Source organism: Sarcophilus harrisii, chromosome 4 (genome assembly GCF_902635505.1).
Source record: "Sarcophilus harrisii chromosome 4, mSarHar1.11, whole genome shotgun sequence".
NCBI classification, from domain to species: domain Eukaryota; kingdom Metazoa; phylum Chordata; class Mammalia; order Dasyuromorphia; family Dasyuridae; genus Sarcophilus; species Sarcophilus harrisii.
The window spans coordinates 1238008-1382186 of record NC_045429.1 but is presented as its reverse complement, the minus strand read 5'-3'; positions in this window follow the sequence as shown (position 1 = coordinate 1382186).

Here is a 144179-nt window from a genome sequence, read left to right as displayed (position 1 = left end):
AGAGAGTGCAACTCTAATGGGCTCGTCATAATGTTCAAATGCAACTTTAATGGGTTGGTCACTTTGTTCAAATGCAAAATATGCATTTTCCTGAAAGATAATTTTATGAAGAACTCATCCAAGGCAAACACCAACATGAAGGCCAGAAGAAATGGAACAAGGACACTATCAAAGTCTCTCTGAAGAATTTTGGGATTGATTGGGAAACATGGGAAAGACTGGCAGAGGAACTCCCAGCATGTTGTGACCTCCTCAAAGAAGGTACTCTATGAGCAAAGCAGAATTGCAATATCTCAAAAGAAACGTGAAATGTCAGAGGATTCTGAGGACATGACAGTTGGTGAGAAAACTTTTGGCTCTCCAAATTTCCTCCATAGAAAAAGACAGATACATGGAAAGTAGAACAAAGAAACTAAACAATAATCAAGGAAAGCAATTGCTCTCCGAAGACAATTTAAGAAGACTCCAGAAAAAGATCTGATCTCCAGGGAATTGAGGTTCTGCCTAAGCAAAGTGCAAACACCTCCAAACCAACTCTGCAGAATTAGCAAACAAAGCCCTGCAGGCAGCTGGGGCTGGGAGCCAGCTTCAGTCCTAAAGGCTTTCATTTCACCATTGATGTAGGGAGTATGAGAATACTGAAGGACTTTCCATTGTCAAGGGATGGCAAGCACAGCTGTAACTGATCAATTTGGGATTGAGCTGCTGCTACTGGGAGAAGGAGCTAGCGCACAGTTTGGGAGTGCAGTAGCAGAGGGACAGGGAACTGCTGGCTGTGAGCACTGCAGGCAATCAGAGTCCCTGATTTCAAGGGAAGAGAGAACAACTGCAATTTTTGGCCACTGCAGGGCCTGAAGGGAGTCATGTGAAAGACAGTGTAACAGGGGCTCTAACTGTGGCATAGCAGGGGAGAGGAGATCCCAAGCTTGAGCCTTGGGACAGATCACAGAAATTAATTGTTAGAAGAATTCTAGCCTGGGGGCATGATTCCCCATATCTCAGGACTAGAACTTGATCACCCCAATAGCCAGTAAACATAAAATAAATAAATAAGCAAGTAAATAAATAAATAAATGAACTAAGGAGCCGGCAAAGGGTTAAATAAATAAATAATGGGTAAGCAAGGAGAAGGAACCTGACCTAGATAGTTACTATGTGAATAGAAAAGATCAGGGTTCATATTCAGAGAAAGATAATAGAGCTAAAAAGGCCACTCCTTTTTCAATAAAAAACATCAAATGGTCCCAAACACAAAAAATATTTGTTAGAAGAACTTAAAAAGGGCCTTTAATAATCAAATAAGAGAGAGTAAGGAAAAATTAGGAAAAAAAAATAAGAGCAATTCAAGAAAATCAAGAAAACTATGAAAAGAAAGTCAGCCGTGTCTCTTTTCAACAGCGAGGTGAATAAGGCCAGTTCCAATGGTCTTGTGATGGAGAGAGCCATCTGCACACAGGGAGAGAACTAGGGAGACTGACAAAATGTGGATCACAACATAGTATTTTCACTTTTTTGTTGTTGTTGTTTGTTTGTATTTTGTTTTCTTATTTTTTCTCTTTTTGATCTGATTTTTCTTGCACAGCATGATAATTGTGGAAATATGCAGTCTGCCCAGCCCAGAGCACAGCACAGAAAGATAGGGCAAAGAGCTCTGGCAGGGAGTCAGAAGTTTGGAGCTTCCAGGCACCTGGGAATCTTCTGTGAACCATTAAAAGCTACTCTGTCCTGGTTGCAAGTGGTGATCTAGCAGATTTGCTACAAAAGGCAAATTGTAAACGATTGAGCCCCAGAAGAAGTGGGACTGGCCTACCCAGCACCAAAAGTCAATTAGCAGAATTGCCCCAGGCAAACTTACACAGCTGTAGCTCCTTTTCCTTAAGAGCAGAATCAAAACTTAAAACAATGAGCAAAAAAGATGACAGGAAAAGATAATGCTGAATGTTGGAGGGGATGTGGGAAAATTGGGAGACTGATGCATTGTTGGTGGAGTTGTGAGCAGATCCAGCCATTCTGGAGAGCAATCTGGAATTATGCCCCAAAAGTTATCAAACTGTGCATCACCTTTGATCCAGCAGTATTACTATTGAGCTTATATCCCAAAGAGATCTTAAAGAAGGGAAAGGGACCTGGATGTGCCAAAATGTTTGTGTCAGCCCTCTTTCTATTGGCTAGAAACTGGAAAATGAAGGGATGCCCATCATCCCTGTAGATGTAGATGGAAGATTATCTACAAAAATATAGATTGCCCATATTAACAGAAAAGGAAATAAATTATTTATATAGTTCTAATTTAGAAAAAGAGAACAAGTTACTAATCAACTCCCTAAGAAAAAATCTCAAGGGCCAGATGGATTTACATGTGAATTCTACCAAACATTTAAAGAACAATTAATTCCAATATTATATAAAGTATTTGAAAAAATAGGGAAAAAGGCGTCCTATCAAATTCCTTTTATGACATAGATATAGTACTGATACCTAAACCAGGTAGGGTGAAAACAGAGAAAGAAAATTATAGACAAATTTCTCTAATGATCATTGATGCAAAAATCTTAAATAAAATATTTGCAAAGAGATTATAGAAAGTCATCCCCAGGATAATACACTATGACCAGGTAGTATTTATACTAGGAATGCTGGAATGGTTCAATATTAGGAAAACTATTAGCATAATTAACTGTATTAGTAATAAAACAAAAATCATATGACTATCTCAATAAATGCAGCAAAAGCATTTGATAAAATCCAATGCCAATTCCTACTAAAAAATACTTGAGAGTAGAGGAATAAATGGACTTTTCCTTAAAATGGTCAGTAACATCTATTTAAAACCATTAACAAGGTTAGCTAGGTGGTACAGTGGATAGAGCACCAGCCCTGAAGTGAAGAGAACCTGACTTCAAATCTGATCTCAGCCATTTAACACTTCCTAGCTGTGTAACCCTGGGCAAGTCACTTAACTCCAACTGCCTCAACAACAACAACAAAAATTTAGAAACTGGAAATTGAATGGATGCTCATCAACTAGAGAATGGCTGAGTAAATTGTGGTATATGAATGTTATGGAATATTATTGTTCTGTAAGAAATGACCAGCAGAATGAATACAGAAAGGCTTGGAGAGACTTACATGAACTGATGCTAAGTGAAAAGAGCAGAACCAGGAGATCATTATACACTTCAACAACAATACTATCTGAAGATCAATTCTGATGGAAGTGATGATCTTTGGCAACGAGAGGATCCAATTCAGTTCCAACTGATCAGTGATGAACAGAACCAGCTACACCCAGCGAAAGAACACTGGGAAATGAGTGTGGACCACAACATAGCATTTGCAGTCTTTCTATTGTTGTTTGCTTGCATTTTTATTTTTCTTCCCAGGTTATTTTTACCTTTCTAAATCCGATTTTTCTTGTGCAACAAGATAACTGTATAAATATGTACACATATATTGTATTTAAGATATATTTTAACATGTTTACCAGGTATGGAACTGCCTGCCATCTAGGGAAGGGGGTAGAGGGAAAGAAGGGAAAAGTTGGAACAGAAGTGTTTGTAAGGGTCAATGTTGAAAAATTACCTATGCATATGTTCTGTCAATAAAAAACTATAATAATAAAAAATAAAAATAAATAAATTGGTTTCCACTCAAAAAAAATTAGCAAGCATAATATGTAATGGGGACAAACTAGAACTATTCTCAATAAGATCAGAAGTGAACCAAAGTTGCCAACTATCATCATTACTATTCAATATTGTATTAGAAATGCTAGCTTTGGCAATAAGAGAAGAAAAGTGATTAAAGAAAGTAGAGTAGGTAATGAGGAAACCAAATTACCACTTTTTGCAGATGATATGATGGTATTCTTAAAGAACCCTAGAAGATCAACTAAAAAACTCCTAGAAACAATTCACAACTTTAGCAAAGTTGCAGGAGACAAAATAAATCCATAAAATCATCAGCATGTTTATACATTACCAAAAAAGTCCAACAGCAAGAGATACAAAGAGAAATTCCATTCAAAATAATTGTCAATAATATAAAATATTTGAAAGTCTATCTGCCAAGGGAAAGTCAGGAACTATATGAACACAACTGCAAAACATTTTCCACACCAATAAAGCCAGATCTAATAAATTGCAAAACTGTTGAGTTCTCATGGGCAGGCTGAGCAAATAAAAATGACAATACATCCTAAATTAATCTACTTATTCAGTACCACACCAATCAAACTCTTAAGATCTATTTTATAGATCTAGAAAAAATAATAACAAAGTTCATCTGGAGGAACAAAAGATCAAGAATTTCAAGGGAATCGATGAAAAAAATGGCCTAGCTGTACCAGATCTAAAACTATATTATAAAGCAGTAGTCATAAAAAACTATGTAGCAGTGGCTAAGAAATCAGAGTAGTCTATCAATGTAATAGATTAGGTTCACAGGACAAAATAGTCAATCACTATAGCAATCTGGTGGTTGACAAAGCCAAAGACCCCAGCCCTTGGGATAAGAATTCACTACTTGACAAAAACTGCTGGGAAAATTGGAAACTAGTATGGCAGAAAGTAGGCATTGATCCACACCTAAGACTATATAGTAAGATAAGGTCAAAATGGGTTCATGATTTAGACATAAAGAGTGATATTATAAGCAAATTAGAAGAACAAAGGATAGTTTACCTCTCAGATCTGTAGAGAAGGAAGAATTTTATAATCAAAGAAGAACTTGAGATCATTATTGATCACAAAATAGATAATTTTGATTTTATTAAGTTAAAAAGTTTTTGTACAAACAAAACTAATACAGACAAAATTAGAAGGGAAATAATAAATTAGGAAAACATTTTTATATTTAAGGGTTCTAATAAAGGCCTCATTTCTTAAATATATAGAGAATTGACTCAAATTTATAAGAATTTGAACCATTCTCCAATTGATAAATGGTCAAAAGATATGAACAAATAAATTTTCAGTATGAGGAAATTAAAACCATTTCTAGTCATATGAAAAGGTGCTCTAAATTACTGTTGATCAGAGAAATGCAAATTAAAACAACTCTGAGATTCCCATTACATATATCTCAGATTGTCTGACAAATGTTGGAGGGGAAGAGGGGAAACTGGAACACTAATATATTGTTGATGGAATTGTGAACAGATCCAGCCATTCTTGAGAGCAATTTGGAATTATGCTCAAAAAGGTATCAAACTGTGCATACCCTTTGACCCAGCAGTGTTTCTGTTAAACTTCTATCCCAAAGAGATCATAAAGAAGGGAAAGAGACCCACATGTGCACAAATGTTTTCGGCTGCTCTTTTTGTAGTGGCAAGAAAGTGGAAATTGAGTGGATGCCCATCAGTTGGAGAATGGCTGAATAAGTTGTAATATATGAATGTTATGTAATATTATTGTTCTATAAGAAATGATCAGCAGGATGATTTCAGAGAGGCCTGGAGAGACTTTCATAATTCTAAGTGAAATGACCAGAACCAGGAAATCATTGTACATGGTAATAACAATTTTATGCAAAAATCAATTCTGATGGACCTGGTTCTTTTTAGCAATGAGATGACTGAGTCAAATTCCAATGATCTTGTGATGAAGAGAGGCATCTATACCCAGAGAGAGGACTGCGGGAACTGAGTATGGATCACAACATAACATTCTCACTCTTTTTGTTGTTGTTCATTTGCATTTTCTTTTCTTACTCATTTACTTTCCTTTTTGATCTGATTTTTCTTATGCAGCAAGATAATTGTATAAATATGTTTACTTATATTGAATTTAACATGTATAACATATGTTGGACTGCTTGCCATCCAGGGGAGGGAGTTGGGGAAAGGAGAGGTAAGTTTGGAACACAAGTCTATGCAAGGGTAAATGTTGAATAATTATCTGTGAACATGTTTTTTGGGGAAAAGCTTTAAAAAAAAGAAATAAGAGGACAAGAGGGAGGGGAGGGGAGAGGATGAGGGAAGGATTTTTAGGAGGTGTGTGTATATTAAAAGACATAAAAGTCTTCTAAATTTATAAAGAAGTAAGATGGTGAAGGAATAGGATGGGTGGTAGAAGTGTGCATAGATTAATATGAATGGGATAAAGAAGGGAGAACATGTGTATTTGGAAGAACATAAAAGTCTTCTAAATTCAGATAGAAACAAGCAGATGGGGGAATAGGATGAGGGGAAAGGATAAAGGATGGATACTTGGAAGGTGAAATAATAGAAGGGCAAGATAGTAGTAGGACTCAGGAGGGATAGATTTAGACTGAGGGGTAGAAGCAAAGCAGAGGAGCATGGAAGGACAGGAATAGGGTGAGGATCATGAGAAAAATGGAAAGGGGGAAAATAAGTAATTATAGCTTAAAATATGAATTGGATGAATTTACCCATAAAATGGAAATACATCATAGATTAAAAATTTGAGCTCAACAATATGTTGCTTTCAGGAAATGCTATAAAAATAAGAGATACACACAAACATAAAAAAAATCAGCAGTAGAATTTATTATGTAAAAATCAAAGGGAGTAATTGTGATCTCAGACAAACTTAAAATAAATTTAATCAAAGCAGGAAAAATATGGAAAACATATTATATATCAGCCATATTAATCAATATTGTTCTTACGACTATTTAAAATAGCCTAAAATTGGAATAATGTTTTGGAAGAGGAAATGAACTAGTGAATTCAGAAAAAAATGTACAAAGACTTGGATTTATTTTGAAAATTGTTATCCACCTTCAGAGAAACAGAGGACAAGTGAAAATAAATAGAGTACCATCTTACACATATATGTATGAAGGTATATGTGTATATATGTATATGATTACAATTATCTGAATACATGTATGTGTATATATGTGTATATGAACATATATCTATATTGTATGTATCTAGATAAATAGATAGAGTACACTTAATTGTACCCTTCTTGGAAGGTGGAAAAATATGTAAAAAGTACACAGCAGAGAACAAAATAAAACCTACAATGGAGCAAAGAAAAAGCAGACAACTGAACACAATGTATAGCATTTATTATACAGACTTTTTTGAAATGGAAATTTATTGCTTTATGTATGTTGAATTATCTCATGCTATGATATATTTTTCTTTTCTTATTTTATATTTAAGTTTAAGGCTTTTTAAAAGGTTAGAAAAAAGACATGTGAGATATGAAGCAGAATTGCAGTAGTTCAAAAGAAATGTGAGATGTGCAAATTCGGATACATTTCCACTCCAAATATTCATATGGAATATTTGTGCCTGACCTGTAGTAGAACCTTCAAAGCTCATAGTGGTCTGATAAGTCATAGTCAGAAACAAAATACCTTGACTCCGACATATTGATGTCATTTTGATCCTCATCTAGCATGAAGGACAATAACCAATAACCAAAGACACGTGTGCTCTAAACCCATGCAACTTGTTCAGCCTAAACTTTTTGATAGCTGCCATGACTTCCCTCTCAGTTTCATGACTTTCACTATTGGTTCCCTAGGTTCTTGGTTGGTCTAGAGTTTGGTATTGATTATCAAATCAAACCATGACACCTGTCCTCACATGCTACTTAGAGAATGCTTCCCCTTCTATTTTTCCCAGCTGAGTATCCAGTAATAGTCACTTTAAAATATATTACCTTAGTTTTCCATCAGAATTTTTGCAATAGCTCAGAGCAAGCTAACATCAATGGCCCTGATTTCAGATCCATTGCAATTAAGCATCAAATCTGTTATTGCTACCACAAGTAGCAGAATATTCTTCTAAAGCCCTAGAAGTATACTTACTCCATCTGCTCCTAGCAGTGAGTTGGCAAGAAGGATGGCCCAAAGAATTACTTCTCCCATGAAACTTTCATGGAAGTCTGTCATGTTGAGTAATGAACTCACTCTGCAGGTTTGCCTTGGAAAAACTATGGGGTTGTTCAGGCAGATCATAGCTGGCCCTGATCTTTTTTTTTTTTTCATTTCCATTGTCATCCTTTATATTTTATTTAATCATTTAAAAACAGCATTTTAACATTTTTATTTTTTCCTAATTACATATTAAAATATTTTTTTTATTATTTAATAGCCTTTTATTTACAAGTTATATGTATGGGTAACTTTACAGCATTGACAATTGCCAAACCTCTTGTTCCAATTTTTCCCCCTCTTTCCCCCACCCCTCCCCCAGATGCTGGCCCTGATCTTGCATACTACTAGTTCATTTCTACTTCTCTGTCCTCATGGTTTTTCTGGTGCATTTGCTTATTTTGCATTTCTGCCCTTTAATAGAAGAGAAGTTGGTGTTGCTATTGAGAGAGGGTAACATTTTCTTCCAGAGGGGATGAATTCTTTGAATGTTACAATACTGCCCAAATCACTGGGAAGGAAGGATGACAGTCTTGATGAACATGGAATCATTTTTTTCCAAAACCCCATCTCAATTTTCTCCCTTATTATGAGATCACGGGAGCTCTTTGGCTATACCGTCTCCTGTAGTCTATGAGATTGAAAAAGGGAAGAAAGAAAAGAAGGAAGAAAGGAAGGAGGGAAGGAAGGAAGGAAAGAAGGAAGAAAGGAAGGAAGGAAGGAAGGAAAGAAGGAAGGAAGGAAGGAAGGAAAAAAAGAGCAAGAAAGGCAAAATGAAAGACAAAAGAAGCTGAGAAACATCGGAAACATGAATGTTAGAATTTCCCAGGTTATTTGTTAATTTTCTTTTTGGTTATATGTTTTTGTTTGATCCAATATGGTGAATATAAGGACAGAAGTTAGGATATCTTTTCTAAAAAGATACATCCCAGAGGGATTTTTGGCACCATAGTTATTTGGACATATATAAGAGTTATATATTTCTTTGGCTTCATCCTGATATAATGTCCATAATACAAACTAAAGGAAAGATAGCAAAAAGGTGGATGGGAATATAATTTCTTATTTTATGATTAATATTGAAGAACAAAAATGTACTGTGTTTCATCATCCATCTGTCTCTAGATTTGATTTGTGTGATACCATAGTGAACTCAATTCAGTAAATGCGGTTTCCAAGAAGTAAAAACAAAACAAACAAACAAACAACAACAACAAAAAAAAACCCTGAATAATGTTTTAATCAGGTGTGAATGTACCCAACCTATGCTAGCGGATGACTCTGGAGTCATAAATAGTTACTCCATGAGGTAACTAAGCAGCAGTCTTACATGCCCCCAAAAGTTAAAGTCTGTATAACCTCAAATAACATGGTCAACTATAGAGAGAAGACTTTTGATATCCTTTTCTCTCCTTACAGAACAGAACTCTGTATATGATTTCAAAAATTATTGGAGAATTGTAAAAATGTCAGACTTAGAAAGTATCATGTTGTTTCCATTTTCAAAAAGAAGAAAATTAGAATAGAGTCTATAAAGTATCAAATACTGAGTGACTTGTAATCTTAGATTCCTTATCTGTTAAATAGGAAAAAAGAATAATAGTTAGTTTTGAGAATTGTGAGGATTAAATGAGGTGACATATATATAGGGATCTTCAAATTTTAAAACACTTTAGAAGTGATAGATATTGTTTTTGTTATTGTTGAACACTTGTAGATCATGTTATTATAGAGATAATTAATAAAAAGCTTTAAAAAGAAGCAATAACAACAAAAATGTCTATTCTAGGAATAAAGAGCTTTACTATGGGGTGACTTCCCATTAGAATGTGAACACCTAGAGAGCAAGCCCTATCTTATGTTCTTATTTCTGTCCCCAGTGTGTGGCACATAGTAAGTCCTTGATGAATGCTTTTTAAATCATTCAGTCATGAACTGATTCATCAAGTACCAGTTTTGTGATTACTTCATTTCATTTTTGGACAGCGTTATCAGAATAGTAAACCAAAGAAATAGTGGAGATTTTATTTGCATAATTTTTTTGCAAAACAGTAAAATCTCATGTTATTCTTCTGTGTGTGTGGGGGGGGGGTGTGAATGAGAGCAATGGACTAAAAGTTATCTACTACACATTATTGAATTCAAGGATTGATTAAATGGTTAGACCATAAAGTTCATTATGAAAAGACTCAATTTTGTTTAGAATGTTTCCAATAGAGTACCCCAAGATATGACTGTGTGCTGTCCAAAATCATTATCAATGGTTTTGGTAGAAACGCAGCTCACATACTTATCAAACATACACATGACCGAGTCAGTATATAAAACTTGATGTGCTAAAACATTGGGCAAAAACCAATAAGATAAAGTTTAAGAAGAATAAATGAAAAGACTTGCATTTGAGGTTTGTCTTTAAATTTTTGTTTATTAAAATTTTAATATATGGAATAAAATAACCATTTCCATAACATAATGTAATAAAAATTGCACATGAAATTGCAAACATGTTATGTATAGTTTTGTATTTCTTTTAAATAAATATAAAGAAAGTTTCTTTTTTTTTCCTTTTTTTACCCTCTCCTCACTCTAGAGATGAGTACCATTAGATACAAGTGTGTGTGTGTGTGTGTGTGTGTGTGTGTGTGTGTGTATGAAAAATCATTCTATAGATACTTCTATTTATTGCTTCTTTCTCTGGGTACAGATAGCATCTTCATATGGCCTGTATATATATCAAAATAACATTCACTAAGTTGTTCTTAAAACACTATTGTTGCTACTGTATACAAAGTTCTCTTGGTTCTGTTTATTTTACTCTTCATTATTTAGTACGAGTTCATTTTTTTTAAATCATTGAGTTCATGATTTCTAATAGAATAATAATAGTCCATTACAATCATATATCACAACTTGTTCAGTCATTCTATAACCAACAGGCATCTCCACAATTTCCAGTTTCTTTGCAACCACAAAGAAAGCTGCTCTAGACATTTTAGAACATGTAGGTCATTATTTTTTTCCTAATCATCTGTAGAAATAAACCTATTAGTAGTATTTTTGGATGAAAGAATTTTAATAACTCTTTGAGCATAACTCTGGATTGCTTTCCAAAATGGTTGGATCACTTTACAATTGCACCAACAATGAATGTGTCCCAATTTGTCTTTATTATTTTATTTTTTCTCCAATTTTTCTACATTTCTTCCAACATTTGTCATCTTTCCCTTCAATCATTTTAGATAATCTGGTAAGTATGAAATGATATCTCAAGGCAGTTTTAATTTGAATTTCTCTAATCAATAATGATTTAGTGCTTTTTATATGACTGTAAATTGTTTGGATTTCTTTATTAGAAAACCGTTTGTTCATATATTTTGACAATTTATCAGTTGGGAAATGACATATAGATTCTACAAAGTTCCTTATATATTTGAGATATGAAACCTGTATCTGGGAAATTGCCTATAAAATCCCCCCCAATTTTTTTTTGCTTTACTGCTAATCTTATCTATATTTGTTCTATTGGTACAAAAGTTTTTTTTTAATTAAAGCTTTTTATTTTCAAACTATATGCATGGATAATTTTACCATTCATCCTTGCAAAACCTTGAATAACAAATTATTTCCTTCCCTTCTTCCATCCCCTTCTCTAGATAGCAAGTAATTCAATATATTATACGATTTTTTAAATTTAATGTAATAAAAATTAGCCATTCTCATTCCACTCTCTTATTTATTCATAAATTATCAATTCATAAGTCAAAGTAATACATTCCATTTTCTTCAAATTTTCCTGTAGTATATCTCTTTACATGTAGATCATGTATCCATTTTGACCTTATGTTGGTAAATTTGCTCAGGCAATTTGGGTTAAGTGACTTGCCCAGGGTCACATAGTCAGGAAGTGTTAAATGTATTGCTTTATGCTCAGTTTGGGCCATATTGCTTTCTAGGTTTCTCAACAATTTTTTATGAAATAATGAATTCTGATCCCCCAAATCTTAAGTCTTTAAATCTGTCAAAAACAAAGTTACTATATTTATTTGCTGCTATAAAGTATATGTCAACTCTTTTCCATTGATATACTTTTCTATTTCTTAGCCAGTACCAGATAGTTTTAATAATTACTGTCTTATAATATAGTTTTAAATTCAGTACTGCTAAACTGCCCTTTATATTTTTTCATTATTTCTTTTGATACTTTTGACTTGTTTGTTCCTCTAAATGAAGAACGAAATCCTAAATGAATATTATTTTTCTAATTAAGTATATATATATATATATATATATATATATATAAATTTAATTGGGATGGCATCAAATATATAAATTCATCTAGATAAAGTGGTCGCCCTGCCTATACATGAACACTAAATATTTCTTTAATGATTTAAATCTGATTTGGTTTGCCTAATTTGTTTTATATAGTTCCTGAGTTTGTTTTGGCAAATGTATTCCTAGGTATTTTATATCATCCGCACTTATTTTAAATGGGATATCTTTTTTTTTTCCCCTGAGGCAATTGGGGTTAAGTGACTTGCCCAGGGTCACACAGCCAGAAAGTGTTAAGTGTCTGAGGTCAGATTTGAACTCAGGTCCTCCTGACTTCAGGGCTGGTGCTCTATATACTACACCAACTAGCTGCTCCTGGAGTATCTCTTACCTTTTCTTGTAGGGTTTTGTTGATCATATACAGGAAAGCTGATTCTTTATGTATATTTACTTTATATCTTGTTACTTTGTTTTAAAAAAGTATTAATTATTTCAACTTTTTAGTTGAATCTTTGGATTTTCCAATATTATCATATCATCTACAAAAAGAGATAGTCTTATTACTTCATTTCTTATTATGATTCCTTCTATTTCATGGATTTCTAATACAAAACTGAATAATATTGGTGACAGTGAGAATTTTTATTTCATACCTGATTTTACTGGAAAGACTAATAGCTTATGTTCATTAAAAATAATTCCTGATGATAGTTTTAGATAAATGCTTTTAATCAATTTAAGGGAAAAATCCATTTAAACCTAGATAAAAAGATCAACTTTATAAATATAATGGAAGAGGCATGAATGAATGAATGAATGAATGCCTCTCTTAAATATTGCAGGAACTGTGCTAATCTCTGGAGATATGCATATAAAAGGTAAGCCAAAAAGTACCTGCTTTCAAGGAGTTTATATTCCAACAGAGGAAGAAAATATATAGTGAAAAATGTCCAAGAAAGGAATTTGACTATAGGGCACAGTTAGCCACTCCTACAAAAACAAGCATATTGCTGGTCAGCTAAGAAACGCATAAGTAAGTAAAATAGAAAGTAATTTGAAGAGTGAGAAAGCATTAATAAATAGAGAAATCATGGAAAGTTTTTGCAAGGATTATTGTCTAAGTTGAACTATACAGGAAATATCTTAAGAAGCATCAATGAAAAGGACATATATTCTAAGAATGGGAAAATAACGTGTCTGAATGATCCAAGGCAGGAAATGAAAGGTCACATTTAGGAAACAGCTAGTATTCCAGTTGGGGTGGTATAGAATAAACTTTCAGGGTCTATTTCAGAGTCAGTGTGTACTGATTCTAACAGCTGAATGTTAAATTTTCAATGTAAGCATTTATAACTCAGAAGTTGACAAATTTTCCAAATCAGTGCTGGATTTATTGTGTTGTTGATTGTTAGTCTTAAGAAAGTGATGAAGAAAATGTGAATAATGCAGCTCAAGCTGGAACAACCCTGCTGGAGAGGGAAGAATATAAAATCAGTTTAGTAAAATTGGCTATTGCATGCAAATTCCAAATGGTTCTCAGTGCTAAGTTGAATGTTCTATGCCATCATCTAGTGACCAAGAAGAGTTCATTGAACAGGTGTTGATGTTTACTTTATGAAGATTTGTATGGAAGGTGTTTGACAATTGGACTTTGGGGGTAAAAACCCGGAGGAAGGGAGACCAGTTAGAAAGCTCTTACAGTTGTCCTATGAAAGGTACTGAGAGTCTACCCTAAACGGGAGGTTGTGTGAATGAACATGCAACTCAACAAACAATGGAATGAATTAGCAAGTATTAGTCCACTCTTCAGGCCAGATTTTGTATGAGGCCCAAAATAGGGTTGGAGAAAAAGGGATAGATCCCAACAATATTTTGATATTTTGGAAGTAGAATCAGCAATACTTTGCAACTTGGTGGTGGAAGTTCCACTTCCTTTCAGGCACAATTGGCCCAGTACATGTCCTCTATCCTGTTCTTTATTTGACATTCTTGAAGGAATGGGATGACTTATTCTTCAGTATTGCCAGAGTTCCACCACTAATCACTTCAATTCCCTGGGATGAACCTTTATCACACATCAATTACAGTCATGAACAATCTTTGTTATTAATTATGATTTTCATTTCCATGGTCCTGGGAGATTGACGAAATACCTGATTTACCACAACCCATTTTACATTATTATCCTCACTTTACATCTGATGAAATTGAAGCTCAGAGAAATAGTGTCTTATTCCAGGTCACATTCAGAGGAAGAGTTAGAGACTGTATTTAAACACATGACTGCTGAGTTCAAGGCCAGAACTCTTGCCATTCTTTCTTTTTGCCCTGAATCCTTTAAAAAAAAAACTTAACCAATGGAAATGATAAATTTCAATTATTTGTGAAGAATAGAAACTATTTCTAAATCAGTTTAAGTGAGCAAACCTGGCAGCTATTCTTATTTCTGCTGGGCATCTTGGACAACTCAAACAGCTCACAAGTCTCTGAAAGTCAGAATCAGCTCATAAAAGATTGCGCTCAACCACCATTCCCCAATCCTCTCCTAGAATGGACTCTCCCTTCTATCCTCACCATCAACTGTGAGCTAAACAAAGTCCATAGTGCTTACAAATAAAATATATATGCAGCTGTGTGTGGTTATATACATATGTATATACACCCATAAACATATATACACATATATCATAACTATATATACATATATATTTCTATGTACATATAGATTTATATATACACACATATGTGTGTATTTGTAGATAGATTGACAGACAGACAGACATATCAGTTGTATGGACAGCTAGATGTCACAGGAGATAGAAAAATTCATCTTCCAAAGCTCAAATATGGCCTCAGACACTTAAAACTTCCTATCTGTGTGACTGTGAGCAAGTCACTTAACTCTAATTTCCTCAACAAAAGAGAAAAGAAAAAGAAAAAAAGTATAGCAATGAATCAGTTTAGTTGGAATGTAGCAAATATGAGAAGGGAAAATTACATAATAAGCCTGGAAAGATAAGGCAGGTTTTTCAAAGTGAAGCTAAGAAGAATTTTTTTTTCATACAGAAAGCGATTGTGAGTCAATGAAACTTCTTGAGCTGGAGAGTGGCACCATCTGGTTTGCACTGGAGAGAAAATTTCCATATATGTATGGAGGATTAATTAAAGAAGGTAGAAACCTGATGCTTGTGAATCTGTTACAATAATCCAGTTGAGAGACATTTAAAGTCTGGACTAAGGTGATGGCCATATAAAGAAAGAGGTGATAGATGTGCAAGATGTCCAAGAGGTAGAACACCAGACTTGACAACTTGAGAAAAGAGAAGGGGAAGCTCAGGTATATCAAATCTGAGGGCCTGAAACCTTGGCAATGCTCAATGAAAACCTGGAAGTCTGGAGGAAAGCAAAGTTTGGGGAGAGTGTGATAAGTTCTGTCTTAAATGTATTGATTTTGAGATATCTGGGGAAAATCTAGGTAGAAATAAGCAGTGAACAATTGGTGGTGCAGTAGTAGAACCTAAGAGAGAGATGAAGTCTCCAAATGATAACTGAACCATTTCTTCCCAACTCCTGCCATGACCCATTTCCATTCTGGAACTATAAAATGAATAGTTTAACTTTTTTTGTAAAGGGTTATCAATCTACTCTATTACAATGACAATCATCATGCTTACAAATTTTTAACCTCAAACACCTGTGCCAGGACATTTCCCTTTTAGATTATAAGTAACTTTACAATTTTTATTTGTATTCCCACAATTTAACTCAGCACTTGATACTTTAAAAACAAAAAAGACAGAAAATGAGCACTTGGAAAGTTAGAAAGAGAAGCAGGTATCAGTAATATTATTCAAGAGCAAAGAGTTGTTAATATTTTTAAAGCTCAAAAAGTGTAAGAACTGAGAAAAAATAATTTTACATACAAATGAATTTATTGTTAGCATCCCTGGTGAGAGAAGTCTGATTTGGGGGATTTGATTCAAAGCCAGAGTGCAAGGAGCTGAGAAGTGAGTGGGAAGTGAAGAAGAGGAAGCAACAATTGTTCGTAGCTTTTTCTAGGAGATTATAAAAAAGATGCAAGCATATAGACTGATAGTTTGAGGGAATGTTGGGATTGAGGGAAAATTCTCTCAGGATGGAGAGGCTTAAACTTCCTCAAGGAAATAGGGAAGGAATCAAGAAGATAGTGTAGAAAAAAGGGAAAGAAGATGTCAGATGGGCAAGATTCCAGAGGAGAGGAAGGCAGTGACATCATAAGAAGTTTGCTTTAAGACAAAGAATCAACCTTTTGTCCAAAACCGAGAAGAGAATAAGGGATAGTGACCTGTATTTGGGAGAAGAGGGAGGCTATAAAACATGACAACTCTCTTCTTAATAAAGAAAAGGTCCTCTCAGAGAGAGGGGTGGAAGGCGATGGTGTCAGAAACTTAAGAAGAGAAGATAAAAATGACTTTGAAAATTAAGGACTAATCATTGCAATGACTGACCATGATCTGCAGGTCTCACCTCTGGTAATTGTCTCAGGGTACAATGTACATACAGTCAATGTGTGGATTTGGGTTTTTTGACTATACATATCTGTTAAAAGAATTTTTCTTTCCTTTTTCATTTTTTAATAATGAGGGAAAAACATTGCTGTTTGTTAATTAAAGACTAAAATTTAATTAAAAGAAACAAATACAAAATAAAATTAACAGCTCAATAGAGTGTTATCTTCTTGGCTCAGAGTACTATGACTCCTTTAATACAGTTTTAGATGGCAAGAGCTTCTTTTGGTATTCATATCAGATTATTCAAGCATATATTTGCATTTCACTAAAAATTTCTAAGGTTTTTTTTCTTAATTGCTATCTTGACATGTCTTTCATACTATAAGCATAATAATTAATATGTCTAAGGCAATTAAAGAATTCGATGTTTTATATATATCCCATTTGACTATTTTGTAAAGGTGACTTTTTTAAAGACAAATGTAAGTTTTTACATGTGTCTCTATGAAAAGCTTATTTTATTAGATTTAGCCTCGTGTTTTAGCTTGTTAAGACCTTGTTGCATCATGTTTCTTTCACTGAACTTGTAGGAATTAAGGTTCTCTGTCCATGGTGGCTGTCTCAGTAGGTAGCTAACTACCCAGCTCCCATATACCTTCTCCAGAAAAAGCAAAAAACAATTTTTTTTCATCAATATGAAAAATGATTAAAAATTCAATGAGAAGTTAAATAAGTGACCTCATCTCCTCCACAAGTGCATTAAAATAACATTATTAAGGTAAATAAGCCCAGATCTCGAGGTAGTTTGACCAGTGACAAATGCAGCTTTCAAGGTACTATGTCAAGAGACAGCAAAAGGGAAGTTAATAAGTTTAGAGAGAAGGGTTACTCAAGAATAATCACTCTATGCTTAGTATAGGAAAAATCAGTCTAAGGGCTAAGAGGAGCCCTGTAATCTAAACTGAAATTCAGCCCTTGCTGAATAGCATAAAAGATCCAGCCCTTGGAAGCTCAAAATCCCCATTGCCTTGCCAAAAAAAAATAGAGAAAGGAAGGGGGAAAATATTTATGCAGCCTGCCAGGGGAAGAACAAAGATGGCAGGGTAGAGGAAGCACTATAACCAAGATCTTCCAATATCTCCCTCTAAATAAGTTTTTAATAATGCCTCAAAACAAATTCTGGAGCAGCAAAATGAGAAAAAAAATCAGGATGAGATATTTTCCACTCTCAGATAACTGAGAAAGGAGAAAAGAAAGATCTGTAACACTGAGTTGAAAGCAGGGCCAGAACACATGTGTCAACAACACCAAGCTATGAGCCTTTACAGTGGTAACAGAGACAGTAAAAAATAACTTGTCAGGAAGAGATTATAGAGAACCCCTGTAATAGCACCAGAAGCAAGATTGGATGCTGTTTGGTAACTGCATTATCTATGCCCAATTCTCAGCTATGGTTCCAGGGAGAAAAGATATATGCTTTAAGTCACAAGGGAGTGGGGACATTGTATTGCCTATGGTTGTAATGGATCTGTAAAAAAAACAGAGCATCAAACAGGAAAGCAGTGACTACACCTCTGTCCCGATCACATCACCTTGAAAGCATGAAAGATGTGCAAACTCCCCCAAATAATTCTGAAAACAGGAGTGTAGAAAAAGGCTGAAACTTGGGACATTTCACCATAGCCATCTTCACCCCCCCCAGGAAGAGAACCTAACAATATAAAGTTCAAAGTCAAGAAAAAAGCTGGAAAAATGAGAAAATAACAAAAGAAAGAAGCAACAAAGAGAAGAAGGAAGGAAAGAAGGAAAAAGAAATAAAGAAAGAGAGAGAAAGAAAGAGAAAAAGAGAGAAAAAAGAAAGAGAAAAAGAAAAAGAGAGAGAGAAAGAGAGATAGAGAGAGACAGAGAGAGAAGGAGAGAGAGAGAGAGAGAGAGAGAGAGAGAGAGAGAGAGAGAGAGAGAGAAAGAGAGAGAGAGAGAGAAAGGGAGAAACATTGTTCAGTAATGAAGACAGCCATTTACACCCAGAGATAGGACTGTGGGAACTGAGTATGAACCACAACATAGCATTCTCACTCTTTCTGTTGTTTGCTTGCATTTTGTTTTCTTTCTCCGTTTATTTTTTCTTCTTGATCCAATTTTTCTTGTGTAGCAAGATGACTAAGAATAGCTAAATAACTAAGTATAGCTAAATGCTTACATCAATAAAAAATAGAAATATAAGGTCATAAATTAGGCATGAAAGTAAAAAAAATTAGAAAAAGAAATTAACAATATCCAATTAAACACCAAAATGTAAAGAAAAATCAAAAGAGAGATTAATAAAATTTAATAAATAAAATGAGGGATTACTTTTTAAAAAAACAATAAAATAAACAAATTCCTAGTAAATTTGATTTAAAAAAAAGTTGCCATTATCAAAAATGAAAGGAATAAATGTTCTATCAATGAAAATGACAGACATTAAGCAACTAGTAGTAGGATTTTCTCAGTTATATGCCAATTAACCTGACAATCAAAGTGAAATGAATATTTTTAAATTATAAATTACCTACATTAAGAAAAGAAGAAATACAATACTTAAGTAATCCTTTTTTAGAAAAAGAAATTGAACAAGTCATAAATGAGCTTCCTAAGAAAAATTTCCAGAACAGGATGGATTCTTACAAAGGAATTCTACCAAACATTTAAAGAACAATAATTCTTAATACTATCTAAACTCTTTGAAAAAAAATTAAGTCAAAATGAATTCTACAAAATTCCTTTTATGATACAAACGGTTTTGATATTTAAACCAGAATCAGCAATATCAGAAACAGAAAATTACTGACCAATTTCCTTAAGGAATAATGATGTGAAAATTATAAATAAAATATTAGCCAGGAAAATATGATAATATATTACAAATATTATGCATTATAACCACATGGGATTTGTACTAGGAATGCAGGACTGGTTCAAAATTGGGAACACTATAATATATTACTATATCAACAATAAAATCAACAAAAATAACATTATTGTATCTATATTATGTTGATTAATGCAGAAAAAAACTTCTATCAAAATGCAATAGCCATTCCTATGGAGAACACTAACAAGCATAAGACTAAATAGAGCCTCTTTTAAACTACTTAACTTAAACTACCTTAGATAAGTAGTATCTCTCTAAACCCAAGCATTGTCTGTAATAGGAATAAGCTAGAAGCCATTCCAGTAAAATCAGGGGTGAAGTAAAGATGTCCATTATCATAACTATTATTCAATATTGAATTAATATGTTAACTGTAGCAATAAGAAAAGAAAAAGAAAGTAAGTTAATGAAATTTGGAATATGTAAATAAAACTATCATTCTTTCTAAAAGAAATGATTAAAGAAACAGGAGAATCAACTAAAAACCTGGTTGAAACAATTCACAACTTTAGCAAAGTTTCAGGTTACAAAATCAACCCAGATAAATCAACAACTCTTTATATTGCCAACAAAATCCAGAAGGAAAAATGGAAAGAGAAATTCCATTTCAAATAACTAAAGTTATTTAACTAAAGTGACAACACAAAGTACTTGGGAATCTAATTCACAAACCCAGACACTATACAGGTACAATTAACAAACACTTTTCACATAAAGAAAGATAGACCTAAATAACTGGGGAAATATTAATTGCTCATCATTAGGCCAAAATAATATAATAAAAATGACAATTCTACCTAAATTAATTTTCTTGTTCATTCTCACACCAGTGAAACTACCAAAGCATTGTTTTATAGAGCTAGGAAAAATAATAATAACATTTATCTGGAAAAACAAAAGATCAAAAATATCAAGGAAATCAATGAAAAAAAATGAAGTAAGACAATCAAACAGTATCAGATTTCAAATAATATTACAAAACATTTTACAATAAAAACAATGTGGTTCTGACTAAAAAATAGAACAATATATCAGTGGAAGAAATTAGGTATACATTAGGTATAAATGATCATGTAAATGACCATAGTCGTTTCTGTCTTCATTCCCAAAGAGGAATGATGGCAATGTGTAGTCATGGTTTTTTCTCATGAATTGGACTTACACGAGGCAGAGGGGCATAAAATTGTCAACCTTACTCTCTCTTCCAGCCATCAAAGTCCAATGACAAGACAAAAATCAAGATGACTGATGATGGACCTTAATACACTAGATGTCTTCAGTGTCTCAGCAAGCTCTAAGTACTTTATGATGCCTATTTCAAAGACCTTCGTGGGCATTGGAACAAATTGTTTTCATCTGCCCATTTCATTAGGCGAAGTCTTTACATACTTGAGATGCACATTTCCCTAACTCACCAATGGGTCTGAGGCTTCTCAGTTCCCCTCAGGCTGATCCAACTGTCTTCAGATAAGGCTTTACCAGGAGATGGTCCCTGAGCAAGCTGTAGTTTCATGGAGTCACAGATGATAGTTGGGTGACAATTGAACAGTAAATGAGCAGTCCTGAAAAGAGCTCAGGAGAAAAAGCCCCCATGCCAAAGGTGATCGTCCTTCCTGAACATCCTATACATTCCACCATGTATTCCAAATGGCCATAGTTTATACCTCAAAACCCAACTTTTGGAGTCAAGAACTCTCCCTTTGAAAAGAAACTGCTGGAAAAACTGGAAAGCAGTTTGGCGGTAACTGGGCATAGAATATCTTAAACTATTTAACAAAATAACATCAAGATTAATAAATGGTTAAGAAATAAAAGGAGTCACCATAACTAAATTTGGGGAATATGGAAAATTGTATCTGTCACATATAAACATTCATGACCAACAAGAGATAAAGAACTTCATGGGATTCTTCCCAAATAGATAATTTTGATTACATGAAATTAAAAAAAATTTGGAAAATAAAATTAATTCAGCTAAAACACTGAAGAAAAACAGGAAATTGGAGGAACTGTATAACAGGTTTCTCTGTTAAAGGCCTCATTTCTCTAATATATGTGTGTGTGTGTGTGTGTGTGTATGTGTGTGTGTAGAAAGAAAACATCAACTAGGGTAAAAGTTCACCCAGAATGAACTCTCCTCCCAAAAGAAATAAATACAAAATCAAAACAAAGAAGAAAATGTACAAATGTATCATATAAGTTTTTTTTAATTGCAAGCTTTATAAAGTGAAGATTCATGGTTTCAAATTAAATCTTTATTGTGTATGTGAAAATGGTCATTTTTGGTATTTAAGTCATGAATTTTAAAAATACATTTTAATATCTCTGAGCTTTGTGTCATCTCTATGAATTGTACATACATGCCATTCATGTCTTTATCCTTGTTATCGATTTTAAAACAAAGAAAGCAACTACCCCTTCTTTCCATTAAAAAAAGTCATTGACTCGACAGGCTCATTAATTTTCAGCCATGTTTAAGTTTATCAAATCTTAATTTCTAACTATTTGTATGAAAATACATAAAAGCTAAGCCAAATGAGTGAGGAAAGAAACTCAAAGAAGTGTTTCTCACCTGGTAGATGGAGGAGAAAAAGTCAAGAGTTCAAAACCTGCTTTCAGTGGCTCCCAGCTCTAATTCTAGCTCCTGTTTTATGCCATAGACTCTGCTTTAGGCAGGTCTTAGTTTAGTTCACAAGCATTTGCTCTATGGGAAAGTATCTCCCTTTTTCACATACCAGGCCAGGCCTCAGAGGCTAAATGTTAGTCCTTTGTCTCAGTCCTGTGCTTTTGGAGGACTCAGTTCTCTATAGTCTTTGATTCAAAGCACACTGCTTTTAAAAGTTCAAGGACCCCTGCCAGGGCAGTAAAGATTTTATTTATTTATATAAAATTATAAAAAAAATAAAAAATACATATATATCTATATGTATTATCCAAATCATTAAAAGTAAAACATCCACATACTTTCACTCAGAAGAGAAATGAATACTTGTGTCATTCAGTCCGGTTCAATCAAATTCAACAAGCATTTTTTAAACATGTACTATGTGCCTGACATTTGAGACAGCACAAAGTAGTGGTAGAGAATTAGTCTTCAAATGATGACACTTGAATTCAAGTCTTACATTTGATACGTAATGGATTATGACCATAGACAAATCATTTAACCTCTTAGAATTCTAAACTGCTTTCTAAGACAGGAAGAAGAAAAAAAATTGGTGCAGACCTGCATTTGGAGATGTCATTTCCATATCAAAGAGCTCTTTTTATCAACTGAACCCCAGTTTTAATACTTCCTATCTTTATATGACAAGCTCTAATAAATAAAGGCAAAAATAAAATAGTCCCTAGCCTTAAGTAGTTTATATTCAATTATTGCATCATGGACTCCAAAGCTGAGTTACAAAACCTATCACAAGAGAATAGTCTTCTTGCTTTCAGAACAATTTTACTTAGTTCCTAATATCATAGATTTAGAGCTAAAAGTGGTCTAGAGACCACATTAATAGAAGGCAAAAAGGAGGTCAATAGAAGTGGAATTATTTGCCCAGTGCCACACAGGAAACAAATGGCAGAGCTAGAATAGATTGTCCAATTCTATAAGTATAGGAAGAAATATTTTTTATCTTTGGTCAAGTTTTGCTTGACATTCAGCCTTGCAGGTCACTCACTGTTAACCTCACTTTAACAAGGAACTCCAGATACGTGGTGCGTGGAGAATCAGTAATGAAGATAATGATGGTGATGATGGTGACAACAATATCAGATAAATTTTTATTAAAGTTAATGAGTTAGGTTTTATGTATTAACTCATTTGATCTTTACAACAAATTTAGATATAGAAGTAATTTTCTCCATTTGACAGAAGAGACTAATAAAGGCTAAAGATTTATCCAAGAAATCAAAGTCAGAATATGCAAAATATCTTATTATATTAAATGGATCGAACAATCCAACAAAATGAAAGAAAGTGACATAGATATGAAAACAAAAAGCCACAATCAATTGCATACACAAAATACATCTAAAAAACAGACATACAGAGAATAACAATGAGAGAATTAAAAAAAAAAACTTATTATGGATCAGGTAAATCCTGGGCCCTCAAAAAAGCAGGAACTGCAATCAGGCTGACAGGTAAAGCAAAAATGAAAATTTGTAATTTAAATTAAGAAAAAAACTAAGAAATCACATTCTGATGGAGGAGCACATGGACAACAAAGCAATATCAATGTAAAAACATATATGGTCCAAAATAAATAGCATCTAAATTCATAAGGGAAAGAATAAATAAAATTCAAGAAGATAGAGTAACAAATTAATAGTGGGAAACTTTAATATTCTTCCATCGGAGTTGTTCAAATTTAACAGGAAGATCAATAAAGGGGAAAATGTAGAATTGTATTATTTTCTAGATAAGTTACAAGCCCAAAATGTATGGTATTTGTTAAAGGGAACTCTTAAATAACATGCCTATTTCTCAACACCATATATAAATTTTACAAAAAAATCAACTTCTTATTAGGATACAAAGATATTTCAGATAAATGCCCCCCAAAAGAGGCCATAAATGCTAGATATTCCCTTTAAAGTCTACAACTCAATGAAATTGGTCATGGGTTTGAAGAGCAAAAAAAAAAAAAAACCCAAAACACAAATTTCATCTGAGACTTAAAGAAATCTTAAACAATAAACAATGGGTCAAAGAAAAAATTAAAATTATGTGAATGACAATATAATTATGAAAAAACTCACATTTTTTGGGATGCTGCTAAAGCAATGCTCAAGTGAAAAGTTATATCTAAAAATATATATCAACAACATAGAAAATGACAGGATTAAACTAATTAACTATGAATTTTTAAATAATTAGAAACCTAACAAGAATTAATACAAGCTAAACACAAAAGAAGAAAGCTTGCAAATGAGAAGAAAAATCGATTAATTATAATCCAAAGAAACTAGAATAATGATAAAGAAAAATAAAAACAGGTTATTTTGAGAATATGATGAATATAAGAAAACATGGAAAGCCATGCTTGAATCATGTAATGAAATAAGCCAAGATACACAATGATACAACAATTTACAAAGAAAAAACCACTACAAAATTATTTTTAAAATTCATTTCACAAAATTATAAAAAGAAGTTTGGCTTCCAAGAGGACATATAAGGAAATACTTCTCCCCGCCACTCCACTACTTTGCAGATATATTTGTGAATATATGTGTGTAAAGTAGGGAAGACTGAAGGAAAAGGGAATTCATGCACATGGAACACTGTATATACTATCAGATTTTCACATATATTGATCAGTTTTTCTGGAGTTTTTTTCTTCTCATTTTATTTTTTCCTAAAACATTATTTGCCACATGGAATGATTGTTTTGGAATGAGAGGGAACGGGATATAGCAGTACATTTAGGTGATATAAAATAAAATATACTAATAAAACCATTTTAAAATAATATATGAGATCAGCTAAATGCTATGTAATTTGGATAATGGAGGAATTTGCTTAACATAAACTATACATATCTATGACAGGTTTTGTTTTTTTACTTTCTTAATATGTAGTGGAAAGTTAGAGGGAGGTAGAGAATCCTAAACTAAAAATAAAACTGAATTTTAGAAAATAAAATAAAATAAATGCTGTATAATTATAAAAAGCAAGGCTGACCTAAAGAAGAAATGAAAAAAAACTTATGTCTTTGCCTTCGAAGCATAGGAAAGGGCACTGAGAGGGAATAAAAGGAATATGTGGTTGAGTCTATGTGCTGATTAGGTGATTAAACTACTCTTTTTTTTTCCTCTCTTTCTTGTTATTTGCAATAGGTGATAGGCCAGAAAAGTAGTAGGAAATATGTTTGGAAATGAAGGCCATGGGAAATTAAAAGTTATCAATCATTTAAAATAAAATGTACCAAAAGCAAGTCTTATTAACCCTGAGAGTCTGTGAATAGACTTCAGGGTATTCAGGACTTGAATGGAGAAAAAGATGATTTTGTTTTCAGTAATTTCTAACTGAAAATTAGCATTTCTTTGAATTATAGAAGTAGACAAAAGGACATGATTATGGAAAAAAGGTTCATAGGTTTCACCAAACTCCTAAAGAAATCCATGACCCAAAATGATTGATGAAGTTCTGATGTGAGTGCAAAGACAGCTGAGTAGCACAATGCATAATATCCAGCTGAATGTACTGGATGTCTAATGGATTAGCAAAATGGGGAAAAAACTGCTGGATTAGGCATTAGATATTCTGAGTCTTTATCCTGGTTAATATGGGAGTGACCTTAAGCAAATCATTTCACCTTTTGGAGAATATCTTTTAAATAAAGGGGACTAGATAATTACTTAATTTTTTCTCAAACTCTTGACCTATGATCCCACAGTTAAATCTATAAATGCTACAGTCAGTGAGCCTATATCCACTAAACTTTATTTTTTTCCCAGTACATAACAGAGTGTTCCTTGAACAATGAGATCTAACAAATAATCTTTAAATGGTGAATGAGGCCGTCATTCATTTCAAAGACCTTCCTGTCAGTAGGATTAGCTAATGGTAGCACTTTGGTAGCAAGCCTAGAACACAAGTAAATCAGAAAATAGAAATTATGAGTATGGAAAAATGGGCAAAACACTGAGAAATCTCAAGAAAATAATAATTGCCTTCAAGCTTTTGGAGAATTAGACTGGAATGCATGGCCAGGGAGAATTTCATGTTGGAAAAAGCACTGGGCCTAAAGCTTTGTTGACTTGAAAGATCTTATCAAGTAGTGAATGAAGTGAGGAAGAGAGTATTTTAGGAATCAAAAATGTATTAAACATTTTATGAGCCAAGAAAGAACATGTTTAAAGAAACATGGCAAAGAGGATTACGGATTGAAGTTGGAGTCAAGAAAACCTAGATTCAAATCTTGACCATGACATTTATGTAACCTTGGGCAGTTACTCCAGTCTGAGTCTCAGTTTCTTCATCTGTGAAGTGGCAAATAACATCTGTAGAACTTCATTCATAGCTTGTTATGAGGCTCAAATAATCAATATATAATTATTAAATACTGCTGTGTGCCAGGTCAAGTGAAATAACGTATACAAAGTGCTCTGGAAATTGAGCCTGTTTTGATGTCAATTATTGTTATTGTGATTATATAGCAGCTTCACTGGAGCATGAGACACATGAAGGAGACTATAATGACATGAAAGTCCAGGTACCTTTGGGGAGATACTAGAAAGAGCCCTCGGAGGCAGCCTAATGAATTATACAATTTTTTTTTATAATTTTTGGTGTGAAAAAATAGGTTGCCAATGAAATTTTTTTTTGCTTCTCTGATGTTTTTAGCAGTGTATATGTAAAAATTTGATTCAGGCAATGTTGTTTAAAATGCATAATATGGTTATGAGATTGGGAGATAAAATCTCAGAATTGTTTTAATTTGAATTCCTTTCATTTTTAGTGGTTTGGAGCATTTTTTAATATGGCTTTTGGTAACTTGGATTTCTTCTCTTGAAAACTGTCAGTTCATCTCATTTAATATTTCTTTCAACTGGAAAATGGCCATTATTTTTAAAAATTTGAATTAGTTCCTTAAATATCTTGAAAATGAGACTTTTAGATATGAAAGACAATTTTCAGATAAAGAAATTAAAGGCATTTCGAGTTATATAAAATGTTTAAATCAGTACTGATTAGAGAAATATGAATTAAGATAATTCTGAGGTACTACTTCATACTCTCAGTTGGCTAAGATGACAGGAAAAGATAATGATAAATATTGCAGAAGATGTGGGAAAACTGGGACATTAATGCATTGTTGGTGGAGTTATGAAACGATCTCTGTATTCTGAAGAGTAATTTGAACTATGTCCAAAGGATTGTAAAATCATGCATAACCTTTGATCTGACAGTGTTTCCACTGATTTTATATTCCAAAGAGACCATAAAAAAGGATAATGGATCCACATGTGCAAAAATGTTTGTAGCAACAGTAGTGTCAAGGAACTGGAAATTGACTGGATGCCCATCAGTTGGGAAATGGCTGAATTAATTATCGCATATCAATATAATGGAATATTATTGTTCCATAAGAAATAATGAGCCAATTAATTTAAGAAAAGCTTGGGAGGACTTATATAAGCTGATGCTGAGTGAAGTGAGCAGAACCAAGAGGACATTGTACAAAGTAACAAAATTATGTGAAGATCAACTGTGATGGACTTAGAAGGTGATTCAAGGCAATTCCAGTAGACTTGGGATGGAAAATGCCATCTACATCCACAGAGAGATGTATGGAGACCGAATGTGTATCAAAACATAGTATTTTCATCTTTGTTATTGTAGTTGTTTGCTTGTTTTTTTTCTTTTTTCTGATTTTCCTCATTGTGATCTGTTTTTTCTTGTACAACATGACAAATATGGAAATGTGTTTAAAAGAACTGCACATATTTAACCTATCAGATTGCTTGGTATCTTGGAGAAGAGGGATTTAAGGAAGGGAGAAAGAAAAATTTGAAACACAAAGTTTTACAAATGTGAATGTTGAAAATTATACATGTATTTGGAAAAACAAAATACTATTAAGAAAATAAAATCTTTACAAAAAAGAGAAATTTAGGAAGACTTTCATGAATGGATATAGAGTTAAGGAAACAGAGTCTGTACAATTATTAATACAATAACAATTATATTGTGAAAATGAGCAATAACTCCAAAAGACATAAAACTGATAATATCAATGACCAATCATGATTCAAAGAACCAATATTAAACAGTGAAGGACTAAATATCCAAGATAAGATTCATTTTTGAACATAGCCAAGAGGGGATTTGTTTTTGCTTGACTATAAATAGTTGTTACAAAGGATTTGTTTTTTTTTTTATTTGTCCAGTGATTTGAGGTGAAAGGAGGAAAAAACATATGATTGTTTCTTAAAAATAAAATTAAACTTAATTTTAAAAGAAATAGTTGGATTGAATGGTTAAGGGAATTTAGAAATTTATTGCCATATGTTATATTTTATCAGGATTTATTTTTATTGTGAGATATTAGAAGTTAAATACATCACTATCACAAAATATTATTCTACTCACATACATGACTCACTTATTCTTGTGTATAACCATTTTCATTAGCACAAAGAAAGAAAATCACTGCCTCCCTTCCCCATGTTTGCCTTGAATTAAGAAAAGGTAATTTTATTAGCAAAGTAAATCATTTGGGAATGGATATCTCTGCTCCCCTCATAAGAGAGTGTATTCCAGAACCCATTTGTATATAGAATTAAAAAAAAAAATCAGCTGCCTATTTATGTAGATGTCTTGCCACTGTTTCCTTTCATTAGAATTAATGCTCAGAAGTTAAAAATCTGATTTCCCCCCTGATATATTGATATATATTTCCCCCTAAGTATATTGCTGCTCTTGGTATTTATCACCACAGCATCTTGATACCCTTTAAGCTGAAAAAAAAACAAACTTTTCCACCTGCTATGTATCTCTGTTCATTCTGTTAGTTATTATATACTATTATAGATGCAGACAGTGACCTTGTTCAGGAAACTCAAGTAATTTCCTGGATTGCTGACTCTATCAAGTTAGACAAAAATCGGGGTGGGAATGGGGGAAGATTACATTAAGAGGGGGTATTTGTAGCTTTTCCTGGAAATAGCCTTCTTAGAGCTCAATTCATCTAGAGGGGTAATGAATTTGACAGTCCCCAAATCAACTCTTGAGAATTCACTCCCTTAGTTTACCCAGCTTCTTGGTTTCTCAGATGATGCCGCCTTCTTTTGGCTTTATTTTTCCCACTGTATTTGTTTTATCAAAGCTAGTTGTGTGTATGTATTTCCTCATACCAAATTTCTAATATCAAGACCCCAGCTTTGATCTGACTGTCCCAAATAGTATTTTCTGTGCTTCCCAATTGAAGGCTGTACACAAATTCAATTTCCTGGACAATGATGAAGATTAAAGCCACACCAAAAATTGATTCCTCAGGAATTAAATTTTTAAAACTCTGCCAACCCAAAGCATGACATACTATGATCACTATTTTTTCCCCTTCTTCTTGGAAGGGTTTACTCATCCTTTGTAATGATAAAGATAATCCCAAAGCAACTTGACTTAATTATAAAGAGTTAAGAAAGAAATGACTCATATCAGCCTGTCTTTGATATTTAAAAAAAAAAAAAACTTTTGCAATTACATTGAGTTTGGAATCATGATTCAGAAAGTCAACCTATATCTCAAACATGAATGATTATGACCGAGTGATAACCTCTCAGAGGCTCAGTTTCTTTTGTTAATTTTGATTCACATATTACTTGTACTTTAATGATTTATTCCCTCCCTTTTTTAACTCACAGGTTGATGTGGAAGGGTTGGGAGACTCCTTTTTTCCCATCACTACATTCCCTACATCCATCACCAGCAGCCTCTATTCCTTTGATACTCATTCAGTCTATATTGTCAAACCCATCAAGCCCATTATTATTTTCATGAATTTTATTTCTGATTATTTTATTTCACAATGCTTATTTCATCCCTAATTCCTACTTGCAGACTAGAAGTCAGCCAGTCATTAATTGGCTAATAGGTGTCAGGTACTATGCTAAATGCTAAGGATCTAAAGAGAATAAGAAAGAGAAAACAGTCCCCACCATCAAGGATCTTACAATCTAATGGAAGATGACAATACACAAAAGGAAACTGCAAAGGAAGGGGGTATTGATACAAGGTCCTAGTTTTCATGGAGCCCAAACCAAGCAAAGCAGATGACAAAAATGAGGTTAGCCGGAAGAGCCTGACCTGCCTAGAAATGGAGTCTTCAATAAGAGTTCAATGCCATCCAGCCATCCGGGAAGAGGGACAGGCAATAGAGAGGATTTTTGTTGCATATCAAGGCTGAATCAGTCTTTAAGAAGATGAGATTTCTGGTGATAAATTTATTCTCAGGGAGCCATGATCTTTAAACCAAACACTGCAGGCAAAGGAAAATAAAGTAGCTGTTGATACTATATCCAAATATTCCACTTCCTAAACTCATTCATTTCTATCCACCTATGCAAGTTGTACATAAATATATTCATATCCTCGATTTTGCTATCACCTATCACCAGCGTCCATATTCATGAACTCTGGAATTCCTTTATCCGATGACAATCCCATTACATCCTGACTTCTCCAGTAGATTGTTCACTGTATCATTTCTAATCTTTCACTAATCTTCAATTTTTTTCATCCAATCATTATACCTCCATTTCATATAAACACAATCATGTCTTTCCCATTTTCAACAACCCCTCAATTGATCCTTGCATCCCCTCGAGCTAGCATTCTATATCTCTCCTTACTTTCATGTCTAAATTTCTGGAAAATGCTATCTATGATATCTGCCTCTCCTTCCTCTCTTCTCACTCTCTTCTTAACTTTCTTTAGTCTAATTTCCACCCTAACATTTCAAACAAAATTATTTTCTTCTAAGTTACTCATGATCTTTTAATCACCACATCCAATGGTCTTTTCCCAATCCTCCACCTTGAGCACTCTGCAACCTTGGATACAGGTGATTATTCTTTAATACTTGATTATCTCTTTTTACTAGTTTTTATGAGACTATTCTCTCTTGACTCTTCTACCTGAGTGCTTTTTTTTTCATTTTATTTTGAAGGATCATCATTCAAGTTACTTCCACTAATCATGATGGTTTCCCAACACTCAGTGTTTGGTCCTTTTCTTCCTTTATTTTCTTTGGTTTTCTGATGTCAGCTATAACATAGTCAATTATCATCTCATCCTGATCTCTTCACCCAGTCCTATCCTCTCTCCTGACCTCCAGTATCACATGTCCAAACTGCCTATTAAATATTATAACAAGAATGTCATACACACACACACACACACACACACACACATATACATATATATATGTATATATATATACATATATATATATATATATATATAAACACTAACCTCCTTGTTTTTAAATGCACAGGACCTACTATCTCCAAACTCTGGCTTTTTTAACTGGCTGGTCCTTCCTGGCTGGAATTCTTTCTTTCCTCCTCTTTGCCCTTTGTCTCCCTTATATTCCTTCCTTTCAGAGGGCCAGTGCCTAAAGATACCAATCTGTCCATAAGTACCATGTTGCAATAAGTGTGTCTAAAGTCTATTTGCTGTTTAGGCTGTCCTAGATCACATGTCTCCTTTTGGCAAGAAGCCTTTTCCAGGCCTTCTTAATCTCAGTCCCTTCCCAGTATGGTTAACTTTCCATTTATTTTGTATGCATATTGTTGGGACCAGTTTGTTTACTCTCCATCAGACAATGAGCACTTAAAAGAAAGGTCTGTTATTTTTAAACATCCTTTGTTTCTCCACCTATACAGTGCTCTGGACATTTAGATGCTTAATAAATCTTGTTGACTGACTCATAAAATTAGGGTGATCATATTTCCATTACCTTTCCCTCTAAGTTGTGTGAGAAAACATCCTGCAAATCCTAATATAAGTCTGAGTCCCTAGGGTCCCATATTCCAAGCCCATACAGAAGCCCTAGAATCTGATTTTCCACTTGACAAATGCATATATCCATTTTATAAATAAGGAAAATGAAATTCAGGGAGGTTGTGCCTTGTCCAAAATCTCATAGTACTAATGGTCAAAGGTAGGATGTGAACATGTGTTCTCTGACTCCAGTTCTGGCTCTCTTCCTTTCTCTGATGGTATCACTTCCCTATCTTCTCTACTTCCTTCCCTCTTCTCTCCTTTCCCTTCTCCTCCTCATCCAAAATAATGATGATGATGGTGATAAATCCCAAAGAGTAGCTCTTTATTCTTCAGCCATAACAAAGCTTCATTAATATTTAAGAGTTACACTTTTAAAATGCATTCCTACAGAAAATCTTACAATCTTCAAATCATGTGCCTGGAGACCTCTCCCACTGTAAAGACCTGGGGAAAAACTCAAAACTCTGTGGCAATAGGATAAGATCAACAGCATCTCCATCTTCCTTTCATCTCCTGTAACTCTTCCAATGAACATACAGTGGGGGAGCTTGTTTCCCAACAATGTCATTTTAAAAAAGGAACCATTCCACCCATGTATGCAATGGCTCATTAAACAGAAGATACCCCAGAATAATAGTTGGATAGTGACATCCTAGAATAATCTCTATGTGAAGACTAAGAACAACAACAATAATAGGCATTGCTATGTAATTTGTCCCAGTTTCATTGATCTTATTCAAAGATGGTCTAATCCAAGTCCCTTCTCTTCCAGAGTTCAAACCTCTGACCATGGGGACTGGCACAGAAACTGCATGTTACAAAGGAGAGAAAGGTTCTCTAACAGGGAAGTCAGCTCCTGAATTAAAAGCAGCCACACAAAGAAATGCAGAATAATCACAGACCCTAAGATTCTATCTGGCTTGGGGTGACTGGTCACTCTGCTGATGAGAAAGAAAGAAAAGCTGCCATTGGCTAGATCAGCTATACAACAGAGACGGATGGGAAAAGGATAGCAGGAGCCAATGAGGAAGAACAAAGGTGGAGAAATGACGAGAACATGAAAGAGAACATGAAAGAGACCTAGAAAAGGTCGGTTTGAATAGTGGAAGTGCATGATAAATAAAATACATGAGTTAAAGCCAGAACAAAACTGGCAGGTGCTTTGCAGTATAAATGACGGGAATGGCAGCCCACCTTTATGGGAACTGCAGGGGACCAGGTGAGAATCTTGAGAACTGGATTCTAGTTCTGACTCTTCCATTTACTGACCATGTGACCACAAGCAAGGGAGTTCACCTCTCTGAGCTTAATTTCCTTCTCTGTAAAATCAGAGGGTTTGACTCAATCATCTCAATGAGTGCGCACAGCTCTGGACGTCTGTGACTGTTAAATGGCACTGGAGAAGAAGATAACTGGGACTGCCCAGCAGTAGGGGATAAACAGCCCAGCCCATTTCGGTGGCTCTGTGGATACTGCTGAGCCAAACTGAAAACAATGAACCTCAAACAGTCTTTGGATGCTCCTACTGTAAGATAAGTCGGGTCCTTCCAATGGTGCTCACGGACAGATCTTCAGACAGTGACGTTCTGGAGACACACTAGCTCCAACTCAGCAGCCTGTGGAGACCATGGAGGCCAAAAAGGGAAACCATGTCCTCTTCATTACAGTGGCCACTATGCATAATCTGGTATTCAGATAGCACCACATTAAAGAGCTCTCCCAATTCAGCAGGCAGAGGAGCCAGTCACCACAGGACAGTGGCAAGCCAAGCCATACAAGAGGAGGAAGAGTACAATAGGCTATAAAATAGAGTCTCCGAAGAAAGAGATGGGTCTGATTCCAAAGCAATGCAAAAATAAAATATCCTTATGGAATTCAGGAAAGCCCCCCCCTCCCTAAATTCTTAGATTTGAAATGAGATAAAAACCTTAACATGACCGGAGTCAGAGACCTGAGAGAAGGTTGATGGCAGGTACAATTTCCACCAAGGTCTATTCTAAAACATATAATGCTACTTAAGGCCAGATCAAATCAATATACACATTAATTCAAAATAGACACATTTCTCTCATCTCATACACTCAGAAGCACATTGTCCTTCAGATTCACATTCTACCAGTACATGGGACCTGGAGGAATAGGAAAACATGTCTAGTAAACTAGTCCCGCTCCGATCACTGCATCCAAGTGGGAACACTTCCTCCCTCTAACCCTGGCATCTGCTACTTTCCTGCTTGCTAGCAGCGTGGTGGCTGGGGCAGGGAAGAGTACAGATACTCTGGATTTTTCTGTCTAATTTGTATTACTATCATTTTCTCTACCAGTTTCTTAAGTCAAAACAATCAACAAAATAATAAATCAAGCCTCAATTTGTAGCAGTTTGCTCATTTCCAAACTGCAAATGTTTGCATGGAAAATGTAATAATCCCCAATCCTTCTTCCTCTAAGCTTACCTAACATTTAGATTGGAGAGGGTAAATGACATCAATGTTCTATCATTACCTTGGTAGTTAAAGGTAGGGCCATGGAGATTATTTGTAACATTCATTTAAAAAACCTGAAGTGCATTTGTAGAAACAGTTACCTCTGTTCTGAATCCTTGCATCTGAATTTTAAAAAAAATTATGAGAGAAGGCCTTCTATTTTCACATTAATGCAAAGCCATTAGATGGCACATTGCAAAAGTTCTGGATTGGAGTAAGGAAGAGCTAAGTTTACAATCTTGCTTGAAACACTATTATTACCTGTGCAACTACATCAAAGCCACTTAATCTCCAGAAGTCTGAGTTTTCCTATCTGCATACTATAAGTACTTACTCACCTCACAGGGTTATTGGGAAGACCAAAGGGCATAATATATAGTGCTGGGGAAAATGCTATATAAATGTCTATGATTAATATGAAAGAAATATATGTATACAATCAAAGTTCTTTTATCCTACGAAGCCCAAATTTTCTCAAGTGAAAAGATCTGAGGGCTTCCCTATCTCTGGTCTAAAACTTAAAAAAGGCAAAGATTATTATTTCTAACCAGAATGTTTGACAAAGCTGCATGTGCTTCTTCTCGGAAAGATTTAACAGAGTGAGACAGCATCAGAGCACATACATTAATAGACATATAATCTTACCCATTTGGGTATTTCTTCTAGTGATCCAAATGCCAGCATTCTGTACCATTCCTGTCCATGTCTTCCTGCATACTTTCCAAATGGATGGTAATAAAGCTCTTTGACGTCTGCAAAGCGTTTTTCATACATTATCTCATTCAGCTTCAGGATGCACTCAAGAAATACTCTATGTGTGATTGGCCCCAGTTTACATTTGAGGAAAGCTCATTTAATGGAAGTGCAGTTACCTGAAATGGAAGGTGATCCCACACTGTCTTGATGCTAAATTGCAATGAATGCAATCCTCAATCCACTACAGTGACCTTCATGCCAAAGGCCCAATCTTCTTCTTGATTTCTTGCCACCATATGAATAGCAATAGAACATCTCATTCGTCCAGTTATTCATCATTCTCTCCATACCCCTTTGTGTGTCTGGTCCTCTAAGCCCCCTTTTGTAATTTCCCTTCATTTTCTAATCCTCAAACATTTATTAAACACTCACTATTCACCAGGCACTGAGTTAATCATTAGATATGCAAAAAGAAGCAAAAGGACAGTCCCTACCCCCTCACAATGGTGGGAGGCAACATATAAATAAATATATAGAAATGGGCCACATACAGGACACATAGGAAATAATTAACATAGAGAAAGCACTAAAACCAAGAAGAGTTGGAAACCTCCTAAAACCAAGAAGAGTTGGAAACCTCCTGGTTCCAGAAAAAAAAACTGAAATTTTAATTGGCACTTAATGGAAATCTGAAAAGTCAATAGACAGAGTTGAGGAGCAAGAGCACTTCAGGCACGGCAGGCAGACAAAGAAAATACCCACACCTGAGAGATGGAGTGTCTTGGTGGTGGAGCAGCAAGAAAGCCCATGAGAAGACTGGAAAGGTAAGACAGAAAAAGCATCATTTGTCCAATTATCCATCATTCTCTACATTTTGCTCTTCCCCTTTGTGTGGAAGGTCCTATCTACCTCCTTGCCAAATGAAGCATTTTGTATTTGATCCTAGAGGAAATTGGAAGCTTCTGGAGCTGATTGGGTAAAGGGGTGTGATGGTTGGAGCTGCAAATCAGGGAAATAACTGGTAGACTGGAGGATGGTTTAGAGAGGGGAGAAACTTGAGATAGGCAAACACCATTCAGCAGGCTGTTGCAATAGTCTATAGGTGAGATGATGAGGGTCTCTAGTGCAGTGCCAGATGAGAAAGGACATTGCAAACGTAAAATCAACTGCTCTTTCAACAAATTGGAGATGGGTGATTGGGAGAGACAGTGAGGAGTCCAAGATGATTCCTAGGGTGCAAAATTTAGGGACTGGAAGGAAGTTGCCCTTGACAGTAATAAGTAGGGTAAACGAGGAGGTGACTTTAAGGGAAAGTAATAAATTCTGTGTTAGACATGTTTCATTTAAGATGTCTGCCTATTGAACATCCATTTTCAGATCTTTCGGCATTTCCGAAAGGCAATAGGAGATGCAAGATTGAAGGTCAATAGAGAGACTGGACAGAATAGGTAGCCTAAAAAATAAACACTATAAAGATGATAATTGATAGGATGGTAACTAAATTCATTTTTTTTGTAATCTGTTGCAGCTGCTCCAGCCCAATTGTGAGCCCTTGGGTGATACTCAACTTGAATGCTTTTAAGACTGATATTCCATGATAATCTTACATCAAATTTAGTACACTGTACTTAAAAATATGGGCACTTATTTCAGGGAGAAGCTTAAGGTCTTGAAAAGCCCTGCACAATTCATGAAGCTGTACACCTATTCCTGTGGCTTTTTTTTTTCTCAGACAATTCATTGCCAAGTACAGACAATCCTATGACTTAGTTTTGCAATGCTGATAAGCCCAGGCTATTTGTGGGAAGCTTGCAACTTTCTCCCTGGCAGATGCTGTTAAATCAAGAGTCACAGGGGTGAAATAGAATGAGTACAGGGTTACTGTTCCCATCTTGCATGCACCAATGCCACAAGTTTTCAGACAATAAAACTTGTTGATTGAAATCTTACCATCTGGGAGCTTTCTAAAGTATTGTATGAAATAAATATCTCTCTTATAGAGAGTAAACAAATTCTGCAAATACATCAGATGGACAAAGATACTTTTCCCCTGAATGGTCCTCGGTTCATCATTTTTAGGGAAGATCAGTTCAGAACCACAGGTTTTGGAATGGTAACAGGCTAATTGGAGAGTTCCCATGGAGACACAAGGGTTAATATTTGGGGAAAGTTTTCTTCCTCATCTATACCATTGTTATCATGTTATCTCAACCTCTGGACAGGGGGGTTATTCAGAATATGAAATCTTGTTCCAGAAGAAAACAGGTGAAGGAATTCCATCATGTGAGCATGATGTCGAACTGAAAATCTTATTACAGCATGTCTGGTGTAATTGCAATGAGATTAGGGCCTAGGATCCCATTAGAAACTGAACATTGTGGAGAACTTGTAGGAAAAGCAGAACGGTGGGTTTCTACAGATTATACAGAATTTGTCACTGAAACCCATACCATAGGGTAGATTCATGAATCTGGGAAAGCTACCCATTCTTCTTGTTACATCAATAGAATTTTATAGGTAAGTATACAGTGTTTCATAAAAGCATATAATTTGAAAGTTGGAAAGAATCTCTGAAATAATTAAATCCAACCAATATCCAGAAGGAATCCCCATTATGACATATTGACAGGTGGTCATCCAGCCTCAGGCTGAACATCTATAGGAAATGAGAACCTTATAACTCTTGAGTCATCTCATTGTGCTTTGGGATAATAATATTGTTAATGTTATAATTCACTTTAGATTTCTGATTTCATCAATATAGTGAAGTAAAATTCTATCCATCAATGTGGAACACAAAATCTTAGAAAGTTGGTCACTAAGTGGTTATGCCTACAATAAGAGGGAGGATTTTACTGGGCTGCCTATCCTTACCCCAGTGAGTCAAGTTCAAATAGAAATGGGTCCACCAAGACACACATAAGAATCCCTGAGGGCAGCATATTGACATAGTTTTAAATATGATGTTATCTACATTTTATTGTAGTCTTATTGATTTTTAAAAATACCTCCCAATTACATTTTAATCTGGTAGGGACAATGAAGAGTATTTCCCCATGTAGGCTTTATGTTAAATACCTATATCCATACAATTCTGCCTCTTTTTAAAATGATTAATTAGTATGGTGTTGAAAGCATAGATTTTTGTCCTACAGCACAAAATTCCAGATCAAAAACTCAGATAAAAGATATGGACAAACCAACTTTAAAATATGGTGAATTAAGAGAGGGCCAAGAGGAAAATTACAAAATCCAAATTATATAGAACATGAGAAATACGAATAAGTTGACCATCTATCTCCAAGAATTAAAAGAAGATATGAAGCATAAGAATAAAAATAAAATTAGAGATCCTCAGGAAAAAAAATGGCAAAACATGTAACTTAGAAGAGAAGGGTGGAAAACATGACTTAAATATTGGATTCCTTGAAAAATGATATTGTTGTTCAGTCTTTTCAGTCATGCCTGAGTCTTTGTGACCCCATTTGGAGTCTTCTTAACAAAGATATAATAAGAAATGTTAGAACAAAATCAAAAGGAAAAATGGAAAAGAAATTCATTTGTAATCTAAATTAACATTCTAAAAAACTGAATTATCTTTTAGGAGGTAAAAGACATTTAATAACTTGGATGATTTTTAAAGCACTACTGATAAATGAACAGAGCTAGAAGAAATATCTGAAATGTATCACAAGAGATAAAAGATACCTAAAAGTTAATTATATTCAGGCAAGTAAAAAGAACTAAATAGTGTTTGAGTTCATTCATTCTCTTAGAGAAAAAAAATTAGGTCTCTTCCAAGTCACATCATCTTCAAGGGTCACAAAGGAAGCAAAGAAACTTAAGACCTATAACTTTCTTATCATCTATACACTGTAATTCATCTTTTTATCTTGTTGCCTGTGGATGGACTATTTGACATATTTGAAATGCATCTTTCTACATCTCCACCTTATATAATTTTGTCTGTCAAGACACAGTTTAAGCACCACTTTTCACACAGTCTTTCATCATTTTTCCAGTTACCAATTGCCTTCTCTATTTGCCTTGCATTAATTTGTGTGAATTTGTATGCATTCTCTCCATGTTTATTCTCTATATACTTATAAATATGTTTGTTGTTGCCCCAGAGAGAATGCACACTTCCTGGGACTAGGGATTGTTTAATTCTTTCTACCTGTATCATCAGCATTTGGTATAATTCCTGACATTAAGTAGATATTCCATAATTATCATATCATCATCATAAATACATTTCTCCAGAGCATCAAGATTGGCAAAGTACTTTCCAAAACCTCTTATTTGATTCTCACAACAATTCTGAGAAGCACATGCAACAATTGTTCCCACATTACAGAGAAACGAAGAATAAAGGAAATGAAATTACTTGATTAGGCTCTTGAAGCTAGAAAGTTATCAGAGTGGGTTTCAAAAACAGATCTTCCTAATTCCATGTCTAACATTCTTTCCACTACACCATCTAGTAGCCTGTTCATCGATTGATAAAGATATTAAGATAGGTAATATTGATATAGTTATGCCTATATCACTAGAAATATATACACAGAAAATATACATCAATAAATGCATAGATAATATTTGCCTAGATATGTATAAAGGAAGACAAACAGAAAGATAGATAGATAGATAGAATGATAGATAGATAGATAGAATGATAGACAGATAGATGGACAGACAGATAGATAGATAAATAGATAGGTAGATAATCCCTTTCAATTTACAGAACTTCTTTGTTTGGCTGTAGGTTTCACTAGAGCACAACCTTGATAGGTGATTTGTTCATATAAAATGAGTCCCTAAAACATTCGCTACTAACTATATATAATATATTAATAAAAACAACTATCAGCCTGATTTGAAAGATTAGTTACCTAAATAGGGATAAAGTTTATACAACCAACTGTAGGAATATGGCAAACCCTGACTTGCAAGAGGAATAAACTGAGAAGTCAAAATAAGGTCAGACAATGAACAAAAACAATTTTAAAAATAGCTATACAGAGAGGCTGAATTGAAAATATACTGAGTGGTCCACTCTTATCTTTGTGATAGAAAAACTCAAGGAAAGTTCCCAGAATATTGACTAAGTAGCTTATATTGACTCTAAGAAGGAACATGCACAGGATTAATAGGCATAAATACATTGCAGTCTATCTACATTCTTCGAAGAAAGACACACTGACGAGATCACAGATGCACTGAAAAATTGTTGGTCATCATAAAGTTTGAAGATATTATGACTGGTCTCCTACCTTTCCTTGATCTGGCTCTGTGCCTTAAGAAACCCTTTAAGATGAAGCAACTAAATCATATGTTGGTTATCCATGTGTGATTGTCTTTCTATATTAGTACAAGAAATTTCCACACAGAGACAAGATTCTCAATGCTCTAGACAATTCTCCAAGTTGAAAAGAAGATGTCAATACTCTGACACCTAGCCATAAAATAATACCATAGAACAGGTGCTAGAGCAATGAAATCAGCAAGAAAACAATCTATTAGCTTAGGAAACTTGAAAGATCAGTAAGAGGAATCCATCTCACTCAGGAAATAAAGAGGACAATCCCTGGATTGTCAGACAGAAAGCTCCCCAGGGAGTCAGCAGCAAGATCCAACTCAGCAAACCTTCAGAAGATTCTGAGCTCCAATATGATGGAGTGGGAGAATGGCAATACCGGGGCTCCCCACATGCTTTGGAATAAAGGAGTCAACATAAAAGATCCAAACCAGCACTCTTGCAGCCTCCAGCAGTACCAGCCACCTCATACCCACCTCCTCAGCCCAACATCAGAGACAAGGCTCCCCCATGGGCTTCAGGGCAACATAAGTGCTGCACTTCTGCAACCATCAGCATACAAAACATGAGATAGCATTCCTTCAACTCTGAAAGCAAAGCTCAAATTTAAAAGAAAGGAAATAGGACCCAAAAAGATGCCCCCAAAAAAGAATCTGACCATTAGAAAGTTATTATGGTGACATGGAAAACCAAGACACAAGCTCAGAAGAGGATAACAATGTCAAAATTCCTATGGGCAAAGATAAATGGGAAATAGTCTCAAGCCAAGAAAAAAACTCATGGTAGAGTTCAAATATGGGCTTAAAAATGTTATAAGGGAAGTGGAAGAAAAAATGTGAAAAGAAATGAGAGTTATGTAAGAGAATCTTTTTTTAAAAAAAAAGTCAATAATTTTGAAAAGTGTTTTAAAAGTAGAATTGGGCAAATGAAAAGGAAATAGAAAAACCAACTAAATAAATACAAAATCCACTGAAGAAAACAACTCCTTAAAGAGTACAATTGGCCAAATGAAAAAGAAAGTGCAAATGTTAATTAAGGGAAACAAAACCTTAAAAGTTAGAATTGAGAGAATAGAAACTAAGGACTATGAGACGTAATCCAGAAAGTAATCCAACTAATTCAAAAGAATGAAAAAAAGGAATACAATGTAAAATACCTTATGAGAAAAACAACTGATCTAGAAAACAGATCCAGGAGAAACAATATCAGAATCATTGGACTATCTAAAACTCATAATCAAAAGTTTGACCTGGTCAGTATCTTTCAAGAAGTTATCAAGGAAAACTGTCCTGATATCCTGGAACCAGAGGGCAAAATAGACATTGAAAAAAACTATCAATCACCTCAGGAAAGAGATCCGAAAATAAAAACTCCAAGGAACATTATAGCCCAATTTCAGAACTAATAGCTCAAGGAAAAATATTAAAAGTGGCCAGAAAGAAACAATTTAAATATTGGGGTGTCACAATAATAATTGCACAGGAATTGGCAGATGCAATAGTAAAGGATCAGAGGTCATGGTACATGATATTCCAGAAGGTAAAGGAAATAACCAAGAATCACTTACCCAGCAAAACTAGGCCTAATACATCAAGTGGGAAAGATCATTCAATAAAATAGAAGAATTTCAAGCTTTCATAAGGAGAAGATCAGTATTAAACCAAAAATTTGACCTTCAAAACCAAGAACCAAGAGAAGCATAAACATGTAAAAAGGGAAAAGAAAACAAGGGATTCAGTAGAGCTAGACTGTTTGCATCTGTATACACAAAGATGATACTAGGAATTCTTTAAAACTGTATCGCTAATAATTCAGCTAGAAGGAATATACATAGAGAAAGGGTATGGGTTTATAAGATGAATTTGAGGGAATCACATAAAAAATAAGAGACAAGTAAGAAAAGTATCCTGGGTACAGAAGGAAGGGAGAGGTTAGTGTAAATTATTTCACATGAAGAGGCACAAACCTCTTACAGTGGAGAGAAAGATGGAGAGGTGGTTAATGAGCATCACTTGAATTTTACTCTCATCAGTATTGGCTCAAAGAGGGAACAATATACATAATCAGTTGAATATAGAAATTTATCTTAGCTGACAAGGAAGCAGGGTGTCAGAAGATTAAGTAAAGACTGGGGGAGGTGACTGACACAAGGGAAGACAGATCAGAGGAAGTAGAAGACAGAAACAAAATATTGGTGAGGAGGGACAAGGTGAAAGGAGGGAGAGGACAAAGAGGAGGAAGAATAGGATGGAGGGAAATATACAGGTAGTAATCATAACTGTAAATATGAATGGGATAAACTCTCCCACAAGTAGAAGTGGATAACAGAGTGGATCAAAAATCAGAAATGTATAAAAAATTGATTATAAGAAAGACAATGAAAACAGAGATACACATAGCATAAAAATAATGGGCTGGAGCATAATGTATTGTGCTTTGGCTAAAGTTAAAAAAAAAAGCAGGAATAGCAATCCTGATCTCAGACCAAAAAAAAAAAAAAAAAGAAAAGAAAAGAAAAAGAAAATTTAGCCCCAATCAAACGAGATAAGAAGGAAATGACATCTTGCTAAAAGAATACTAAAAGCATCCACATTCTTAAGGGAGAAACTAAAAAATTATAGGAATTAATGGACCAATGGGAGACCTCAACTGTTCACTCTCAGAACCTGATAAAAATAACCAAAAAAATAAAAAAAAATTAAGGAACCACATAGAATATTAGACACTGCAAGCAAATTAGATAAGCAAAGAATAGTCTACTTGTCAGATCTAAGAAAGGGCAAAAAAAAATCATAAACATACAAGTGATTAAGAGCACTAGGAAAGGCGAAACAGATAATTTTGACTATATTAAATTAAATTTTGTACCAACAAAACAAATGGAACCAAGTTTAGAAAGAAAACAGAAAGCCAGGAAACAAACTTTATGCCAAATATATAAATTATCTCTGATAAAGGTTTCATTTCTCAAATATATAGAGAACTGAGCCAAGTGTTAAGAATGCAAGTTATTCTTCAATTGATAAATGACCCAAGAATAGGACCAGATAGTTTTCAGATGAAGAAAACAAAGCTATCTATAGACATATAAAGAAGTGTTCTAAATAACTTTTGAGTAGAGAAATGCAAATTAAAACAACTCTGAGATGTCACCTTATACCTACCAGATTGACCAATACAACAAAAAAAGGAAAAGTGATAAATGTTGGGGAGGATGGTGGAGTTGTGAACTGATCCAACCATTCTGGAGAGTAATTTGGAACTATGGCCAAAGGGCAACCAAATTGTGCACACCCCTTGACCCATCATTATCACTAGTATGTCTATATCTCAAAGAAATCATAAAAATGGAAAATGACCAACAAGCAAAATATTTATAGTAGCCCTTTTCATGGTGGCAAAATATAGGAAATTGAAGGGATGCCAAATAATTGGCTGAACAAGCTGTGGTAAATGAATATAATGGAATACTAAAATTCAATAAAAAATTATGTAAAGGCAGGTTTCAGAAAAGCTTAGAAAGAAATTTATGAACTGATGCAAAAGGAAATGAGCAGAACCTGGAAAAACATTGTATCAGCAACATTGTGAGATCACCAACTATGACTGACTTACCTCTTCTCAGCAACACATTGAGTCAAGATAAGTACAAAGAAATCATGAAGAAAAACACTATCCATAACCAGATAAAGAACTGATGATCTCTGAATACAAATTGAAGCATTCTTTTCACTTATTTTATTCTTTCTTGTGTTTTTCCCCTTTTGATCTGTTTTTTTTTCTTTCACAACTATGATTAATATGGAAATGACAGCACATGTATAAACTATATCAAACTGTCTACAATCTTCACAAGATGGAGGGAAAGAAGGGAGAACAATTTGAAACTCAAAATCTTATAAATTTGAATGCTAAAATTTTTCTTGACATATAAATGGGGAAAAATAAAACACTATTTAAAATGAATATATAAAAGGGAAAAAGAAAGTGACAGGATTTTGTCAGTAAAAAATGACATCAAAAAGGACAGAATCTGCATGAAATATGCTTCCTACATCCTAGAAGAGAGGTGACAGACTCCAAGCACAGTTATTCTTTCCACATTGTGACTTTTCCCATGTCATTTTCAATATATCACAGATGGACATAAAAAATTTAAGGGGGTCTTTCTGTTATTGTGTGCTTGCATTTTTGTTTCCCTTCTCAGGTTTTTTTTTCTTTCTAGATCCGATTTTTCTTGTGTAGCAAAATAACTGTATAAATATGTATGTATATATATTGGATTTAACGCATTTTAACATATTGAACATGTATAAGACTACCTGCCATCTAGGGGAGGGAGTGGAGAGGAGGGGAAAAGTTGGAACAGAAGGTTTGCAAGGGTCAGTGTTGAAAAATTATCCATGCATATGTTTTGTAAATAAAAAGCTATAATAAAAAAAGAAAAAGAAAAGAAATTAAGTGGGAATTTGGGGAGAGTTTTGCAGAAGCCACAGGAGACACACAAAGGCCAGCAAATGACACAGAAAATGTTTAAAAATATGGAATTTGAAATGTGGAAGAGATAACTATATAGAATGAGACTTAGATTGATGGAGATATGACATTTGTTTTCCTTTATTCATTTTAGTAACGGGGTGGAGAGGGGAATGTTTTCTTGCTTTCTCAGTCAAGGTAAGATAGAGGGGAGGGGGCCAGAAGACAATGTAGATCTGAAAGGAAAAGATAAATGAATTTACAAAGAACAAAAATAAAATGCTTTACCATCTGTTTTCCCTTAAAAACCAAGGAGCCTTTCCATGTGACTTGCATTTCAAGCCTGCTCTCTTAGGTGAGCTCCTGGAGAGCAGGCACTGTCCTGCTTTGCACTTGGCACACTAATTGCACAGTATAAGTATTTAATAAATGACTTTTCATTAGCTTTAAGTAGATTAAAACCATAAAATCCAAGAGAGGTAGTAGAAATAGTGGATACAAATTGTCCCGGTGTTGGGAAACCTGGGTTCATGTGTGACTTCAGAAAATGATTAGCTGTGTGACATTGAGCAAATCATGTACTCCATCTGAGTTGTTGCCTTATCCACAGCAGGAGAGCAACCAGACTCACTTTATTGTGGAGAGATCTTTTGTCAAACTTAAAGAAATAAAGTGAGTTATAATTACTAATGGCTAATTTTATTTCTTTTTGTAAAATTTTATTATAGGGAGCAGGCAGAAAAATATCTGAAAATGAAGTAAAAACTGAAGGAGACAAAAGTAGGTTAGAAAAAAAGGAAGGAATGGAAAGGAGGTAAAAAAGGAGAGACAGAGATAATCAGAGAGAAGAAATGAGGGAATGGAGTAGAATCAAAGAATCATGAATTAATATCTGGAAAGGATATGGAGTTCTACACTCTCATGAGAAAGACTAAATGACTTACCCAGGTTCACACAGGTAGAGAAATGATAGATAGATAGATAACAAATAGATGAGACATGACAGATTGATAGACAGATGATAGAGAGATAAATGATAGATGACAGAATGATGCATAAATGGATGGATGAATAGAAAGGTAGTATAGATAGATAGAGAGGTAGATAGATGATAGATAGATAGATGATGGATGGATAGATAGATAGATAGATGGATAACAGATAAGTAGACAGAAAAAACAGACCAGATAGATAGATAATTAGAGAGAGAGAGAGAGATGGATGCATGGATGGATAGAGAGGTAGATAGGTAGGTACGTAGATAGGCAGGCAGACATAAAAACAGACATAGATAGATGGATGGATGGATAGATAGATAGATAGATAGATGGATGGATAACAGATAAGTAGACAGGAAAAACAGACCAGATAGATAGATAGATAGATAGATAATTAGATAGATAGATAGATAGATGCATGGATGGATGGATGGATAGAGAGGTAGATAGGTAGGTAGGTAGATAGGCAGGCAGACATAAAAACAGACATAGATAGATGGATGGATGGTTAGATAGATAGGTGGATAATAGATATGTAGACAGGAAAAACATACAAGATAGATAGATAGATGGATGGATGGATGGATAGATAGGCAGGCAGACATAAAAATAGACATAGATAGATAGATGATTGAATAGATAGATGGATAATAGATAAGTACAAAGGAAAAACAGACCAGATAGATAAATAGATAGACAGAGAGAAAAACAGACATAGATAGGAGATAGATTGCTGGATGGATGGATAGATAGATAATAGATAGATATAGCACTCATTTATTAGACACTTACTATATTCCAGGCACCAATCTAAGCACTGAGAAGTTACAAAACTATGGCAGATGACCTGAGTTCAAATCAAATCTCCAACAATTATTTGTGTGAGCCTGGGCAAATCAAGTAATTTCTACTTCCCTCAGTTTCCTCAGCTGTAAAATGAAGACAATAATATTACTTAACTTCCAAGGTTGACACAATAAGAATATGACATGAAATAATATTAATAAAAAGTTCTCACATAATAAATGAGCATCCATTTCTCCTCCCCATGCTAAGCACAGAGAATACAAATCCAAGTCAAAACAACAGTCCCTGTTCTCCTAGGGTTCACATTCTCCCAGTAGATAGACCAGAATAGGTTAGATCCAACTCTAGATTGTTACTGATCTAGTGAGAACAGGCATTTTCATCAGAAATCATAACCACCAAAAATCAGGATGTGAGTATTTAGACTCGAAAGTGCTATTAATGCAGATTAAGCTTAAAAGTGAGCATGCAGATTTTCTCCCCTGAAAGCCAATTGTTAAATATTTGTGAGCACATCCCTGCCTGCCATTGCTTTATAAACACAGCTAGAGCCCAACAAGAGTGGACTAGAAGGCTCAGAGAATGGAGTGACCCATCACCAGACCTAAGACCTGGGAGCTAATAAATAATGCATTTCTATAATCCCTTAACCTTTGCTAAGTGCTTCAAATCCATTTTTTCATTTGAGATTCACAATTCCTTTATGGGTACAGTCAGGGTGGGAACAAGCTTTTGTAGAGTTCCTATTGTGTATTGGGCACTATGTTGAGCACTTTTACAAACATTATCTCATTTCACAGGATTTCACAATTTGAGGCAAAGAAGAAAAGTCTGGAAAATTAGGAGTGAACCAAGAAAACAAACAGAGAAAAACAGTCTTGACCTTCCACAAACAGCCTTTCTAATGGGGGGGAGAGGACCCAACAATAAATTCTCTAGGTCTCATTCTTGTTGTTCAGTCATTTCAGTTTAATTCTGTGTGACGTCAGGTCCAGCATTCTATCCATGGCACCACCCACCCTCCCCTAAATCCACATCACTCCCCTGCAAAGAAACTTGGAGTCCATATCCAAGTGTATCTTCAGTCATGCAATTTATTAAGCATCGAATATGCCCCAAGTACTATGCTAGACATAGGGGGAAAAAGCAAAACAGCAAAAAAGCCCTCAAGGAGCTTCCAATCTACCTGGAAGAAAAGGTTGTTTTTCCAAGGAAATCCCAATTTTGGGTATTTTTTTAGTCAGGGAATGGACAGGATATGTATGAGTACAGAACAGGGGTGATTCAGAACTGTGAATCTTAGTGGTGGGAACAGTGAGGTTTTTGAATATTTCTTCTTCAGTCTGTCTCTCTGTGTGTGCCTCTGTCTCTCTCTCTCTTTTCTTCCTTCCTTTCTCTCTCTCTCTCTCTCTCTCTCTCTCTCTCTCTCTCTCTCTCTTTCTCTCTCTTTTTGTCTGTGTGTGTCCCTTGCTCCCTTAGTCCCTCCCTTCCTCCCTCCTCTGACTCAGCTGCTGTAGCTACCAAAGCCTCCCTCTTGGCTCCATCACTGTCTTGCTGCTGGCTCTACTTTATTACTGTTGTTATTGTTGTTGTTGTTGATGATGATGATGATGATGATGATAATGATGTTTCACATTCATATCTAATTCTTCATGACTCCATTTGGACTTTTCTTGGCAGAGATACTGGAGCGATTGACCACTTCCTTCTCCAGCTCATTTTACAGATAAATACCTGAGGCAAACAGGGCCAAGAGACTTGCTCAGGGCCCCCAGCTAGTCAGTGTCTGAATCCAGATTTGAACTCATGAGGGTGAGTCTTCCTGATTCCAAGCCCAGGATTCTGTCTACTATGACATCTGGCTGTCTTTTTAATAACAAGGACAAAGATGGATTAAATAAAAGCACCATATATTCAAGATTATGTGGTGACTATAAAGAAAAGAGGCCCCCCACAGAGTCTTACAGCATTTCTTCCCTCTTGCTTCAAAGTTGCCAGGGAAAGTCTCCTCTGGCCAGGCTATTTGCATGCAGACTCAGTTCTGGCTTCTCCATCCGCTCAGTTCCAGTTCAGCAGCTTCTTATCACCATGCACTAAGCCAATAGGAAACAGTCACAGAATGAGCATGCACCTGTGCATGCTCTGAATCAGGAGTCAATACCATTAATTACTCCTTATCAAGCATTTCAAAAGAAGACTCAGAAGCCTGATATGGATATGGAGCAGGAAGGGACCATTCTGGATGTTCCAAGGATAAAGAGTGGGAAGCGACCACTCTGGATGTTCCAAGGAACAAGCCCATGTTGGTCAATCTTCCTATGTCAACAATGTATTGTCTCCAACCCTCATCTGCTATACTTAGTCTCTGGTCAAGAACTAATCATCACAGAAGAATCTGTGGGGAGAAGTTTTCATCTGACTGTGACTGTCACCAAGAAGAACTTATTTTAGAAGTCAAAATGAGTAAATTTGGAAAGAGGGAACCTGCTCCATATTAGAATTTGTTATAAACAAATAAGAAAATTGGACATCATATTATGGATGTCCAATTCAGCAGAACAGATTTCAAAGGATTCTGGGAAAAGACACGAAGGACCCCGTGATCTAAAACTTCTGCAGTCAAATTCAGTTAACAGTGGGCAAGTTTTCAATCATGTCGTTTGGAAGCCATAAGGGCTGGATGTGTGATGTCCTTGGTAAAGGGAATTCCTAGATGAAGAAACTACCTCAAACCAATAAAGCTTGGCATTTTCTCCTGCAATTTGGAGTCTCAGAGGGCTTCTTGAGTGCTGAGAAGTTAAATCATTTGCCAATAAATGGTTATAGACAGGACATGAATTTAGGTCCTTTTGACTCTGAAGCCTTATCTCCTTGATCTGAACCACAGTGCCTCTCTACTGAGAAAGATCCTGATGAAAAGGGGGAAAAGTGGGCAAATTGTCTCAAGAAACTAATAAGAATACACAGGAAACTCACCACCAACTTTGATTGTAGGGAGATAAATATACATAAGACAGGAACAAACACAAGTAACAGAGAAATACAAAAGCTAGGCTTGAATTTGTCAAAAGTATCAGGGCTCCTAAAGCTCAAAATAAGTTTAAGGTTGCCAAGACCATGGAGTCCAGTAGAGTGACGGGAGATGAGGAGGGAATAGCTAGATTAAGGAAAATAAAAACAACATAGTCAAGCTCAGAGTTGTGTAAGTCTATGGCATTATGACTTTCTGTCAAGAGAAATTCAGTGTCACAGTTATAATGTACCAGAAACACCCTTCTTATAATGGTACAATATAACCAGAAACACCCTTCTTAGCACAATGATGGGAATGAAAAAAATATATAGGAACACTGCTCCAATGAATAGAAATGGAAAGAGCAGAACTGTTTGGTTCTTTGGCCCCTGTTGATGAGCTCTTTCATGTATTTACGCTTTTTGCCAAGGAGACCCTTAAGTCAGAAAGGACAGGACAAGAAAAGCTACAAGAAGTTGGAGGATACAACAGTCCCTAGCTGCCTTTTGTGATTTCAAGTGACCAGCCTCACAACAATCACAGCTTAAGGTGCTAGAAAAAAATCAGTTGGTATAATAACTGAGCTATTTTCAATATGGATGCAAGAGTTCTAAAGTACTGAAAGGAGGGAAAATGGTCATTTTCAAAAGGGGAAGAAAATGGATCTGAACAAAATAATCAGTGAAAGGGATTTCAGTTCTGTTTGGTAGAAGGCAAAGTGGTAGACAGAGTTCTGGATCCATGTTTATTCTATACTATTAATTCTGGGTAGATTCTGTCACATCTGAGCTATAAAATGAGAAGACAGGACTATAAGACTTTTAAGTTACTTTCTAGCTCGCAATCTATGATCCTGGAAAAGAAAGTTCTATAATGTATTGTCTAAAAATGTTAGTCATTTGGTAGGGGGGAAAGCACTAGAAGATTTTTATGTCATATGACTCAGGCTAGATGCTTTCTTCAATTTTCCTGACCTCTCAAACCTCTCTAAAATCAGATTTATACACAAAAAGTTAAGCAATTTCAGTTGTCTCCATGTTCTATGACACCTGAATCCTAATAAATTAACCAGCTGATAAACTAATAATGTCCAATGACTAATTTTTAATCCCTGAAGCAATTAATAAATGATTTCATCAATAATCAACCAGCAGGACAACCCAAGCCAACCCAATGATTTGCAATGTAACTCAGCTCTGCCCCCACTCTTATCCCCTTTTCCCCAGGCAAGAAAATATCAACAGAAAGTAGCTTGCTCTGAGTGGGACAGTAGAGTGCCAATGCTATGTGCTGGAGCAGATCTCAGACAAAATTTTAAAAACACACTGAGAAACAGAGGGAACTGGGAAAAGACTGATGGCCCGTGTGACATTCAGCTAGGCTTTTCATAAAAGGGACTGCCATCCGGCTGTGGTGAGTTCTACCTCAAAGAAAGTCACTTAGGACAGGATCGGAGGCTGGTGAAATGGGAATTTCCCAGTGTGAGAGAAAGTTGAGACACCTTTGAGGTCCATCCAGGCTCTGGAAAAACTACCAGTGAAAGAGAGGCATCCTTAGCCATATTGTGTAGTCTGCCAAACACTGTAATAAGCATTAAAGATGCAAATACAAATAAGGAAGAGGAGAAGGAGAAGGAGAAGGTCCCTGCTCTCAAGGACTTTACCTTGGAAAGCAAAATTAAAAAATAAGCTGAAAATTGGGAGGGAAAAAAAGAAGCCCCTTAATTGAAAGGGAAATTAGTGACTAGATGGTAGAACAATCTAGAGAGTGAGTTGTGCTGAGAGTGTCATGTCACTTGATTATCACAACAACTCCATGAAGTAGGTATCATCATACCCATTTGGCAGATGGGGATGCTGAGGTAGAGAAAGATTAAGGGACTTCCCCAGGGTCATAAAGCTTGCAAGTGTCAGAGACAGGTTTCAAATTGAGGTCTTCCTGACTCCAAGTCCCACATTTCATGCCTTGCAATGCAAATGCTTAGTACAAGCTTCTACAAGTTCTTGGATGAGAGTCGCTACATATTTTGACTTTCTCATTTCTTTGTGGAGTCTCAGAGTATTTAGGGCCACAAATTCCTGGAAGTTTTGTATCTCTAAAGGGAATTATGACATGCTCCCAACCCAGTGGTGCAAATGGCCCCATATAATTAAGCATATGGGTTGGAGGGCAGGGGAAGGGAATGGGATGCGGCCGCCATTCTGCCAAACTCATTAAAGGAGGTCATGCACACCAGTGCACAGGCTGATGATGGGAACAGAAGCTGGAACAACCAGCTTGGGAATCAAGAGAAGAGAAAGTCTTTTTATGCTTCCCCTTTTCTTCAAATGGGCAGGGAAATAAAAGGAAAGGCAATATATTTAGATCAGCCTTTGCTACCTATATATGGATACAAAACTGCTGGCCATGGCCCAGAGAGATCGAAGAGTTTTAAGTCAAAGAGAGAGTCGTGAGGGTCTCTACGGTCTCTGTTGTCCAAAGAGCACTGGCATAGGCATCTGGATGGAGAGAGGGGTTTGCTGGTCTGCATGACCTATTTAGAGACCTGGCAGAAGCTCCAAAAATGGCTCTTTCTCATTCGTGTAGAGGTTCATTGGACAGCCTACCTTATGTGAATGAAGGCTTATTATTGGCTGTTGTCCCTTCTAAACAGTATGTTAGTGCATCCATACTATATCTCCAGATTTTTCTTGTTTTCTTAAAGACTCAGTTCAAATTCTACCTTCAGCAGCAGGTCTTTCCTGATTTTCCTTCCCTTCCTTCTTTTGTTCCCAGAGACTTTCCTGTGAGATCACCTCCCTTTTACCCTGTATGTATGTATATATATACATGTATATATGTATATATATATATATATATACATATATACATGTATATATAAAATGTTACTTTGCTATTTGCATGTTTTCTTCCTGACTAAAGCATGAACTCTTTGAGGAAAAGGACCCTATTTTTGTCTTTCTTTTTAAATACAGTACAGTGCCTGACATATAATAAGTGCTTAATAAATGCTCATTGATTGACACAAGTATTTAGTAAATCCATAATCATATAGCAGAAATTATCATAGATACAAAGACAAAATCAAATACAATATTCCCTGATCTTAAGGCGCTTATGTTGTAGTGGATGGGAAAAAAGGGCCACGGAGAAGTAAATTCCAAATAAATACAAATATCCTCTGGAGCTTTTTGGGTTGGGAAAATGACTTGATCAGGACTCTGCTGTAGAAAGAAAAGATTTATCAGCTCTCTGCAGTACATATGCAGGTCTCAACTCCAAGGGTGCTTATGTGTAGAAAGAAGAAATGTGAGAGCTATTGCAGTTATCCTCCTTTCTATATGCTAGATGCTTCTACCACAGATGGCTCCTTCTACATCAGATTCCTTATTAGGACTCAAATGCATGTTCAACTCATCCTGGGTACAGACTGACCTCAAAGATAGTAGTTAGGTTTCTCTATATCTCTCTACTTCTTATAAAGCCACCACAGAAAAGAACTCAGGGAAAATATTTTCAACTAACCCTAGAGATTGTTAACGTCTGGGGTTTCCCCCAAAAGAAATTTATGACTTGTTTTCAGAAGAGAACCTGAGTGCACAAGGTAGGCATTAGATATAGGACAGCTATTTATTTCCTTCCCCACAAAAGAAACAACTATAAACCATCATCATCCCTATGATCTTCCCAAGCTAATGGTACTTTATGGAATGATTGAACAGACTTTTAACTTTCATCTCTGATCTGTACTGTCTGAATATTTTAAAAACATGACAGCCTCAGAAAGAGTTTTTACTGAGCCACCAACACCCCATTAGGAGCTCTCAACTCATAAAGTCACACAGAGATCTGGAAACAGTCATTTCTCAATATCAGTGTTCAATAATAGGCAGAGAAAGGAAAAGTAGGAGAGTAAGTGAGGGACCTGAGATCTAGACTGAGACTTACCCTAAGTGTTATCCTTGCCATGTTCTAGTGTCCACCATCACCACTGTAAAGAAAAAGGGAGAGAAAATCCCATTAATTAGAAGTCAGAGAGTTGCCAGAGTCCTAAAGCAAGATGCTCAAATGAGGACTGAAGCCTTTGTACAGTTCCTTTTATGTCTACCAGTGAAGAGAGTGTCTACCAAGAGTCTCTGCCATCAGGCTCAGTAGCCAAACCACTTTTATACAACTCCCTTTTTATACAAGAACCAATAAGCAATAGCTGCATGACCTCAAAACACAGCACTTTTCTCTTGGCAAGAAGGCAATATGGATATCCATTAGCAAGGGGCCAGAATGCATGTGAAATGGAACTCAGGATTAGCAGCAAAGAGAACCAAGGGTCCTTTCCCAACCGTATGGTGACTCACAAACCAGGGCTCATTGACCAGGATTTGCACTTGATTCTGATTTCTTGACCCAAGTCAGAAGTTTATGATTGATTACTGTCCAGGGTCCTTACCAAGAAAGCCTTTATACTCACCATAAGCACTAGGAAAAATGTCTTCACTGGAAAGAGAGTGCAAAAGATTATTAGCTAGATAATGCAGGGGACGGTGTGTCAGGTAGTTCAAATCCAACCTCAAACCTTACTAGGTGTACGACCCTAAAAAAGACATGGAATCTTTGTATACCTGTTTCCTAATCTCCAAATGGGGACAATAATATCTCCTACCTCCAAGGGCTGTCATGAGAATCAAATGAGAAAATATTTGAAAAGCATAAAGTGCTTTATAAATGCTAAATATAATTATTTCTAATCATTTTAAAATGTGACATCATATATTAAGTTCTCTTTGGTCACAGCACATTAGGAAAGGAAAATGCAAACAATTGTAGCAAAGAGAAGAGAAAAGTAGCTGGCAAAGCTGGGGTATTTAAAGGGAAAGGCAAAACAGCTGCCGGTACTTAAAGAGATGGAAAGTGATATCAGAAATGGGACGGGCAGCAAATACTGAATAAAACATGAGAAAATAGATGTGGAAAAGGCAAGAGAAGCCTATTATTAGAAAGTTGAAAGACAATCTTTGAATATAGTTGAACCATGTAGATTTTAAATAGGAAGAGATCTAGGACTATAAGAGCGTGCTCTACTCCAGCTGAAAATGAGAGCTCCAATTATGCTTTTCTTTATCTTTTATACTCAACCTTGAAGCCCTCAGGTAGACTCTTAGGCACATGAAACAGTCTCTTACCCAAAGAATTATTATATTAGAAAAAAAAAAAAAAGACAGGGATGGAGATGGCAGCAAAATGCAAAATTGCTGAATCGTGGGCAAGCTCCATGCACAGAATTAGCTGGTTTTTTTCTCCCCACCCACAGATTCCATTCAGCAGACATGATTCAGACACTTGCTGTGCTCAAGGTAAAGGTTATGTGATCTAGCAGATAGGGCAATCATGGGTTGGGAGGAAAGAGAATTTTGCTTTGATTTTCTCTTTGAGTCTTACTGAACGACATTGGTCTAGTCTCTTAAACTTTGTGTTCCTTGGGCTGCTGCCTAGAACATATTCTCTAAATAATGGTGATATATAATCTGCTTTAGTAGAAAGAGTTCTCACACCAGAAGTTCCCCGCTCAACAAAGAGAAATTCTCAAACTTAGGACATTTCTGAAAGAATTAAGAAGATCCTTAATAAGAAGAGTTTTAAGGCATAGCATAGACACCAAGAGGAAACAAAAGGCCATCCCCAACTTGGAACCATATAAGAAAATGTGGAATAAGATCCATCTGACACAAAGCGCTAGTGACTGAAAAGAACTTAATAGCCTGTGGCATGGAGGGGAAAGTCATTTACCATCACTCTCACACCCTTTGGTAACTTTGGTAACCGCAATTCTGAAACTAATACTAATCCTTTAGTCTCCCTTTTTTCTATTATAACCAAAAATGTCAGCCAAAGAAACTGAAGATAATACTCATTCCTTAGACCCAAAGGAAGCATGGGACAGTGAAAAAGCATTGTCTTTGTTGTGTAAGACCACAAGTTGCTATTCTACCTCTGATATTGGACCTGTTTTCCTCACCTGTAAAGTGAAGGGTTGGACTACTTGACTACTGAGCAACTTTACAGCTCTGCATTTGTGATTTTAAAATTTTATGGTTCTTGAATTTTCTCCTTTTTTATCTAAGCAGGGAGGATAGTCACCTGGAATTCACACAAGGAAATGCTAGTAAATGTTTAACAACCAGGTCTTCTCTCTCCCCAAAATGAACAACACACTTTTAAATTTAATGTGAACTATTCATATTTTCTACATTCTAATTTCTAATATTTCTCCATTCTCCAATCTAAACAGTGAATGACAAAATAAATCTGATTCTGAATTAGCATGTTTGCCGCTTTTTATACTCCTTTTAGAATTAGCCCACCAGTCGATGGTGTAAACCCCCCCTCCCAACTAACTCCTTTTAGCCCACTTGTTAAGCACTACAGTGGCTAACTCCTTTTAGGGTTACAGTGTCACAATGGTGGATTCATCAGGAACTTGTTGCAGCAAGTTCTCTAGGACTTTGCCTGCCTTATGGCATCTTTCTTATTATAGATACTCTACTAGGAGTTAGTCTGCTGTAATGGTACAATAACAAAATCTTTACTGCTTGATTTGAAGAATCATGACACTGACCCAAAACCCCCAATGACCATTTGGAGTCTAACCCCCCACTCCCCATACTGAGAGAGTCCTGGAACTCCAATGCATTTTGGGAATTCAGTGCTTTTGCACTCCTGTACCACACCAGTTTCAATCATGGCTACATCTTCAACCCATTTAGGGTTTTCTTAGCAAGATACTAGAGTGATTTGCTATTTCCTTCACCTAGTCTCCTAGGGCTTCTTGAAGTAACATTATCCCCAAAGTCCTCACCTAACCATAGCTTCTATGGGCTGGGATGTGCTACGACTTGAAAAGGAAGGAATCTTGGAAGCAATCTGATATTGTAGGATGTGTGAACTGGAAATTGTCAGGGGAAGATCATGACATCAGGGGAGGCAGAAGAGGTTCAAGAAAGGCCTCATGCAGGAGGGTGTGTTAAGCTGAACATGGAAGGAAATTAAGGATCCTAAGAAGCGGCGACAAGGAAGGCAGGCTTCCCATGTTTGAAGAGCAGTCTGTCCAAAGACATGGAGATGGGAAATGGAATTTCTTTTAAACATCTCAAGTAGCCCATTTCCCTTAGGGGCAGCTCCAGTTCTAGTAATGAAGAAGACCGTAGAAGTTTGAATGTTGCTGGAAGGCAAGAAGTAGCCTCATACACCTGAAGTATTTCCCTCTTCATCGTGGCATCTTGGATTTTCACTCCATTGCATTCTCTATTCAAGACTGACCTCCCAGAGAAAGCCATCACTAATCATCACAATTGTGAACACTTCCTCACTTGATAGTTTGTATTGACATGATATGCACTTGTCTGTGTAGCTAAGGTTCCCCTGGGAGCAGGGGCTGTTTTCAGTTGTGTTTTTGTATCTCTAGCGTCCAGGACATTCTTGGGATATGAAAAGGAATGAATACTTATTTGTTGAACTGAATTAAATACTGAAAGTACATTGTGTCTTTTTTTATGTACCTCTCCCTTTTCTGTCTCAATTTCACCAAGATTTATCATTTGTGGGTTAAAAAAAGAAAAACAAAAAACTCTCATATAAGAAAATAGATTAGTCTTAGAAAAGTTCAAGGGGATACACGGGCATTTATCATGTTGATATCTTTGTCTATGCTTCTTCAGAAAGGACCTATCATAAATCTGGGCACATAGTAGGTATTTAATAAATGCTCATTGATTGAGTCATCGATTGATTGGGATGGGACAACTGAATGAGTAAAAACAAATATTTCTATTTCCTGTGGCTAGTGAGCACCCCAAGAAGCTAGATTTACATCTAACATAGTGTCAGGTACCTCATAGATACTTAAGAAATGCTTATCAATTAACTTATTGCTTGATGGAGCATTAATATCTATCTATAGATATCTAGTCGACAGTCATGAGATAACAAATCCCAGTACCAGTAGTGATGAGCACAGTAAGTATCCAGTGACTGTGAAGTCTGTATTCATTTTTAAAAACCATCATATTGATGTTTTTTTTTTTGTTTTTACAGCAGCCATTTCCAGATATAGCACTCTGCTCTCCGCTCCAGCATCAGACGCTCCCTCCAAACAAAGAAATCAATTAAAACCCCACCACTCAATGCAGTGACCTTGTCTGTTAGTGGCTACACATTTGTGCCCCCTAGCTTCCAAGAGAAGGGAGGTGTTTCCCATTCTCTTTATTGGGAAGAAGGTCATTCACTACAATGGTTCAGACTTCACTTTCTCTTCATATAAAATAATTAAGTCCACATGTTTTTTGTTGATGTCTGCTTGCTTTGCTCTGAATTAATACATAAATACTAAAAGCTTTCTCTGACTTCTTCATTTTTATCATTTCTTTGTGAATAATTTTGTTCAGCTGTTGCACCAACAATAGGCATGCATTTTGTTGGTCCTTTGTCATGAAAAAAATAGTTTGTTGTTTTTTGCTGTGTTTGAGTCTTTCTGTTCCCTCTTTGCCCTCTTATGAGTATATATTGTCATGGAATCTGAAGGTGAGATGATATGAGCTATTCAGTCACTTTTCTTATAGAATTCTAATTGTTTTCTAGGACTATTGGACTAATTCAGAGCTCCTTCAGTCACTCAGAAAGAAATTAAACATTTACTATGTGTCAGGTACTGTACTAAGCATTTGAAATGAAAAGAAAAGCCATAGAAACAGTAGCTGTTATCAAAGAACTCCTATTCAAGTGAGAATACATGTAAAGAATTAGGCATATTCCAAGTATATACAAATGTAGATATGAAGTCATTTCAGAGGGAAAATCCCACAAAGCTAGGAAGACCAGGGAAGGTCCCTGAGTGAGGGGAGAGTATGAGCTGAATCTTGAGAGAAGCAAAGGAAACTAAGAGATGGAGAAGAAAGAAAGACCATTGCAAACAGACAGGGTGGACAGTGAATGCAAAGGCATAGTGATGGAAAAAAAACATATCATTGTTCCTATCTTTGTACAAAACCTCCCTGTCACGTTAGTCCAAGTCGTGGGTAGGAGGTGAAATCTTGGAGTTATTATGTTAATTCTTGCATTAAATTGTGACTAAAAATATGCTGTTCCATGGTTGATGAAATGGAAGCATTAACCACACTAAGACTGTTGTTGTTGTTCAGTGATTTTTCAATAGTGTCCAGTTCTTCATGACTTCATTTGGGGCTTTCTTGGCAAAGATATTGGAGGGCTTTGCCATTTCTTCTTCTAGCTCAATTTACAAATGAGAAAACTGAGGCAAATAGGATTAAGTGATCTGGCCAGACCCGCATAGCTATAAGCATCTGAAGTCAGATTTGAACTCAGGAAGATAAGTCTCCTGATTGCAGGCCAGGCACTTAGCCACTGTACCACCAAACTGCCCCATACTGTGACTAACAAAAATAATAACATTTTGCAAAGCCAAAAATCCAATCCAGACAATAGGGATGCTGGTGCACCAAATAAATCAATAAGGAATTGGAGTTCAGCAGAAGAAAGGCAAGAGGTGTACCCAGTCCCAACCTTTTGTTTCATCCTCCTGCCATGTTTGAATCACACGGCCAACAGATTTCAAAATTTAAAACTGAATCTAGAAAAGGGGTTAACAAAAAACAAAACGAAACAAAACTTGTCAGATGATTAAAACAAGCAGAATGGGACTGGAGAGGCTCCAAATACCCACTCAGCCACCCTCAGGCAGATGTCCCTGCAAACAGAAAAGGAACAAACAAGAACTGGTGACTTTAGAGGAAGCCAGAAAATTGGAAGCAGGGGAGGCAAGGAGCTGGGGACCAAGTTTGGAAAGCCAAGGGATGGATGCAAGGATTGGAATGGGGATGAGGAGTCACAAGATATGGAATCACTAAATCTTTTACTCTTCGACCCTTTTCAAAGCTGTCATTATCAATAGATGGGTCATTGATACCTTTCAGAGAGGAAAACAAGGTAAGGAATCTCCCTTCAAGGGGATTTCCCCATTTTCTCAGGTACATAGAGACTGTTAGACACAAAATCTTTGGGGATCAAGGAAGAAGGAAAATCAGCTGAGAATGCTACCAAAACATTGGATGGACCAGAATCATAGAATAATAATAGTTCTAGAATAGGAAAGGATCTCAGAGGCCTCATATAATCACCTTCCTTTATACATATAAGAAAACCAGAGCATGGGGCAGGAAGAAGACTAGTATGTGGTTTTCTCAGTCTTACAAGATAGTAAACGTTAATTCTCTTTTAAATACAGATCCTTTTTTTTTTTAGAGTTGTCAAAGGGAGGGGAAAGGGAGCAAGGGAGGAAGGAAGGAAGGGAAGAAGAGAAGAAGAAGGAAGGAGGAAGAAAAGGGGAAGGAAGGAAGGAAGGAAGGAAGGAAGGAAGGAAGGAAAGAAGGAAAGAAGGAGGAGAGAGAGAGGGAGGGAAGGAGGGGGGAAGGAAGAAGAATAATCTTTATTTTTCCTCTCTCCCCACCTGCACTCAGGTTTTTCTGCCAAGAATTATTCTATGAACAAAATGTGAACAAATACTTTGAAAAGAACCCATTGCAGTCATTGCCTTGCAGTCATCCAAGAGACTTTGCATTTGGAATAATGGCCCAGACTCATTTTCTTTCCCTCCCTCTGTTCCACCAGTGCCTAATTAGCACTGAACTACAATCAGAACCATATTCTGCTGGCTATTCCTCTCTAGACCTGCCACCACAGCACTTCTGACCTGATTCCTTGTTTGTGAGATTATATAACAGATCTTTTTTGAAAATATTCTTTTCCCATCTCTTTGTGAATAGGATTGGTGGCATTAACTGTCTTTGCATGGATTTCTTGTGGGTTCCTTTTAAGTCTTTTTCATATTTTCTTTTGAATGAAAGGATTTATTTTACATATTCATTTACAATCTTATTTATTAAGATATGTATTTGTTCATTCATTTTAGCTCTTTACTTATTTTATCTCTCTTTTTATATTTTAATTTCCTTGTTTGTCTTATAGCAAAGATTTCCCTTCTGTAATGGACTCTATGTGTGAAGATTTGTATGAACTGGGTAGAGCAAAGAAAGAAAATTGAGAACAATGTGTAAAATGGCCGAAATTTAAGGAAGTTATTGTGTACATCATGGAAAAAAAATCTAGTTTGGGGAGCAGAGGATGAGAGTTTATGCCCCAGCTCTGCCATTTGCTAACTCTGTAACATGGGAAACATCACCCATCCTCACTCCCCTCACCCCACTACCACTACCACCACCCTGTACCATCTTTTCTGGCAGTAATTCTGGCAGTAAAGAACCTGTGATCCTCTCCAAGGTTCCTTCTGTAAATTAAAACAAAAGTTGGATTCTGATTCAGAGGGCCTGGGGTCAGTTCTGATCTCTGGCTACTTGTAACCTATGTGACCTTAACTGCCATTTAGCATCCCTGAGCCCCAGCATCCTGAGGATGTTAGACAATGGCATCAAAAGTATAATCCATCTTGAAAAAGTTGGTTTCCCATCCCTCCTAATCATGATGTGTTTTCTCTGTTAATCATTTCTTATATATCCAGTATAGAGTTGGTTCATATATATATTATATACATAAATAAATATGTACATATTTATTTGTGAGCCTTGAGAACAGGTATGATCTTTGACCTCTTTTTGTATCTATAGGCATTAGCATAATGCCTTCCTGGTATATGGTAGGTTCTCAATAAATGTTTTTTGATTAATTGAAGGTCTGAAATGCATCATCTTATGATCACAAAAACACCCAAAATATCAGGATTCAGATGAAATATACTGAAAAATTTTGGTTTCAGAAAACTGATGATGAAACTACCTTCCTTCATTTAGACAGAAAAGATGCTAAACTATAGACAAGGAATGATGCAAACAATGGCACACAGTCACTAGGTCATAGGGTTCTCTTCATTGGTTCTTTTGCAAGATGTCAAATGGGAGCCAATAATTGGAAAATAGCTTGTTATTTTGTAAGTCTTCCATTTACTTAGAATTGGAGGGGGTGGGGGGATTGGTACTCAATAAACTGGAGAAGTAGGAGGAGAAAAAGGATTTAAAAGCATTTCGTGATAGAGTGTGGGATGAACAACTTCAAAACTAGGTTAAATTGCCAGTAGACAATTTCAAGAAGTCTCAGTCATGCTCCATCCTCCCCTTCTAGAACCTCATGCTTTTCCCTTCCATCAGTCTTATTTCTAAACTATGACTTCCAATCAACTGTCAATATTCCTAGGTTAGGTGCATAATTCTAGTCATCAATGTCTCCTTTCCTCTTCCCTTTCACACTCCTGACCAAGAGCTCCTCCCTGGCTACACTCTCTGGGACATGTGGATTTCTGCATAAGTTTGGAAACAATTTAAGGATAGAGAAACGTTTAGCTTGTATTTGTATCCCGAGTCCTTCACACTTGTGGTTATCATGTAGTAAGCACCTAATAAAGGCATGCATGCATTCATTGTTCATCCAGTCCAACTCAGTCAATAAACTAAGAAATTAAGGTACTGAGAAGATAAGTAAATCCCCCACGATCACACGGATAATAATTACTAGATACAATTTCTGACTCCAATTCTCCCATGCCATGTCTGGTCCCCTGGCCTTCCAGAGGTATATTATTTTCTCCTATAATATATCTTTAGGAACATATGGCTCTGTTAAAAAACAAACAAACAAACAAACAAAAAACAAAAGCAAAACTGAATCCTTCCTAGAATTAGGAAGACCTGGGTTCAAGTCCAGACTCAGAAACTTAAAAGCTATATAGCCATAGGCAAGTCACAACTTTAATCTTTATAACTGATTTTTATTTACTTAAAGCCTCGTTTAACATATTTCTTTATATTTTGTCAAGTCTATTCCATTTTTATCCCATGAAAGGCTGGTTCTGCATGGGACAGAAAGAAGAGACAGTCACCTGCATTTCTTGGTTCATGGGTTCCTGAGACAGCCCTCAGTAAAACTGCACCTTAAACTTTTATTTATCTGAGTTAATTATTAGCTTCTCCCATCGGTCTTCTTTTTTTGTTGTGGTCTCAGAATTACAAGAAATAGAAGGGTAAAGTGGAAGGTGGAAGGTACATTGCTAGATTAGAGTGGGATCGGGACTGAACAAATCCCTATCTAGTCTACTGTTAACTAGAATAAATGTTGACTAGACAAGGATTGAGTTGAAACAAGACCAGAGGCAGGATGGGGGTTGGTCATGGACAGTATACATAACAAGACCAGGAAATGTGGTAGTCAGAGATGTGATGGTGAATGATTTTGAATACTTCATGAATGGAAAAATCAGGCTAATATTTTGCCAATAAGAAAAGGTTAACAGAGCCAGAAGCAGGAATCAAGAAATAATGCAACACTATGGATAACTCCCAGTGGATCTTATTGCATTGGCAAGAATCCTACATGTCTCTAAGTTTTGCTTGTACTTCACCTTTGATGGAATTGAAAGTTATCTTCTTGGAGATAAAGGAACTAGCATTCTCAGTTTTCATTTAGTAGCCTTTGAATTTCCTCATCATTTTCATCAAACCAGGCTTGATATATGAGGGTTTTTTTTGACCCAGGTGAGCAAATGCAATGCTGTCCGCCAAACCTCTGAAAGCTGCCTTTTCTGTATGTTGGTTCAACTTCCCCTCCAGGTTTCCTCTAAGAGAAGCACCTTAATCTGTTCACATTAATTTTTCTGGTAGTCTTTTCACCTTGGGGCTGCAGCTTTTGTTGAATGTGAACATTCACCTTGGAAGGACAAATCTTGAACAGTCAAGAACCTCACCTTTCCTGCATCACTCTCACATCTTGTCCATCTCTTCTAATAATCACATGGCCTGTTGGATGCCAATGTTTGCTGTGAGGGTGCATACATGAAATCTCTTTTGAGTTTAGTTAAACAGAAGACAGTGTTAGTGATGAGAAGGTCATAAGATGTGCAAATCTTCACTAGGAAATGATCATTGCTACTGCTATTCCCCACTTCATTCCTCCCAAGGTCTCACTGCCATGTCTGGTAGTCTGAGCCTGCCATGGCACTAAAGTCACAGAATCATGTTTGTCTTCTTTTGGCCCATTGCTGATAAGATTCTTCAGGTCTTCATAAAATGCTCCTTTGATCTCATCAGGTTTCATCATGGTGGGAGCATAGATGCTGATGATGGTGACATGATCTTTGCCTGCAAGTGGCAACTGCATTGTCATGAGTATGTTATTCATGTCTTTTAGTAGGCATTCAAGCTTAAAAAGATTCCAAGTACTGATCACCTAACAGGCTAAGATCCCAGACACTGAGCTCCTTTCTTGAACTAGACTGCCAATCATTCAAACTCCACGGCAGAAAGCACAAGTGCACTGGGCTGATCACACTGTTAAAACACCAAGTGGACACTTGTCAAAAAGACTCTTTTATGGAGAACTCACACAGGGCAAGAACTCACATGGTGGTCAGAAAAGCGATTCAAGGACACACTCCAGGTCTCTCAAGAACTTTAGAACTGATTGCATGACATGAGACATACTGAAGTGCCCAGCATGGCATGCCCTCATCAGAGAAAGTGCTGTGTTCTATGAGCAAAGCAGAATTGAAGTGGTTCAGAGGGAGCATAAGATGTGCAAAATTAGGGGATCCACCCAAATGTTCAGAGGAGCCATTTGTGCCCACCCCGTGGCACAAACATTCCAAGCTCATAGTGATCTGATGGACACACTGTACCTTGATTCTGTGAGGGCATTTTGGTCTTCCTCAAAAATGAACAACAATTGACCAACTGATTATACTGGTAAGAATTGGAGACGTACTGCTAATGTTAATTTATAACAGCTCAGGCCATCACTTTCTGATACTTCAAGGGTCTATATGCTTGTATATTGCCTAACATCAGGACAATCTAAGTTCAAATCCAAGTTCTTGTTATCTATTTGTTATCTATTTTCTTGCCTGTAAATGGGGATGGTAATAGAACACCTGTCTTCAAGACAGTTATAAAGACAAAAAGTTAATATTTGTCAAGTTTTTTATTTTCATACTCTAAAAGTATAACATAAATGTTGTTGCTGTTGTTACTGATTAACCAGCTTTCTGACTGTATTCTTCTTGCCCCATTTCCCAACTTTTAAAGTTCATTTTAGTGAGAATCATAATATCTTCTTAGAAGATGGAAGGCTTAGAGGGAACTGGAGAGCATCTAAATGTAAACTGAATATATAAAACTTACTTTAGGTCTTCTTGACCAAGCCATGGTTCTGAAAGCTTTGCCTTTGACTCAAGCTTTGATACATCTGAGCTTTATGTCACACACACACACATACACACACGCACACTACAATGGAAGAGACAGATGAGATGGAAGACAGAGAGAGGAGAGAGAGAGAGAGAGAGAGAGAGAGAGAGAGAGAGAGAGAGAGAGAGAGAGAGAGAGAGTCTCAACCACCTAGGAGGAATGAATTTATTTTCATCCATAACAAATGAAGCTACAGTATTTTGAAAGTACTGAGTCTGAGTGGGAGGCAGAACATGGAAATAGAGGCAAAGGGCCTTGCAAAGAAAGTTGATGACAAGAAAAATAGTTCACAAAGTGCAGGGCAGATGATGCCCTAACTATGCACTGATACTTCCAGAGCCAGAGCAAGGAAGGTTGATCTTACTGAATTCCAATCTGGCTTCAGTTATTTACTAGCTAAGTGACCCTGGACAAATCCTTTAACTGTGTTTGCCTCAGTTTCATCATTTATGAAATAATCTGGAAAAGGAAATGGCAATCCATCCCAGTATCTTTGCCAAGAAAACCCTAAATGGAATCATGAAGAGTTGGACAAAACTGAAACAACAGAACAACAACAAAAATATGCTCTAGTGAGAAAAGCACTGATTTTGAGAGCCAAGAAACAGGTATTCTAGTCTTTCTTCCTTGATATTTTTCTATTTGTATGCTAATGTTAAGTAGCTTAAGCTTTCTGAGACTCAGTTTTCTTATCTATAAAATGGGCATGAGGAATCTTGCTTTATTGGCGCTAAGTTTTACTATAACCCACAAAAGTTTCTGTAAAGGGCTATATAAATATGATCTTCCATTATTTTTAATGTTTTGTTGATCTTTCTAACAAATGTTGCTTTCCTTTTTCAAAGATTCTTCATCCAACAGAACTCTCCTTTTCAACAAATAGAGTTAAAAACACTCGGCTAAATAGTTTCTGAGAGGATATGCCTCATTCCATCCCTTCAGCCCACTTTCTTTCCATAGAAAAAGGCAGAAGGTATATTTCTGAAGCATTATTTTTTATGTTGTGATTGCCATAATCTGCTGTTGCTCACAGTTGTACTGATGTCAGTCTTTGTCTTGTGGTGCTATCTTCACAATTCCTTTTAAAATCGTTTGTCCATAATAATAATAGAAAAAAAGCTTCTGTTTTTAAATACTTCTCTTTTCTGCAGAAATTTTGCCTAATTCTGCATTCCATTTCCTTTCCATTTTCTCAGATAACATTTTTATTTCATTTGCAGCTCCTGTGCTGACACAGCGTGAGTCCTCTCCACAGTCTTGCCCATTTCCATCAGATACCAAACAGGAAATTCCACCTCCTCAGCGTCAAATGCCAGATCCATTTTATATATGCATTTTTTCACACATTAGAGCTCATTCCCACCTTCCTCCCCCCACCCCCTGTTACTACATGGCTGGCAAACCAAAGGACAACTCCCATACTTTTTTGCAATGTTCTCTTTATACATGTGTGGGAATCTTAATGAGCAAAGAGGCATCAGCTCAGAGTGAATAAACCACTCAGTCTGGAGGCTTATCTAATAGTGTTGTTTTGGGTTTTTTTTTTCTTTAACCTTATCCCAGCCTTTGGTTTGCAAAATTAGATGAATCATCTTGTAAAAAACAGATTTCTCAGAAGAGTTCCCAAATCTCTGGCTTCTCTTTAGCCTAAAAATCAATCAAAAACATTTTTTTCTTCTGGAAGCTGTACATACTGAGGTCCAGTGCCAAAGGAGAGAAGTACAGAGGGATCCAAAGATGGAAGAGAGCAAGTTGGTGTGTTCAAAAATATGAAGTGGTTTTGGGGCCATTTTTATTTGAAGAAGGAAAGCTTTGATCTTCACTGAAAGTTGACTTCTATGTCATGGGAAGCACTGAATGCTTTAGAAATGTTGTTGTTGTTGTTGTTGTTTGGCAAAGTAACTTGAGAGACCCAAACAAGAACCAAAAATATGCTGCCATAATTCTTGAGAAAAATTAACATCAACACTTCTAGAATGTCCAAAGCAAGTCATTAAGGTCATTAGGCAGCAATCTGACCACTCTTAAGCCTTATCATTTGAGTGAAGGGTAAGTTCAATTGACTGGTACAAGAAAAATCCTTTAGGACCGAAATTGCTTCATTTTTGCATTCGTGTCCAGTGACTGACATATATAAGGTGCATATTGAAAGCTTGTTGATTGATCAGTCAATCCATGAATTTCTAATTTTGGAAAGGCCCTTTACCAAAAGAATAACCACCAGTTGATGAATCTCTCAACGACAACTGATTAATGTAGATTGTCTACTAAATGGTGGAGGGAACTCAGATCTGATAAAAATCTGTTCCCCTTACCCCCATTATTATTATTTTATAACCACCAGTTGATGAATCTCTCAACGACAACTGATTAATGTAGATTGTCTACTAAATGGTGGAGGGAACTCAGATCTGATAAAAATCTGTTCCCCTTACCCCCATTATTATTATTATTATTTTTTTTGGATAAGATGACTTGTCTTGCTCTTGATTAGAAGAATCAGAAACAAGATCTGGACCCAAGTTTTATGGCTCTGAAGGCATTCTCTTTACTGCATCACAAAAGCCCAGAATATGTTGAATGATATGAATGCAACACAACTAATATTATGGGCTTTTGTCATGTAATCAAGCCAGGGATCCCTGATTGGCCACTGAGATATGTCTCCTTCATTGAAGATGAGAGAGATGAATTGAAACACGTCCTCAAAATGCTTTATTTCAGAGACATGAATGCAAATGTTGTCAACTCCAGACCTCAACAATTCAGAATAATCAGTGCATTATCCATCAAGCTGGTGAAATGGGTGCTGTAAGTATCGTTTCCCAGAAGGAGATACTGATGGGAAATTCCTTCTGATGCCAATCAGCACTTGCTCTGCAACTGGTAATTTTAAAAGTGGGACACTGTGAAATTAAGGGATTTCTCCAAGGTCACACAGCCAGTGGGAGTCAGAGGAAGAATGTCAACTCAATTTTTCCTGATCTTAATGGCAATTTCTACTACATGATTATTAAGGAAAATGAGCTTTGGAGAGAAGCACAAATGAGTTGACCATGATCAGAAGACTTATAAATTTCAAGAGTCAGGAAATGTCCCCAAATGTTTAATCCCTAAATACATTGAGAAACCTTCTTGGAAGAGAAGAACTCGGGCGGGGGGGGGGGGGGGTGAGGAAATTGCTCTGGGTTTGAGTCAGAGGCCCTGAGTTTGAATCCTAACTGTGGTTAGGTTAGAAATTACTAACTCCTTGGTGACAGTTTCCTCATACGTAAAAGAGAGCAATGGTCAGAGTGACCTCTGAAGTCCTCCCAGTTTTAGGTCTGCAAGGCTCGGGTCCTGCCTTCGATCTCACCATTCTTTCTGCCACATGCTGAAGCCCTCTACATAATCTAGGAAGATTAGCCAAAAGACAAGGGCCGATGAGATGCCGATGAGTATCAAGCCAAACTTTCACTTCACAGTTGAGGAAAGTTGACCTTCAGAATATAAGTGTCTTATCCAAGGTCACACAATCACGTGGTAGCAACATCAGGATTAGAACTGATAGTTTGGGACATAAAGTTCAGGCTTTGTCACAGAGGGGATAAAATCTACTATGGGTAAATCACCTGTACTAAAATTTATGAGATGATCTGAAATAATGTTTGGCCCACTGCAAGGTGCTTTTTTTTATTTTCTAAAAGATTTTTTCACTGGAGTGGTCTGTGATCACCCATGTAGGATTGATCTTCAAAGCAGTTTCTTTGTTTGGAAAATTTCCCTGAACGTTAACATCAGGAAGGCTGACCTCATGCAGAACTCAGTTATTTGAATGTGTCAGTTATTGGCAGAGCTTGACAGATTTTACATCTGCCTGGTTTTTTTAAAATATCAAATTAAGAGCCCAGTAGCTGCTCCTTTTGCCCCTGGGAGGAAAAAAAAGGCGTGGACTTCAAAGTGTATTTTGTACTTGCTTTTAATGATAGGTCTGAAGTTTAGCACATTTGGGTTTCTTGACATTTTTGTTTAATAATGAGCTCAGCTTGATTCTCAAGCCCTTGAAGGAAGAAGCAACACAATCTCCCAAACCAAACAAATGCCGTGAATTTAGGGACAAGGGCTTCTTTTTGCAACTCTGTAAAAGGTATCTCTGTAAAGACTTCCCTGACCACCTAACAACCTCCTGGGTATTCAGAGTTGACCAGACAGAAGTGGCCCACAGCCCATTTCAGAATATGTATCAAAGAGTCTAAGGGAACTATCTGAGCAGAAGTGGAAGCAAACTCTTCGGCATAGAGTACGTGCCATATTTATGTTTTCTTTTTTAAAAAAACATTGATAAAAAGTTTTTTTTTTATTTTCAAAACACATGCATAGTTTTCAACATTCACCCTTGGAAAACACTGTGTTCCACATTTTTTTCCCTCTCTTCGACCCAACTACTTCCCTAAATGACAAGTAATCCAATATATGATAAATGTGAAATTCTTTTATACATATTTCCACAAATGTCATGCTGAAAAAGAAAAATCAGATCAAAAAGAGAAAGGAAATGAGAAAGCAAACAACAAAAAGTGGGAAAATCCTATGTTGTGCTCCACCCTCAGTCCCCACAGCCTCTCTCTGGCTGCAAATGGCTCTCTTCATCAAGTCTATTGGAACTGGTTGGAATCACCTCACTGCTGAAGAGCTACGTCTGTCAGAACTGATCATAGTATAGTCTTCTTGTTGCCGTGGTATCTTGGTTCTATTCACTTCACTTCACATCAGTTCCTGTAAGTCTCTCCAGGCCTCTCTGAAATCGTCCTGCTAATTATTTCTTACAGAACAATAATATTCCCTAGATTCATTCATAGATCATAACTTACTCAGCCAGTGCCCAATTGATGGGCAGCTTTTCAGTTTCCAGTTTCTTGCCACTACAAAAGGGGCTGCCACAAACATTTCTGCACATGAGGGTCCTTTTCCCTCCTTTAAGATCTCTTTGGGATACAAGCCCAGTAGAGACACTGCTGCATCAAAAGGCATGCACAGTTTGATAGCCCTTTGAACCTAGTTCCATATTGTGCTCCAGAATGGCTGGGTCAGTTCACAACTCCACCATATGTTTTCTCTTTAAGTCTCCCATTCATCCAAGAAAGACCACATTTTCTCAGTACTCAGAAGAGCAGTTCCCATTCTTATATATAGGACAGAAATCAACTGTCCTTGGTCCATACATAGTTTGTTACTGGCCAAAACATCAGCCACTCTGCCCATCACTGAACACTTCCCCTTGTCTGCTCAGTCAATTCATCTTCAGGTCTGAGACATTCTTATTAGCAGTTCTTGTAGTTCACTAAAGTGTGGAGTTCTCCTATTGACAGTTTTGCATGCTATAGACTTTGGCCCCCAGGAACTCTTGAGAAGCTTTTATTGATTTACAGAGTTTCCATATTTTCTTTCAAGATAATGCTTAACTGTACTTTATTGGAAATTAGAAGCTTCCTGTCAAAATCTGAAAGTAAAAAAAGAAGCTTCTCTCATCTATTGTGTACAAGAAAGCCTCCAGGCCCATCCAATCACCATTTTCATTGCTCTCTACCTGTCTCTCCTCTATCCTTCCTCAGGTTTTAGAAATCGCTTCCTGCTCTCAGAATAAGGACGAGATTGGTTCTCGGGATTGTGTTCTGGTCAGACGCCTTCCAGAGGACTCAGTACAGTTGAGGATGCATGAGGGTTACAGGTAGTGAGGAGATAGAAGATCCATCATGCCAGAATCCAGTGGGGAAACTGGAACTGTTCAAACTGGGAGAAGAAGGCTTGGAGCGAGGAAAATGTTGGATCAGATCCAACTCTCTTGTAGTATTTGAAAAATTGTCCTAACGAAGATAAGGCAGCCATGCTCTGTCTGCTCTGCTCCAGATTCTGGAGGAACAACTGGGAGCAGTGGGTAGATAAATCTGAGCTTGAAGTTGGCAAGAAAAAAACAAAAAATCTCCTTATAAATTCCAGCAATCGAAAGAGACTTTTTCTGAATGTCGTGGATTAGGGGCAGCTAGAGGGTGCAGTGGATAAAACCCAGGCCCAGAAATCAGGAGGATCTGAGTTCAAATCCAGCCTCAAACACTTAATAGTCACTAGCTGTGTGATCCTGGGCAAGTCACTTGAACCTATTGCCTTGCAGGAAAGAAAAGAAAGTAGTGGACTCCCATTCATTGGAGGGGTTGAAGCAGAAGGTGGATAACCTTTTACAAGAGAGTCTAGGATTTCAGGTGAGATACAGATGAGGAAGCAAGGGAAGCCCCTTCCAAAGCTAAGTTCAGTGAGACTGAGAATAACTGGATAAAACACAGACTTACATTTACATATATACATTTATATCTACATGTGAAAATACTGTACTTGTACACATACTGAACATGTACACTGCAAGTACACGTGCTTATACGTGTACATGTGGCTTTAAATTCATCTCCTTCAGGGAAGAACAGGAAGTGTGGGAAGAACAAGAGTCTCCTTACGTCCCCTTCAGTATGACCAAGCTTCCTACAGGATGTAATACTGGAGTCGAGAGAAGAAGGTTCCAGATCACTCAGGTTCTATATTTTTAAACTGTATATAGAAATACATGTATGTGTTTGCATGTATATATACACATGGGTACATGTCTGTGATTACCCACATGCATACATATATACATACACACATATACATATCTTATCAAATGGTGAGGATGATGATGAAGATAGAACCAAAGCTCCTGAAGGAAAGGGATTGTTTCCATTTTGTCATATTATTCCCACCACTCCAGAACACTGATTTATCAAGACCCAACCATAAAGTTTGTTAATTGATTAGTATGGATAACAATGACTGACATTCATCAGTTAGCTTTAAACCTTTCAAAGAACTTTAAAAATACACTTTGCTTTCTCATAAAAGATAGCAGGTGGTGCCTCAGTGGCGAGGAGTCAGGACAACTAATTCAAATCTGGTTCCTCTTCCTCCCCTTCCAAAATGCTGTCCCATCAAACAGGAAGCTTAATCACACCAATTTCTTTAAATTATGAAAGAATCAGCCTAACTCATTCATATATTGAGAATGTGTTGTGGCCCTCCTAATGCCTCTGCCAAAGGGCAGGGGGAAAGGGAGGTGTCATTCCACACTACACTATGTTCATCACACATATAATTTCTTACACCATAGTAATACTCTGTTACCTTCATGTGCAACAATGGGTTATCCCCTCTAGATACAATTTCATTGAATCCTCACAACAATTTTATGAATTGGGTTCTATGGGTAGTATTATTATCCCCATTTTACAGAGGAAAAAATTGAATCCCGGAATGCTAAAATAAGACACATCTCTAGTAAGTGTCAGAGGTGGGCACTGAACTAGCTATTCATTAGTCCCAACTCCAGCATTCTCGCCATACTCTCTATTCGGGCAAATTATTTTGCTGTGGTTCTATAATCAATATTAAACTCCTGGGAATGAATGAGCAACGAACTGACTTATATAAATCAGATGCCTGCTAGTACGGTCCTCCACTAGCAACACATTTGAATTAAGGCTCAATCTGCAATCTTTTTTGTGTTTTGTATTTTATTACCAGTCTTGAGATGATACACACTCAAAACCTAATGCATTTTGATTATTAATATCTTTTGACTATTTCTCATAGAAAATATGAAAATTTGGCATGGACCAAACAGTCTTAAAACCTCACTAACTCTCCCTTCCCCCAACTGTGCCAAGAATTTATAACTCACCAAAGAACAAAAGGGAGAGGGAAAGTGAAGAGGTGCACAGAGGAAACCAACTAGTAACATTTCCTGCCCTCTGAGGAATGGTTTCTGTGAAGGTTTTCTGGAGGCAGCCTTAGTCTCATTTGAAATAAATAATTACTCCAAAATGCAGCCAGCTGGTAAAAATGCAAACGTTTATTTCTAGCCTGGTTAGCCCAGAGACCTATCTCTCTGCTTGAGCTCTTGCAGCTTTGTCCTTGGCTTCTGCCTCTGCTTTCTTCAGCCTCCAGCCAGCACCAAGGTAGAAGATGCAATGGCTCTCTCTTGCCTGGAAGATAGGGCTTGTAGGCTTTCTTCCAGAGCCTCTCTCTCCTAAGTCCCACAAGAAGAACTAAGCCCAAGCTTCAAAAGCTCCCTATATATGTGATCTCCCAAAGGTTAACTCCGCCTTCTAGAGAAAGAGGGATTCTGGGTTATCTCCCAGAGTGCTCTCTGACCATAAGGGAGGTATGAATTCGGACTAAGCCCTACATGTGTGAACTCCATTGAGTACTTAGATACTTATGAGCTCTCTAAAGGTGTGAACACAAGCATTATTCAATCAGTTCCACTTAGTACCTTGTTTCAAGTTCTGGCCCAAAATAGCTCTTTCTAAGATTAAATTAAATCCAATGGCTTAACAGTTTGTAAAAGATTCCAACAGGTTTCTCTCTATATTATCTGTCCAGGTAAAAGTTAATTACTTTGATTTATAATTGAATTAGTTAAACTATAGATACAAACTCCTAGATATAAAACCACACACACATATACAGATTACCTATAGTCAACTCTATCTGAATACCAAAAACCCCAAAATTCAGACCCACAACTTGTGAGGGGTCCCCCCTCCCAAGAGCCACAGCTTGGCCAGAGTGGAATTCTAGGGGTTTGAGAAGCTGCTGTAAGGCAAGACTGAACAAACGGGACCGAGAGCAGGAGGGGATGGTATTGGAGTGGGAAGAACAACCTGACACATTACTGGACTAGGGGCCAGGACCTGATCTGAATTTTTGCTCTGCCATCACATTAGTAGCAAGGTCCTACCTGTGCAATCTTGAACATCTCTTTTCGTCTCCCTGGACATCAGTTACTTCACCTGTAAAATGAGGAATGAGACTGAAGATCTTCTAGGTCCCTTCTGTCCCTAGAACAACAATACTATATCTGTCAACTTTTGCTGCTGCTTCTAATTCTGATTTCCACCTAAGATAAGAGGTCAGAGTGAAATACAGAGGTTTATGAGATGTCAGAGTAGGATATTACTTGTTACAAAAGGTCTGTGTCTGCAGTTACAGATAACTCCAGTTTCTGGTACCTCCCTCCCACTGATACAAAAAAAGCACAATTTCTTACCTTTTGTCTTTGTCTCTTTTTGCAGAGGAAGAGGCTGTTTCCTCCCCTACATGCCTCATAGGATGTACTGAAAGTGGGGAATCTATTCCCTATACTAGGGGGATCCACTCCATGAGCCAAAGGTGAGCTCATGCTGGAGGGGAATCTACTCCACATACTAGGAAGCTGGTCTATGCAATGTGCTGCAGAGAGGGGTCCACTCTATGTGGTAGGGCAGGGATCTACTCAGTGTTTAGGAGAGTATCCTCTAAGTCTTTTCAGATTTTGCAAACTAATAAATCTCCTGGATTCTCCATCTGTCCTCTTTCATTTTTATTCCCTAGATGGACAATTTCTTGTCTCATTTTTCCCTTATTACTTGTCTTTTGCCACTGTAGAGTTAAGAAACAACACACAGAGACAAGGGACAGCAGAGATGGGGGACATTCAGACATCTCAAAGAAATAAGATTCTGCTAAAAGCAGAGAACATAATAAAACCTAACTTACCTTGCCCATAATTTTATCTCTTACTATATAGAAGAAGCAATGCTGAGAATTCCTCAGAATTTAATTTTAGCCAATAAGGAAACACCAGTTAATGACATGAAATAGATGGTCAGCTGAAAAGAACGTGACTGTGTCGCTTAGGCTCATTATGGTGGTGGGAGGGAACAAGAAGAACCAGACATGCCCTAGCCTTTAGTAAAGCACATTTCATAAAAACTCAGAGAAAAGGAAGATAGGCTTCATTACTCATCCACAAATTCTCAAAGAACATATATTGAAGAGTCGTCCATTTGGAGTGGAAGGGAACTCCGAGGCCATTGAGTCTGACACCCTCATTTTGCAGAACGGGAAAATGAGCCACAAGAAGTTAAGCAGCTGCTCAGAGTTCCACATCTCCTTAGTATCTGGAATGGGGACTGAAGTCCCTTCTTGATTCCACTAGTCCCTGCTGTCCCTAGAAATCCTACAAAGGGAAATTCTGAGGGTATCATCACAAATGATCTCAAAGAGGAAGAAGGAGAGAAGGTATCGAGAGAAACAAAGTCAAGGTGACTACTTAGGAGGCTCTGTTTAGCAAAGAAAGAGAAGAGAATGTATCTCAAATGGAAGGATGGTGTGTACCCATAAATAAAGATGATGCTACATGGCAAAGGCTTTGCAGACCTGGAAGCACTGGAAAAATGTCAGATATCATGGCCCTTGCAAATGAAAAAGAGGGGATTCCAATAGGAGAGACAGTGTGAGGAATTCTAAATCTTCCAATAAAATGGGATTTTCAAAAATTCTAAAGACAACAACATTGCTTTAGCTATATTTGGAGTAAAGATAGACACGGGAAGGTGACAGGCCCGCTGACAAAGGCGGTGTGTCCTGCAGAGTGGACAGTGAGAGAGCTCCAAACTCTGACCCCTGCTACCCTTGGGATCCCTGGCATTTCACAGCCAACTCCATGCCATGTCTTCTCTACTCTGAGACCTACTTAATGAACCTCGGGCCTTGCCCAGGAACCACCTTGGGCTCTCCTAGAACAGCTTTCATTTTGTCTCACCCAGATACTTCTCCTTTCCCCTCCAGTCTCCTCCATTAGAATGTAAGTTCTTCAAAGGGAGGATGGCCTTATTTTCTGTTATCTCCATCCTAGGGGCTCATCCCATTATGTAGAGCACCTTTTGTGGTTGTTCACTTATTTTTCAGTTTTGTCCAACTCTTTGTGACCCCATTTGGAGTTTTCTCGGCAAAGATCCTGGGGTGTTTAGCAATTTCTTTGTTCATTTTACAAATGAGAAAACTGAGGCTAATAGGGATGAAATGATTTGCCCAGAGTCACACAGCTAGGAACCATCTGAGTCCAAACTTGACTCAAGTTCCCTTCACCCAAGGCCCAGTTCTCTTTCCACTGTACCACCTAGCTAGCCAACAATATCACAGGGCCTGTAACACAATAGGAAAAAAACTAAATATTCCCTGTCTCTGTTTGTCTTTGTGCATCTCTGCCTGTCTATCTCTCTACCACTGTCTCTTCCTCTCTCCTTCTGTCTCTTTACTTGTCCATCTATATCCCTTTACCATTCTGGGACTCAGTTTCTTCATCTGAAGAATAAAAAGATAACCTTTAAAGCTCCTTTTAGCTCTAAATCTATGGTCCTTGGATTCTACTTGCTTCCATCCTCGTTAGGAGGGAAATTATTTAAAACTGGAAAGGGAAGAGTAAATGTCAGAATGAAAAATCATGGGATTTAGAGCCGGTCACCTTTTCTTGCCCCTTCTTTTGATAGATGGGGAAAGAAAGGCCTAGAAAATTGAAGCTCCTCATCCAACTTCCCATGGCAGTCAGAGAGAAAGCTGGAAAGTTTGACCCTGTGTTCTCTAATCCCAGTCCACTCTTTATATTATACAAGATAATTTCCATTAGAATTCAGCAGAGGTATCAAGATTTAGAGTTTGTTTAGTCTAAACAGGGTAACTTGTTATCACTTTAAAATGAATGCACATCTCTAGACTCCCATCAAATTTATTCCGGAGCAGTAGTTTCAAACACAAATGGCATGTTACTGCTCATCAGTTAGGGCTAAGCCTTGGTTGTGCTTCCCCAAGACCTTACACATTTTAAAGATGCTTATCTGGAGAAAAGAGACAAAAGGCTGCAGGACATACAAAACCAGTGAATTGCAGGGGAGGAGAGGAGCACTTTGGCAGACTGTATGTTAAGCTGAATAGGATTGCCCTTTATGTGATGGATGGCAAGTGGCCATTTAGCCTTTGCTTGGAGACCACCAGTCAAGGAGAACTTACATGCTCTTGAATAAGCATGTGACTCCTCTGGAATAGTTCCCACAGCTAGAAATTTTCTTATCTCAAGCCAAAATCTATCTTGATGAAGCTTCCAACCATTTTACCTGATTCTGCTCAACAAAATTAATCTTCTTACCCATATAAAAACCTCCCAGGTAGTCGAAGCCTGCTTTCATGTGACCCACCCATCCCGACATAAATCTTTGCTTCTTCCTCATTCATTAGTCATTAGGAAAATTGCATGCTTACTATGTGCCAGGGACTATGATAAATGGTGGGAATATGAAAGAAAAGCAAAAATGACCTCTGCCCTCTAGAAGCTTACATTCTTATGGAGGAGATAAGATGTATGTCCAGGATAAATAAATAACAGAAAGAAGGAAATTCGGAAAGAGAAAACATTAGAAATGAAGGATCCTGGGAGAGCCTTTTACAGCAGGTAGTATTTGAGCTTAATCTTGAAGAACGCTAGATATCATAAGAAGCACAGGTGAAAAGGGAGAGCAACCCAGGCAGGGAATACAGAACAAAAGCACAGAGCTAAGAGGTGTGAGTATTGTGTGTAGCTGAGTCCATAAAGAGCAAGAAAATGGAAAAATACTGTAAAGATAAGAAGAGAAAAAGGTCGTAAGCTTTCAAAGAAAATGGGAAAAAATTGCATTTGGTCCTAGAAGAAATAGGAAGCCAATAGAATATATCAATTAGGGGATGATGGTGAAATGCACTTTAGGGAAATCACTTTGACAGCTAGGTAAAGGATAGCTACCTATAGAGAGAGAAAAAACAATTAAAAGCTAATTTCATAGATTGGAGAGTTGATAAAGTCCTGAACCAAGGAATGGCTATGTGACCATGCAGAAGCAACATATCTTAGAGACATAGCGAAAGAAATGACAAAATCTGTCAACTGATTGAATGGGATGAGGGAAAGTAAGGAATTAAGGATTATACCAAAGTTTCAAATCCACATGACTGGAAGGATGGTGGTCCCCTTGATATTAACAGGAAAGTTTAAAATGCTTCATGTTTGTTTCCTTCCACCTAGTTTTAATTATTATGATGTCCAATCTTTTCACTATCAAGTTAAAGAACTTGTCCAAAGTGAATCAAGTTCCTAAGAGGTGGTAATGGCCTTAAGATTTTCCTGGTCTCTGTTAAGGAAAATGATCTAGAAGAAAACAAGATTTTCTTGAGATCATACAAAGGGACTGATTCTTTTATATGGAAGAGAAATGCCCCAGACCCAAAGCTCACTGATAAGATATTTACACACCGATATTTTTATGAGTAAGACGGCCTTTTTGATTGAGCTGGGTGAGCTCTTTCAGAAGAGATGAGCAATTCCTAAACACTTCTTACTATTGAGCCAATCAATCAAAGCTATAAACTAGGTAGGAACAATCTAATAAATCTGTATGGGAAGGATTTAAATGCTTTGAGCTCTTGGATGAAATCAGATAATGAAATATATTATGATTAATTAAAAGAAAGAGTTATGTATATCTAAAAAGAAAATTCAAGCAGGAGCATCCCAGGAATTGCTTTGAAAATGTTTTTTAAAAGTTTTGAGGAGGCAGAACCCTTGAACCTTTAACAGAGGTTATGTGGCAGGATGGAGTAAATCTGCAGAATATCATACTCTTCTCACCTTAACCAGAGGATGAACTTGTGAAATGTGAAAGATGAAAATTTGCATTTCCCATCACAGGAGTGATCCTGGAACAGTAATGGCTGACAGTCACATTTGCATCAGTAACCAAAGAAAAACTAGACACATGAAAGAATGTTAGCTTCAAGACTGTATGAAGATACATTCTTCTAAATGCGTCAGAGAACTGGTATTGTTGATCCTTTATTTTCAAAGAGGACCAATGACATCATGGAGTAATGTCTTGTTGCTCATGAATTGCACTGAAGTAAGATGGAGTTGCACAAAGTCATCAGCCTCACTATCTCTTCCAGAGTCATCATAGTCCAGTAGCAAGACAAAGTCAAAACACCTGGCCCAGGATGCTGTGGACCAATTTTAAGTGTCTCACAGCAGCTGTTTCATGGCCACTGGAGCAAATTGTTTTCATGTGTCCATGCCACCAAAGAAAGTCTTCACCTGCTTGGAATAGACACCCATCTAATTCACCAACAGGTTTAGGTCTGTCAGATACGCTGAACCTGGTTTAGCTGGTTTGCTGAGAGTTTTACCAGTATGTGGATGCTATACATGGCATAGCTTCTTGTAATCACAGTAGAGAGTTGAGTGCCAGGTGACCACCAAAGGAGAATAAGCAACCCTGAAAAGCTCTGAAATCTTTCCCACCAAAGGAGTCCTCCCTGAGCGCCCCATACACTGTTACCAAGAGTGATATACACGACAAGAGAACTCAGCAAGGTCTCCAGCCACCTTTGACATGTGCTCTCCTTTCCTTAGTATATCCTTAGGAGTGATTGTGGTGGCTCCTAGATATTTAGGGAAAACATTTTCTAATCTTCTTACTCTTCCATTTTATTCAATACCACTAACTAAAAACTAATTAACTCTGGCTGGTTAATCCACACACTTTTATTTCCACTTTGCTTTTCCTTCTTTCTCATCATCTTTCCATCTTCTTCATTTCTCTATTATTATTGACAGGACCACCATCCTACCCATCTCTTAGGCACACAAACTGGAGATCATCCTAGACTCCTCACTCATTTCACTTCTTTCCCATATCAGATGTTAGAATCCTTACAAAGTGATGTCAGTTGCCTAATTTATGATTGATCTGATCTTACAAGGAGATGTTATGGGCCAGAACTTGAAACAAGGACTAAGGGCCACTGATAGAAACAATGCTTGTGTTCACACCTTTAGAGAGGTCATATAAGCAAGAAGGTCTCAGGGCCAGACACAGAGCACTCTGGGAGGAAGCCCACAAGTCCACTCTTGGAGGTGGAGTCAGATTCATTCCATCTTTCACCTTTGTGCTGGCTGGAGGCTGAAGAAAGCAGAGGCAAAGGACAAGCTGCAAGAGCTCTTGGAGAAAATAAATGTTTGGATTTTATCAGCTGGCTGCATTTTTGAAGTGATTATTACTCTGAACTGAAACTAAGGCTGCCTCCAGAAAACCTCCCCAAGAAACCTGCTCCTAGAGAACCATTATATTATACAAAAGAAGAGAAGACCACATTTTGGCGCCCAACATGGAGCCAAAAGTCTTATCATTTCTAACTTCATGACATCTCTCTGTTTGGTGGATAAATCTCTCCTTCCTTTCCAATTTTCATAATCTAATTTCCCTCCAAATATTCTGATATAGCAACAATGACTTCCTTGCTGTTCGTTGAAGACGACATTCTACCTTCCAACTAAGAACATCTTCAATGACAATCCTCCATTCTTGGAACTCTTCCCATGCTCATCTCTTATCTCTTGTTTCCTCTGGCTTCCTTTAAATTCAAAATAAAATCTCATCTTTTACACAAATGATTTCCCCCTTAATGCCTCAACCTGATCCCTATTGACATTCTTCAACTCATCCTATATGCTTATCTGTAATATATTTGTTTGCATATTGTCTCCCTTTAGACAAAGAGTTTTTGGAGATGAGATACTCTTTTTCCTTTCTTTTTATCCCCAGCACTTAGTATAGAGCCTAACATGCAGTGGAATACTTAACAAATGCTTCTTGACTAGTCATCTCTGAGCACAGATGATTGAATAGAGACCATATGGTTGAAATTTTCTAACCTGTGAATTCAAGATGCCTTGGTTCCTTAATTTCAATTGACTGTCATATTAGTGGGGAAGTTTTTGCACTGAGGGGGAGCTCAATTTTTGCTCTGGCTTTCCCGAAGACATGGCCCTGGAGGAATTGGTCTGATGGTGCATAGGTGAGGTGAAATGTGAAATGCTAATTTAACAGTCCTGCAAATAACTTCCTGCTTTGAGTGCCTTACTTCTCAATTTCCCAGTAGCAAAAACAATAGCTCTAAGTTGCTATATCCTGCTTTAGAGCTTGCCCAAGTCAGAATTGTTAATCTCAGTGTTTAGCATTCCTTTGTGTTTAGGAAATAAATACATGTCCCATAATGGATTCATATTTTACAGTGAGTACCTTTCTAATTCCCCCTCAGGGGGCTGCCTATACAGAAGCCTAAAATAAAGCTTTATGTATTGTTTATCCTGGAACTCTGGTCTGGGGAATGGATGCAAAGATCTAAAGAATAGATCATTTTTTATTAGAAACCGGGTTTTCTTGGAACTAGCCCTAGTGACCACTGCACTAGTCCAGAACTCAGGGGGTCTCAGTGAAGGAGTGGGTGAATACCGTTAGCCTCCTTGGGCCTATTTGCAGTACTAACTGTTTGATTTGTACACCTGTGTCTATAAAGTTATTATTAAGAATTATATCCTCAAGCTGTAGACATTAGTTTTTGATGGATTTGCATATTTGTACTGTACTTGCTTAACTAACAGATTCCTCAAGAGTCCACCTGCCTACAGGTCCTCATTACATAACTTCCTCTCTAAAACGGTACCTCTGTTTATCCAGTGAGACTCAGCAAAGTCAGCTATCATCCTTGCTTTAAATAGCTTCGGTTTCTGGCTGGAGTTAGGGCCCTTTTCAGAGCATCGTTATTAAAGCCAAACCCAACTATATTCCTACCCTCCTTAAATACAGGGTTTAATTTTATTTTGTTTCCTAAGAGAAGGGAAAGACACATATTCTTCAGGATCTACTTGAACGACAAAGTCTCATTCTTACCTAGCATTAAACATACATAGACAAAAGTCCAGGCCATTCTTACAGGCTTCCTTCATCTCTCTGGAGATAAACCTTTATTTAAATTTATTATTTGAAATGCCTTGGATGGCAGCACAAAATAATTATGAAAAAAATCAGTTTATTGTTTGAAGTTCTTTTGGAGGGGAATATCATTATACAGAGGAATTGCATTTTTACATAGGAAGAAGTTATTGTAATATTTCCATTTTCCCTCTATAAACTTTTTACAAGCTATGAAACAAAAAGCCCTGGTGCTTAGGGTAACAGATGTGGTTTGGGGTTCTAGAGTACCACATGTGCAAGTCTTCAATATAAGGAAAACTAAAATCTCCTTAAAATAGATGTGCTAGCATCACAAATCAATATTTGAAGTATCGACTTTTATGTCATTAAGCTTCCGAATAAACTTCCAAATAGAAGTCAATTAAACACATCTTCATGACAAAGATTGACTTTGGAACTTTCATCTGAATGGAGTCATAGATAGCAAACTACCCTTCTCTCCCCTTCTCTGATCCAATCATGTCTATCTGGGGCAGAAGGTTCAACTCTGGGGACCACAAGTTAGGAAAAGCATCAGTCAACTCAAGAACACCTGAAGGACATCAACCAGAATGATGATAGGCCCATAGGTCCTGGCAAATCCAATAAGATGAGTTAAAGGAACTGGAGGAGAGTGGAGAGTGATAGTTGTTTTCAAGTATTTGGAGAGCTATCATGAGAGAGAAGGGTGTTAGACCAATCTGCTGGGCCCCAAATCTGGAAGCAAAGGATAGCATCTGGCTTGATAACAGGAAAACTTATTTACAATTACAGATGCTCTTAAGTGGAATAAGCAATGGATTCCTTCTCAGTGGAGGTCCTCATAAAGAGACATTTGCAAGATGTATTACAGTGAGAAATTTCTTCCCAAAGCATCCTAACTGTCTTGGAAATTGATCCCTTTCTGGCCCAGATTTTTCTTTTCATTCTAGTGCTTGCCCAGCCACTCTTCCTGACTTCATTTCCTTAAATGGCATTTCCATGGCTGTGTTGCTGACTGCCAAAAACGGAGCAGCTTGATTGGCCATAGTGAAAATTTCATTCTGCAAAACAGATTTTCTTGGGGATGTAATTTACTTGGATTAAAAAAAAACCCTAACTGGCCTGCTTTCCCAGCATGAAAGTGTTCTTAGTGGGCATGTTGTTAGTAGAGAGACCACATTTGTACTCTGACACCTTGGCAAAAAATTGTGGGTATAAATTAGGCTATAGTCTATTACCAGCCATGACTTGCATTCAGAAATCAAGGAAATGTAGAAATGGGAGCTGAGGTGGGCTCTTGGATATCAAAATGAGAGATAGACTACTTGGATTCTCCTCTGGTTGTCACAAACTTAGAGGAAGGGCCCCAGGACACTGGACACATACTCTATGGAGGAGTTGTGGAGAAATCTGACAAAAATTGTATGGGATGAGAAGAGGTTTGGACATCCATTTATCTGTGGAAGGATCATTGGGAAACAGGCAAGAAAGAGATCACAGACCTATAGCCATATTAGAGGAAAAATTATTTGTAAATAATGCAAGTATCCTGAGGACAGGGACTCCCAACTTTTTGTACAAGACTCCAGCCCTCAGCAGGGTATGGCAGAGAGCAGGTGCTCAATAAATCATGTTTATTTGACTAGGTGTTTAATAAATGTCTGCTGAAAAAGGTCTGCTTTCCATAAGAATAACCGCCATCTCTACAATATTCTACAGTTTGCAAAGTGTCACCTTCCTTAGTTCATGGCTCTCACAACAATGCTCTTTTTATTGAGTTATTTTACAAATGGGGAAACTGAGTCTGAGAACCATTAACTAACTTGTTCAGTATAACACAGCTAATGAGTGTCTGAGGTGACGATTGAATCTGTCTTCCTTGATTCAAGTCCAGTCAGCCAGTCAACATTCATTAAAGACCTACTGTATACAGTGAAACTGGATACAAAGAAAAGCAAAGAAAGCCCTTGTCCTCAGGGAGCCCACACTTTCATAGATGACACACAGCTGTAATTCCCCAAGTAATTACAAGAGATATTAGGTTACATAGAGGGTGACCTCACAGGGAAAACATCAAAGTTAGGGGAGATTGGACAAAGCTTTTTATAAAAGGAGAAGCACAGCATTGCATGCCACCAAGCTGCCTCATTAACTAAACTCCAACAAGCCTTGCTGAAAAAGCTGCTGACATTGAGTTTTGCCAATATATCAGGCTTGAGTACCCTCTCAACAAATTCCACTGCTACCTTTTGGGGTCCAGCCTGCCCCTAGAGTTTGGCTCTCATCTTGTTTATTATGAATACTTTGATATTTGTATACAGACATCAGAAGTCAATGATTTGCTGTCACTGCCTGATTATAGCATCATCTCAATTTTGGATCATTCCTACTAATAACACTATTGCTTTGATGGACTTGATATCCACTATAATGTCAGACTTGGTATAAATGAGTAGCCAAGATTTTTTCCCCTTCCTTTTCCATTTTCATTTGAAAGTCATCATCTCCTTGGTCTTTGTCTTCTTTACTGTACCATGATATCTTTTGTCACTATGATATAGGAGGCTCCCAGAAAAGAACTTTCTACCAAAACAAATCAACACCTATTCTGAAAATTTTAGAGGATTGTTTGAAAGAACAGAGGGGTTAAGGGATTTGCCCAGAGTCTTGCAAGAAGTATATGGAAAGGACACTAGCTTTAGAATCAGAGGCCAGGGGTTCAAAGACTACCAATGTGAAGGTAGGGCTGGTGGCGTCTAAGGTCTCTTCTAGGTCTAAATCAATGATCCTACAAACTCATAATAATTTAAAATCTTATATGTTTTTTCCCAATCTGCTCTTGGCTACCTTTGTTTTATTTGAATAAAATCTTTTAATTTAATGTAATTTAAATTATCCATTTTATACCTAACTTCATTCTCTGCCTCCCGTTTATTCATAAATTGTTTGCCTATTCTTAAGTCTGATAAGTAATATGTTCCATGTTCTTCAAATTTTCTTGTATCTCTTTATATTTAGATCATGTATCCTTATCTTGGTAAATGGTGTAAGACATTGGTCTAAGCCCAGTTTCTACCATACTACTTTTCAGTTTTCCCAACAATTTTTTTTTTACCAAATAATGAATTCTAATCCCAAAAGATTGTCTTTAATACTGGTCAAATACAAGGTTACTATGTTAATTTACTACTGTAAATTAATTCTGTTCCATGAATCTACCTTGCTACTTTTTAGTTAGCATAAGATAGTTTTGATAATTTCTGCCTTTTAATATAGTTTAAAATACAGCATTGTTGAACCTCCTTCCTTTACATTATTTTTCATTAGTTTCTTTGATATATTTGACTTTTTGTTCTTCCAAAGTAATTTTGTTATTACTATTTCTAATTTAGTAAAAAAAATTGTGGTAATTTAATTGGGATGGTATTGAATATATAAATTAGTTTAAATTAAATTGTCATTTTTATTATATTGGCTCTGTGTACCTACAAACAAGTAACATTCCTCCATTTAAATCTTGTTTTGTTTGTCTAAAAAACTTTTTAATAATTTTTTTCATATAGTTCCTGGGTTTGTTTAGACAGGTGTACTCCCAAGTATTTTATTCTGTCTAGATTTATTTTATGTGGGGTATTTCTTACTATCTCTTCTTGTAGTTTTGTTTGTAATATATAGGAATGCTGACAATTTTTGTGGATTTACTTTATCAAAATCAGTAACTTTTTAGTTGAGTCTGGGATTTTCCAAGCGTATTATCATATCATCTGCAAAAAAGGAGATACTTTTATTACCTCATTCGTTATTCTGATTGCATTTCTTTTTCTTATTTTACTGCTATTGTTCGGATTTCCAATACAATATTGAATAATGTTGATGATAGTAGGTTAGGGTTAGAGTCGGGTGATGGTTTTAAATAATTTGTTTTTACCAATTTAAAGAAAAATCCATTGATATCAATACTTTTTAGTGTTTTTAATAGGAATGAGTGTTGTGTTTTATTAAAAACTTTTCTACATGTATTAATATAATCTTTTTTTGTATTAAACTCTAGAAACTTTCTGAGTTTCCTGGTAAACATCTTCCTTCAGAAATGCAATAGAAGTACATTATTCATTGCTAATGGTTCCTGCACATCATCAGAGGATGAGGAATAAGTAGAAAAGTCAAGAGAAATGGCAATTATAATGAAGAAAGGGACAAAGAGTATATTGACAATTTCTCCCTTATTAGCAGTTCCTGTGTCTCCACAGTGCTATTCTTTTTTTACAATATATGTATGAATGGTAGTGAGAGGCAGCTTATGTCATGTCTAAAGTTCCAGCTATACAGTCAAGAAGACTTGAATTCAAATCTTACTCTGACACATGCTCATTATGTGAAACTAGGCAAATTGCATACTCTCAGTGGCCATGGTAACACTCTGTGATTCTAAGTTGCAGAAGATTCGACATTAAACACTGTTACAGACCCCAAAGATACAAATACTAAAGCAAAGACCGTTTCTGGTCTCAGGAAGCTTCTATTCTAAAGGAGCAGAAACAACATATTCAGTGGAGCAGGGACAGCAGAAAGGTATCTCGGTTCGAGAATTTGCAAGGAATTGAGGCACAGGGAAGTAGATTAGATCCCCTTCCTAGGAGCAGTGAAAAATTTTAGATTAGGTTTTCATAACTAGAAATGTGTCAAATATACAAACTGTATGATGGCTAAATGGCTGATGAGAAGACAGCCAGGGAGTGAATGAAGAGTCCTAGATTTCATGGTTCAACTGAAGCTCTCACCAGCCCTAGTAGAATATGTGCTTAATGTAATTAAAGTTTTTCAGTTAAAGTATCTAGATTGTAGACAACATATGGATAGCACATTGGCCCTGTAGATAGGAGGGACTGAGCTTGCCTCCAGCATTAGGCAGCATCACTTAATTGGGTAACTCACTTAATTCCTAAGAACATTAGTTTCCTAATATATAAAATGGGCACAATAATACTTGCACTTCGTAAACACCAAGGGGGTATAAAATTGAAATTATTTAAAGTTGATTTTATATTTTTATTTTGAAATTAAAAATCAAAAAAGAGAATTTACATGTGCATAGAAGGGCATAAAATTGTGTTGTAAATAAAACTCTATATCTCCATTTCATGCTACTTTTAAAAATAGTGTGTTATCTTCCACACCCAGCTTTCAAAATTGGCCTTCTTATGTGTATTGTTTTATGAAATTCTTTTTTTTATCTTAAAAATTTTGTAAAAGAATTTCTTCGGGGAAGGATTTCAGAATTGCTATCTCTGAGTCTCCAAGTGCTTTTTAATGAGAAAACCAAGAGGAAGGAAAACAACTCTTATAACAAAGAAACAACATGAATCCCTACAACGGGCATGTCTCCTTCTATCATCTGCATCTAGCCTCTCTCAGTCAGGAGGGGGATAAAATGCTTCATCACAGATCCTCTGAAGACATGAGCTGGTCATGGCGTTGCTCAGAGTTCTAAAGTTTAATAAATTCATTTTCTTTGCTTTTTATTGTCCCTTTATGAAGAGTTATTATCCTGGTTGTAATAGTTCTTATTATACAGGATTCTTTGAAATCACCTCTTGTAATTTCTTACAGTGTAATAATATCCTATATAATTTCTACACCACAATTTTTACCCTTTCCCCAATTGAAGGGCATCTAATTAGATTATCGGGCCTCTTTTCTTTTTTTTTTTTCTTTTCATTTTCTTTTCTTTTTAACCTTCTTTTTGAGATCATTGTTGAATTCTTTGGTAAAAATTCATTTCCCTATATCATTCTCCATTTTAACATCCCTTTCTATATCTCTGCTTATTCCCCTGCCAAATTTTATGGATTTCTATGCCAAACTATATCTAAATATATGTGTGTTCATGAAGGAAGGAGAGAGAGCAAATACATTTATTTAGCCCCTACTATGTACCAGGCATTATGCTAAATGCTTTTTAAATTTCATCTCATTTGATTTTCATAACATCCCTGTGAGGTAATATTATTATTATCCCCATTTTACAGTTGAGAAAACTGAAACAAAAGGAAGTTAAGTGTCTTGCTCAGGGTCACACAGTTAGAAAGTCTGAGGATAGATATGAAATCATATTATCTTGACTATAAGCCTATTTGTTTTATGTCCGGCAACAATGAGCTTGCCTTGAAGAGTGTTCAATCCTATTTGTCAACAGCAGCTGAGAATGAGGTTTCTTTGATGTTTTTGCTTCCTCCATCCATGTTTGCATACTTCTCTTCTCAAACATTAAAATAAGGAGAAATAATAAGTTTCTCCTCCTTTGTCTCCATTTTTATACTGTTATTTTTTATTCTTTTTTGTTCAAATATTCGGAACAAAACTAATCCACACCCAAGAACTCTGTTTTTCTTATCTCCCTCAATATCATTAGAAAAGAATGAGGTTCTAATGGAATGTTTTTGTCTCCTCTTATTAGAGTATTGCAATATGTTAGGTAGCTTTTTCCTAATGCAAGAGCAAATTTACTTTTCAATGCTTTTCTTAGTGCCTATATTTGAATTTCAAAATTCTTGCTCATCAGAAATCTTGCTCAAAATCCTCTAAGCAACTGAAGGTCCATTTCTGTCACTGGATCACATTTGATTTTGTAGGGTTCATTATGTTATTTTTGGTTGTGTGTGTGTGTGTGCAGGTACATGTGTCATGTATTTATGAATCTGTATATCCATGTAGGTGTGCAGATCTATATTACTATTGATTTTTACACATACATATAGATAAACAAGCACGTATGTGCATAATCTACTTTTGAAAAATTGAAAAATTTGAAAATTTTTCTTTAACAGGAATTTTGGATTTTGTCAAGGACATTGTCAGGATTTTTCTTTTTGGAGTTTCCTTCAGGAGGTAATTTTTAAAATCTATTTTTACTGTGTTCTAATTATCCAGGAAGTTTTTATTTATATTTCCTTATCAAGACTTTAAAATAACATGTTTCATATAAGTATTCTATATATATGAATTTATATAATGCAAATATGGAGAACATATGGAGTGTATATATGTATACACACATATATACCTAAAAAACTTTATAAATTATCTTTTCTCTATTATCTCTTTTTTTTCCAGCTCAGTTGTTTTTTATATCAGATAGCTTACATTTTCTTCTATTTCCTTTAAGCTTGTTCTACTATTTCTAGTAGTTTTTAATTTATGTTTGATTCCTTCTTGTTTCTGGAGAGTACATTACTTGGGTAAGGTTTGCAACTTTCTCTTAAATTATTTGCTCTCCTTCCAATTCTTTCCTCAAGAGCTGCTATTTCATTTTTATCTCTTGTTCCATTTCTGCATATTCATGGAACCTGTATAGAAAATCCACTAAAAAGAGTCTCTTGTTGAAATTGTTTGGAGTTACTCTCTCTTTTGGGGGAGAATCATAGATTCACAACATTTGTTTTCTATTTTTCAATGTATTCCTTTTTTAATCCCTCTATATTTAGTCACTAAAGTGAGGCTTTTTGCAAGGCTCTGGTACTAGTACTGCAACAATTGTGTAGGTTGACTACTAGTGACCTTTTCCTAGGTTTCTGGGTCTTCTCTTCCAGTGGGGCGAGTCCTGCTCCTGAATCTTTGAGGTACAGAAACCTGAATCCTGAGAACATTTTATGGCATCTCAAGATGGGGTTGGAATTATATGCAAACTGTATTTTTCATGGGTGAGCCTTATGCTCCTGCTCCCTATGGACACAGAGTCTTGCAGTCTCTAAGGTCTCTGGCCTATGGCTTGCCACATTAGGATATGAGACTTCTTCACAGCTTTGCAGTCTATTGCCTGTGAACTTCTGGGTGACTTTTTTGGTAGAGTTCTCAGTAAAAAATCATCATAAGTTTTTCATTGGATTTCTTAATTGTTATTAATTCTGGTGCAAATTTCAGACTTCTGGGTCCAGAGAAGCTGCACTATTTGCCTCCATTCAGTCAGTCATCTTGAACAGAAGTTTTGCTTTTATGACAAAGCATGAACTCCTAGATTAGACATTTAAAGATATTCACAATATGACTCCACTTGATCTTCCCAGTTTAATTACTCAGCCCTCCCTCTGATCTAGACAAACTGTTTCAATTTGTTGTCTTAAGGACGTGGGACTTCATGGGACTTCATCTCCTGCCCTAGCAGGGGAGGAGAGTTTCAAGGGTCCTTGCACAGGTTGCCTAGGCCCTGCAATACTCTCCTTTATTCCTGCTTCTTGAAGTCCAGGTCAAGTACTATGTTTTTCAAGGAACCTCCCTGGCTCCTCCAATTTTGTAAAATCGCTGTATTTATTTAGTATATTTCCTAAATTTACTAACTTACTGATATGCTGAGTCCATCTTGTTGAATGTCATTTCCTTGAGGACAGGGTCTGTCTTACTTAGTATTCATGACATCATTGCCTACCATGATACCTACCGGACAAATAGTTGGCAGATAATAAATTCTTATTGAATGATTAACTGGTTGATTACAATGAAAGTCATTCAAAATCCTGTTTAATTCCCCATTTAGGTGTGATAAATAGGGGAGCCTGAAACCACTCAGCACCAACTGTGCAGCAGACATCCTAAAAACACATAACATAGTAAGAAAGAGCAAGCCTCACGGGAAGCTGCAGATACTCTTTGTTCCTTTTTTTCAGGTAATTGCCACAGGTTTGGAAAACTGAATTCAAAAGGGAATTAAATGTGTGAGCAAGAAAATTCTGACAATTTGTTTTGAAGCGATCCATTTGCAAAATAGGAATGTGTTATATTTCAAGGAAATATTGTACGATGACAAGAAAGTGAAATTGAAATATATTTTTGAGAACAATAAACAGGTGTTAGCTAATATTCTGGCTTCAGTATCTGTACAAAAAAAGAAACAAAATATAGACTTAACAGCCATAACTTGTTGAATTGCGTGTCCTCGAGCTACAAGTCATCTGGCTCAGTGATGGGAGATGCCATTTAAATTCTGTCCACAACAATAATAACCAATCAGATTACAGCCCAAATTGCTGGTTTCCCCTTTTTCTAAAAGAAAATAGAGGGGTGAGAGTACCATGACATGATTGAATATCCACACATGACTGCCAGGAAATACTGGACTGGATCTTTCTTAAGTGATGAGGGCTGATCACTGTCAAATAAAGAAGCACTGGAATCCTTCTGCTGTTCCCTTTCTTGAAGCCCTGTTGTTGTTGTTTGCTCTTTGATTTCGAAGAGGACTCATGGTAAACATAACTTGTTGGTGAATATAAGGGGCAGAATTACACAAAGTGATTAGCCTTGTTCTCTCTTACTGAGTCATCAAGTGCCTTGTCCAGAGTCACCCGGCTAGTAAATGTCTGAGGCTAGATTTGAGCGCATGAAGATGTTCAGAACTCCAGGCCCATCACTCTGTGCTCTATGATGGCTCCCAGCAGCCCACATAGTAGTGCTACAGAAATGCTCATTCCCTTCTCTTTTCATTTACTAAGCAACTGCTACATATGGACCAAATGTATATATACTCTGTACCACCTGGGTCTGGGAAATAGAGTCAAAACTTAGTTCCTACAAAGCATTAGCTTCACTAGGTTCATATCCAGATGCATCAACTTTGTTGGATGAATTTGGCTATAGGTCCCCTAGATCTCAGATGTCATCCCTCCAGATTATACCTTGCTCTTTGTGGCTACAAATCCATGGATCCAGAAATTTTAGGATGTCGGGCATAATCCGGACCTTTGGAAAGTCACAAGGCTAGAGAAAGGCTGTATTTTCTTCACCTGGATGGGAAAAAACAAATGTACAACACCTTTCTTAGGGCCATATGACTGCAGAAGGTAGCCTTTTCCCCTCTCTCCTTGTATCACTGTAGCCCATCAGATTAAGGAGTCACACCACTATCCTCACTGTGGCCAAAAGTCCAGATTAATATTCATAAATCCTTGTATCCCTCAAGCCCCCTGAAAATCCAGCAAGCTGGGGAAGCTGGCACTTCCATTGACTCAACCTTGGCGTGAAAGCATGTTGATTACTGGATCCTGGACCCTAGCTATCATCTAGTCGAACTTCATTGATTCAAAGAAGAAATAAATGATACCCATAGACATGAAGTGACTAGTTCAAACAAAGTAGTATTTGAACTGAGACCCTTGGTTTCCAAATCTAGAGCTCTTTTTTTTTTACCCCACATAGTCTTTCTGACATCTCAAACTCAACATCTCCAGAACAAACGTCATGGTCTTTCCCCCTAAACATTGCTCCCACCAACTTCCCTATGACTGGCAAGGGTACCACCATCCTCTCGGCCCCTCTCAACCTAGAGTCTTCTTCAAGTCTTCACTGTCTTTCACCTGCCATATCCAATATGGTGCCAATGACTGTTGATTTCACCTCAGCAGCATCTCTCAAATATACCCCCTTTTCTCTTCTGACACTGCTGGAACTCTGTGCAGTCCCTCATTATCTTGCACCTGGATTATGGCAAAAATCAAGCCTCTGGGAGTTCTGCCTGCCCCAACTCTCTCCCCATCCAATCCATCCCCCACTCAGGTACCAAAGTGTTTTTCCTAAAAAATACAAGTCCAACCATGCTGTGCCCCTACTCAATAAACTCCAGGGGCTCCCCATTGCTTCTAGAAGCAAATTAAAGCTCCTTTCTTGGTGATTAAAGCCCATATAACCTAACTCCCTCCTATCTTTCCAGACTTTTTACATCTTCCTCCCTAACATGCACTCTTCAATCCAGTAATAATCTCAGGCCTCTGCCAACAAGACACTCTAGCTCTGAGGTCTGGCCAAATGCCTTGAATACTTTCCCTTCTCAACTCCCCTTCCTGGATTTCCTGGCTTCCTTTAGTCTCAACTAAAAGCCCATCTTCTACAAAAAGGCTTTCTCAGTCCCTCTTAATTCTAGAGTCTTCCCTCCCATTTATTTCCTACATCCTGTACACAGCTTATTTGTATATATTTGCTTACTTATTGAATCTCCTACTTAATTGTGAGCTCCTTGAGAGAAGGGATAGTATTTTCCTTCTTTTTATATCCCCAGTGCTTAGCAGTGTGACTGGTACATAGTAAGTACTTAATAAATGGCTATTGACTAACATATATATATATATATATATATATATATATATACAGAGAGAGAGAGAGAGAGAGAGAGAGAGAGAGAGAGTTGAGCCTAGAGTCAGGAATATTCATCTTCCTGAGTTCAAATCCAGCTTCAGACACTTCTTAGCTATATGACCTTGGGCAAGTCATGTAATCCTGTTTACCTCAGCTTCCTCATCTATAAAGTGGAGAAGGAAATAGTCAACCATTCTAGTATCTTTGCACCAAAAAAAAAAAAATCAAACTACTAACAACAAAAAAAGAGCAATTAGAGCTCAGAAATCTTGGCTCCAAATCAGGGATTGATGTATAACTTTGCTGATTTTCTAGATTTAGGAAAGTAGTGATAATATAGATTAACTTAAAAATATGGGCTTTTTTTCCCTGGTGAGCACACTCCTTCACTACAAACATTATAAAACATAAACATTGATTGAGTTCAGCAGGAGTGTGGTAAAAGACTCAGAGAATTCAGTCGTCTTCTACCTGGAGACCCAGAATCTAGAACTAGAAGAGACCTCAAAGTCTCCCCTTCTCCTTCTCCCTCTATTTTACAGATAAGCAAGCCCAGGCACAGAAAGATAAAATGACTTATTCACAGATTACAAGTGAAAGGGACAGAATCTGAAGCCAACTTTTCAGGACTCCAGGAGGGTCACTCCATCCTGTACAGCATACAGAAAATGAGGCTGAGAAAAGCTCCCCTTGCTGCCCAGAGCACATCCACAAGATTTTTCCATCACCTTCAGAATCTAAGCAGGAGTCCTGAATTACTTTGTGCTTCAGACACCCTCCATAAATTTGTCATTTGCCATGATAATTTGTTTCTAAGGCCCAAAGGAGCTTTTAAGTTATGGTGTCATGAAATAACAAAAATATATCACATGAGGAAGAATATTAAAAAGAGCAGGTCTGTAAAATATGCCTTCGCTTCATTTACATCTTCCTTTGTTTTGGCTTAATGATAATAGACAAAGCCAGCTCTAAGAACGGGATATCCTTGACTGGTGCCCCATGAAAGTCAAAATGGAGGTGACACATCCATTAGTATGCACACTGGCTCGAAACTTTGCAAGGAACTCCATCCTCAATTCAATTCATGAAAGACAGGGGTTTAAATCTCTATCATAGTGAGGGGAACCTGCCATTCAAGCTTGGGAAATGCTTTCTCAGCGTCAAAAGATGCTATTAGCACTGAGCCGGCATCATTTTTCATCTTAAAAGGACATTAAATAAGCACAGTAAATTCATACAGGTGATCCTACTTGTAGCAGGCATAAAGTCACACATTGTTCAGGATGGGTTATTTTATTAATGCTTATCCTGGGAGTCAATTGGCCAATAAGTTTGCCAAGTCATTATGCTGGTGCTGAAGAAGACAATGACATGGAGATACATGGCCCAGATTGCTGGGCTGTCGTGAGGAGGGCAGGACTTGGCAAGAGACCCCAGTTTGGTCCTTGGGATTCACCATAGGACACTAGATTCATTCCTGATTTGATGAAGACACTAAGAGTTAGAATTAGAGGAGCAAAGTCAAAGTATTAGCTCAAGACTTCCGGGGCTTTGGCAAAGTCACTTCCCCTTAAAAACAGTTTCTTGTTCTGTCTGCATCTCTAACACAACACAATGTCTAGAACATAGTAGCCATTTGCTAATTGCTTATGGATTGATTATGAATGAGAAAATAGAGGTAAAAGGACAGACTTTATCTAGATAGCAGCAGTGTTTGAACTCAATAGGAAAAGACATACACTGAATTGGAAGGGGACAAGGCTGCAAGGAGGCAGCAGTGAGAACAGAGGGCACTCCAAGCAAAGGGCACATGCGATCTATGCAATGACATGGAAGTGGGATGTAGAAGGTCAACCTTGGGAAATATCAAGATCACCCGTGGTTGATGGGCTTAAAACTGTAGAAGTGGCTAAAAGACAGTCTCATTGACAACTGATTACACCTTTTGAGCACACAGGCTTTTTCCAAGATAGGTAGTAGTTTCTTAGCTTGCAAGCAAAAGCAAAATTCAGAAGACTTCATATCCTCAGCAAGACAATTAGAAAAGAAACCACACTAGGGCTGGCCTGGGGGGGGGGGAACTTAATCTAGCTATCTTCAACCTCTGAGGCTCTTGCTACATTCTGAAGAACACCATTTTGGATTAGAAAGCAAGAGTGAGAAGTCTGAATTAATCACTGATGAATTGTATAACTTGCTCATCTGTAAAATGTGATTTCCAGAGAGTAGTCATTCCTACAGTCTACACACCTCTACAACTTCTCTATCATTTAATAGACAAGTCTTAGAGTGTTGCTTAAGGCAGAAATATGACAACTCTACTAAGTAAAATCGTTTGCTACTTCTCTGGTGGATTATTCTGGAACCAGAGTCCTAATAATGAGAGGTTCAGGGTCCCCCAAGGAGTGGCACTGGAGAAAGAGACTAGGTAAAACAAGCAGCTACTACTTAGGGTACAACATGGACATTGGTGCAATGAGTGACATTTTTAATATTCCTTCTTATAACTTTTTTTCTTTTAAAGTTATAAAGTCTTTCTCTCCATTTCACATAGGGATTCATTTCACTATATAAATCAAATTCCAACTTTTGCCACAAAATCTCAAGGCTTTCTTGGACAGAACACAAAGGGGACGGAAGATTTTCCCTTTCCTAATGTAAAATGGCAACTCTTGTCTAGGACATGAGTCTGCTTTAAGTTCTAGGAGAGATGATTGATGAACTGTGTGCCTTGACAGTTCACATGTCCTCAGAGCTTGAAGAAAATCATTTACTAAGTTAAGTCTGACTCAGAATTCTCCACTGAAACTGTAGTTATTCATTTGCTTATGACAAACTTTAGAATGTTGACTGAATGAAGAATTTAATTGGTTACAGTCATTTGCACATGAGAAACCAAAGAAATGAAAGACTATTTGGTTAATAAATGGGTAAATATGGACTCTAAAACTGCACTATAATTATGGGACAAATGCCATTTACCTGATTATAGACAGAAAACAAGAATTCGATTGCTAACCAAGAGCCAAGATTGGGTCGTTGGCCAAAAGGACACAACCAAGGTGAAAAAGAATTTTAGAACTTTATCCAAGAAAGGTGGCTGCTCACTGTACGCCATCACCTGTGGCAAGACATATTTGTTGGGCAATGAGAACCCAACCACTTTACTACTTTACAATGCGGATAAAAAGGAACAAAGAACATCCTACTGTTCTCAGTTGACACTGGTTTCTGGGAGGGAGAACAGAACAGGGAAGACAAAAGATACCTCGGCATTTCAACCTGTTGTTAAGATGTGAAAAAAAAAAAGAACAGAATCCTATAAATTAACAAAGTTGGACAGATTCACTAACTTCAGAATAAAAGTTGTTGGAGTTTTTTTACTAAAAAGGTGTGAACACTAATTCACCTGAAGGCATCAGAGAAGTTTGAAATGGAAGTGATAGATACCACAGCTGATGTCAGGGAGCAAGTGCAAAGAATGAGAAAAACGGAAGATCTTTTAGATCACAAGAGATTAATGAAGAGCAGTAGAGATCTTCTCAGTCTGGCAGGGGAAGCATCTGGGCACAGGGAAGCCGCTCTCAGCAAGGATATTGGACAGGCATCCTCTGGGAGGAAAAAGAGGACATCCAGACCTGTAGGTTCAGAGTTGTGAGTAACCCTGATCACCTGTGGTCCTTAAATGTGTGGCTTACATTCAAATGGGACTTTGGATGTGACCTCGATACACTGTGTGAACTGAGGAGGCAAGTTCATTATTAAATGGCTATGTGTTTGTTTGGCATTTTCCCATCTTTTAGTACTTGTATAGCTTCATCTTCCTAAAGTTAAAAGGGGAAAGTTTGTAAAGTTAAAAGGTGAGACCAGATGGTTTCTAAAACCCTTGTAGATATAAAACCTTTATATATCTATAATTCAATGGTAATTTAATGATCCCTCTTGGTCTCAGTTGTCCCAGTTATAAAATTAAGGCTCTGAGTTATATAAGCAAAATTCTCTTTCTAAAATGTCATGCTGTATGATAAATGTAGAAATATGTTTAGAAGAGCTGCACATGTTTAACCTATATTGGATTGTTTGCTGACTAGGAAAGGGGGAAGGAGGAAGAAGGGAGAAAAATTTGGAGGTTTTGCAGGAGTGAATGTTGAACATGATCTTTGCATATAGTTTGAAAAATAAAAACTATTCTTATTTAAAAAAAATAAAATGTTATGCTCCAGATCAGCAGCTGAGGCCCATATCTGGGTCCAACAGGCCAGTGACACTGTGGGCCAGCTGTGAGGCCTCCAGACCCAGTTCAGCAGACTAATGGTGATGAATATCACTATCTGTTCAGTAATTTTCTGGGCCTTGATGCAATAAGCAAAATATCACTAGAAAATAACATCCACAGCTTCTTATCTATAAGGAAACCTATTTCTACTTCATCCTTATGCAATATATCTTCCCCTTCAATGAATATTTCCCTTTCTTTTTTTTTTTTGCTTTGTTTGATGTTCATAAGTAGATGGCCATTAAATAAAACCCATCCCCATGTTGCATTTTAAAGGAATGTTGAACAAATTTAAAACATATGTGAGATATTTCTTTTAAAGAGAGTGTTAAGATGACTTTTTGGTCCACAAAGTCAAATGTTCTTTGTCATTCAGCAATTATTTGAGCAAATTAAATGAAAGTAAAGCTAAAAATAAAATACTAGTCAGTTACTCAGGCAAGCAGAACCAAAATCCACATGCACAGTGACCACAGAAAAAGTGGTAATATTTGTCAAGCACCTAGTACAGTCTTTGGTACATAGTAAACATGAAAGGGCTAGCTATTAGTATTTTTGTGTTATTATTAAATATAAACAAGGACAGCATCATGGCAATAGATGAAAAGTGTCAATGGAATATGGGTTGGAGGCAGGCTGGCATTAGAGTCAGATGGACTGACATTCAAACCTTATCTCTAACATATTAAGTTGTGAGACCTTAGGTAAGTCATTTAACTCCTAGGCCCCAAAGCAGCTTTTTAATACAAAAGTTACAAATGAGTAGCTCAAATGCCTGAGTGGAAGAAATTTTCACACTGATTTCCTCACATTGATGAAGTCAAAGGTCTACACCAAAAAGAAACAGCCAAACTCCAGTCAAGCATAATGGATGGCATGGGGCCATCCTATCCATATGATCAAGATTAGAGCCCATGGCCTTCTTTTCTGTTAACAAATGGAAAACTGCAAAAGGAGTAAGCACCAGAGGCAGTAGATGTTGATTCAGTACCTACTATGTGTCAGGCACTAGGCTTGGTGCTTGATGGTGCTGGGATACAAAGAAAAGCAAAAGACTCAAGAACTTCCCAGTGTAATAAGGAAATCGGAAATAAAAAGGAGCCGAAAATGGGTGAAGATTGCCTAGTTCAGGCGCATGCTGAAATCCTGAGTCCAGGGTGGGAAATGAGGACCTCACGGTTTCCAAGTAGATTTTATCTTACATAGTGATTTCTTTCTGGAAGTCACAGATTCTTAATAACTAGTCTGGTGCCGAATGATGAGGTGAGTTCCCTGGCTCTTCCCCTGCTGGTGGAGGATCTGAGAGGACATCCCCATGTTCACTCCCGATGCTCTCTACCAAGAGTTAGGGAGGGTTATCAGAACAGATGGTGCTGATGAAGGATTTCAGACTTGTTTTCTTCTTGCAGACTGATGAGTTTCTTAAGATGAAAAAGTCCAGGAAAACAGCCAGATGGGAAATGATAAGATTCCCTAGGTGCCCTCCTTAAATAGAGGAAGGTCTAGGAGCCCCACTGGTTATAGTCACAAAATTAAGTGATTTTGTTGAACTACTTTAAGGGAATGCCCTTTAGAGAGGAGAATAATGCTGGCAAGTAGCAATTGTATTGGGAGGAAATGTATCAAAAAAATTACAAACAAAACTACTTCAATGATTGCCATCTCTATATGGTTTATGTGTCTATTTTTATATGTCTTTGTTTTTTTTTCTTTGGGATAATGACTCCCTTATGTTAAAATGCTAAACTCTTGGTTAGTAAACATATTTATAGAAAAAATAGAGAGTTATTATTATGTCTTCTTTTTTTATAGATGCTTTCTTGAAATGGAAATTAATCATTACAGATACTGAATTTTCCCTAATGTTGTGCTATGCACATGATAATGGTTTTTTTCTGTCTTTTTCTATTTTTTTTTGATATTTTCTATTGTTTTAAATAAATAAATACATTTTTCAAAAAACAAAGTCAAATGGTAAATGAAGTACAAAAAGCCAATGAGAAGAAGAATGTCTTAAAAAGCAGAATTGATTAACAAAAGAGACTCACAAAAATTCTCTGGGTGATTAAAAAAAAGTTATTATTATGTCTTCTTTTTTTATAGATGCTTTCTTGAAATGGAAATTAATCATTACAGATTGTGAATTTTCCCTAATGTTGTGCTATGCACATGATAACGGTTTTTTTCTGTCTTTTTCTATTTTTTTTTTGATATTTTCTATTGTTTTAAATAAATAAATACATTTTTCAAAAAACAAAGTCAAATGGTAAATGAAGTACAAAAAGCCAATGAGAAGAAGAATGTCTTAAAAAGCAGAATTGATTAACAAAAGAGACTCACAAAAATTCTCTGGGAGATTAAAAAAAAACTTCTTAAAACTAGAATTGGCCATATGGAAAATGTTCACTGAAGAAAATAACTCCTTTAAAAGTAGAATAGGAAAAATGAAAAAGGAGATATAGAAACTCACTAAGAAAAAAATCCTTAAAAATTAGAATTGAACAAATGGAAGCTAACGACTGTATGAGAAATCAAAACACAATAAAAAATCAAAAGAATGAAAAAATAGAAAATGAAAAACAAATGACCTGGAAAAGAGGTCCAGAAGAGATCATTTAAAAATTATTGAAATAATAATGAAAAACACACCTGAAAACCACATTACAAGACAATTACAAAAGACTCATGATGAAAAATGCTATCCACAACCAGAGAAAGAACTATGTAATCTGAATTCAGATAGAAGTATATTATTTTTGCTCTTTTATTCAATTTTTCTTTTGTTTTGATTCTTCTTTAACAATATGACTAATGGAGAAATATGTATCTATGTACATGCTTATACATGCATAGCCTATGTTGGGTGACTTACTCTCTTGATGAGGGGGAAGAAAGAAAAGGAGAAAAATTTGAAACTCAAAACCTTACAAAAATAAATGTTGAAATCTTTACATATTATTGGAAAATAATAAAACATTAAGTGCAAAAAAACTTGTTTTAAAAACTAAAAAAAAAAGAAAAACTAAAAAATGGCAGTGCAACCATGTTACCTCCTACTCAACTAACTCCATATCATTATTGCCTTTGACATTAAAACCCTTCATAACCTAGTCCTCCTCCTCCTTTCCAGGTTTTTTCATCCCTTACTCCCTAACATCTATTCTTCCTTTCAGTTACAATGACTTTCTGGCTGTTTCACAAACAAGATATTCTATCCACTCCAGTGAGTTTCTCTGGTCTGTCCTCTGTGCCTGGGATTTCTTGTCTCCTCCAACCAATTACTGACCTTCCTGGCTCCCCTAAAGTTCCAGCTAACATCCCACCTTGTACAGGAAGCTTTCCCCAATCCTTCTACATTCAACTGCCTTTCCTCTTTTAACTATTTCCTTTCTATTTTGTATAAAGCTCCCTCCTTCCCCCAGCCTCTTTCCTTCTGACTGCATATTGCATCTTTTTTTGCAAACTCCACAAGAAGCACTTGGCATTTAGTAGGTGATTAATAAATGTTTATTGAATGAATGAATGTCTTTGTCTGGAGACTAATGCAGGCTCATCTCTTGAATATATCTAAATTATAAGGGCATGGAAATCTGTCTCAATGCAGCACAAAATCACAGATCCAAGAAGAAGTGAATAATTTATTGCATGTACTCTTTGGAAAAGCCTGAGGCTATTTGATTCTCTTCATTCAGCTTCTTTATCTTTGAAATGAGAATAGGAATCTCTTCCACCAATTGATGTTGACATCCCAATGAGACTATGGAGGGAAAGCACCTCACAAATGTTCTGTGCTACCTATCTGATAAACTTATTTGCACTGATATCACTGGTATTACTGTCCAGACTAAGGATTTACTAGGTGTGAGAAACTCCCACCCCTAACACCTCAGCAACTGTTCTATAATTGAGAATCTTGGAGGATGGTCTAAGGAAAGACAACTTGGTCAGGGTCAGGACTTGAATTCAGTCTCTCCTGACTCTATTAAGTCATACAACCTCTACAGTGGCTTGTTCAACAAAACACTTTACTTCAATTTCTCCATCTATACAATGATGATGATAAAAGCATCTTCCCACAGGACTCCTGTGAAGGTCACAGAAGTAAAGCATTTTGCCATTTTTAGAGTGCCCTACAAATGCAAGTTATGGTTGCTATTCTCATTATAACCATCAGATTATCAAATTTATGTCCCATCATCTAGATAATGAGGGAATGGCCTTTATGGGATTTTACTATAATAATGAAATTTCTGATACAGTCATACAATTAGAGCTGGGAGCCTGCAATACCATCCAATCTAAGCCACTCTTTTAAAGCCATCCAATCTAGACCTTTCCTTCTCCAGATAAGGAAAATGAGACTGAAAGAAGTTAAATGGTTTGCGCAGTCACCCACACAGAAGAGGTGAAGTCCTAACCCAGAGACTCTGACTGCAAACCCAGAACTCTTCCTGCTCCAGCACTTTAGACCTCAAACAGAAACTCCTCATTTTCTTCAGGGTTTGCCCTGGCATCCTGGGCACTCCTTCCCTGGGGTGCTGACAGAAGCAGAACCACTACTCTGTACCTGACTGCAGAAGATTCTTGGTCACATCCCTAAATTTTATGGCCTCATTGGAGCAAATAAGTGGGAGGGAATACTCCAGGGATCTTCTAATGCAGTAGATGATCTCTAAAACCCCAGCTCTTGCAAGAGGCGACACATGGAAGAAAGAAACCAAGGACCCTGTGGAGCAGAAATAGAGGGACACTGCAGCAGTGATGGTTATTTTTAAAGAAAGGGCTGGACATAAGAAGAGCACAGAAGGATCTCTGACTCCATTCCCTAAGAGGTTCATCAATCCATTGCTTGGAAACTCCAATAGTGCCAGCCTAGAGCAACCCTCCTATGGAATACATTTGCATTAGCAAACCTGATGATTTGGCCAGCCTTGAATTTAAACTTTTTATTGCTATAGGTAATTGCATCAAGACTTATCTAACCTACAAAGATCCCTGGTTCTGTTAGAAGGTTTGGAAACTCCCTGACCAGATGAGGTTTAAAGTCCTTTGAGTTGTGAATTGAATTGGTTGCTTAGAATGGATTCTAATTAACACCTTTGCCTAGTTCTTAAGTTTGTCAAATACTAAAACACACCTTAAGCAGACATAATGAACATGTGTTGGTCAGAAAGCACCATGTAGTGGATGCAGTGCTGACCTTGGAGTCAAAGATGGAGATTTGAATTCTGCTTCTTTAAATTTAAAATGCTTCCTTTTGTACAAAGGAGGGGGTTGGACCCAAAGTCTTCTGTGGTCCCTTCCCACTTTTCTGCACTTCAGTTTTCCTCTCCATAAAAGAGGATTAATAATGATATCCATCCCAGAGTTTTGTTGTGAGGCTTCAATAAAACAATGTAGGCAAAGCTCATTATAACCTTAAAACAATATATAAACATGAACTATAATTCTTATCACATCATGACACGGTGGAAAGCATGATGGAACTGAGGGCAGTAGAAATGAATTCAAATTTGGGGCCTGCCCATTGCTCTCTATGCAACCTTAGAAGATGGTTTTTACTTCTTTTACTTCTAATGATGATGGCTCGTGCAACTTTGGCCAGCCTTTGAACATTCTCGGTCTCGGTTTACTCATTTAAAAATACAGGGTGGACTAGGTTAGAGTTTCTTAAACAGGTGATGGCAAAGCTGTCATTTTCTATGTAGTCGCTGATAACATATCTCCATTTAATAGGTTTCCTTCACAATCCATTTTATTATTCTGAAAAGAAATGGGCTTCATCATATTATCAAAGGATCTAGGACATAAAAATGGTTAGATCTTTGGGCCTGTTAGATTCAAAGGTTTCTCCCACCTGAAAACTATGATCTTATGATCTAAAAGTCCCTGAACTTTCTGGGCCTCATTCGCTGTTCTATCAAATTAGAAGATGGGATAAGGGGATCTTTCAAAGTCCCTGCCAGTTCCAAATCTATTATCCTTTTCCTAACCCACCCCAAAGAGAAAAATGTTCAATGAATGCTGGTCTTCATTGGTTTTTTCATCCATTTCAACTTAACAAGCCCCTTATTAAGTGCCTGCTTGGTGCCAGGCACTGTGCTAAGCACTGGAAATATGGAAACATATACGGCCCTTAGGAGCTGGTATTCAATTAAGAGGAGTTTACATTTAAGGGATCTCACTTGAGAAAATCTGACATTTCTAAAAGATGATTTCAGATACTTCTGTGGAGCATTCCTTTTTTTTTTAATAGCCTTTTATTTACAGGATACTATGCATGGGTAACTTTACAGCATTAACAATTGCCAAACCTCTTGTTCCAATTTTTCACCTCTTACCCCCCCCACCCCCTCCCCTAGATGGCAGGATGACCAGTAGATGTTAAATATATTAAAATATAACTTAGATACACAATAAGTATACATGATCAAAATGTTATTTTGCTGTACAAAAAGAATCAGACTCTGAAATATTGTACAATTAGCCTGCGAAGGAAATCAAAAATGCAGGTGTGCATAAATATAGGGATTGGGAATTCTATGCAGTGGTTCATAGTCATCTCCCAGAGTTCTTTTTCTGGGCATAGCTAGTTCAGTTCATTACTGCTCCATTGGAAATGATTTGGTTGATCTCGTTGCTGAGGATGGCCTGGTCCATCAGAACTGGTCATCATATAGTATTGTTGTTGAAGTATATAATGATCTGGTCCTGTTCATTTCACTCAGCATCAGTTCGTGTAAGTCTCTCCAGGCCTTTCTGAAATCATCCTGTTGGTCATTTCTTACAGAACAGTAATATTCCATAATATTCATATACCACAATTTATTCAGCCATTCTCCAACTGATGGACATCCATTCAGTTTCCAGTTTCTAGCCACTACAAAAAGTGCTGCCACAAACATTTGTGCACATACAGGTCCCTTTCCCTTCTTTATAATCTCTTTGGGATATAATCCCAGTAGTAACACTGCTGGATCAAAGGGTATGCACAGTTTGATAACTTTTTGAGCATAATCCCAAACTACTCTCCAAAATGGTTGTATTCGTTCACAACTCCACCAACAATGCATCAATGTCCCAGTTTTCTCGCATCCCCTCCAACAATCATCATTATTTTTTCCTGTCATCTTAGCCAATCTGACAGGTATGTAGTGGTATCTTAGAGTTGTCTTAATTTGCATTTCTCTTATTAATAATGACTTGGAGCATCTTTTCATATGACTAGAAATAGTTTCAATTTCTTCATCTGAGAATTGTCTGTTCATATCCTTTGACCATTTTTCAATTGGAGAATGGCTTGATTTTTTATAAATTAGAGTTAATTCTCTATATATTTTGGAAATGAGGCCTTTATCAGAACCTTTGACTGTAAAAATATTTTTCCCGTTTATTGCTTCCCTTCTAATCTTGTCTGCATTAGTTTTGTTTATACAAAAACTTTTCAGTTTGGTATAATCGAAATTTTCTATTTTGTGATCAGTAATGATCTCTAGTTCTGCTTTGGTCATAAAGACCTTCCCCTTTCTGTGGAGCATTCCTAAGCCATCCTGCCAGAGAGGAGTTAGCCATTTCCCATTTGTATTTTCTTTTTCCAATCCAATTATCTCCCTTTTCTATAACAATTTCTGAAACCCTCTCTTATACACATGCCCACACCAACAACATAATCTAAATGGTATCTTTATCATCTGTTAAGGTTGGCCCATTGTGAAATCAGGGGAAATTAATGTAAGCCAGTCACATCAAGATACTCTTTGTTTGGATGTCTTTTGTTTTATTGATAAAATGCCTAGAAAGACATTTGAGCTATTTTCAGCCTTTGAAAGCTTAGATACATGGATTTCCACGTTTCTTTGCCAACCTGACAGACATGTGAGGTTGGCGACCTCAGTCTCCCTCTGATACGAGCTAACACACTTTTGCCCCACTGTTATTATTTATTAATGGAATTTTAATTCAATTGAGCTACTGCCAGCCAACAAATAGAAATGCCCATGATGTGTGAAAGTTGTGAACTTCACAGACAGAAGATGAAGGAGGGATAAGGTAGCCAATTAAGGGATTGGCTCGATCTGGGCCTGGTAATGGAAGTTTACTGGCCTATATGCCAAGATGTACATATTCCAAAGATTTCAAAGCAGTGGTTCTGTCTCTTTCTCTTTCTCTCCCAGTCTTTTTAGCTATTACTCCCCTCCAGAAATTATAGAATCCAGTGATTATTGGTGAAATTGCTGTTTTTCCCACATGGCAATCCATTCTAAGGAAGATTTTATTCACTGCCTCCTACCTAGAGTTCTTCTCTTTCAAATTTATATTTATCTATCTGTATCTTACTTTTTTCAAATTGTTTACATATTGTCGCCTTCAATAACCTGTGAGCTCCTTGAAAACAGGGAGAGATTTTGCCCCCTCACCCTTTGTTGCCTTACTTTGTCTAGTACTTTATTGTCTGCTTTGTGATCATCTTCTATAATTTGTCAAGGCTTGCCACGCAAGCCTAAATTCTCCTTCTTTCTAACATGCATCCTTCAAATCCATAGCTTCTTTCAAGCTCATTCACGTGCCACTTCTTCTAGGAAGGCTTTCCTTATATCTGATCTTTCAATAACCCTGCTTTCCTGGACTCTTTGTCCCCATCCAATTTGGAATGTTCTTGGTTCTTTGTATTTTATGCCCCCAATAGGATGTAAGCTCTTTGGATGGAGAGGGTCCTTTTGCCTTTGTTTTCCCACAATGCCTTACATATAGTGACACAAAGTAGGCGTTTACAAATGCTTCCTTTTTTCCACTATGGATGTGGAGATTAATGATTGAATGATTGATAGTAGCCACTACTTTGTTTTCAGGCTTTCCATCTTTTATTCTCTTTTTGGGTCAATTTCTGACTATCCCAAATTCTACTTTATAGCTCTATATTTCTCTCAACCGTTGGGATCTTTTCCCTCTAGAACTAGAATATGAAGATATAATGCCCATTTATCCCACTGACAACAGCTTCTCATAGCCTTAGTTTTAGTGAGGGGCCAGGACTGGCTACTTTTCATTCACCTCCCAACTCTGCATCAGGACCTCTGGTGGGTACCTTCTAGTCTTTACCCTGTTTTGCAGCTCCCTTTTTCTGTGTTGTCTTTCTCCATTAGAATGTTAGCTTCTTAAGGGAAGAGACAATCTTTTTGTATTTATTTAGATCCCTAGCAATTAGCACAGTAAATGTTTTTAAAACCGCTCTTGCCCTATCTTTGCTGCATTGATTGCCTTCTTTTTCATCAGGTTCATCTAGTACAACCCCAGGACAAGTCAGTGGGACAATATCCTCCTATCAGTCCATAATAGTCAATGTTATTTTATGGTCTGGAATGAATTGAATAATCACTGGGTTTAGAGTTGGAAGAGATTTTCAAAATCATCTAACCCCATTACTTTACTTAAGATGAGTCACCCAATAAGCATTTATTAAACACTTACAGGGGAAAATGGAGCTTCCAAGAAAATAAGAAATCTCATATATCATATAAAGATCATATAGTTAAGGAAGAACAGAGACTGGATTTGAACCCAGGACCTCTGACTGAAATCAATTTCCTTTCCACTACGACTCAGCGTTTTTTTCCCCAGTTTCTAAGGCACATTTGAAAAGAAAATGTAAAATTTATGCACCAAATTGGATGGATTTATTACTAAAACAATTTAGGGACTATATGTGCATAATTACAAAGCACAATTTTCACAAAAATAAAGGCAGAGCTAAACAACTGAAATAATAAGAAAGCCAGTGAATTTGGAGTCCAGGGGAAAACAAACCTTTTGTTATTTCAGTTAAAGTTTGTTATTTTTTGAAGCTCTATAAAATAATTCTTTGGTGCTTTGAATGATAAAACATTGAATAATCCAACAAATTTAAGTAGAATTGTCAATTTTGTGCTTTGACCTACCCATGAGAAATTAATATTACTATCAATTGTTTAGGTCTGTCTTGCTCTGTGTGAAAACTGTGTTTTGAAATTGTGTTCATATAGTCCCTGAATCGTTTTAGCCAATAGAGTCTGAGTATCTTATATTATTTGTAGTTAATTTAAATGGAATTTCTCTTTCTATCTCTTGCTACTGGGTTTTGTTGGAAAACATAGAAATGCTGATGATTTAAGTGATTTTATTTTATATCTTGAAACTTTGCAAAAGTTGTTGATTGTTTTAACTGATTTTCTAGTTGATTCTCTAGGATTCTTTAAGTATACCAACATATTATCTGCAAACAGATTATTTCTTCATCTATTTTGTTTCCTTGATATCTTTTTTTTGCTTTGATTTCTTTTTTTCTTGTCTTATTGCTTCAGCTAGTATTAATAGTAAAATATTGGATAATTTTGGTAATAATGAGCATTCTTGCTCCCTCCCAATATTATTAGGAGAATTTTTATTTATCTGTATTACTATTTATTTTAAGAAAGGTCTATATACTCCCATACTTTCTAGTGTTTTTTAAAGCACTTCATATTTTGTCAAAGGGCTTTTTCTGCATCTCATTGTTGTTGGGTTTTTTTTTTTAATTTGATCAGTTATGCTTATGGTTTTCCTAATATTGAATGACCCCTGCATTGCTGGTACAAATTCCACCTGATTATAGTATATGATTTCTGTGATATATTGAAATGATCTCCATGATTGCATTTTATGTAAAAAATTTTGCATCTATATACATTAGGGAAATTGACCTATAGTTTTCTTTCCCTGTTTTAGCTCTCCTTGGTTTATGTATCTAAATCATATTTGGGACATAAAAGAAGTTTGGAAAGATTATTTCAACTATTTTTTGAAATAAGATATATAGTATAGGAGTTAATTGTTTAACTGTTTGAGAGAATTTCTTTGTAAATCCATTTAACCCTGGGTACTTTTTCTTAGGGAACTGTTTATGTCATATTCAATTTCTTTTTCTTAGATAAGGTTACTTACTTATTCTATTTTCCCTTATGTTAATACAAGAACTTTCTATTTTTGTAAACAATTATACATTTTACTTAAATCATCACTTTTACTGGTATATAATTGAGCAAGATAACTCCCTAATCATTATTTTAATTTTGTCTTCATTTGTGGTGCATTCACCCTTTTCAACTGTGATACTTGCAATTTAATTTTTTTTCATTCTTTTTAAAAATCAAATTAATTAATGATTTATCTATTTTAATTTTCTTCACAAAATCAGCTCTAGTTTTATTACTTCAAAGACTATTTTACTTTCAATTTTATTTTCCCTCCTTTGATTTTTAGTATTTCCAATGTGTATTATTGTTGCATACATTTCAAAATATAAATTGCACTCAATAAAATTGAATAAGTTGTCTCAAAATTGTCATTCTCTTGAATGAAATTACTGATTATTTCCATGACTTTCTCTTTGGCCTACTTATTCTGTAGGATTAGGATATTTAGTTTCCAAATAATGCTTAATCTATGATTCCAAAGGCATTTTAATGTAATTCTTATGTGCATTATGGCATAAAAAACTATATTCACTATTCCTGCTTTAATAAATTTTTCTGTGAAGATTTTTTGCTTTGTATGAAGGTGCTATATACAGCTGAAAAAAAAGGTATAATCTACTCCTTTCCATTTCCATTCTTTTTTTTCCCCCCTGGAGGGCTATCATGTATAATTTTTCATATCTTTAACTTCTTGTTTTTTATGCTTAGCTTTATCTATCTCTGAGAGGGGGGGTTACTATTTAACATATTCAACTTTTCCTTTAATAATTTAGGCACTATGACTTCTGGGGGTGGAGCCAAGAGGGCAGAGATGACACACATTTCTCTCTGACCTTCTCTACAATCCTCACACTAATTATGAAATCCAGCCCCTGAATTAGCTCTGGACAAGCAGAACCCACAAATATTAGAAATGCAACAAATTATCAGCAAAAGATAATTTTGAAGATCACCAGAAAAGATCTGTTTCAATTGGAAATTGGAGGAAGGCAGCAAAGCACAAGCAGCTGAGTACAAACTCCATTGCAGACTCCGTGAGTCAACCTGTGCAGACTCTCTGAGGCAGAGAATCTAGGGGGAGGAATCTGCAGGAGTCTACAGCAGTGTTGGCCACTCTGCCCTGTTGCAAGCCAGTAGAGCAGCAGAGAAGTTATACAATACCCAACACAAACGCAAAAGATGAATAGTGACCCCCAAAAAGCCAGAATCTTGTGGGACCTGGCCACACCCACATAGCACCCAGAGTGAATCAGCATTGACCCAGAGCAGCTGCAGCCAAACCTTCTGAAAGAACAAAAGGTCAAGAATTTCAAAGGAATTAATGAAAAGAAAAGCAAATGAAGGTGACCTTGCTGTGCCAGTTCTAAAACTATATTATAAAGCAGTGGTCACCAGAACCATTTGGTACTGGCTGAGAAACAATTGATCAGTGGAATAGGTTAGGTTCACAGGACAAAATAGTCAATGACTACAGCAATCTAGTATTTGAGAAACCCAAAGCCCCCAGCTTTTGGGATAAGAATTCACTATTTGACAAAAACTACTGAGAAAACTGGAAACTAATATGGCAAAAAATAGGCATAGACCCACACCTAACACCATATACCAAGATAAAATTGAAATGCGCTTGTGATCTAAACATAAAGAATGAGATTATAAACAAATTAGAAGAATATGGGATAGTTTACCTCTCATATCTGTGGAGGAAGAAGGAATTTGTGATCAAAGAAGAACTAGAGATTATTATTGATCGTAAAATAGAAAGTTTTGTTTAAATTAATTTAAAAAGTTTTTGTACAAACAAAACTAATGTAGACAAGTTTAGAAGGGAAGCAATAAACTGGGGAAGGGAAGCAAACATTTTTACATCCAAAGGATCTGATAAAGGCCTCATTTCTAAAATATATAGAGAATTGACTCAAATTTATAATAGTTCAAGCCATTCTCCAATTGATAAATGGTCAAAGGATATGAACTGACAATTTTCAGATGAAGAAATTGAATCCATTTTTAATCATATGAAAAGGTGCTCTAAATCACCATTGATCAGAGAAATGCAAATTTAGCCAACTCTGAGATACCACTATATACCTCTCTGATTGGCTAAGATGACAGGAAAAGATAATGATGAATGTTGGAGGGGATGCGGGAAAACTGGGAAAGGATGATGTAGAGGGCAGAACTTTGGAGAAGTATACTTGAAACAAGGTGTTAACTCAGTGGAATTGATGAGATAATGGTTCTCTAGTTTACATAGCCTTAGTACTTAGCATGGTGATATAATAGTTCTATAGTTGATGTAATTGTGATAGGGCATTTAAACTGGGGACAAAATCAGACTCAGACTGAGACTGGGGGAGACTGGTTAAGACTGGCAGACTGTCAGATGAGACTGGGTCAGACTATGACAGACACAGACTGTGTAAGAGACAATAAAGACTTTGGACTCTATTCTTGTCCATCCTCATGGTGTCTGTCCTGCTGAGACCAAGGCCCTTTCTGGGGACCTCCAAAAAGCCAGCTTGAACATTACAGTATCCAGCCATTCTGGAGAGCAGTTTGGAACTATGCTCAAAAAGTTATTTAACTGTGCATACTCCTGAGTGTTCCAACTGGGTTTATATCCCCAACAGCTCTTAAAGGAGGGAAAGGGACCCATATATACACAAATGTCTGTGGCAGCACTTTGTGTAGTGGCTAGAAACTGGAAACTGAGTGGATGCTCATCTATGGGAGAATAGCTGGATAAGTCATGGTCTATGAATGTTATGGAATAGTATTGTTCTGTAAGTAATGACCAGCAGGATGGTTTCAGGGCGGCCTGGAGAGACTTACATGAACTGATTCTAAGTAAAATGAGCAGAACCAGGAGATCATTGTACATGGCAAGAACAAGACTATACAACGATCAATTCTGACAGATGTGGCTCTCTTCAACATTGAGATGATTCAAACCAGTTCTACTTGTGTAGTGATGAAGAGAACCAGCTACACCCAGAGAAACAACAGTGGGAATTGAATGTGGAACACAACATGGCATTCTTACTCTTTCTGTTATTTGCTTGCATTTTATTTTCTTTCCCAGTTTTTTTTCCTTCTTGATCTGATTTTTCTTGTGCAACAAGATAATTGTAGAACTATGTATACACATATTGCATCTAACATGTATTTCAACATACTTCACATGTATTGCACTACCTGCTAGCTAGGGGAAGGGGTGGGGGAAGGAGAGGAAAATGTGGAACAAAAAGCTATGCCAGGGTCAATGCTGGAAAAATTACCAATGCATATGCTTTGTTAATAAAAAAGTAATAATTTAGGCACTATGCCATTTGTTGCATTTATACTTAATATTGATATTGTTTCATTGTCTGTGGAGCTTTTTAGCAAGATGTAGTTTACCTTTTTATCTCTAATTAGGTCTATTCTTGCTTATGTTTTGTCTGAAGCCATAATTGCTACCCCTGCATTTTTCAACTCCAGCTGAAGCATTAACAGGTACTGCTCCTGTCCTTAATTTTAACCCTGTGTGTATCTCTCTGTTTCAAATGTATTTCTTGTAAACAGCACATTGTTGGATTCTTGTTTCTAATTCATTCTGTTATCCATTTCTATCTAATGGAGGAATTCATCCCATAATATTCATTTATAATTATTCACTGCATTTTCCTCTATCCTATTTTTCTTTTGCTTACATTTCTGTCTCTCTTTTACCCTGTTACTCCTCAAAGGTCTATTTTGCTTCTGATACTGTTTCCTTTAATATTCCCTGCCGCCTTTTATCTCTCTCTCTCTCTCTCTTTCACACACACACACACACACACACACACGGACTTTTATTTTGTCTTCTTCATCTTCTTTGTTAGTTAAGACAGATTTCTATTCCCAAGTGATTATGTGTATATATGTATATATACATATATGCATACACATATTCTTACTTTGAACCAATTCACAAGAGAGTGACACTAATTTGAGCATTTCCAATCTCCTCTTTTTTTCTTTTCCACTGTAAAAGCTCTTCCTTGTATACTTCTTTTTTTGTAAGATTTGCCTCATTTGTCCTCTCCCTTTTCCTTTTCCCAGTGCCTGCTTCTTTCTCACCCATCCTTTTTAAAGATGATTTCCACTAAATTGACTCACTTCTGTGCCCTCTGTGTAAAGTCCTTCTAATTGCCCTAATAATTATGACATTTTTAGGACTTATATGTATCATCTTTTTATATAGAAATGTATACATTTTAACTTTATTAAGCCCATATGATTTTGCTTTCATGTTTACCTTTTTACATTTCCATTAAGCCTTGTATTTAAAAGTAAAATTTTCTATTCAGCTGTTTTTTTTTAATGAGGAATGCTTGAAAGTCTTCTGTTTTATTAAATGTCGATTTATAATCCTGGCTCCATATTCCAAACCCTTTGTTCCTTTAACATGTTAGCTACTAAATTGTGTGTCATCTTGACTGTGATTCCATCATATTTGAATGCTTTCTTTCTGACTGTTGGACATAATTTCTTTTTAACTGGCAACTCAGGTATTATTAATTCCCGAGAGTCTTCATTTTGGGATTCTTTCAGGAGGTCATAAGTAGATTCATTCAATTTCTATTTTGCCTGCTGAACCTAAAATAAAAGGTTCCTTCATAGTTTCTTGAAATATGATGTCTAGGCTCTTGCTTTGATCACAGCTCTCATGGAATCCAATAATTCTTAAACTATCTCTCATTGATCTATTTTCCAGGTCATTTGCTTTTCCACAGAAATATTTCATATTTTTTTTCATTCTTTTGACTCTTTAAAATTGTTTCTTCATGTTTCATGATCATTAGCTTCCACTTGCCCAATTGTAGTTTTTTTAAAAATTTTCTTTAGTGATATTTTTACATCTTTTTCCATTCAGCCAATTCTGTTATTTAAATGAAGTTTTATACTATTTTTACTATTTGGCTAATTGTATTTTTAGGGTCTTATTTTCTTCAGTTTTGTTGTGCCTCTTTTACTAAGCTGTTAACTGTCATTTTATAATTTTATTGTATCAAGATTAGAAGGGAAGCAACAAACTGGGAAAACATTTTTACATTCAAAGGTTCTGATAAAGGCCTCATTTCTGAAATATATAGAGAATTGACTCAGATTTATAAGAATTCAAGCTGTTCCCCAATGGTCAAAAGATATGAACTGACAATTTTCAGATGAAGAAATTGAAACTATTTCTTGTTACATGAAAAGGTGCTCCAAATCACTATTGATCAGAGAAATGCAAATTACAACAACTCTGAGAGATCACCACACACCTGTCAGATTGGCTAAAATGACAAGAAAACATAATGACGAATGTTGGAGGGGATGTGGGAAAATTGGGACATTGATACGTTGTTGGTGGAGCTATGAACGAATCCAACCATGCTGGAGAGCGATTTGGAACTATGCTCAGAAAGTTATCAAACTGTGTATACCTTTTGACCCAGAAGTATTTCTACTGGGATTACATGCCAAAAAGATCTTAAAGGAGGGAAAGGGACCCACATGTACAAGAATGTTTGTGGCAGCCCTCTTTGTAGTGGCCAGAAACTGGAGACTGAGTGGATGCCCATCAGTGGGAGAATGAATAAGTTGTGGTATATGAATATTATGGAATATTATTGTTCTGTAAGAAACAATCAGCAGGAGGATTTCAGAAAGGCCTGGAGAGACTGACAGGAACTGATGCTGAGTGAAATGAGCAGAACCAGGAAATCATTATACACGGCAACACAAGACAATACAATGATCAGTTCTAATGGACGTGGCTCTCTTCAACAATGAGGTGATTCAAACCAGTTCTAATTGTTCAGTGATGAAGAGAGCCATCTACACCCAGAGAGAACTGTGGGAATTGAGTATGGTTCACAATATAGCATTCTTATTTTTTCTGTTGTTGTTTGCTTGCATTTTGTTTTCTTTCCCAGTTTTTTTCCTTCTTGATCTGATTTTTCTTGTGCAACAAGATAACTCTCTATATATGTATACATATATTGGACTTAACATATATAAACCCATTTCACATGTATTGGACTACCTGCCATCTAGGGGAGAGGGTGGGAGGAAGGAGGGGATAATTTGGAACAGAAGGTTTTAAAAGGGTCAGTGTTGAAAAATTATCCATGCGTGTTTTGTAAATAAAAAAAAACTTTAATAACAATAATAATGTTATTGTATCAATCTCAGTTCTTTGTTCAACTTTTAATTTTAAAATCATTTTAGCTCTTTTAGGAATTCTAGGTTTGTGTCTAATTCACATTTTTTTCTCTTTGAGGCTTTGCTTATAGCTGTTTTGGGATCATCATCTTCTGTGTGTCTTGATCTTCCCTATCACTATAGTAGTTTTATGCTTGGATTCTCTTTTTTTTTTTGGGGGGGGGGAGGGTGTTCATTTTCCCAGCCTATTTCTTGAATTTAAATTTTACATTTGAGAGATATGATTATTAATTACCAATATTTGGGGGATATTCAGGAGCTCTCTCCTTCTTCCAAATTTCTGATGCTAAAAAGTTCAATCTTTTGAAGGACATCACTGATAATGAGATTTCATTACTTCTCCAGATCTTTAATCACATCACACCCATCCTTACAAGAAATTTAAGCTGAGCTGGGGAAGCTCATTGAGTTTCTACTCAAGCTAAGGTACTCAAGCTAAGGATCCAGACAGATCCTTTTGCCTAGATAACCTAAGACTGGGAAAAGTCGGGTGTAGGGATATTTTCTCTGTCCAAAGGTAACATGATGATAGGTGACATCAGCCCCTCACTGGAAAGGTACATAAACTGTGAGCCCACCGTCATGATTGTCTTTTGTCTGAGAGATAGCCAAATGAATATTATTTTATTTTTACCATCTACCTTTATTAACAAAATTATTAAATTACCCAGAAACAATGTCTTCTGAAACTTTTTATTCATTATGTCATCTATTTCACAGTTAGGAATGAGGAGCAGGAAATAAGTCAAGGGGTCTCAAGCTTCAAGCTTTTTTGCACCATTGCTAGTTCTGGGGTTTGAAAGTTGTTAGTGCTTATAAGCTACTGTGATCTGGAGAGAGGTGAGATCACAAATGTCTTGCTCCTTTAGGCAGTGCTCCTCCCCATGGTCCCTACTCCCTGATACTGCTTCTCAGGGGCCCTGCCCTCTTGGCACAGCAAACACTCTTCTCTCTAGAACTGTGAGGGACAAATGAGTACAAATAATGGAATTGCCAAAGAATTCCTATTCCCAATGCTACCACCTGTATTCCCTGAAGTCTTTCAGGCCAAGTGTCCAGTCCCTTCACTGTGTCTGATTTAAAGCTCTAAAACCTGCTACTGCTACTATCACTGCCTTCAATGTCCACTGCTGGTGACACTTCCACATGGGCTTTATAACAGCCCCACCTCACTATCACAGTTCTTTCTTTCCAATCTCCTAAATTGTCTTGGACTGAAAAATATCTCACCACAACCTTTTGTTGGCTCTGCTGCTCCAGAATTTGATTTGAGGTATTATTTTAAAGTTCCTGGAAAGGAAATGTTGGAAGAGCTTGGATGCTTCCTTTATTTTGCCATCTTAATTCTGATCACAGAAGTTAATTTTTTAAAAAATGTATAAAGCACTTTACAAACATTAAAGCACTCATTGCTGGCTGCTATTTCCATGTATAATTCTAGCCATGTGACATCATATCTTGTTAGGGACAGCCAGCAAGAATATGATTCATTGTCTCTACCTTTCCTTTGTATAATCTCTATTGATCACTACAGATGGATGACTTTATCTTTCTTTATTCTTTTTATATTTATTTATTTTTATTATATATTTTATATATATATAATATATAACATTAATATATTATTAAATATTTATTGTTCTATAATTTCTGGGATGCTGGCCTACTTTCATTAAAAGAACATTTAGCAAACCTTAAGATGTTATAGCAATATGAGCTATTACTGTTATTTTCTTATTGCCATAGATGGTTCATCTGATTTCTCCTCTGTCTTTATATTGTCTCATCATCGATAGTCCCATAAATAACTCTCACCTCAGCAGGTTTGCTTTACACTGAACACCTGGTTAATAGGAAACATCTGGATGTAAAAAGTCCTTTGGTCCTGGACTCCTCACCTAATAAGTGTCATTTACTGAAAGCTTCATTTTATATTTTCTCTTTATCTTTTCCTTGTTTCTCCATTTGCTAAATTGGCAGATTAGAAGAAGGACAAGTTATACCTAAATTTCTACAAGATGTTTAATAATGTATTTTATAGAAAAAGATCCTTGTTGACAAAAGGGAGAGATGGGTGTGAGATTCAGACCTTGCTAAATATCATTATGGATGAAGGATCAGTATCATCTTTGATGGATGTGTCAAGTAACTTGTCCTAGGATCCTGCCCTTCTTTCTCCTCTCTTCAGCATTTTAGGAATGGTTTGGATAAATTCAGAGATGGAAAGTTGTTCAAATATGTAGATGACTTAAATATAGGAAGAGTAGCTCTTAGATTCTGTAAGATGATACAAGAATCTCTACAGAGATAAGATTATCTTAGCAAGCTGTAGGGATGCTAGAAGGAGTATAAAATGGAATTTTTCAATATCTTTAGCATGTCCTGTGCCCGTATCCAAATAAATCAACTATAGTAGGAAAGGATGAGAGACATTGAGGTTAAATAATAAATCATGAGAGAAAAAAGTGAGTTTCTATTGAAATAGCATTGATTTAGTACAGGGACCCCCTCTGATGATGTGTGCAGCCCCCTGGCCAAGTGTTCTCCGCCACTTTGTGAGAAGAGAGGGGGCATTAATCTGAACCTCATTATCAGCATGAGTCAACAGAGTGACATGGCAGCCAAAAAGTCCCCCATGACTGGGGAGGTATGAACTGGTATCTAATCAATGTGTTTTGAAGACTCCTTCCTCAGATGCTGTTTTGCAACTCTTCTAAAAGTTAACAATCTTTGAACATCATGGAGGACGCTGAAAAATTAGGAGACTTTCTCAAAATCACACATTATAGGGTCAGAGGCAAGATTTAAAGTCAGGCCTGTCTTTTCTGACCTCAAAACACAAGATACAAGGAGGAGAGAAGAAAAATGACAAGAAGGAGGAGGAGGAAGGGGTGAGGCAGAAGAAATGGAACAATAAAAAGAGGACAAGAAGGAAAAGTTTTATGGGATTTTTGTTATTACATCATAGCTGTTTCTGAAAAATAAATGTTCTTTCTTCACTCCACTGAATACATCCTTGTAATAAAATAATATAATCAAGTGAAAACAATTAAAGCTGTGACTTCATTTTATAATATGTAGAACATTCTACCCTAAAAGTCTGCTACTCAGAAGAAAGGGATATGTTTCATTTTCTTGGCCCTAGGATCACTGTTGCTTTGTTCTACATCCTTTCAACAATATTTTCTTTTTTAACAATTCTTTTTTTCTGATTTTTTTGTACATTTGAAGTTCCAAACTTTCTCCTCCCCTTCCTTCCTACTTCACAGTAGGGAAGATTACCATTTGATACATATTTATAAATTTATGTAAAATCATACTATGATACTTCTATTTATCAATTTTTTCTCTGGAGTTGGATGTTATCTTCCTTCATAGATTTTTTAATAGTTGATATGAGTATTTGTTGTATTCAGAATAATTTGGGTCTTCACAATTATTCTTTGAACAATATTGCTGTAACTGTACCAGGTTTCTTAAGCTTTTTCCACTCAACTCGTTTATGCCCAAGAAATTTTTAAGAGAACCTGGGTGTATAGGTATAAAAGCATAGGTATGTGAACTAAACATTTACTAATAGTAAATCATGGTTTTGTGACCTTCACATTGAGTTACAAGAGCTTATATGGGGTCCCACAGTTTAAGAAGCTGGCCTATATACATTCTCTTGGTTCTGCTTACTTCACTTTTTGTTATTTTATGTAAGCCTTTCCTTGGTTTTTTTCCCTTAATGTCAAGCAATTCATCATTTCTTATAGCATAGTAGTATTGCATCATAATTGCATGCCATACCTTGTTTAGCCAAATCCCAACTGATGGGAATTTCCTCAATTTCCAGTTCTTTGCCACCAGAAAGAGAGTTGTAATCAATATTTTAGAACATAAAGGTTCTTTTCAAACCTTTTTCCCTGATAAATTTGGGCAACAGGCTTAATAGTGGTGTGTTGGGTCAAAGGACATTTGTACTTTTATAACCTTTTAGGCAGAATTCCAGATTGCTCTCTAAAAATTGTTGAATCACTTCACAGTTCTGCCAACAATGTATTAATGTCCCACTTTTTCCATATCCTTCCAACATTTGTCATTTTCTTTCTACCATTTTAGCCAATCTGATGGCATCTGATGGCATGAGATGATATCACAAAGTTGCTTTAATTTGCATTTTTCTAATCAATAATGTCTTACAGCATTTTTTCATATGATTATGTGTAGTTTTATTTTTTATTTATTTTAACACATTTTGCTTTATGAATCATGTTGGGAGAGAAAAATCAGAGCAAAAGGAAAAACCATAGGAGAGATTAAAAAAAAAACAGAAAAAAAGAAGTGACTATCACATCTGTTGATTTACATTCAATCTCCTTAGTTATTTTTCTAGATGCAGATGGCATTTTCTGTCCAAAGTTTATTGGGATTCCCTTGGATCACTAAACTCCTGAGAAGAGCCAAACTTTTCATAGTTGATCATCACATACTCTTGCTGTTACCATGTACAATGTATTCCTGGTTCTGCTTGTCTTGTTCACCATCAGTTCATGTAAATCTTTCCAGGCCTTTCTAAAATCAGCTTGTCCATCATTTTTATAGAACAATAATGTTCCATTACTTTCATATATCACAATTTGTTCAGCCATTCCCCAGATGATGGGCATCTACTAATTTTCCAATTCTTTGCTACCACAAATAGAGTGGTTACAAATATTTTTGCACGTGTGAGTCCTTTTCTTGCCTTTATGATTTCCTTGGGATATAGACCCATTAATAGTACTGCTGGGTTGAAGGGTTTGCACAGTTTTATAGCCCTTGGGGCATAATTCCAGATTGCCCTCCAGAATGGCTGTATCATTTCCCAACTCCACTAACAATGCATTTGACTCCATGTAGTTTTGATTTCTTCATCAAAAAACTGCCTGCTCATATTCTTTGATCATTTATCAATTGGACAATGACTGGTATTCTTATAAATTTGATGAAGTTTTCCATATATTTGAGATGCGAGTCCTTTATCCAAAATAATCTATATTTTTTTCTCAATTTTCTGCACTCCTTCTAATCTTGGTTACAATTGTTTTATTTGTACAAAATCTTTTTTAATTTAATAAAACTAAAATTATCTACTTGACATTTCACAATATTCTTTATCTCTTTTTTATTCATAAGTTTTTCTCCTATTCATATGTCTGATACATAATATGTTCCATGTTGTTCTAGTCTCCCATTCCATCAACATCACAAATGCTTTTTGAATTTATCTTGGTAAATAGTAAGATATTGATCTATATCCTGTTTCTTCCAGACTGATTTCCAGTTTTTCCAACAATTTTTTAAATCAAATAATGAATTCTTATCCCAAAATCTTAAGTCTCTACAATGGTTAAATACAAAATTATTATATTTGTTTGATGCTTTAAATTATGTCTGTTCTATTCCATTGATCTACTCTTCTATTTCTTAGCCAGTACCAGTTAGTTTTGATAATTACTTCTTAGAAAAAATTTAAGATCTGGTACTGATAAATCTTCTTTTACATTTTTTCATCAGTTCCCTTAATATTGTTGAACTTTTGTTTTTCCAAATGAATTATACTATTTGTTTCCAGCTCAATATAATAATTTTTTCGTACTTTACTTTGGATGGCATTGAATAAGTAGATTAGTTTAGGTGCAATTGTCATTTTTATTATATTGGCTCTGCCTAATCATGAACAATTAATATTTCCCCAGTTATCTAAATCGATCTTTAATTACCTTCATGTAGTTTGAATGACATTTTCACTTGCATTGCTGAGCATTTTATGTATATTTTTGGTCACACTGCATCAATTCATACAAACTTTCCATGTTCTTCTGAATTCCTCATGGTGATCATTTCTTACTCAATGATAATATATTCTTTGATTTTTAGACCTGTTCCTTTCATTTGTATAAGGAACTCTCAGTGAGGAAATTATTTTATCAATGTAGATCAGCATATACTGTGCCATAATAATGTTAGAAATTTGCCTGGGGCAGTGAAGTTAAAGGACTTGCTTGAATTTAGGGTTAAGGTTAGGGTTAGAGTTGGGAGGTAAGTTAGGGTTAGGGTTAGAGTCGGGACTTGAACCCAGATCTGTCTGTCTTTGAAACTAGGTCTACTATGCTATGTTGCTTCTCACGCAATTTCCTCTTTTATGGGAACTCTTTATTTTTAATTCTTTGCTATCAAAAACTGTTGCTCTGAATATTTGAGCTCTATTGACTATTTGTTACCTCCCTTGACTAGTTGAGGTACATGTCACATAATGTATTTGTTGAATAAAAGAGAATGTAGCACAATTGCTTTGGTGAATACTTATGGACTCCTTTTGAGAATGATTAAATCAAATCACAGCTCCTATGCCAGTATATTAGTGTGTCTGGCTTCCTTTGGCAATTCTAACAATAATAGTCCCCATGTTTTGCTACTGTGCAGAGCATTTAATATTTATTTTTTTTCCATCATTCACTCCTTCATTTCTTCAAATCCTTTTTGTAATTAGCCCAGATTTTCTTTTGTCAAAATTGATGTTATGCCACTTGATAATTGTTATATATGGCATATAAGATGCACATGTATATACACTTTTTTCTCATTTTTCATTGTCTATGAGGCTCTAAGAATGATGCAATTTCCTTATTTCTCTCTCTTGAATTGATCAATTTTATGGTTGCTTTATCTGAAGTCAAAATTATAATTTTTCCCTTTATAGAACTGTTGGAACTATAATGGTTTTCTGTTATATCTTATTATCTTTACTCTGTATATCTTTTTAATAACGAATTTCTTACTTGCTTAGATTTAGGGTTTTGATACATTCCACTATTCTCTTGTTTTTATTGGGGAATTGAATCCATTCACATTAAAAATAATTGTAGTTTATATTATATTTTACTAAATGGATGTATATGCATGTATTAAATGTATATATGAATATAAGATAGGAAATGGGTTTCTGATTTTATTCACTTAGAGAAGCCCCAAGTAATGAAATTCCCTTTAGAAAAGCAGGTCAGCATCTCCTCTGTAACTTTTAGTCTTCGTTGCCTAGAACAGTAATGTCAGACTCACATAGAAACATAGGCCAATAAACTGTACGTAAGGATTTCTGGAGGCCACATATGGACTTAGAAAATCACATAATAACATTGTCTACATTTTGTAGGCATGTCTCAAATATATTGGTTCAGTTCCAGACTATTGAAATAAAGTAAACATCAGAAAAATGTTGAAAAATGACATTTTGGGTTTCCTAGTACATATAAAAGTTATATTCTCACTGTAGTGTCATCTGCTAAGTGTGAAACAGTATTTTTTTCTAAAAGAAAAAAGTAGGGGAGTATTCTAGGAAGATAGCAAAGTAGATAAGAAAATTCCAAGCACAAGATTTCCCCCACAAACAAAACAAAATTGTGCCTCCGGGCAAACATAGGATCAAAACAAAATATACCTGGGACAGAACAGGGGTCCTCCTGGGACAACACCAGAAGACTCAAAGACCCACAATCCAGCTTTAATTGGTGAGAAATGTTAACACCTCCAGCTAGCTCCAATGAATCAGCAGTCATGGAGCCCTGGGGCTAACTGGGTTTGAAGTAGCCTCAGCCTAAACTACGGGAACTTTAACTCCTAGACTTTGTGAGCAGTCCAGTCTCTGAGTCCCAGAAGACTGAGGAACCTCTGTTAAGGAATACCAAGCACAGCTGGCTGCTGAGACTCAGCCCTGAGAAAGAAGGAATCAGGACACGGTAAGTGCGGAAGCAGGAGAGCAGGGAAGCTACTGCTTTGGGACATTTATACAGGAGTAAAGCTTTTGGTTTGGGTTTCCAGGCCAGATTCTGGAGCCATCAACAACATTCTACCACCCAGGAGTAGAGGTAATTACACTATTAAATTCTTTTTTTAAAAAAGGATCAGGCAAAGGAGAAAGAATTCAACCATGGAAAGTTACAATAGGCATAAGGAAATTGGTATTGATCTTCAGAGGAGGATACTGAAGTTTAAAAAGAGAACCTCTCCTACCCCAAAGAGTAACATTAAGTGGTTATCTGCCCAAACATATTTTAGTCAAGAGCTCAAAAAAATTAAAAAACAAATGAGAAAGATTGAAGAAAAACTTACAAAAGAGAAAAAAGAGAACAATCTACCCCTTCCACCCCCTTACCCCCACACACATACACAAAAATATATATCCATGATTAACTATAGCTTGCTTGAAATAGGGGGAGGGAAGAAAAGAGAGGGGAAATGAAGTAAAAAGTGCACAGCCCAAAAGAAAATCTCCCAGGAAACAAAAATAGATGGTCATGAATATAATATCTTCTATTATTATACATGCTTTCTTGAAATGAAATTTATTGTTATATATTTTGAATCCTACATGTTCTGCTGGGCACATAACAATATCCTTTTTTCTTTTTGTCTTTCTTTTATGTTTTGTTTTTTATTTTAAGTTTTAAATCGATACATTAAAAATATACATACCTTAATTTAAAAATACTTAATTGCTAAGAAAAAATGTTAACCATCATCTAGACCTTGGGTAAATTATTTTTTTTGCTGGTGGAGAGTGTTGCCTTGTTGTTGAAGGCTACTGACTAGGGTGGTGATAACTGAAGGTTGGGGTGGCTGGGGCAATTTTTAAAAATAAGACAAAAATGAAGTTTGCCACATTGATCAACTCTTGCTTTCACTTGCGAACTTAGAGGCCATTGTAAGGTTATTAATTAGCCTAATTTCAATATTATTGTATTTTAAGGAACAGGGAAGCTCAAGGAGAAGGAGAAAGATGGAGGAATGTCTTGTTTGGTGGAACACTCAGAACATACACATTTATTAAGTTCACTGTCTTATGTCAGCATGGTTCATGGAACTCCAAAATAATGACAGTAGTCACATCAAAGATCACAGATCAGAAATCACCCTAACAGATATTATAATAATGAAAAAGTTTGAAATATTCTGAGAATTACCAAAAGGTAACACAGAGACATGATGTAAACATGTGCTGTTGGGGAAAATGGTGCTGACAGACTTATTCCATGTAGGGTTACCACAAATTTCCATTTTTAAAAAATGTGTCATCTATGGAGTGCAACAGAATGAGGTGTGCCTTTGTTATCTTTTGTTTCTTTTGTTTAATATTTCCCAAATACATTTAAACCTGTTAAAGCTACAAACCATACATTTGACTCCTCTGACCAAGAGTATAAAAAAATTAAAAGTGGCTTCTTCAGGGACATTCAGCCAATGTAAATAAGAGGAAGGATTTGAATCTGTGTCCTCCTTCCTGCCTTGGAAAGTAAACCAGTTTTTTCCATCTACTCTACCAGGCTGGATATATGTGAATAATAATTAAAGACTACATCTGTGTAGGTACTGAGATAAATTATATAGATATAGATTAGCATGCATTTATTCTGTGCATACTGTATGTCTGGTACTGTATTAGGCACTGATAATATAACTACAAAGAATGAAAGAATCACATTTGAAACGAACTTACATTCTAATGGGGGGACAAGAACATCAATTTAAATATATATATGTATATTTTAAAACACACATATATGACTTATTATAAATGTATTTGTGTATATACATACATGTAAATGTGTTTATGTGTATGTCATAAATACAAAGATATTGCAAGTAGATAAATGCTAGGTATTTGGGGCAGGAAGACACTAGTGGTTGTGGGATTTAATTAAAAGCTTCAGCAGAAGACAATGTCCGAGTTGTATCTTAACAGAAGAGAGGAACTTGGGAGTCTAGCATAAGAGGAGAGTACATTTTAACCACGGGGACTGGCCAATTAAGATAAGGGGACAGAACATGGGGACCCTTGTTGTGAGAGGATATAAAAAGTCACAATGCAGGAGGGGGTGGAATGGCCAATTAGAACCTATTAGAGTTGGTTGAGTTGTACAATCACAAGATCACATCTCTAGCTTGGGAAAACCAACCTACAACAATATGGAGAATAGGCTGGCTTAGAGAAACATAAAGAAGGAGAATGACCAGGAGTCATTTGCAATAATATAACCAGGAGGATAGCCTGGATGTCTGTATGGTGTGGGTCTGGGCTGTGTGTGTGTGTGTGTGTGTGTGTGTGTGTGTGTGTGTATGTAAAGAAAGAGATGAGTTAGATGAGAGATGCTCTAGAGGCAAAACTGGAGAGATTTGGCATCTGGTTGGATTACAAAGCTGAGCCACTGGTTTCCTATGTAATAAGAATTGGATGCATGCTCAGCTCACCTAAGATGGAGGCACTTACACAGGAGGAACAGCTCCCTGCTTCTGAGGGAAGACTTTGTATTTTTGTGCCATGTCAATGGGAGTGGTATCTCACCAACATGGGAGTGGTTCTCACCATTGGCTGCATACTCAGATCTGGGGACCTCGTTAAGCCACCAGACTGGGGTAATTGTCCCTTCTCTTTCTGGTGCCCCCGGGGATGAAGGTCTCATTCACTCTCACTCTGAGTACTTTGCACAGACCTGGGCAGGGCAGGCTACCTTCCCATCCCTGACAGGCCTTTGCCTCTAAGTCTGAGGCAATTTTGAAGCCCAGGATTCCAAACCAGATGGCACCACCAAATTCGGGAGGGGGTCCTCAGCAGCCAAGGTGCCGCAGTTCAAGCCCAGAAGGAGGCTTTGGCTCTGAATTTGGTGAAAGTAATTTTATAGGAACTAGACTTGCCAGCCAGTCATTAATTGAATTAAGGAATAAATATTATTAAGCATCTACCATGTGCCAGGCACCCTGTTAAGCACCGAGTTTACAAAGAAAAGCAAGAGCGCCTGCCTCCAAGGACTCACAATGTCCTGTTGAGGGAAATTGTATCTCTAATCAGTGCCCCTCTCCAGACTAAGGTTATGGGGGATTGTGCCCTCGCCATGGGAGGAAAATGTTTGCATTTCTGTTCTTCATAATCCTTTAAAATAAAAGAGTTAAGTGATTATCCCGGTGCTGGATGGGCCACTAAAACTGGGGGACCCTCCTTGGTGCGGAGGGCGACTCTCCTTGCCAGGAGCTGCTGCCTTCCAGGCTCTGTCACCGAACGCTGATACCAGAGCTCCAGTTGGGGGATTCTCGAAAAGTTCCAGACAACTAATGTCTGAAACCGTGGAATCACAGGCAGGAAAGATGAGAGCGTGTAAAATAATGAAGGGGGCGATAGATTTTCATCAGACGGTTCTTCCCGCCTTGCAGCTAGTGAACATTTCCTTCTCTTGCACCTCAGCCGCAGGTGTCGGGTCCCATGATTGTGCCTTCTCCCCGCCCCTGCTCGCCGCCCTCCTCCTCCCTTTCCCCCTCCCCCCCCCAACACCCGCTGCGCTGGCACCAGGAGCCCCTCTTGTTCATTTCTGTTCAAGGCAGGTCGCGGAACATGCCTGGAGCACAATCTTCCCTCCATTTCTCATCTTAAAGGTGACGTTAACTAAGGCCAGAAAATTCACCCAGGTGAGCCAGTGGGTACTTAGCCGAAAGCCCCTTCGCTTAGGATGAATTATTGCTTCCCCAAATGCTTTAGCTCACGATCAAATGGCTAACAATTCTGCAGAAATATTAATGTGTCGGGTGCTTTCCCCCTGCCACGAAGCAGGGGGTCCATAATGAGGCTCCTGTTAAGCCTCTGGGATCCTTAATTCAGGGCCCTAACGGTTGTAATTGAACCCTCCAAGTGCTCGCTGTTTGGGGCGCAATTCCCTCGTGGTCCATTCCAGGCTCCAACATGGAGGGAGAAACAGGCTGTGTTTCCTCTGTGCTTCATTAAAAGGGTTTATGCTCCTCTTATTCCACACTAGTCACCCTGACGTTGCATCTAGCTGCCAGCCTCAGACTCGGCCAATTCCTTAAGATGAAGACCTCGTCCTTCAATTCAATTTAACAAACGTGTATTGAGCACCTATTCTACACTAGACACTGTCCTAGGCACTCTGGACACAACCGAATCAAATAAGCAATCAACAAGTAAATGCTGGAAACGTCTGCTGGCTGCCAGCAGTGAGGACAGGAGCAAAAGTGAGCGTCTGCCCTGAAGAAGCTCATACAGCTCAGGCAGGGAAGGCGGCACTTATGAGGCAACCAGATGCAACGGCATCCGTGGAGGAATAAAACGTCCACCTTGTCCCCAGCTCTAAATTCTAGCCATGACTCTTCTCCTGTCAGATGACCTTCCTTAATCTCAGCATCTTCATCTGTAAAATAGGGCTGATAAAGGAAGCTGCCTCACAGGATTGGGAGAACCAAACAGCATAATATGTATCACACTTTGCAGACTTTAAAGTGGTTTTAAAATGGTATCATTATTATTATTATTATTATTATTATTATTTACAAAATGAATTCAGGATGAAAAAGAAACCGGTTCTAGCCCTAGCTTATTTGCTTATAAGGGATCCCAGGCATATCACTTAACTGCTTTCTATCTCAGTTTCTTTGTCTGCAAAAAGAGAATCATAATATTACCTGTTGTTATGGGGATAAGATAGGATATGTAAAGTGTTTTGCAAATCTTAAGACACTAGAGGATGTTAGCTATTGCTGCTATTATTGGTATCATCTTAATGACACACTAAGCAACAAGTCCTAGCACAGTTTTCAGCTCTCAAGTTTTTAAGCTCCAGGAGCTTAAAAGGGCCCTCAGCCTTTGAGGACATCATGTATAGTCCACGTACAGGCGAGAAAGGACAAAGGTCTGGGCCCCGTCCTTTCAGGGGACCTGAGTGCTGCTGAAGCTTTGGCAAGCTGCTAGCTCCGGGGCACTGATCTAGAGCTTCCCAGGTGGCCATTGTGACATCCCTTGGAAATGGTCCATCTCTCCACAATTCTGGAACTTTCATACAATGTGACAATGTGAGGAAGATGATGGTGGTGACATCAATGTCCTACTTCATAGGTGACAAAGCTTCTGATGGCTCATCTTACACATGTGCCATAAATTATAATCCTCTAGCTGCCTCCTACATATTTTCTAGACCCATTTACACAGGACTATAGAATTTGGGGCTCAGAAGGGACCTCAGTGGCCCTCTGTCCAGCACAAGCGACAACATCGATGTGACATGTTCCATAAGGGATTGATTGGTCAGTGTCTGTTAAAAAGTCTACAAGGAAGATAGTCCCTGATTCCCGGGATTCCCACTGAGTCTGGGGACAATTCGGATTCTTATGCATTTTTTCCTTCTGTGGAGCCTTTGCCACCTTTGCCATGTCTCACGCACTGCTCATAACCTGAATGCAGGAGCTAAGCAGAATGAGTCTGGGAGATAATCGAGAGGTGAAGTTTGGGCATCTCCCTACCTGGACAGCCCTCAATAGCCACCAGCTGAGAGACTTAGTCTGAAACACTGAAGATGTGATACTAAACAGGTAGCTAATGACCCACTTCCTGTTCAAATCGTAGGGGTGGGGAAAGTAGGCAAAATGGGAATGGCAATCAGTAGGGAGACGGATGGATGGAATGTCAGGTCTGGTGTCAGGGAGACGCAAGTTCAAATATGGTCTCAGACACTTGGGGCTGCATGAACCTGGCTGTCACTTAACCTTTCTTTGTCTCAGTTTCTTTATTTGTAAAACTGGGGATAGTCATGGCACTTAGCTGACTCACAGGGTGGTTGTAAGGATCCAATGAGACAATATTTGTAAACGGCTTACCAGTGCCTGATACATGATAAGGGCCCCATGCCGGTCCATGCAGAGTCTCTGTACACGGTCACTCCCTCCTTTCTTTCCAATGCTCCTTACCCTCCAGGCTCAGTCCAGACCTACCTTCTCTATAAAGGCTGCCCTGAAAATCTCAGCTGTTAGCGATCCTCTCAGAAAAATCTGCTTGCATCTATTTTATATGGAAAGGGGGCTTGAGATCCGCCTTCCATTTGAGTGGTTCTAGTTTAGAGGACTTGTATATGGCTTCCATACATATCTTAGTCACGATGGTCATGTCTGATTCTCTGTGACTCCCATTTGGGGTTTCCTTGGCAAATATAGAGGAGTGCTTTGCCATTTCCTCCTTCATTTTACAGATGAAGAAACTGAGGCAAAGAGAGTAAAATGACTTGCTCAGGATCTCATAACTAGTTGGTGTCTGAAGCCAGATTTGAACTCAGATTCCCCCGACTCCAGGGCTGATATTTGAGATCCAGCGTGCCGCCTAGCTGCCTTTCCATATGATAGTCCTTCAAAAACATGAACTTTGAAATCACAGCATAAGGCTCCTCATCTGTAAAATGGTAGAGAAGTGGATCTATTCCAGGATTGTCATAAGGATCAAATCAGATGTGAATCAGGCACTTAGCACAGTGCTCACAAGCATTTTGTAGATGCCCACTGCCTTCCTTCTTATAAAGGGGATGTAATAAAATACACATGAGGGCAGCTGGGGGTTGCCACAGTGCACAGAGAGCCCAGCCTGGAGTTAGGAAGCTTCATCTCCTCAAGTTCCAATCCAGCCTCAGACACTGCCTAGCTGTGTGACCCTGGGCCAGCCACCTCATCCTATCTGCCTCAGTTTCCTCATATATAAAAAGAACTGGAGAAGAAAATGGTCAATTGCTCCAGGGTCTTTGCCAAGAAAACCCCAAAGGGGGCTGCAGAGAGCCAGACATGACTGAAACGACTAAACAACAACATTAGAAGCACTGTTTCACATGACGGTTGTAAGAAAGCCACCATACAAACCTCTAACAACCTTAAAAATATGAGTAGTGTTGTCTCTCCTGCATCCCTCACTGCTAATCTTCATTTCCTCCAAGCTAAACATCACCAGTCCCTTCTGCCAACCCTTTCTTGGCAAGGTCTCTCCGATCACTTCCTAAACTGGGCCACCTTCCCATTGACGCACTCCAGTTTGTCAGCGTCTTTTATAACCAATTAGCATAAAAGAATAGATTTATTTTTGTACTTACTGAAATGTAAAGAAAAATGCATTGCATAATGTGATTGTTCATTTTTTAAATAATAATAATGACACCTAGTGTATATATAGTAGGAAGAGAGGGAGGAAGACAGAGAGAAAAGGAGACAGAGGGAGGAGGGGAGAAGAAGAGGGAGAAGAGGAGGAGAGAGAGAGGGAAAAAGAGAGGGAGAGAGGGAGAGAGAGGGAAGAAAATGGAGACGGAGGGAAAGAGGAAAAGGGATGGAGAGGGGGAAGGGGAAGGAGAAGAAGGAAAAAGAGAGATGGGGAGGGAGGAGGATGAATAAGAAGAGGGAGGAGAGGAGATGGAGAGGGGAAAGAGGAGGGAGACAGAGAGAGATACACACAAAGACAGAGACAAAGAGAGAGACAAAGAGAGATGAAGAGAGACAAAGACAAAGATTAAATTATACTTTTTTCTACTAACATGAAGAGGAGAGCTGTGGGCCATCCATTTAATGACCACACCTTGCTCTCACCATGTGGCCAGTTCCTCTTTTCCTATCACACAGTTCTTTGAAGTTGCCCTCTCTCTGATTCTTTCTGAAGTTAATTGTTTTTTACATGAGCTCTAGTCTCCTCAGGCCCTCTGTGCATCCCTCCAATCCCTTCTGAGTGATATTGGGTTTTAATTCTTTGGAGATTATAGTGTCCCTCAACAGCCACACTGCTCTAAAATCTCATCATTTGGGAGGTTCCCTAAAATGATGCTGATCATGTCTAATCCATGGGCCCTCTCTGGGCATTTCTTGCCCATCTCCATTCCCTCTGACTTGTGTCTGTCTTTCCTCCCATCCTGGGATGTGAATTGATCTGACTCCCCACCTGTTATCTCTTCAAGCAGTTGGGTGCCCAGTGGGAAGAGCCCAAGAACTTGCAGCCAGGAACACTTGAGTTCAAATCCTGGCCTGGATTTAACCTCTTTTGGGCAAGTCATTTAACCTCTTTTCAGCTGTAAAATGAAGATAATAAGAGTACTTACCTCCTGGGATCTTTGTAAGGATCAAAGGAGTCAACATTGGTAAAGCATTTTATGAACCTTAAAGTGTGGGCTATTATTTGGGGCACATCCTCTATCATCCATTTCCCTGACATGCGTGGCTCATACTCACTTATCACTTTCTTTGTCCTTGGTATGATGCTCATTTTTAATTCTTCTCAGACTTATATTCCATGTTTTGATGCTTTATAATATCACTGAGAGAAAGTCCATATCCCAAACATGGGCCCCCATTTCAGGAAAGAATTGGAGTAATTTTTTTTCAGAGTTAATCTTTTTTTTAAAATTTTATTATAGTAACTTTTTATTGACAGAATCCATGCCAGGGTAATTATTTTTTTTACAACATTATCCCTTGCACTCACTTCTGTTCTGATTTTTCCCTTCCACCCTCCCCCCTCCCCTAGATGGCAAGCAGTCCTATATATGTTGAATATGTCCTAGTATATCCTAGATACAATGTATGTGTGCAGATCCAAACAGTTTTCTTGTTGCACAGGGGGAATTGGATTCAGAAGGTAGAAATAACCCGGGAAGAAAAACAAAAATACAAACAGTTTACATTCATTTCCCAGTGTTTTTTTCTTTGGGTGTAGCTGCTTCTGTCCATCATTGATCAATTGAAACTGAATTAGGTCTCTTTGTCAAAGAAATCCACTTCCATCAGAATACATCCTCATACAGTATCGCTGTTGACGTATATAATGATCTCTTGGTTCTGCTCATTTCACTTAGCATCAGTTCATGTAATTCTCTCCAAGCAAGAATTGGAGTAATTAAAGAAATTTTTAATTTCCAAAAAGCCAGCCAGTCTGCTCTTCTCCTCTCACTTAATCCTGAACTCAACTTGTCCATAAAACAGTCCCTACTATGACAAAACCATGGATCCTTTTATATTTGCAACATATAAACATATATAAAATTCACTTCATTAAATATATACAAGTGCTACATATACATACATGTACACAGGTATACATATGTGTATACATGCAAGTGATGTTTCCATGACTCACTATGGAGAGGATATGGGAAGAGCCTCCTAAGTTGGAAAGGCTTCACTATGGACCCATAACACATTGTATGGCTCCCACACAAGAACAGCCTCCCTAGGTTTGAGGAGTCATATCATGGAGGTTATAGTTTTAGATAAAATAACTCCAGAAAACCAAGAAATCAAGAGATTGTAATCTAGATCAGTGATATGGTCACCAAAAGGGAGCAAATGATGGATCTTTGAAGGGTTGAAATCTGTATAGATAGATGATACATGCACTGATACATAGATGATAGATAGATGTAGATATAGATACATATATGTACATAGATAGTTATATAGAAATATAGAGGTGATAGAATTAGATAAATTGGATATTGTTGTTTTTGCTGTTCAGTCATGACTGACTCTTTGTGAGCCCATTTGGGGTATCTTGGCAGAGATGCAGGAATGATTTGCCATTTCCTTCTCCAGCTTTTTTTACAGATGAGGAAACTGAAGTAAACAGGTTAGCTGACATCTCCTAAGTCCCATAGGTGAATGAAGGAGGACTTTTCTTCCTCCTGACTCCGAACCCAGAGTTATACCCATTGCTCCACCTATATACTTGAATCTACCATATGATGAAAAAGTGACTGATTAAAAACACAATGGAGCAGTCATTTGTCAAAAGCCAAGAGTTAACAGATGAATCCTTCCAAACTTGCACTGAGAGACATAACATTTATTTTTCTAAAACCTACAGGAAAGACCAAAACCCTTTGGGTACATTCTCTGTGGTAGATATGAACAATAATTCCATACTTTCAAGGGTGGATGGGGTGAGATCTTCACTAGTGGACATATCACTGACATTATTGTCTGTGTTCCTAATATAATGCAAATTCTTTGAAGGTAAAGCCTATTTAAAAAAAAAATTATTGCTTAGAACAGTGCTAGGCACATAGGAAGTGCTCAATAAATGCTAAAAATTTATACTGATATATCAAACATCAGTATTTGATATAGTCTTAGATGGAAGGATATAGAGCTCATAAAGTATTTGTGTGAATATGGATTTAAATATATCTACAAATAATGTGCATATATGGATGAAGAGTGCACATACATGTGTACATATGGGTAGTTTCTGATTTCACTGGGAGGAGTTTCCAGCAGCACACGTATAAGATCCTAGCCAGTCTGAGATTCTACATCGGAGGTCCTTAACCATTTGGGGCATCCTAAAGCCTTTTGATTCTCTGGTGAATGACTAAGGACCATTTCTCAAATGATGTTTTTTAAACATTTAAAAAAAACTGCTCAATTCACGTTCGAGGTTAGTAAAATGAAAAATGTAGTTTCCTCCAACCCACTTCACAGGTTCCCTGACACCCATGCCAGGTAAGCCCTGTTGTATGGATCCTCTGATTCACATAGAGGCTGCGTGTGTGAGGAAGATCTCTTGGGATTCAGTCCAGAATACAACCAATCCACTGGGCTACACAGCCTCTCCATCACATCAAATAGGCATGTACTTTGTCCCCAAAGTAGAACTGATCAGCTTATCACTGATCAGGGATTCTGATGGATCTGTCGCTAAGTCTGCATCTCCAGGAATTAGAACATGGGCTTGTCCCCCAGTTTTACTTGCAGCAGGGGAATCTCCCCAGGAAGGTTTGAACATCCAGATCCTTACTGCTTTGAGCTTATTCTTTCAACTCAAAGCCAAACCTCGTCTTTCCCTGCTAAAATTAGATTCCACATACCTGCTAAGCATTCGTGTCTGGGCCTGGTCCACTACTCACTTCTCCAATTGCCTGAACCCAGAATGAGCAGGAAGGGGCCTGATGTCACATCCTAAAGACCCGGCCTGCCTGAGAACAATTTTATCACAGCCAGCGGCAGCTGACACCAATCAGAGTCCAATTAGTCAATGGACATGTCAGAAATGATTTTCAGCTCCTTCAGGGGCATGTTAGAGAGGCAGTTGGTCAGATCTCCTGGACAAGAGCCTTGGAAATTTACTGAGGCAGGTTCCCAAGAGCAAGGACACCAGAACTACCATATCTTGGCCAGACATGGACCAGAGAGTTAAAATCTGTTCAAAAAATTTAATGTTTGAGCACTTGCCTCATTTTCAGTCCCAACTTAGAGATGAATAAAAACTATCAGCATTTTAAGTGAAAAGGAGATTGTTGATGGGAAACCAGCCCCACGAGCTAAAGTTTATATAGTGACAGAATTAGAAACTGAGGTGAGACCCATTCCCTGAGGAACGGACAAATTGTGGGAAGTGAATGGACTCAAAAAGTGTAAGAAATAAGGAAAGGGAAACCTTCCCAAAGAAACGTGATAAGACTTGTAGGAAATGACACAAAGTGAAGTGAGCAGAGCCTGAATGATACAGCAACCACATTGGAAAGACAAATAACTCTGAACATGTTCATGCTTGCTAGATGTTTGTTGATTGACCAAAATATACAGGGCAGAGGACATTCAATGCAGGATGCCACACCCACTTCCCAGCAGTTGGTGACTCAAGTGCACAATGAGTCAGACAGCTTTTGCTCTTGGCCAATATGGGGATTTGTTTTGCTTGATTATGCATATTTGTTGAAAAGCTTTGCCCTTTTTCTTCCCTGAAGTGGTGAAAAGGAAAACAGATTTTTCTTAATTGGAAAAAATAAATTTTTAAAAGAAGAAAATAAAAGTCACCACTTTAGGTGAACAGGAGACAGTTTGTGAGAAATATTGGCTCTGAGACCTGGGAGATGGCAGACCAAATGCTCCGAAGCCAGATTTCCAACAATTCTCCCAACCACAAGTGGCCCCAGGCCAGCATATTACTGGAGTGACCACAATTCAGAGTGGAATGGAAGCTCCTTGAGGGAAGGTCCACTTTTACCTGATTTACAGAGTCTGAGAATGATACACTTCGAGCCTGCAGATTAGACAACTTAGAAGACAACTAGAGCAACTGTCCCATTATGTAAATGGAGAATAAGAGACCTATGTTGGGAGAAGGGACTGACTCACGCTCACTTGGGAAGTTGCCCAGTTCTCTGATTCCAGATCTAATGCTCTGTCTGTCTTTTATTGCCCATTTCTGGCACACAGTAGGTACTGAATAAATGCCCACAGAACTGAATCCACATTTTGTGAGTTTGATCATTTTTGCGTACATTGAATGTGAAAAGTGCAACAGAATCCATTTAGGAGAGGACTGGATACTTTTTAATTGAACTGGGTTATGAAAACAGCAATTTCATTTTCAAAAGTTTATAATAACTAACAATTGTGTATGGCTACAAAGTTAAATATAATGTAATATCAATAATCACATATGTGGATATGATAATATATAACAATAGCAGCTGTTTGGGATACAAACCAAATAGACTTTGAAATGCAGGGCAATAAAGGCTCAGCAAAACAAAATTGGCTCCCACCCATGATAACTGTGTGACCCTCGGCGAGTCATTTAAACTTTCGGGATCTCAGTTTTCTCCTTTGTAAATGGGTATTATAATAATAAGAGAGGTTACTGGCAGAGGTGTGCTGTGTAGGAGCCAGCTTGATGAGTCAGGGCTTGCTGGATTTTTTTCTTTATTGTCTAGATTCAAGGAAATGATGAAACTTAATCTGCATCATTATTAACATATATATGCCATGCACACTTTCCCTGAGAGAGTTGGTCTTGGAGCCTCACAGACCTGGGATTTAGGTCCACCTATGACCTCCCATGATTCTCTGCATCATTTGTGGTGAGGAACTGGCAAGTCAAGCCCACCCAGAACTAAACATTTATTTTGTGTCCCATTAAGTCTGTCACGCATACAGTGTGTCAGAGGTAGCCTTCCTGGCTCTGAGAGCCATACACAGGTGCCATGTGGGGCTGCCTCTCCTTGTCTAATGGAAGGAGCTTACATAATCTCCAACAATGTTAACAAGATAGTCCTTTAAATTTGAAAAGTATTTTACCTAAATTATCTCATTTGTTCTTCACAACCTCCTCTTAGAAGACGGTCCTTTATTATGGTCATTGCACAGATGAGAACGAATGCGTCTCCCAGAGATTTATCAGCTAGTTCAGTGTCATCCAAGGCAGGATGCAGATAGGTAGGAGGCTGCCCCTGGAGGCAAAGCCCCCACCATAAATCCCCAATCTGTCACTCAATCCCTGTGTAACTTGAGAGAAGTTGCTAAAACTCTGAGCTAAAACTCCCTCATGTGCAAATCGAAAGGGCAGGAGGAGGATTGTACCATGTCATTCTCCAGAATCCTTTGTCACTGGACTCACTGTGTTAAATACCAGTTTACTATATTTTATACACAGTCCAACAATGCCTCCAATTCTTTATATCAGTTATAAGATATTTCCTATGTGACATGATCTCTTTGTATCTTTTGCTCAAAACACTACTCCTCTCAAATTAATTAGAGGCCTGGACATACTTAGTTTACATTGATGTGGATGGATTGATTGATCAATTCAATTAAGGTACCAAGACCTTTTCTGGTCAGATTATTTGGATTGGAGATAAAAAGCTGTTACATCAGGATCCTTTGACCTTGAACAATAATAACTAGTATTTATATAGTACTTACAATGTGCCAGACCCTTGATAATCTCCCTCAGATTCTCATAACAAGCCTGGGAGGTCAGTATTGTCATTTCCCTCACTTTCTTGTTTTCAGTAATTTCCAGTTATTCGTGATTCCTGTACCCCTATTTGGGGTTTTCTGCCAAAGGGCAGTAGGTTGCTTCGAGCTTCTTCCACTCCACCACATTAGGGGTAACTAGTACTGGATGATAAATTTAGCAAACAGACCAGAAGCTTTCCCTCCACCTTCCCAGGGTTATTTCTCAGCCGAGCCATGTTGGGAGGCAACCCACTGACTAACTCTGATGTTGCTGACATTCAGCTTCCTCTTTGGGTATTAACTTCAAAACCTCCATAGAAGCTATACAAGAAACCCAATCCCCTACTTCAGTCATGCCTTGTGCTAGAATTAAAAGAAGTGCTATCCAGCTTCAATCTGGATTTTATTCACCAGAGTTGGCTCCCAATGACTTTGGGAAGTTTCCAAAAATCAAATGAAGCTTCAAAGGATGGCTTGCCATCATGGAGGACACACAGAAACTTGGGCCTCCAGCTCTGAAAGCAATTTCAAAGAATCCTAAAAATATGTCCTGTCTGGCTGCGAGAGTGGAATAAGCACAAAGTTTCTGAGATAACAATTCTTTAAAAGACTGGGGCTTTTTTGACAATAGAAACAGCCATAATAGAAGAAAAACCCAAATCCTAAGAATTAAATCTAATCCAGAGTTGAATAAGCCATTTCAGATGGTGATAAATTCTGTCCCATCCAAGTGAAATATTTATACCAAGGCTCAATAGCCCTAATTCAAGGATGCTAGGGAGGGACTTCCTGGTCACATATGGATTGAACCCTCAAGTCCAATCTAATCTTCTATTTCAATACATTTGTTTAAAAAATAAATTCAATAAACATTTATTAAGCATCTTCTGTGCCAGGCATGGAGTCAACCTATTGTCATATCACATCATAGTCACACCCGAGTTACAAATAGTAATTACAATGCACATTAAATATGTATATATAGTAAGATGGGGGGGAGAAAGAATGCGGGAGGAATAAAGAAGTCCTATAAAGAAAGAAAGGATTCTAAGAGATGAAAAGGATTCATTAGTTCCACAAAAATTCAGAGTCAATCGATAAACATTTCTTAAGCATCACTACGTATCAGGAAGTGTTTGAAGCACTGGAGGGAGATGCAGTTGGAGTACACTTCTGGGTGCCTTAGCTCCACATAGGAGCAATATCTCTTAAAAGTTCCAGCTGTTTCTGGATGGCTCAATAAGCTTGTATTCTAGAATACTGATCAACTCTAGTGAGCATTGACCAATTTTTGTTTGCAAAGTCCCTTGACTATGTTGTCTCTTTAGAGCTTCATGACACCCCATGTTTATTATCTGCAATCTATAGATATAGAAATTGAAGCTAAGAGTATTCAAATCATTCGTGTGTGGTCAGTAGCCAAGGATTGGAAGAGGCAAGATTCCAACACGGACTTTAAGAATGCTGCAGCTCTTCGGCAATCTGCTTCTGCTTACAATTCATACCATGCCTGAAGTTTTTCATGGCATGAATGGGAACTCTGTGAGAGCAGAATCTGTTTCACTTTTCTCTTAGGATCCCCGACTCTTTCATACCTGACATATACTAGACTTAGTTCCAAATTACCTTGTTGGATGTTTCTAAAATCATGCTCATCTTAAAATATTGGTTTTCCAACTATAATGAATGCAGTGTTTGGCACATCATAATTGCTTAATAAATGCTTTTTCATGCTTTCAGTTAGATACGCATTCATTTCCCAAAATGGCCTCATGATGTAGTTAGCACATTTTTGTTCTTTATCTGTAGATTCAGAAACTGAGGCCTAGTGAAGTTGAGATTTTCTATTATCACACAATTCATCTGTGCTCAATAGATAGATCTGCAAAATAATTATAAACCCTAAAGCATGATCTCAGAAAATCATGAAAAATGAGGGTTGGCAAAGGAAATAAAAATGCCGAAGAAAATAAAGCCTTAAAAAGGCCAAAAGGTAAAGAAGGTACAAAAAGCCAATAAGGAGAAGAATGACTTAAAAAGAAAATTGGGCAAATGAAGAGAGAAGCACAAAAATTGATTTAAAAACTCCTTAAAAAGTACATTTGGCCAAAAGGAATTCTTAAAAATTAGTATTCAAGCAAATGGAATCTAATAACTTCTTTGATAAATCAAAAAACAATAAAACAAAATTAAGAAAATGAAAAATAGAAGTCAATGTGAAATATCGACTTAAAATAACTAATCTGGAAAATATACCCAAGAGAAATAATTTTAAATTATTATACTACCTGGAAACCATTATCAGAAGAAGATCGTAGACATAATTGTTTAAAAGATTATCAAGGAAAACTACCCTGATATTTTGTAACCAGATGGTAAAATAGAAACTGAAAACCTCTTGAAAGAGATACCAAAATAAAAAACTCCCAATTATTATAGACAAATTATAGGCTTCCTAGATCAAGGAGAAAGCCCTGCAAGCAGCCAGATAGAAACAATTAAAGTATCATCAGAATAACAAAAAATTTAGAAACTTGCAGGACTTAGAATATGATATTATGGAGGGCAAAGGAGCAAGAAGTGCAATCAAAAATCACCTACTAAGGAAAACTAAGTATAATCTTTTAGGAGGGAAATGGATAATCAATGAAATGAAGGACTTTCAAGCATTCTTGATGAAAATGTGAAGTTCAAATATAAGACTCAAGAGAAGTATAAAAGGTAAATACAGAAGAGAAAGCATAAAGAATTCAATTAAGTCTTAATTGTTTACATTACCACATGGGGAAATGATACTTATCAGAACTTTCACATTATTAAAGCAGTTAGAAGAAGAATATATAGACAGAGAGCACAGGTGTGAATTGAACATGAAGAGATATCTTTTTAAAAAACTAAAATTAAGAAGTGAGAAAGGAATATACTGAAAGAAAGGGAAAGGTAGAAGGAGAAGGGGATAAATTATCTTACCCAAAAAAGGCAATAAAAAGCTTTTATAAAGGAGGGGAAGTTGGGGGATGTGGGAGGGAAGAGTGAGGGAATCTTATTCTCATCAGAATTGGCTCAAAAATGAAATAACATACACACTCATTAGAAATCTATCTAACTCTACATGAAAGTAGGAGGGGAAGGATACAAGAAAAGGGAAACACTATGATAGAAGTGAGAGCAGATTGGTGCTAATGGTAGTCAAAAGAAAACACTTTTGAAGAGGGATGAGGAAAGAAGAAAGAAGAGATGTGGGGAAGGAATAGGATGGAGGGAAATACAGTTGGCTAAGCAAGTTTTTTTTTCTGAAAAAGTCTTAAACATATAAATAACTGATTCAGATTTGTAAAAAAAAAAAAAAAGACTTATTCTCCAATTGATGTGATCAAAAAATATGAATAGTTTTCAGATGAGATAATCAAAGCTATTTATAACCACATAAAAAATCTCTAAATCATTATTAATTAGAGAAATGTGAATTGAAACAATTCTTAGGTACTCTTTCATTCCTATTAGATTGGCTAATAGAACAGAAAAGGAAAATGACTAATGTTGGAGAGAATGGAGGGGGAAATGAGACATTAATGCACTGTTGGTGGTATTATGAACTGATTTAGCCATTATTTAGAGCAATTTGGGACTGTGCATACATTTTGATCTATCAATATCACTACCAGGTCTATCCCAAAAGAGATTTTTTTAAAACGGAAAAAGGACTTAGATGTTTGAAATATTTATAGCAACTTTTTCTGGGGGAAAAGAATTAGAAATTGAGGGGATACCCATGAAGTGGGGAAGGACTAAAATTGTATGTGATTATGATGGAATACTATTGTGCTATAAGAATTGATGAGAAAGAAGGTCTCAGAAAAACCTGCAAAGACTTACATGAGCTGATGCAAAGTGTAATGTACTATGTGTACAAAGTAACAGCAATATTGTAAGATGATCATCTGTGAATAACATAGATATTCTCAGAAATAAAATGATCCAAGATAATTCAGATGGATAAAAATTGCTATCGATCCCCAGAAAAAGAACTGGAGGCAGTTTCAAATGGGAGAACATCGGACAGGGCTCAGACAAAGAAAGGGAAGTGATTGGGATCTGTTTCTCCTTCAATTTTTTCCAAACAAAGAGGCAGTTCAAGGGCATAGTCTAAGCAGGCAAGAATTCTATCCAGTGCCCAATTAAAAATATCCAAACCAAATATCCAGAGAAGACAAAGAATGCTGATTTGGTTGTTGGAGAGCCATGGTCCAAATTGTATTATTGATGTTTTCTGGCTTGATGTCTTGGGATAAGTCATTTAACTCTTGTGGACATCAGGGGTTTTTTTGGCTCTGTCGTGAGGGGATTTTACTAAATAGTCTCTGAGATCCTTTCTAGTTCTAGATCCATAGGAATCTAAAACCTCTCAATTTATAATGAGGAAACTGAGGTTCAGTGAGATAAAGGGACTTGCCTGGCACCAAGGTCATATTCCAAATTCAGAACTCCTTTGATTGCATCTATTACTACAAACTAGCAATCAGGAAATCTGGGATAAATTTAGAACTAGCTACATGGGTAAGGTAGGGTTAACATAGAATGGATGAGACAGTGGTGTATGTCCAATTATTTTTGTCCCAAATCAGAATGGCAAGGCTCTCAAACATATTTTGTTCACCACCCTTAACTCCCAGGCTTGACAGCATTCATTTAGAGAATAAAATCTGATGTGTTTGTTTAAAAATCTGTTGTCACGTTGTCATATTGGTCTGACAAGGTCTGCCCTACTTCTTCCTTTCCTTGGAACAATGGTGTGCTCCAAGATTGAAAGTGTACTCATAGGGATGCTTTACATTTAAAGGGCCCATGCCAAGGAAATCATGTGGGAATAGGCAAGCAGGCAGCTGACAACATTTTTGAAGGCCTGTCCCTCTCTCCCCTGTAAAAACTGTCTCCCCAGTTTACCACAGCTTTCTGAAATTGGACCACTATAAACTGATCCCTTTGATTTAAGGGATCACATTTCTTTTAAATTAAAATATTCTGGCAAGGGTTAGCACATTAAAGCCATCACCTGTTAATACCTAAGGATGGATTCTTTTATCAGATCATTCCTCAGGGAAGCTATCTGAGAATTACACTTTGCCAAATAAAAGGCACAGTAGTTTAGTTAAATATGTCCATCCCTTAGAGATGCCCTACAGAATCCATGCTTCAGGGTAGCATTGACTAAGAAGCAGGGCAGCAGGATGACTAAGGGTACACAAGGTAGGTAGCTAACAGTGCAGTAACTCATGATGAGGGTACAGAAAGGATCCCTGTTGGTATCATGAAAAGGTCTCAGACCTAACTCGAATACACCTGAGTTCTAACCTTACTAGCTCTGTAAGCCATTTGTTTTTCAGTCATGTCTAAATCTTCATGACAAAATTTGAGTTTTTCTTAGCAAAAATACTGGGATGATTTTCTATTAAATTACTTATTTGCCCTAACCCTCAATTTCTTCATCTGTAAAAAAGTGGAAATAATATTAACATTCCCTACCTCACAGAGCTATCAAGAGGAAAGAACTTGCAAGTATGAATTGCTATGTACATGTGAAACATTTTAATACTTTTTGAGAAATGTAAATTTACAACAATTTGTTGTTGTTGAATCATCTCCATCGTCAATAAATATCAAGATAGTGACTTTGACAGAAGCTACAATTAGTTTTAGAGTGAGGTTCAAGTCTCTTGAAGGAGAGAAGAGGAAAAGAAAATAGGACAGAAAAGGAAGGTGGTGCATATGGAGGGGATGTGGGGAAATGATGGGGAAATGAGATAATAATGTTTTGTTGTTGTCTGCCCATGGACTCACCTCCTCAATACTTTTTTGTCTAGCCAATACCAACTACGAACGCATTCACAGCCAAACCCTCATCCTAACTCGAGGCCTCCAAATAATTCTTCTACTAAACTGTCCTATAAAATGTGAAGTCCTATAAAACCCTGCATGCCCTTTGGCCTAACAATACCACTACTATGTCTGCATACAAAAAGAAATTTTAAAAAATAAGAAAAGGACCTATATGGACAAAAAAATATTTAACAGTTCTAGTGTGAAGGAACTGGACATTGAGGGGGTTTCTATCAATTGGGGAAGAGATGAACAAATTGTAGTATGTGGTTGTGATGGAATACTATTATGCTATAAGAAATAATGAGCAGGATGCTTTCAGAAAAACCCCAAAAGACTTACATGAACTGATGCAAGATGAAATGCATTATGTACAAAGTAACAGAAATATTGAAAAATGATCAGTTGTGAATAACTTAGCTATTCTCAGCAATACAATCATCCAAGTTAACTTGAAAGGACTTATAATGAAAAATCTTATCCATCCCCAAATAAGAAACTGATGGTGTCTGGATATATATTGATTCATACTTTTAAACTTATTTTTTCTTGAGGTTTTTTGTTCTGTTTTCTTTCACAACATAAAGAATATGGAAATAGGTTTTGCATGATTTCAATTATATAACCTATGTTGAATTACCTGCCTTCTCACTGAGAAGTATGGGGATGAAACAAGGGAGAGAATTTGGAACTCAAATTTTTAAAAATAAACGCTTTTAAATTGTTTTTATAAGTAATGTGGAAAGATAAAATACTAAACAAAAAAGAATGGAAAATAAAAACAAGGTTTGAGGCAGATGATAAGAGAAGAATTCTTTAAAATGGTGCGGAATAGGGAGGTAGTGGTAAATCAGACATATGAGAAGGAATAGAGTAAGAAAAGAGGGTGAGGATAATAATGAGGAAAAATAGGTTGGGAGGGAAACTAGTAATTATGACTTTAAATGTGAATAAGATGAACTTACCCATAAAATGGAAACTCACCCATAAATTGCAGATAGATGGGTTAAAATGTATTAAAAATCAGAATTTGCCAATATGTTGTTCACAAGAAACATATTTTAAAGTGAGAGATACACACAGAGTTAAAATAAAGAGATAAAATAGAATTTGTTATGTTTCAGTTGAAATTTTTTAAAAAGCAGAGGTAGCAGCCATGGTCTCAAACAGAATTAAAATTAAATAGATTCAATTAAAAGTGATTAAAAAGGGAAACTACATCATAATAAAAGATATAACAGACAATGAAGCAATATTAATACTAAACCTATATGCACCAAATGCTATAGCATCTAATTTTTTAAAGGAAAAGTCAAATTAATTGCACATGGAAATAAATAGTAATATTAAAATAGTGGGAAGGGGGCTTTAACCTTCCTTTCAGAATTACATACATCTAATCCAAAACTAAATAACAAATAAGTCAAGGAAGTGAATAGAATCTTAGATAAGCTAGACATGATAGATATATGGACATATTTTTTCAGTTTTGTTTTGTATTCATTTTTAAATTGTTATAAAGCTTTTTTATTTTCAAACACATGGAAAGATAGTTCCCAACCCTCACCTCTGCAAAACCCCATGCCGCAAATTTTTTTTCTCCCTCCCTTTTCCCAAACCCTTTCCCTAGATGGCAAACAATCCAACATATGTCAAACATGAGCAGTTCTTCCACACACTCCTTCACAACCATCATGCTGCATACACACACACACACACACACACACACACACACACACACAAAACAGATCAAAAAGGGGAAGAGGGAGAAGAAAAAAATGCAAACAAACCACAAAAAAGTGAAAAAACTATGTTGTGATCCACTCTCAGTCCCCACAATCCTCTCCCTGAGCGTAGATTGCTCTCTCCATTGCAACTAGCCTGAATCACCTCACATTGAAAAGAGCCATATCCATTTGATCATAACACAATCTTGCTGTTGCTGTGTACAATATTCTCCCAGGTCTACTCACCTCACTCAGAATCGGTTCATGTAAGTCTCTCCAGTCCTTTCTGAAATCATCCTGCTGATTGTTTCTTATTATATGGACATAATTGAAGGGGAAAAGGAATTCATCTTTATAAAGGAATCCTTCTTTATAAAAATGTATTAACATATGAGGGCATTAAAACTTTATAGTTAAATGTAGAAAAGCAGAAGTATTAAATGCATCTTTTTTCAGATTACAATGCAATAAAAATTATATTCAGTAAGGGATTATGGAAATGAAGATTAAAAACTAATTAGAAATTAAAGGACTTAATCTTAAAGAATGAATTAAAGAACAAATCATATAA